The sequence below is a fragment of the Dreissena polymorpha genome, chromosome 14, assembly GCF_020536995.1.
Source record: "Dreissena polymorpha isolate Duluth1 chromosome 14, UMN_Dpol_1.0, whole genome shotgun sequence".
NCBI classification, from domain to species: Eukaryota; Metazoa; Mollusca; class Bivalvia; order Myida; family Dreissenidae; genus Dreissena; species Dreissena polymorpha.
The window spans coordinates 2522465-2666643 of record NC_068368.1 but is presented as its reverse complement, the minus strand read 5'-3'; the positions used below and the strand labels follow the sequence as shown (position 1 = coordinate 2666643).

At 36.8% G+C, this 144179-nt stretch overlaps 4 protein-coding genes across 23 annotated transcripts in view; 1 reads left to right on the top strand and 3 right to left on the bottom strand.

Annotated features, from left to right (window-relative positions):
• Positions 1 to 10980, bottom strand: part of LOC127858478 (endoglucanase A-like) — a 25390-nt gene extending 14410 nt beyond the window's left edge. The window contains exon 1 of the mRNA XM_052395666.1: positions 10824 to 10980. The gene's annotated coding sequence lies outside the window, so the exon portion shown is untranslated. The remainder of the gene's footprint in view (positions 1 to 10823) is intronic.
• Positions 10981 to 25874: 14894 nt separating this feature from the next.
• LOC127858177 (tRNA (cytosine(72)-C(5))-methyltransferase NSUN6-like) lies at positions 25875 to 46698 on the bottom strand. 5 transcript variants are annotated; one of them, XM_052395146.1, is made up of 10 exons: positions 46505 to 46698; positions 40405 to 40557; positions 39847 to 39951; positions 38960 to 39053; positions 37554 to 37713; positions 35420 to 35621; positions 34837 to 34966; positions 33397 to 33554; positions 29240 to 29365; positions 25875 to 28005 (listed from the first exon to the last, which is right to left on the bottom strand). In XM_052395146.1, exons 1-10 carry the CDS (start codon positions 46592 to 46594, stop codon positions 27838 to 27840), a joined length of 1386 nt encoding a protein of 461 aa, XP_052251106.1. In that variant the 5' UTR covers positions 46595 to 46698; the 3' UTR covers positions 25875 to 27837. The 5 variants fall into 5 exon arrangements, with proteins under 5 accessions (XP_052251106.1, XP_052251107.1, XP_052251109.1 ...); XM_052395147.1 differs by lacking the exons at positions 39847 to 39951; positions 40405 to 40557; positions 46505 to 46698 and adding an exon at positions 39723 to 39734; XM_052395149.1 differs by lacking the exons at positions 39847 to 39951; positions 40405 to 40557; positions 46505 to 46698 and adding an exon at positions 39693 to 39703.
• Positions 46699 to 46922: 224 nt separating this feature from the next.
• LOC127857749 (cell division cycle protein 27 homolog) lies at positions 46923 to 79620 on the top strand. Of its 16 annotated transcripts, none has more exons than XR_008038614.1 (21): positions 46923 to 47039; positions 48799 to 48874; positions 51083 to 51230; positions 51995 to 52218; positions 53772 to 54064; positions 54849 to 55060; positions 56316 to 56427; positions 57529 to 57623; positions 57970 to 58042; positions 59726 to 59927; positions 62559 to 62731; positions 65324 to 65476; positions 66199 to 66279; positions 67532 to 67659; positions 68379 to 68496; positions 71716 to 71844; positions 72552 to 72626; positions 74395 to 74551; positions 75244 to 78007; positions 78268 to 78319; positions 78372 to 79620. XR_008038614.1 is itself a non-coding variant. In XM_052394406.1 (19 exons), the coding sequence occupies exons 1-19, from the start codon at positions 47016 to 47018 to the stop codon at positions 75333 to 75335; spliced, it is 2565 nt and encodes an 854-aa protein (XP_052250366.1). In that variant the 5' UTR covers positions 46923 to 47015; the 3' UTR covers positions 75336 to 79620. The 16 variants fall into 16 exon arrangements, 1 of the variants encoding a protein (XP_052250366.1); XR_008038613.1 differs by having other exon boundaries at positions 75244 to 78059; XR_008038612.1 differs by having other exon boundaries at positions 75244 to 78145; positions 78302 to 78371; positions 78424 to 79620.
• Positions 79621 to 90472: 10852 nt separating this feature from the next.
• On the bottom strand, positions 90473 to 131036 carry LOC127858112 (uncharacterized). The gene is made up of 5 exons (XM_052395009.1): positions 130475 to 131036; positions 102329 to 102393; positions 101897 to 101994; positions 94416 to 94643; positions 90473 to 94184 (listed from the first exon to the last, which is right to left on the bottom strand). Exons 1-5 carry the CDS (start codon positions 130520 to 130522, stop codon positions 94078 to 94080), a joined length of 546 nt encoding a protein of 181 aa, XP_052250969.1. The 5' UTR covers positions 130523 to 131036; the 3' UTR covers positions 90473 to 94077.
• Between the last annotated feature and the right edge of the window lie 13143 nt (positions 131037 to 144179).

Here is a 144179-nt window from a genome sequence, read left to right as displayed (position 1 = left end):
ATTTAGAAAAAAAGGAATAGAAAGGACCAAAGTCTTAACCTTTCGTCTCACGTTTCGGCGATTCATATAACTTTATAAAGGTAATGAAGGAGAAAGGTTTCTTAAAATTTATTATTTGTGGGATTAACAATCACAAGTAGGCGACCCGGTTTCAATCCCCGCACCCGGTACACGTGAGTTTGGTTGGTGGCCACCATACCGGAGAGTTGGGGTTTCCTTCGAATACGTAGGCTTCATCCCACACCATAAGGCCATGTATATCCATGTTTAACCCGTTTATGCCTAGTGAACTCTCCCATCCTTCTAAATTGGATCAATTTATTTCCAAAATTAGGGATGTCAAGTATATTTATTTCTATATTTAGAATATTCCATAAAGAAATTCATTTAAACAAACAGCGCAGACCCTACGCTGTTTGCAATGTCCTTTTTTCAGGACGCTAGGCATGAATGGGTTAATTTGTAGAAGTACAACATATTAGTTTGCATAAATTTCATAAATATATGTATCTCGCTAGGCATAAAAAATCTCCACCTATTGTTAACGGTTTAAAATTACGTTGCCAATCCAAAAAAAACCCATATTATACAATGAAAACACTTAGTTTGCAGTTGTAGTAAAACGAAATGATTGAAAACAAAAAAGTTAAAATTCCATCATTCATATTTTTGTATACATTCCAATTAAGCACATAACAAATACACATATGTGTTGTGCTCTGTTAAAATGGGGTTTAATGCATATGCGTAAAGTGTCGTCCCAGATTAGCCTGAGCAGTCCGCACAGTCTAATCAGGGATGACACTTTGTTCTGTTACGATATTTTTCGTTTCCAGAAAGTCTCTTCTTAGCAAAAATCTAGTTAAGGCGGAAAGTGTTATCCCTGATTAGCCTTTGGTGACTGCACGGGGTAATCTTAGACGAAACTTTACGCACATGCATTAAACTCTTTTTCACAGTGCCCGGCTCAAAAATGTATCTTCATGTTAGCCTATCTATCTGTCAACCATTTACTGTCTAGGTACTAGCATAAGCATGTCCATTATTTTAGCACATTCAGTAAACACATGTTAATTATGGCGATAAAAAATTCACAACAAGTATTTGCAAGTGAAACAATATGCTCACTACTGTCACAACCAATAAGGAAAATTATGCAGATACAAAGTGGTGTTATCTTCGGAACAACCGTTGAACAACTTAATCAAAAAACGTCCAGTGCGTGTATGAAAAACAAGTATACTAAAGGACAGTATTGGACAATTTGCCATTGTCGGCTCGGATAATACTTCAAAGTACCCATGGTACTCTTAATTATACTAAGATGAACCCCGGGTACAGAAAATACACCCGGCCAATATTAGACTGTGCCCGAGTTCTATTCCCGCCCAAAATCCGCTTTCGTAAAACATCACGAAACAAAATTCTCTTTTAACAAAGCTGCCACAACATGCGTTTTAAGGAGGAGTTTTGGTCATATAGGGGCCATTTAACAGCATATTGTCATACACATTAACATAATTAATTTGAGAAAAAAAGAGCCGACAACGACCAATTTAGCGTTAATATTTCCGGGTACGTTTTAGTATATTTACTGAACCCGAAATACATTGCAGTATACTTAAGAGTTCCCGGGTACTTTTAAGTAGTACCCGAGCCGACAATGGCCAATCGAGCCAAATTATACAGTCTGTTCAAAACACTTAAACATTATTAACATAATTTATCGTATTTCAAACATAATTCATGCTGTTTTTATTATCGGTTATAAATATTCGATCATTAAAATCCAATACAATTAATGTACGCAATAAACAATTAGCGATATTAGCCGTATATAAACCTACTTTCCAAAATAACGATAATGTAACGGCCCAGTGACTTCCCACATTCATCAGCCGGGTTTTATTACCGTTATCAGGTTATCAAAAACACATGTGTGATGTGTTAAAGGGGCCTTTCTTACGTTTTGATAAATTAACACCAAATGTTCGTTGCAGTTGTGTTTTTTTGCAATGAAACAGTAATACTGAACAATAATCATGCTATACAATATCCATTATATGCATCATTTGACGATTAAAAAACCTAAAAAGTAAAAAGCGTTGCAAAAGCGGAGATGGCAGAATTTGGAAAGTTCTGTTGTTATCGTTATATATTGTGAAATAACAAGGAATGTTGATATGAAGTGTAAAATTCATGGTAATACATGTTATCACGGATAGCCGAGGTCTTACCGCAAGACTTTTACTCAAAGGGTCAGTGGTTCGAGCCAAGATGTGGAATGCTTTATTTTCCTTTCTTTAATTTAATTTATATTTTATTATATATTTTATTTTATAATTTTTATATTGCAGCTCGGTAGTTCTGGTGTTTTCAGTTATCAATAAAGCATTTAATGACAAACTTCAAAACATTCCCTTTAGCAAATTGGTTGATTTCTGATAAAAATGCATGTATACGAGAATGAAAAGTCATTACATATTGAGGGAAACCTGGGTGTCCGAAGAATTGGAGTCACAAAACAATAATTATTTAGGCTTAACCCTTTCAGTGCGGGAACCGAATTTTAAAGGCCTTTGCAAACAGTTTGGATCCTGATGAGACGCCATAGAACGTGGCGTCTCATCAGGATCCAAACTGTTTGCTATTCTGATAGTATTCTTTGAAAAAAATCGAAGAAAATGCCAATTTTAGAAATTCAGCAGACGACATTTTAGCAGAAGACAAATTACCCAGCATGCAAAGCGCTAAAACAATCTGGAAACAACTCTCTTGCAGATGATAAAAACGCGTTTTAAAACTGCTCATTTGTAGTATTTATTTCAGTAACAACGGTGTATTAAATACAGTCGGGCACAACAATTTTATACCACTATTTCAACCTCGATTATGCTGGGAACATCAGAACAAAGTTGTGTCAGTCATTTTGAACATTATTCAAAGAATAGTACAAAACCTCTGCAAAATAAATCACAACAATATAACAGAACCAACGCAAACTAAACTTGGTCAATACGCCTCGAGTATTGAACCTATTTATCGATCTAAAAGAAATAAATTAATTAATGTTAAATACCTTTATGTTGTGTTTGTAACTCGAGCAAATATGGTTTAACAAAACAAATAATTATATATAATTCAAAAACGAACATCTGTATTTTAATCTATTGATATCAAACACATGTGATAACTAACACATCACTAGCAATGTCATACTCAATCAAATAAAATCCAGCCCAGGTAAAATCTAGACATACACGTGCACAATACTGGAACCGGAAGTATCCATCTCCACTTCCTCGGCGTCTGTCATGTCCATCTGCTCGGCGTCATCGTCAACAGGTTCAGAATCAGAGTCAGAGAGATCCGAGTCGCTGCTGGAGCCGTCATACTCATCGTGGTAACTCCGCCTGTAGATGTTCACATAGCTGTCGCGATCCACGAAATTCTCGTGCCGGGCGGTGACGCCAGCGAGACTGAACACGAGCACGAGATCTTCTAGGTGATTTCCAATGTGTGACGCCAAGCGTCGGGCATACTTCCGGTACATCTTTCGAACACCGACGAGGACGGCTAACTTCCGGCGAAGGCTTGAAATAAAGATTGGATGTCCCTGGTCTTTGGCTTTGCAGTAGCGGCGTAACGCGTCCATAACGCGCGCCTCCAGCAGGTCCAGCTGACGTGAGGCGACTTTCAGCTTGGCGCAACTCGCGTTGATAACGAGAAAGTGAAATATCACAGAGGCCTCCGTTATCTCCATGACTTTTAACAACATGTATTTACAAAAACTTGTTTAGAAAAGTTCGTATCAATTCCAAAATAAAGTTTATGATTTTACAAAAGTCTATCGGTCACGTATCCCGCTTTTAATTGAAATTGCCCGAACGAACATAGGAGTTTTTGAGAAATAATATGTGTATAAGTTGATTTGATTTATAGAGGTTAGGACTTAAATACGCCTGATGACACGTGGTAAAACAAACATCGCGTCATGTAATGCGAGAGAAAGATATTCGAGATATCCATGGAGGAACCATCTTAGCACCCTGGACCCTAATCCGGAAACGCCGTGTTTGCTTAAGAAGACATAACGTGTCAACATTCATTAAAGAAAGGTCTTGCATTAGCGGCCTTTAAACAAGGGGTGAGCGCTTCGAGTGCGCGCAACGTGTCAGAAATGTGGCGAGATTATCAGATAATGTGTCAAAGTCAATACTTGTGGAATTATTTAATTAACGCGTTTGAAAAAAGGGCATGTGTCAAATGTCTTTGAATAGTGGTTAACTTTGAACGACAAAATAATTTGAAAGGTGCAAGAACGCTGTATTTTGAGTTTCGGAAAATTGCCGATAATTATTATTTATTTTTAGTCATATGTTTTATTATTATTATTATTATTATTATTATTATTCTTATTATTATTATTATTATTATTATTATTAAAGTAATTATAAAATTATTATAGTAATAATAATAATATTATTATTGTTTTTGTTGTTGTTGTTTTAAGTATTCTTATTCGTTATATAAGGAACTAATCTATATGGTCAATCGCAGGTGAACTAGCGTGATATATATATATATATATATATATATATATATATATATATATATATATATATATACAATGGGCAGCGGGCTTCCCGTCCCTGTTCCCCTTGTGGCGTTTTTTTATCGCCAATTATGGTATTCAGGAAATAATATGTTCAATTTGTTTCTGCTTTATGGCATTTTATAATAAATCCCCTTTTTCAATCAACACTATTGTGTTTGTTCTTTCCTTCACGACAAACGAGTCCGCCGGTCTATGGCCTTTTCATTACCATCAGACAATGCATACATATATAAACTGTGCATTTTGTTATTAAGATGTAAGTCATAATAAGTTAGAAGTATTTAAAAAGTTAATTCTCGTAACGTTCTCGTCCAACGGTAGATTATTTAGATCTTTTTCGTTGCCATCATCTGTAGCAACGTAGACGTAGCAGTTGTATTCGTAGAAGTAGCAGTTGTATTCGTAGAAGTAGCAGTTGTATTCGTAGAAGTAGCAGTTGTATTCGTAGAAGTAGTAGTTGTATTCGTAGAAGTAGCAGTTGTATTCGTAGAAGTAGCAGTTGTATTCGTAGAAGTAGCAGTTGTATTCGTAGAAGTAGCAGTTGTATTCGTAGAAGTAGCAGTTGTATTCGTAGAAGTAGCAGTTGTATTCGTAGAAGTAGCAGTTGTATTCGTAGAAGTAGCAGTTGTATTCGTAGAAGTAGCAGTTGTATTCGTAGAAGTAGCAGTTGTATTCGTAGAAGTAGCAGTTGTATTCGTAGAAGTAGCAGTTGAATTCGTAGAAGTAGAAGTAGAAGTAATAGATTAGTTCAGAATATCCATTTATTAAACGTTATAAAGTATAAATAATAAATAAGCTGAGCTTGTCAATACACAATTTGGAGGCTGACTGTTACAATACTGTTTAAATTCTCCAAGATCCTTAACCCTTTGCATGCTGGGAAATTTGTCGTCTGCTAAAATGTCGTCTGCTGAATTTCTAAAATTAGCATTTTCTTCGATTTTTTTCAAAGAATATTATCAGAATAGCAAACAGTTTGGATCCTGATGAGACGCCACGTTCTGTGGCGTCTCATCTGGATCCAAACTGTTTGCAAAGGCATTGAAAATTCGGTTCCCGCACTGAAAGGGTTAATGTTTAATACAAAATACTCCAACAAACCTGAATCAAGAGCTTGAATCTTACGCACACGTGTTTCGTATACACGCTGATATGATCAATACCTCGGATGTTATATACATGTCTTATGTACTATTCTACCCTAATTTAATAATCAGATACGGAAATGTTTTATTTAAACACTTCTTTATAAAACCATCTTTAAAATATATATGACGCGTTCTGAGAAAATTGGGCTTCACGCATGTGCGTAAAGTGTCACCCCAGATTAGCCTGTGCAGTTCGCACAGGCTAATCAGGGACGACACTTTCCGCCTTAACATGATTTTCGGTAAGGAGGGACTTCCTTGAAACTAAAAATACCATTAAAGCGGAAAGTGTCGTCCCTGACAGGCTAATCTGGGACGACACTTTACGCACATGCATTAAGCCCAGTTTTCTCAGAACACGACTCATATCATCATCGTTTATTCATCATCGTCACAACTAACCACCCCAAAGCGACTTTTCTACTTGAGTTTTCTTAATATTGTTGTTGTCGATTTAATACATGCGTTTTAATCTAAATCTTATTTGAAAGGGTCTTTGGTTTAAATACTTCATAACTTTTATTGACCTTTTTACGGCGGCGCTCCACGCTAATCGTTATATTTTACTTTATAGAATACATAATGCTGTTGTACTTATGCTTTTTTCCATTTATAATGTAGGATATTGGAAAGTTGCCTTAAAAAAAGATTAGCGTATGGTTACAATAATGTTTCTACTGATGTTTCAGGAGTTAATTATTTCTGGTATCCGGACATATGTTCCTACAGACAATAATTCTTGTGTTAACGTTGACAGTGTCTGTCATTGGTTCTTATTTTGTAGTATTTTGACAACCCTGACATAGCCCGGGATGTAAAAATAACGAAACCATAGGGCGCCTGTGTCAAAATTAGAAAAGGAACAATTGTCCGAAGGAACAAATGTCTGGTTTTCATGTTTTCTCTTAATATTTTTTTCTTCTTCTTAAATTTCATTTAGTTCTTTTGACTCAATGATTAAGCTTATTTAAGATACGGTATGGGGTTTCAACTTTGTCCTGAAATCGAAAATGTCATCTTAAATATTAAAGCAGATTTTATCTGTCCGTCCACAAACTACGACAGCAACATTATATGCTGCATTTAGTCGATTTCCTTTAAATGTTATGAAAAAGATACATATCAAATATTGGGTTAACTTAGACAGAACCCTTACTTGATTCCTAATAAATAAATTGTGCAATTAACCCATTTATACCTAGCGTCCTGAAAAAAGAACATTGCAAACAGCATAGACCAAGATGAGACGCCGCATAATGCGGCGTCTCATCTGGGTCTGCGCTGTTTGCTTAAAGGAATTTCTTTATAAAACATTCGAAATATAGAAATAAATATACTTGACATCCCTAATTTTGGAAATAGATTGATCCAATTTAGAAGGATGGGAGAGTCCACTAGGCATAAATGGGTTAAATGGCACGGAGTCCTCATATAACAATCAATTGGCAAACTAACTTGGGCAAATGTTGTATTAATAATGATTGCCGTGAAGTTCGTTAAATTATTGGTGATGGTTTATTCAATATATACAGTCCATGAGTATACATGATCAAACATAGCAAACATATATACAGGCATGACATGTGATCAGTATTGAATTTCATAAGTTGTTAAATAAAGTATCAATACATGGAAATGTGTAGGACAAATCTTGTTGGGATTACAACATTAAGAATCTATTTTACAATTATTTTGTGTTTGAATTTTCACGTCTATTTTTTTTGAAAAAAAACAAGCGAACTCTTTCAATTGCCATTGACTCAGTCTAGCCCCATTTTTCTGACCCATAATTAACTTTTATAAATCAAGATGATCAAACAACTCTGATTTGGTATGTATTGCAATTGTTGGATAATTTATTAAGTATGAGTTAAGCTTTTGAGGATTGACCGGCAAGTGTTTTAAAGGTATTTGCAAAAGATCCTCCTGTAGTGAATACAATTCCTATGTATGATTTAACCATTTCTAATGCTTGTTCCCCTTTTTTGATAACCATAACCTTTGTTTTATTTGTTTTGACCCATGATTTCCACCTATCACAATATTCCTATAACAAAGACAAATCTGTAACTAGTTCATCCTCAGTTTCTGCCATAATTGCAATGTCATCTGCGTATAACAACAAAAATAAGTTTAGCATACCAATATCTATTCCTTTAAAACTATTTAACATATAATGTTCTTCTAAGTCGTTCAAATAAATAGAAAATAGGAATGATGATAATTATTCTCCTCGTCTTAGTTCTAAAACCATGAACAATCTTCATTACTTATTGTATTACCTAATGTTATTCTTCACATGTGTATACATAGATTTTATGACATCAAGCATTTTTTCTCTAACGCCTAGCTTCAACGGTTTATAGTACCATATGATATCCCTCACCAAATCATGCAAATAATCGAACGCTTTGGTGTAATCAACAAATATGGCATACAAATTTTTTGTTCACTTAATAAATAATTAATGACACCGTGTAATACAAAAATGGTATCAACAGTTCCCATATTTTGTCGGAATCCTGCCTGTGCCCCTATGTAGACATAATAGTGTTAGCCCAATTGTTAAGCCTATTGTTAATGACCTTAGTGAATAATTCCCCAAAAGTACTTAATAATGTTATTCCTCTGTAATTATTCGCATCCTGTTTATCAGGATGTTTACTTCATTTGTAAGCGTATAAAAGATGCGTACATTTACAAAGTTGGTCAAGTGATATGAGCGGTCCTCCTTACCTTAAAAGAGTTTGAGGAGAATGCAGATGTCAGGAGCGTAGCTAGTATTTTTTAAGCTGTAGGCACGGATATGATACATAAAAACGGGGGGGGGGTCCGGAGATCCTCCCCCGGAAAATATTTAAATCCTATAATGCCTGTGGCGAGATTTAAAGCATATCCAGACAAATAATAAGATAAGAAAATATAAGACGTGTGCCTGTTTTTATTTTATCTTACTGTTTTATCTCAATGTCAGAGAACTAAATATTACTGAATTATCTTTTTACCAGAGAACTAAATTTTAAAACAATATGGAACAGAGAAACATTTAAAAGTGTAACATTCCACTTATTCACAAGTCAAAACATAGGAAGTATGTCCAATAATACTGTCTGCATGTCTATAGCTGCACGCTTTTGTTCGGCATCATGGGACCGAACCGACCCGGATTCAGTCAATGGATCGGGATAAGGGGGCAAGTGATTCATTTTAATTTTCCGCGGAAATAAACATCATTCGGAATGATTCTTAAAAATCCAACGATAATCAATTACAATTAACTGTAGTGGTGAAATGGAGACAAGTAGATCTACATGTAGATCTATGTAAACATGTAACAGCATGTCACGTGAAAAGAAGAGAGCTAGAATCTATGCACATAGAAAGAAGTAGAGCTGATTATTGGAAGATATGTCCTTTGAACACGACCAGAATCCATTGTCTGAGGTGTATGTCAATATGAAATGCAGATTTCTAACACATCAACCCCCTCAGGGTCAACATTTTAATGCGTGTTTCGAAGTTGAAGCATTATTATTTTTTTCACGTTTCAAAAAAATGTAGGCCCGGGCCTGCTGTGCCTAATAGCAGCTACGCCTCTGGATGTTGTTGTTTATGAACCTGATCATACATGCCAAGGCCTCGTTGGTCAGCTTAAACTTTTTATTAAAGAAGGCAGATTTAGATATAAGCATATACGCATATCAAAATACAGAATTTCTATTAAGTGTAATATGAATGCTATTTAAAACACTTTTTATTGGTATGACAATATTACTGAGATCTAAAAAAAATCCACGGAACTTAATCCATTTATGCCTAGCGTCCAGAAAAAGGCCTTTGCAAACAGCGTAGACCCAGATGAGACGCCGCATGATGCGGCGGCTCATCAAGTTCTGCGCTGTTTGCTTAAAGGAATTTCTTTAAGAAATATTCTAAATATAAAAATAAATATACTAGACATCCCTAATTTTGGAAATAAATTGATCCAATTTAGAAATTTAGAAGAGTCAAATAGGCATGAATAGGTTAAATGTTATAAAAGGTGGGCATTTTTGTTGACGATTAAACTTTTTTAATTATCAACCCAGAATACAAAGACTATCATCAACCTAAGAACATTTGTCCGCTTAGCATTTGAGTCACGAAATAATAATATGAGTCGCGTTCTGAGAAAACTTGGCATAATGCATGTGCGTAAAGTGTCGTCTCAGATTAGCCTTTGCAGTCTGCACAGGCTAATCAGGGACGACACTTTCCGCCTAAACTTGATTTTCGGTAAGGAGGGACTTCCTTGAAACTAAAAATACCATTAAAGCGGAAAGTGTCGTCTCTAATAAGCCTGTGCGGACTGCACAGGCTAATCTGGGACGAAACTTTACGCACATGTATTATGCCCAGTTTTCTCAGAACGCGACTCATATGTTATATATTGCGTTAATTTTTGTAAGACTTCTTGTTCTTGTAAAAAGTAATTCCATTTGAATTGTCACTTTTGTGCAAATAATATAATTTTCAATAAAACAATGTATATACGCCATACTATGTAATAATTTCAAAACTACTGCGAAATTATATTTCGCTCTAGATAACCTTTAATTTCGCTTTGTATAGAACAAATATCGTGAATAATTCTAAAGGTCGATATTTGCCCCTTCACTCAAATTCTCAAGGTGGACAAATGTCCGTATACCGTTAACAACACCTTTGCAGGAAGCGTGTTATTCATTTGTTCTCAAACTGTGTTCTTTTTAAAAGTAAAAATAGTATTTGTATTTGATAATAAAATATGATTCAATAAAATATGATTAAATGTGATTCAGTTTACATAAAGAATAATAAAACGGACAAATCGCAACAGAGCTTACAAATGTAACAGTCGTTGCACAGATGCAGAAAACGCGCGTCAAAATACGGCTATATTCGGCTATAAACATCTTCCCCAGTTAAGGCATCAGTTTAAACAATATCATAGCGTAATAATCAGTTAAATATACAAAAATAAAAACTATGTATTGAACTATATATACACGATTCTATCAGATATCATGCGAACATACCTTAAAATTTCCCGAAATATAAAAATGAAATGTTATATTTCAGCACACAAATACAAATATAAAATACACGACTAACTCGCTTGGTATCTTTTGAGAAATTAAATCACGTTATTAACTACGCAGATGTTTTGTGTCACGATGTACTGAAACACGTGCGTTCATGAAACTATTTGGTTGATCCCGGATGTAGTTGTAAAACAGTTATATTTTTGAACTTGATAGCTTGATAAAGTCTTATTGACGTCGTTGGTTAAATCGAATTTACATATCGCCTTAAGTCACATTTTTACATGGACTAAGTTGCGATTTTCACCAACAACCGAGATAAATTAGTCAGAAAACCGTATCGATATTAAAGGTTAAAATCGATTCCAGTTTTTAGTTAAATAGTGTATACCGGTTAAATACCGTTTTATGCCGAAGTTAAGGGGATAATAAGACTACCTTAGAGCTCAACGGTATACGACCACAACCACTGAGGCTGTTGGTTTAAATTTGGCTAAGCCAGTTGTAACGCAATATGCAATTCGCACAGTTACAGGTTCGTTTCAAGAACCCCTCCCCTTCTCCTGCACCATTTAAATAACTACACATATGTCGTCTTTTGCACAGGCCTTTAATCCACGCGCAGTTTAAAGGGTGCTTTTCATCGGTAAATATAAGGGGCCTATTCACAGATCTTGGCATGTATTGAAGCTTGTCACTAAATGCTTTATATTGATAAATATAAACATTTGACCTAAAAATCTCCAGTAAAAAAACAAGAATACAATTCAAAAAAGAAAAAAAAGTAACCCTCAACTGGGCTCGAACCTCTGACCCCTGAAGTCATTTGGTAAAAAATCTCCCATTTAGACCACTCCACCATCCGTACTCATGCTGTGAGCGGATGAATTTTTTACTTATATAAGCAATCCTCGTAGTTTCACAATCGTTTTGCGTTGAAACGCTTTATAATTTTCAGGTTTTCAAATCGTCAAAATATGCATATAATGAATATTTTAGAGCATGATAAATGTTCAGTATTACTTTTTCCTCACAAATACCATAACTAAAACGAAAATTTGCGAATCTGAACTTTTTTTAATTTTGTCAATTTACCAAAACGTGAAAAGGCCCCTTTAAAGACGTATATGAAAGCCCCGGGTGGAGTGTGCACTGTCCCATTATACCTATCGTTTTGGCAATGTGTCATCACGCGCATCTTTCACCATACCTTTATGCCACTTTACAGTATGGACAGACTAACACTGGTACAATAATTTGACGTGACGTGATGGAATTGTCACGATTTCTTTGGGTACGGTCGCGTTGAGTCATCCGTGAAATTTACATGATAAAAGTTGGAAATCATTAGACGTGACGTATGCCGAAATGCTGTAAATTTTAATTTAAAAGTCGTAGATTAATTTGCTGTTGATCAAAAGTTGTTAACCCATTTATGCCTAGCGTCTAGAAAAAGGCCTTGGCAAACTGCGTAGACCCATATGAGACGCCACATGATGCGGCGTCTCATCAGGGTCTGCGCTGTTTGCTTACAGGAATTTCTGTAAGAAATATTCTAAATATAGAAATAAATATACTAGACATCCCTAATTTTGGAAATAAATTGATCCAATTTAGAAGGATGGGAGAGTCCACTATGCATACATGGGTTAATCATAATGATATGTTATTTTACCAGCATATTACATTGCTGACTTTATCTCGAAAGAAAAATTAGATCCACACGTGCATTTATTTTCATATCATCAAAGCGTTTCCAAATAATATGAGCCGCGTTATGTGAAAAATTGGGTTTAATGCATGTGCGTAAATTGTCGTAAAGATGACACTTTACGTACATGCATTAAACCCCCTTTTCACATAACGCGGCTCATTACAAGGCCCTTTCGAGATTTAGATGATTTCACAGTTGTGGTTGATGAAGAACATAGAGTTGATAGCGCGAGAAGTAACCACACCCACACAGACCGTCCAGAGCAGAGAGGGCATGGCATGCTCTAAACGTGCAAATACGCAAACAGATCGACTTCATACTGGCACCGCAACGTTGTTAGTCCAGCATCATTACGCAAACACAAGAAACTTTCCTGAAGCAGACAACAGCGGCGACCATGGCTCAGTGCTCACAACCATCAATATGAAGGTAAAGAACAAGCCCATCACCAATACATTTTATTTGACTTGGAGAAACTGAAAGATCAAGAAATAACAGAGGAATTTCAAGCTCATAATCGCAGAGTTAGCAACCCTTAAAATCATAATCAATGAAATCAACACTATCACCTACAACATCAGTGGAACACATCTTAATCTGCCGATTCATCATCGAGAAACACCAGCAATACCAACGTGAGGTCATCCTAAACACCAACGTGAGGTCATCCTTAACACCGACGTAAGGTCACCCATACCACCAATGTGAGGTCATCCTTAACACCAATGTGACGTCTTCCTTAACACCAACGTGAGGTCATCTTCAATTCCAATATGAGGTCTTCTTCAACACCATAGTGAGGTCATCATCAACTTCATCGCCTTAACGAAAGCGTTTGGCAGCGTTTGGCATCATGGCCTGAGGCATATTCTGAGGGGATTAAACATTCATGATTGACGAAGGGTGGGTGGAAGTCATCGAAGAGCTCTACCGAAACGGCAACAGCACAGTACTTTTCAAATTACAGATGGGTGACTTCTTCAGTACATCATTGGGCGTACGCCAGGGATGTCTGCTCACCCCTCACTCCCTGTTCAACACTATGCTCCATAGCAATAGCTCAACTTTAAACGCTAGATTTAGTATGATAACATGGATTTTAAGAGATACAAAATGCTCTGTTTTATTTATTTTGTGGCACAATATATTCAATTTTCATTTCCCACAATGATATATATTCATATGCCACACAAACATTAAGTTGGTAAATGAACAGGTGTTTAATATATTTTGTGCCAACCCATCAATTAATTGGGTGGGAAAATCAGTGTTAGAGGTTGGCCTTGTTCATCACATGAAAATCAAGTAGCAATTGTTATGTCAAAACTACTTGATACAAATAAATTAATGTGTTCTTATTTCCACCTGATAAAAGCACATGGACTCTTTAACCCTTTCAGTGCGGGAACCGAATTTTAAAGGCCTTTGCAAACAGTTTCGATCCAGATGAGAAGCCACAGAACGTGGCGTCTCATCAGGATCCAAACTGTTTGCTATTCTGATAGTATTCTTTGAAAAAAATAGAAGAAAATGCTAATTTTAGAAATTCTGCAGACGACATTTTAGCAGACGACAAATTTCCCAGCATGCAAAGCGTTAAATCAGGTGTTGATCATAAATCAAAATGTATTGCGTTTGATCCGAAGCTGATAAATATGCAACATCCCTGAAAACAACAATACACTTCGGGCATGACAACATTACCTGTAAGTCGTTAAAAAAAATTTCTTTGTTATTTAAATTGTGCAGTCAAAAGACGTAAAAATGTAGTTAACATATTATTTCCATTGTTTTGATAAAGGCATTATGCCGAAACGTCAATTAAAGGAGTATAATCAGAGAAAAAAAGAATGGTTTGGAAACAGCTTTACTGCATGAGCTTTCAAAAGGAAATGTTGATAGAAATGCATGATCAATACTTCTGTCATTTTAAGAAGTGTATTTTCTCGGTAACAGATCATGAGGACGGTCACTACCCAGCCTAATGTCCAACGCAGCTTACTTCTATACAGGAATCTTGCCCCATGACCAGTTCCTTCATAACGGCCTGACTCAGGCCCTGTTTGTGCATGGCCCATTCCTGATCAGGCAATATGCCAAAATTATTGGGCCATGCTCTGTGAAAAAGGGGTTTAATGCATGTGCGTAAAAAGTCGTCCCAGATTAGCCTGTGCAGTCCACACAGGCTAATCTGGGACATCACTTTACGCGCATGCAGTAAACCCCCTTTTCACAGAGAATGACCCAATTGTAAGTGCCTTTGTGAATGACCTAGAAGCATATTCTTGACAATGAGCAATAGACTTGAGTACTTTCCAGATCTGATTGTACAAGTCTTTTCAGACTCAAGATAACTAGTGAAAACACTTTGTTTTTTTGTATCATTTAACAAACAAAATCGCGTATTAAGTATGAAACAAATTCAATCATGATTTTATGAGTGTTGTGTTGCAAAACAGGAGTTTAAACAAATCTGTCCTCTTTTTTTCCCTGACATTAACCCATTTATGCCTAGCGTCCTGAAAAAAGGACATTGTAAACAGCGTAGACCCAGATGAGACGCCGCATGATGCGGCGTCTCATCTGAGTCTGCACTGTTTGCTTAAAGAAATTTCTGTAAGAAATATTCTAAATATAGAAATAAGTATACTAAACATCCCTAATTTTGGAAATAAATTGATCCAATTTAGAAGGATGGGAGAGTCCACTGGGCATTAATGGGTTAATGTTTTATTTCACACAAACATAAAGGATAACATAAACTTGTTGTATGTTTTGAACCTGTATACATGTATGTCCAATTTAATAGTTTCAGCCTCCAGGAACAAAACATGTACATTGTACATACATATACTTAGAATTGAGAAGTAATGCTGAAAAGTTTAGATGACTGCAATATGTATATATTGAATCATGGTGCTGACTACCGGTAAGTTTAATACTCTGACACTAATCCTTTTTACAATACTAACCCAATCAAGACTGAGAGAAGTTCAGTGTGAGAGATACTTTGTGATGTATGAGTGAGTTTAATTACTAACAGTGCATGCTTTTATTGTGAGATGATTTCATAGTCATCTATATAATTTTAAATCATAACTCAACATTTGGTCACTTGTTTGTAAAACCTTGTAAGAGGTAGTAGGCTTTTTCCAATTGCCACTTTCTACAATAAGTCTTGAGGTCACTGGTGAGTGCATTATTCTATGTTTATATAATTGTATTTTCTTGAATCACATTGTATTGCATATTATTTTATATAATTGTATTTTCTTGAATTGTAATTGTATTGTATTGCATATTATTATGTATTACAATAAATTATTTAAATTGTTATTATAATTGTCATTTGTTAATTATAACATGATTTTTATTCATGTTTCAGGCCATCATTTACATCATTTATACTTTATAGTATTAAAAGCTTGGAACGTAAAACCCAGGTTGCGTTATAAACTCAACCCCCGGCTACAATAACAAACATCAATTATTCAAGTTGTTTATCTGGAAAATTCAATGTACATTAAAAACCAGTACTTTACCCCAAAGCAAAAGTATTATTTGACTTTTAGACCACAGCTTAAAAATATTTTGACTGATATCAACAAGTAAACAAATTTTATGATACTGAGTTCATACACATTAATCAATTACCGGTACTGATTTCTTTACAAGGGTGTATTTCCTTAAGACTTACAACCAGTTGATTTTATTGATCAAGCTATGAGCAAATAAGATAAATCATCAGCTGTTTTCACCAAACATTTCTGACAACTATGACTTCTGAGTAAACATATGACCATACAATTTATAACATCATTTAATAATAATAATAATAATTATAATAATAATAATATTAATAATAATGTATAAGACAAAATAACCACACACAATATCATACAGATAATATATTTTGACAAGCCGTTATTTTTTCTTAATTTTAGGTCTATACCTTAGTATTGAGTTTATTCAATTTTTCTTTGATATCACATTAATTGGTGTGGTTTTACAAACATTTATTAATAAATTCTGGACTTGACATGCTTGCATCTTCATGTAAATTCATAACAGCAATTTGTTTTTCAAGTTTGACACAAAGCCATGGTGAGATCAAGATGATTTCGCACCTTTGGTTGATGAAAAAATAGTGTTGATTTATTTATTTAATAAAGGTTGGCTAACGTCAGTCATTCATTCAGTAAACCATTTTTGCCTACAATCTCCTAAGTGCACCAGTTGTCGTCTGGTCTTTGCCTAACCTCATGGAAATTGTTTATTGGCATACTCTCATTCATGTTCCATAATGATGGATTCATCTATGGATTAATCTAACAAAAGTCCATGATGGCTTTTAACCCTTTCCCACTCAGAAGCAAAGTGAAAATGGCTATGTGCATCATGGTGGAAGGGAATGTGGCCCCAATCATTCTCACATGCATCATGGTGGAAGGGAATGTGGCCCCAATCATTCTCACATGCATCATGGTGGAAGGGAATGTGGCCCCAATCATTCTCACATGCATCATGGTGGAAGGGAATGTGGCCCCAATCATTCTCACATGCATCATGGTGGAAGGGAATGTGGCCCCAATCATTCTCACATGCATCATGGTGGAAGGGAATGTGGCCCCAATCATTCTCACATGCATCATGGTGGAAGGGAATGTGGCCCCAATCATTCTCACATGCATCATGGTGGAAGGGAATGTGGCCCTAATCATTCTCACATGCATCATGGTGGAAGGGAATGTGGCCCCAATCATTCTCACATGCATCATGGTGGAAGGGAATGTGGCCCCAATCATTCTCACATGCATCATAGTGGAAGGGAATGTGGCCCAAATCATTCTCACATGCATCATGGTGGAAGGGAATGTGGCCCGAATCATTCTCACATGCATCATGGTGGAAGGAAATGTGGCCCAAATCATTCTCACATCCATCATGGTGGAAGGGAATGTGGCCCCAATCATTGTCACATGCATCATGGTGGAAGAGAATGTAGCCCCAATCATTCTCACATGCATCATGGTGGAAGAGAATGTGGCCCCAATCATTGTCACATGCATCATGGTGGAAGGGAATGTGGCCCCAATCATTGTCACATGCATCATGGTGGAAGGGAATGTGGCCCCAATCATTCTCACATGCATCATGGTGGAAGGGAATGTGGCCCCAATCATTCTCACATGCATCATGGTGGAAGGGAATGTGGCCCAAATCATTCTCACATGCATCATGGTGGAAGGGAATGTGGCCCCAATCATTCTCACATGCATCATGGTGGAAGGGAATGTGGCCCCAATCATTCTCACATGCATCATGGTGGAAGGGAATGTGGCCCCAATCATTCTCACATGCATCATGGTGGAAGGGAATGTGGCCCAAATCATTCTCACATGCATCGTGGTGGAAGGGAATGTGGCCCCAATCATTCTCACATGCATCATGGTGGAAGGGAATGTGGCCCCAATCATTCTCACATGCATCATGGTGGAAGGGAATGTGGCCAAAATCATTCTCACATGCATCATGGTGGAAGGGAATGTGGCCCAGTTCATTCTCACATGCATCATGGTGGAAGGGAATGTGGCCCCAATCATTCTCACATGCATCATGGTGGAAGGGAATGTGGCCCCAATCATTCTCACATGCATCATGGTGGAAGGGAATGTGGCCCCAATCATTCTCACATGCATCATGGTGGAAGGGAATGTGGCCCAAATCATTCTCACATGCATCATGGTGGAAGGGAATGTGACCCCAATCATTCTCACATGCATCATGGTGGTAGGAAATGTGGCCCAAATCATTCTCACATGCATCATGGTGGAAGGGAATGTGGCCCCAATCATTCTCACATGCATCATGGTGGAAGGGAATGTGGCCCAAATCATTCTCACATGCATCATGGTGGAAGGGAATGTGGCCCCAATCATTCTCACATGCATCATGGTGGAAGGGAATGTGGCCCAAATCATTCTCACATGCATCATGGTGGAAGGGAATGTGGCCCCAATCATTCTCACATGCATCATGGTGGAAGGGAATGTGGCCCAAATCATTCTCACATGCATCATGGTGGAAGGGAATGTGGCCCCAATCATTCTCACATGCATCATGGTGGAAGGGAATGTGGCCCAAATCATTCTTACATGCATCATGGTGGAAGGGAATGTGGCCCCAATCATTCTCACATGCATCATGGTGGAAGGGAATGTGGCCCCAATCATTCTCACATGCATCAAGGTGGAAGGGAATGCGGCCCAAATCATTCTCACATGCATCATGGTGGAAGGGAATGTGGCCCAAATCATTCTCACATGCATCATGGTGGAAGGGAATGTGGCCCAAATCATTCTCACATGCATCGTGGTGGAAGGGAATGTGGCCCCAATCATTCTCACATGCATCATGGTGGAAGGGAATGTGGCCCCAATCATTCTCACATGCATCTTGGTGGAAGGAAATGTGGCCCCAATCATTCTCACATGCATCTAGTGGAAGAGAATGTGGCCCCAATCATTCTCACATGCATCATGGTGGAAGGGAATTTCGCCAAAATCATTCTCACATGCATCATGGTGGAAGGGAATGTGGCCCCAATCATTCTCACATGCATCATGGTGGAAGGGAATGTGGCCCCAATCATTCTCAAATGCATCATGGTGGAAGGGAATGTGGCCCCAATCATTCTCACATGCATCATGGTGGAAGGGAATGTGGCCCAAATCATTCTCACATGCATCATGGTGGAAGGGAATGTGGCCCCAATCATTCTCACATGCATCATGGTGGAAGGGAATGTGACCCCAATCATTCTCACATGCATCATGGTGGAAGGGAATGTGGCCCCAATCATTCTCACATGCATCATGGTGGAAGGGAATGTGACCCCAATCATTCTCACATGCATCATGGTGGAAGGGAATGTGGCCCAAATCATTCTCATATGCATCATGGTGGAAGGGAATGCGGCCCCAATCATTCTCACATGCATCATGGTGGAAGGGAATGTGGCCCCAATCATTCTCACATGCATAATGGTGGAAGGGAATGTGGCCCCAATCATTCTCACGGTGGAAGAGAATGTGGCCCCAATCATTCTCACATGCATCATGGTGGAAGGGAATGTGGCCCAAATCATTCTCACATGCATCATGGTGGAAGGGAATGTGACCCCAATCATTCTCACATGCATCATGGTGGAAGGGAATGTGACCCCAATCATTGTCACATGCATCATGGTGGAAGGGAATGTGGCCCAAATCATTCTCACATGCATCATGGTGGAAGGGAATGTGGCCCCAATCATTCTCACATACATCATGGTGGAAGGGAATGTTACCCCAATCATTCTCACATGCATCATGGTGGAAGGGAATGTGGCCCCAATCATTCTCCAATGCATCATGGTGGAAGGGAATGTGACCCCAATCATTCTCACATGCATCATGGTGGAAGGGAATGTGGCCCAAATCATTCTCACATGCATCATGGTGGAAGGGAATGCGGCCCCAATCATTCTCACATGCATCATGGTGGAAGGGAATGTGGCCCCAATCATTCTCACATGCATCATGGTGGAAGGGAATGTGGCCCCAATCATTCTCACATGCATCATGGTAGAAGAGAATGTGGCCCCAATCATTCTCACATGCATCATGGTGGAAGGGAATGTGGCCCAAATCATTCTCACATGCATCATGGTGGAAGGGAATGTGGCCCAAATCATTCTCACATGCATCATGGTGGAAGGGAATGTGACCCCAATCATTGTCACATGCATCACGGTGGAAGGGAATGTGGCCCAAATCATTCTCACATGCATCATGGTGGAAGGGAATGTGGCCCCAATCATTCTCACATGCATCATGGTGGAAGGGAATGTGACCCCAATCATTCTCACATGCATCATGGTGGAAGGGAATGTGGCCCAAATCATTCTCACATGCATCATGGTGGAAGGGAATGTGGCCCCAATCATTCTCACATGCATCATGGTGGAAGGGAATGTGGCCCAAACCATTCTCACATGCATCATGGTGGAAGGGAATGTGGCCCCAATCATTCTCACATGCATCATGGTGGAAGGGAATGTGGCCCCAATCATTCTCACATGCATCATGGTGGAAGGGAATGTGGCCCCAATCATTCTCACATGCATCATGGTGGAAGGGAATGTGGCCCCAATCATTCTCACATGCATCAAGGTGGAAGGGAATGTGGCCCAAATCATTCTCACATGCATCATGGTGGAAGGGAATGTGGCCCAAATCATTCTCACATGCATCATGGTGGAAGGGAATGTGGCCCAAATCATTCTCACATGCATCATGGTGGAAGGAAATGTGGCCCAAATCATTCTCACATGCATCATGGTGGAAGGGAATTTCGCCCAAATCATTCTCACATGCATCATGGTGGAAGGGAATGTGGCCCCAATCATTCTCACATGCATCATGGTGGAAGGGAATGTGGCCCAAATCATTCTCACATGCATCATGGTGGAAGGGAATGCGGCCCCAATCATTCTCACATGCATCATGGTGGAAGGGAATGTGGCCCCAATCATTCTCACATGCATCATAGTGGAAGGGAATGTGGCCCTAATCATTCTCACGGTGGAAGAGAATGTGGCCCCAATCATTCTCACATGCATCATGGTGGAAGGGAATGTGGCCCAAATCATTCTCACATGCATCATGGTGGAAGGGAATGTGACCCCAATCATTCTCACATGCATCATGGTGGAAGGGAATGTGACCCCAATCATTGTCACGTGCATCATGGTGGAAGGGAATGTGGCCCAAATCATTCTCACATGCATCATGGTGGAAGGGAATGTGGCCCCAATCATTCTCACATACATCATGGTGGAAGGGAATGTGACCCCAATCATTCTCACATGCATCATGGTGGAAGGGAATGTGGCCCAAATCATTCTCACATGCATCATGGTGAAAGGGAATGTGGCCCCAATCATTCTCACATGCATCATGTTGGAAGAGAATGTGGCCCAAATCATTCTCACATGCATCATGGTGGAAGGGAATGTGGCCCCAATCATTCTCACATGCATCATGGTGGAAGGGAATGTGGCCCCAATCATTCTCACATGCATCATGGTGGAAGGGAATGTGGCCCCAATCATTCTCACATGCATCATGGTGGAAGGGAATGTGGCCCCAATCATTCTCACATGCATCATGGTGGAAGGGAATGTGGCCCAAATCATTCTCACATGCATCATGGTGGAAAGGAATGTGGCCCAAATCATTCTCACATGCATCATGGTGGAAGGGAATGTGGCCCCAATCATTCTCACATGCATCATGGTGGAAGGGAATGTGGCCCAAATCATTCTCACATGCATCATGGTGGAAGGGAATGTGACCCCAATCATTCTCACATGCATCATGGTGGAAGGAAATGTGGCCCAAATCATTCTCACATGCATCATGGTGGAAGGGAATGTGGCCCCAATCATTCTCACATGCATCATGGTGGGAGGGAATATGGCCCAAATCATTCTCACATGCATCATGGTGGAAGGGAATGTGGCCCCAATCATTCTCACATGCATCATGGTGGAAGGGAATGTGGCCCCAATCATTCTCACATGCATCATGGTGGAAGGGAATGTGGCCCCAATCATTCTCACATGCATCAAGGTGAAAGGGAATGTGGCCCAAATCATTCTCACATGCATCATGGTGGAAGGGAATGTGGCCCAAATCATTCTCACATGCATCATGGTGGAAGGGAATGTGGCCCAAATCATTCTCACATGCATCATGGTGGAAGGGAATGTGGCCCCAATCATTCTCACATGCATCATGGTGGAAGGGAATGTGGCCCCAATCATTCTCACATGCATCATGGTGGAAGGGAATGTGGCCCCAATCATTCTCACATGCATCTAGTGGAAGAGAATGTGGCCCCAATCATTCTAACATGCATCATGGTGGAAGGGAATTTCGCCCAAATCATTCTCACATGCATCATGGTGGAAGGGAATGTGGCCCCAATCATTCTCACATGCATCATGGTGGAAGGGAATGTGGCCCCAATCATTCTCACATGCATCATGGTGGAAGGGAATGTGGCCCCAATCATTCTCACATGCATCATGGTGGAAGGGAATGTGGCCCAAATCATTCTCACATGCATCATGGTGGAAGGGAATGTGGCCCCAATCATTCTCACATGCATCATGGTGGAAGGGAATGTGACCCCAATCATTCTCACATGCATCATGGTGGAAGGGAATGTGGCCCCAATCATTCTCACATGCATCATGGTGGAAGGGAATGTGACCCCAATCATTCTCACATGCATCATGGTGGAAGGGAATGTGGCCCAAATCATTCTCACATGCATCATGGTGGAAGGGAATGCGGCCCCAATCATTCTCACATGCATCATGGTGGAAGGGAATGTGGCCCTAATCATTCTCACATGCATCATGGTGGAAGGGAATGTGGCCCCAATCATTCTCACATGCATCATGGTGGAAGAGAATGTGGCCCCAATCATTCTCACATGCATCATGGTGGAAGGGAATGTGGCCCAAATCATTCTCACATGCATCATGGTGGAAGGGAATGTGACCCCAATCATTCTCACATGCATCATGGTGGAAGGGAATGTGACCCCAATCATTGTCACATGCATCATGGTGGAAGGGAATGTGGCCCAAATCATTCTCACATGCATCATGGTGGAAGGGAATGTGGCCCCAATCATTCTCACATACATCATGGTGGAAGGGAATGTGACCCCAATCATTCTCACATGCATCATGGTGGAAGGGAATGTGGCCCAAATCATTCTCACATGCATCATGGTGGAAGGGAATGTGGCCCCAATCATTCTCACATGCATCATGGTGGAAGGGAATGTGGCCCAAACCATTCTCACATGCATCATGGTGGAAGGGAATGTGGCCCCAATCATTCTCACATGCATCATGGTGGAAGGGAATGTGGCCCAAATCATTCTCACATGCATCATGGTGGAAGGGAATGTGGCCCCAATCATTCTCACATGCATCATGGTGGAAGGGAATGTGGCCCCAATCATTCTCACATGCATCATGGTGGAAGGGAATGTGGCCCAAATCATTCTCACATGCATCATGGTGGAAGGGAATGTGGCCCAAATCATTCTCACATGCATCATGGTGGAAGGGAATGTGGCCCTAATCATTCTCACATGCATCATGGTGGAAGGGAATGTGGCCCCAATCATTCTCACATGCATCATGGTGGAAGGGAATGTGACCCCAATCATTCTCACATGCATCTAGTGGAAGAGAATGTGGCCCCAATCATTCTCACATGCATCATGGTGGAAGGGAATTTCGCCCAAATCATTCTCACATGCATCATGGTGGAAGGGAATGTGGCCCCAATCATTCTCACATGCATCATGGTGGAAGGGAATGTGGCCCCAATCATTCTCACATGCATCATGGTGGAAGGGAATGTGGCCCCAATCATTCTCACATGCATCATGGTGGAAGGGAATGTGGCCCAAATCATTCTCACATGCATCATGGTGGAAGGGAATGTGGCCCCAATCATTATCACATGCATCATGGTGGAAGGGAATGTGACCCCAATCATTCTCACATGCATCATGGTGGAAGGGAATGTGGCCCCAATCATTCTCACATGCATCATGGTGGAAGGGAATGTGACCCCAATCATTCTCACATGCATCATGGTGGAAGGGAATGTGGCCCAAATCATTCTCACATGCATCATGGTGGAAGGGAATGCGGCCCCAATCATTCTCACATGCATCATGGTGGAAGGGAATGTGGCCCCAATCATTCTCACATGCATCATGGTGGAAGGGAATGTGGCCCCAATCATTCTCACATGCATCATGGTGGAAGAGAATGTGGCCCCAATCATTCTCACATGCATCATGGTGGAAGGGAATGTGGCCCAAATCATTCTCACATGCATCATGGTGGAAGGGAATGTGACCCCAATCATTCTCACATGCATCATGGTGGAAGGGAATGTGACCACAATCATTGTCACATGCATCATGGTGGAAGGGAATGTGGACCAAATCATTCTCACATGCATCATGGTGGAAGGGAATGTGGCCCCAATCATTCTCACATACATCATGGTGGAAGGGAATGTGACCCCAATCATTCTCACATGCATCATGGTGGAAGGGAATGTGGCCCAAATCATTCTCACATGCATCATGGTGGAAGGGAATGTGGCCCCAATCATTCTCACATGCATCATGGTGGAAGGGAATGTGGCCCAAACCATTCTCACATGCATCATGGTGGAAGGGAATGTGGCCCCAATCATTCTCACATGCATCATTGTGGAAGGGAATGTGGCCCCAATCATTCTCACATGCATCATGGTGGAAGGGAATGTGGCCCTAATCATTCTCACATGCATCATGGTGGAAGGGAATGTGGCCCCAATCATTCTCACATGCATCATGGTGGAAGGGAATGTGGCCCAAATCATTCTCACATGCATCATGGTGGAAGGGAATGTGGCCCAAATCATTCTCACATGCATCATGGTGGAAGGGAATGTGGCCCCAATCATTCTCACATGCATCATGGTGGAAGGGAATGTGGCCCCAATCATTCTCACATGCATCATGGTGGAAGGGAATGTGGCCCCAATCATTCTCACATGCATCATGGTGGAAGGGAATGTGGCCCCAATCATTCACTCATGCATCATGGTGGAAGGGAATGTGGCCCCAATCATTCCCACATGCATCATGGTGGAAGGGAATGTGGCCCCAATCATTCTCACATGCATCATAGTGGAAGGGAATGTGGCCCCAATCATTCTCACATGCATCATAGTGGAAGGGAATGTGGCCCCAATCATTCTCACATGCATCATGGTGGAAGGGAATGTGGCCTTCATAAATGTAGGTGAGAATCTGTAGTACCCTCCTCTGCGCTAGCCTAACAGTCCAGTACTTGAACTGATTGTGCTCAAATAGCCACGTTCTGGGGAAACTGGGCCTAATGCAGGTGTGTTAACTGTAATCACAGATTAGCCTGTGCAGTCTGGGATGACATTTTCCACAAAGATTGGATTTTTGTTTAGAAGAGACTTCCTTTTAAACTAAAAATCAATAAAAGCAAAAAGTGTCATCCCTGAATAGCCTGTGTGATCTACACAGGCTAATCTTGGATTACACTTTAGGCACATGCATTAAGCCCAGTTTTTACAGAACAAGGATCAAATTAAAATGGCACATGTATATACAGTAACTGATGTTTACAAGATCAGACAGAATCATGAATGGACAAAGGTTGAACCTGCAGGTTTAAAAAAAAGTTTATTTAAGTTTATACACAATTGCGTACATACATAAAAAAACACTCAATACACAAAAATGTTTCCTGTAAGTAAAGTCAAGATGGTTAAACATGAATGATTAAATTATCATTCCCCAAGAATCATTGCTATTATTACTGATAGAAAATACAGGTTCTAAAATACCCCCCAGATGCCAGTGTGTCAGAGGGCATTTTCTTTTCATTTTTAAAAACTGGATTCCCATCTGCATGCTTCCTAGTCAAGATATGTCTTGCACAATATTTCAACATGAACATTCAAAAGGCAATTAGCTATGCACAATCACAGCCAGAGCAATTAGCTGTAAAAATATTGAATGAACAGTTTTAGATCTTGTGCAATGCACTGCCACCTTCTGAGATCTACAAACATATATAAAGGTTCAAATTGACATCTCATTTAGTTTTCAAATATGCTTAGTGCAAGAGTTTAATACACAAATTAACAAAGGACATGATGCTATCGAATGTTTAAGTTGAAAAAGAGGCACAAACTTTGGACTGTTTTTGCTGATAAAAGTCGCGAATGCACAACTAAATATTATGAAAAAAATGTCTGCAAATTTGAATGTTGTACAGATGGAAAAACAAAGAGAGGCCCATTAAGATTGAAGTATATACACTTTTACTTCGCATCAGGGGATATAAAACAAATGTATTTACATACTAATGATATAAGTGTATTAAATAGTCCTTTTTCAACTTAGTACCAACATATCTAATTGGGTGAACAATAAAATAAAAATAGTTCTGTCCAATGTACCAAACTTAATCTTTAGAGAGAAGCAGAATATTTATTTAGAAAAAGTACAGTATACAAAGCGAAGTCCCTGTGCCAAGAAGATATTGTTTTCTAACAAAAATCATAAGTACAATGAATGACCAGCATACAAAATATAAAAATACCGAGTACATTTACATTTAAAGTAATTTATAATACATATTGATCCTGTATCGCATTCCATGCATAAAAATATATATGCATCAAAGAATCAATAAAAATTATTGTTTTTATTTTGAATAAACAGCTTTTGTGCTTGCCACAAGTGATTGAATCAATAGTTGTTTGTGAACATGAATACATTGTGTATATGAGTTTGATAATTTCACTTCAATTAGCTTTCATATTTATTCACAGCTATGTTTTAATATATATATTTTTTTTTTATATTTTAACAGCTAGGTTTCATATTTCAAGATATATTTCATATTTAAACAGCTAGGTTTTATATTTAAACAGCTAGGTTTTATATTTAAACAGCTAGGTTTCATATTTTAACAGCTAGGTTTCATATTTTAACAGCTAGATTTCATATTTAAACAGATATATTACATATTTAAACAGCTAGGTTTCATAGTTTAACAGCTTGATTTTTATATTTACACAGCAAGGTTTCATATTTAAACAGTTTGATATCAACAGGTCCATATCCAAAAAGCTTTAGAGGAAAATTGGACTGAAGTCCATTTAATATGCTTTATTTTCTCAATACAAGGTACTTGAATATTGCACATTAAGTAACCCTTTCTTCTAAATTCATTGAATAATAACACAGAAACACAATCCATAGAAGAAGAAAAAACATGATTTTAAAACATTTTTTCAGAAGGTATGATAAAGCTAAATCCTTTACTGCTCAGAAGCAAAGACAAAATGCAACAAGCACTAAACCAGAACAGCCTGTGAGTAAGTCGCAAGCTGTTCAGGTTTTATGGTTTTCACTGCTCATCATTTTCATATGGTTAAAACATTAATCTAATAAGAAAGGTCTGTAATTTCACTTGATTTTTTTAAGGACTACAATCAAGTCAAAATGCGTATCTGATTTGTAAAGGGTTTAATAACATGACCCGAGGATCACAAAAAACATCTTACAGGCATTCTGTATTGCTACACCACCGTACAGCTTACATCTTGTCTGATTTCAATCTTTAACTTTCACAAACTTGGCTATAAAGAAGCCTATGGTGTCATTGTCAGTGAAGTACTTGGACTTGCTGGTATCACTGCTTGGATCATAGCGCTGTAACATCTCCAGATGGCCTGATATCAAGCCTTTACACGGACGACCAACGTCACCGAGATGTGGAGTCTATGAGATAATAAAAAATGTTCAGATAATTTAAGCAAGATGCTGATGCTTAAGTCAGAAGCCTTGTCTGCAATAATTAATTAGCCAATATAAATAAGTCTTAGTCTTATAAGACTGATAAGTCAGTGTACTGAGTATTTGATGGAAGTATCAATGCTTTTTAGTAAGCTTTAAGCAAGTGGTAATAATGTTAATAAGAAAGTCAATTAGGGTTGACCAAGAATGTTGAACCAATGAATTCGTCCAAAGGAATATAAATGTCAATGTCAAATATAAGGTACGGGTGATGAGGGTGTGTTGATAGTTTTCATAGATAACATCCATGCAAGTATCAAAGATTTGTCGGATGCGGTATTGATGTTTGACCAAACGCATCATTTTGGGTTTACCAACAACTTGAGCCTTCTGAATCAGTCCAAAATATTTTGTCATTATGAGTTTACAAAGAATACGTCAAGGTCAAAAAGTAGGTCAATGTCAAGGACAAAATGAGGTCAGTTCATGTGGGTGTGTTGCGAGCTTCAATAGATATCCAAGAAAGAATCAAATCTTTGTAGCAAAAAGTATTTATTTGAAAAAAAAACGTTTATGTAGGGTTAAGCAATAATTTGAATCTTAATCATTGATCTAGGTCTAAAATTAGGTCAACATTAAGGTCAAACTGAGGTCAGGTGGTTTGTGTGTCTGTTAAGAGTGCTCAAATATAACATCCATGCAAGTTTCGATGCTTTCTAGAAAGTGAGATTGGTGTAATACTAAACAGACAAACGGACAGAATATGGACAGAATATGGACAGAATAACAGACAAAATATGGACAGAATAACGGGCATAAAATAAGTAAATGGTTGATGTTCTTGAAAGTTGATAACACATATATATTTGTTAACAACATTTTATCATAAAATCATTCAAAAGATCTATTACAAGATGTTTCTGACAAACTAAATCAGAAAAAACGCTTGTATTATAGTTTAAGCCCCTTTTTAACCAATTTGAATTTACTGAAAATTTCTAGCTTCATTCGAAAATAACTTAATCAAGTTTCTTTTAGTAACTTTCCAATTATGGTTACGTTTACTACAGCTTTTATGAAGGAAGGGCTATAAGCATGCAATCATAAACCAGAAATAGAAAGCTCTTAATAATTATTTAACATAAAGGGAAATCTTCAGTGATTTAACAGCATAAAAATGTACATTGTATTCTAGCTTAAGATGTAACCAATGCTGTACCTGTGGTGCTAACTTCATACAAGGGTACTTGTCCAGTATCCATGCCACCTGATGTTCGTTCTCCTCCATGGTGATGGTACACGTACTGTACACCAGTGTACCCCCAGGCTTCAATAGCTCTACACCCTGGGTTTAACAAAGAAGAAGTATAGAATAACATACATATAAGCCATGCTTTGTGAAAAGGGGGTTTAATACATGTGCGTAAAGTGTCGTCCCAGATTAGCCTGTGCAGTCTACTTTTCAGTCTGCTCCAAAAGCCTATACTGTAAACCTAATTCTTAAGTGCAAGAACTACAGTTTTTGTACCTGGGTGACATTTTGTCTGCAAGATATGTCCTAAGTAAGAATTTAGTAAACTGTGTAGTTGCAGTTTCAAGATTTAACATTTTTACAACACAGACATCTTATTAATTTTCATAGACAAATTCTACAAAGACAAATGCAACAAGACTATTGCCAAGCAATATATGTCCACTATCAGCTCCACCATGGTCAGAAATTACACCATTGTCAGATATTTTTTTAATTTGTTGCCATAGCAACCAGAATTTTTTACATAGGAACAAAATGAAATGGCGTGCATAATGTCCATATTGCCATCTATCCATGTTTCAAGTTTCATGAAAAAATATGAAGAACTTATAAAGTTATCGCTGGATCCAGATAACCACCATTTTCAGCAGTATTTATCGTCTATTTGTTGCCATAGCAACCAGAATTTTTGACATAGGAACAAAATGAAATGACGTACATAATGTCCATATTGCCATCTATCCATGTTTCAAGTTTCATGAAACAAGAGTTGCTCACCTGAGATAACAAGATATGATTGGGTTAAATATTCTGACCAAGTTTCATGAAGATCGAAAAATAAATGTGGCCTCTAGAGTGTTAACAAGGTTTTACTATAGTCATATAAGGAAAAATGCCCCACCCCCTGGCAGCCATGTTTTTCAACCAACCGGCATCATTTTTTAACAGTAAAAATCTTCTGACCAAGTTTCATGAAGTTAGGACAGTAAATGTGGCCTCTAGAGTGTTAACACAATTTTACTATAGCCATATGAGGAAAAATGCCCTGCCCCTTGGAAGCCATTTTTTTCAAGCAAACATAATTATTTTCAAATTCATCCAAGATATCATTTAGACCAATTTTCTGACCAAATTTCATGAAGATTGGAAATAAATGTGGCCTCTAGAGTGTTATCAAGGTTTTACTATAGCCATATATAGCCATATAAGGAAAAATGCCCGCCCCTGGTGGCCATGTTTTTAAAGCAACCAAAACCATTTTTCAAACTCATCCAAGATATCATTGGGACAAATCTTCTGACAAAGTTTCATGATGATCGGAAAATAAATGTGACCTCTAGAGTGTTAACAAGGTTTTACTATAGCCATATAAGGAAAAATGCCCTGCCCCCGTGGTGGCCATGTTTTTCAACCAACCGTCATCATGTTTGAACTCGTCCAAGATATTATTGGGATGAATCTTCTGACCGAGTTTCATGAAGATCGGACTATGAATGTGGCCTCTAGAGTGTTCACAAGATTTTACTATAGCCATATATAGCCATATAAGGAAAAATGCCCCGCCACTTGGCAGCCATGTTTTTCAAGCAAAGGTTACCATTTTTGAACTCATCCAAGATATCATTGGGACACATCTTCTGAGCAAGTTTTATGAAGATCCGAAAATAAATGTGGCCTCTAGAGTGTTAACAAGGTTTTACTATAGCCATATAATAAAAAATGCCCCACTGCTGAGGGCCATGTTTTTCAACCAACCGGCATCATTTTCGAACTCGTCCAAGGTATTATTGGGATGAATCTTCTGACTAAGTTTCATGAAGATCAGACAATAAATGTGGCCTCTAGAGTGTTAACAAGATTTTACAATAGCCATATATAGCCCCGCCCCTTGGCAGCCATGTTTTTCAAGCAGACGTAACCATTTTCGAACTCATCCAAGATATCATTGAGACCAATCTTCTGACCAAATTTCATGAAGATTGGAAATAAATGTGGCCTCTAAAGAGTTAACAAGGCAAATGTTGACGCCGCACAATGCACAACGCACGACCGACAAAAGGCGATCACAAAAGCTCAGGTGAGCTAAAAATATAAAGAACTTTTAAAGTTATCGCAGGATCCAGAAAAGTGTGAAACCGGTAGGGGACAACAATTGTATTGTCAAATGGTAATTTTGTATAGCCTCAGGCTAGGACTACTGTTTTTTTTTGTCACAATATTGCACTATATATTCAGATAAAAGGAAACGTCTTGAGGGCACAGTAGTTGGGGGACAAGAATTTTTTTATATAAAATTTCAAAGGGCCATAACTCTGTGAAAAATCATCCGACCAGAACCAGCTGATAATATGCACATCTCCTTTTGGTAGTGAAGCTTCCCATAAAGTTTCATTGAATTCCAGTCATTAGTTGCTGAGAAATAGCCCAGACAAAAATTGAACTATATGTACAGTTAATGGAAAATTTCAAAGGGCCATAACTCTGTGAAAAATCATCTGACCAGAACCCGCTGATAATATGCAAATCTCCTCTTGGTAGTGAAGCTTCCCATAAAGTTTCATTGAATTCCGGTCATTAGTTGCTGAGAAATAGCCTGGACAAAAATTGTGCACGGACGGACACACGGACGGACTGACGGACAGACGAAGCGGCGACTATATGCTCCCCCCAAAATTGTTTGGGGGAGTATACAAATAAATTCAAATTTGTGGATTGGAAGTAACACCAGTAATTGAACATGATATGACATCTTAAATGTAACTTTTCACAAATTATGTGCACTGTAAAATCTACCGCCATTTTAATATTGTATGCATCGTTTACAGCAAAATAATGTTGTTTAATACATTTAATTATGTAAAGAGTAACCATATTTTTTTAACAAAAAAAGACCCTTACAAATAAGACCATTTTGTCAATTACCGGTACTTCCCCTACATGCTGCATGAGTTTATCATTTTTTACACTGATGACAATTGCTCTAAAAAGAACCTTCTTGTTTCCGTCTTTTGCTAAATGACAGTATTTTGATTTTGGACTTCACTGAGTAAAGCAATCATTCTGACAATACAATTCTTTATAGGGTATAGTTTGGCCCCAAACTGACCTTAGCAGTAATTGGCTGTGAGATCAGGATACTGTCTACAGGTAATCAAAATAATTTCTAAAATAAGCACTGATTTTCCTTTAAAATGCCCCAATATTACCAGTGTATTAAAAAAAGTCAGAGATTTTATTTTTGCTAATAAAGTCCATAGTAACAATTATAATGTAAGAGCAATTCTTAGTTGAAATTGAGGTTATTTGTTGGATTCTGTGGATTATCGATTTTAATTCACGAGTGATCATAGAAAATTATATTTTCACGAGTGGCGCTGCCACGAGTGAAAATATATATTTTCTATGATCACGAGTGAATTAAAATCGATATTCCACCGAATCCAACAAATTTTCTTTTTATTTTATGCTTTTTTCCACAGTTAAGATACATTGTTTAAGAGTTTAACTAAAGAATTTCGCTGAAATAATGACGTCATTTCGTAAAAAAATGACGTCATTTCACAGTAAACAGTGAAAATTATCGATAATTTTCACTGATAATTTTCACTGTTTGAAACAATGAAATAATCAGTTTTAATTCACTGATATTTCTCTATAAACCACCGGAAAGCATTAAATAAAAGGGTCATAACGTTTGTTTTTTTTAACGAAGGATGATAAAATCTGCACATGCACATTTGCACATCATAAGTTACAATGCCGGCAAAGTTAGACAGTTGTTTGTAGAAAAGTATAGAAGAACAAATGCGGACAAGTTTGTATATATAGACAGACAATGGACAGCCAGCCAAGGGGATTCCAGTATAACCCTTTCACTTCTTACGAGGGGTATAATAATTAAAAAAATTCCTCATTCAATACAAATATTTTTTAAACATTTTACACAATATGATAGATAACCACCAAAAACCTATGGATTTTTTCTGTACCACATTTTTAAAAACATTTTACAGAATATGGTAGATGACATGAGGTGTACCTTAAGCTATAGAACTTTCTTGTGTTTTGTAAGAGATAAAGAAATAGTCTGGAAAAAGTCGACATGTCAACGTCCCACTCACAGTTTCAATGAATTTTCTCTGATATGATGCGTATGACTGCAGAGACTTGAGGGTCATTCTGTTGCGTAACATCGGCCTCTGTCCTAGGGCACTGCATGGCACGTCCAGGAGGACTCGGTCAAACGACCCTGGGGGGTAGGGCGGGGGTCCATTGATTTCTGCATGGTTGTATAATAGACGATCAAACATTAACTGATTTTGATAGCAATTGCATCACTGTTAATAAGCATTTACGGACAGGCGAGTATTAATAAAATGATGATGCTGTACAAGATAAAATCAATGCTGTTTATTTCCACTATACATAAAAAAGATTGTAAAATGTTTGTGATAAAATTGGGCATGCTTTATTACAATATGAAACAAAATGAGCTTTGTTAATGATGTTAAAACAGGCCTGAGATTGTTAAAAAATTGTCCTGATTTCTCGAATGTTCTGTAGCCTGTTTTAACAGAATGTACTGAAGCTTACTTTATTTATTGCAATACAGAGAAAACTACTTTCAATTGTAAAAATATAACAAGCTTTAAGCCTTTCCCACTCAGAAGCAAAGTGAAAATGGCTATGTGAAATCAGCATAAAACCAGAACAGCCTGTGAGTGACTTGAAGTCTGTTCAGTTTTACGCTGTTTGCTGCTCATCAGTTTCTTAGGGTTGGAAATGAAGCCTTTAAAACTTGAACAAAATCAAATTGGAAAATGACTGACCCAGATTCTTTTTTTTCAAAATCAGAAATAGGCAAACTTATGTGTTGACTAAATAGTCAATTTTTAAAATATTACCAAACTTCATGCTCACCAAAATCAACGGTTTCACAGTAAATCTAATCTTAAAACAGAGCTGGAGTGAAAGATGAGGCCAATATCTAGGTAAAAGGTTCAATCTAAATAAACATTCTTAACCCTCTACCACTTAGATACGTATTTGTATGCATTTGTAGTCCCTTAGAAAGTTAAATTTAATTAAACCACTTTCTCAGTAGATTTAAGTTTTAAAGGCTACATTTCAAACCCTTAGATACTGATGTGCAGCAAACAGCATAAAACCTGAACAAACTTCGAGTTACTCGCAGGCTGTTCTGGTTTTATGCTGTTTGCACATGTCCATTTTCACTTTGCTTCTGAGTGGGTAAAGGTTAATTTAAAATACGAACATGTGAGTTTTCAATTACATTTTTCACAAATTACCAACATAGAATCTAAGAATAACATCGAGCCATTAGAGTGTTTGTAGGGATTAAGCCTGTTTTTAGGAATGTCGAGTTTTTTACAAAACATTTTTTACCTTTATACAGATATCCTGATTTCCCTTACAAAACATCATTGACCATTACACTGATATCATGATTTTCTTTCAAAACAAGAATGACCGTTAAACAGATTTTCATTTTCTCACAAAACATAATTGACCAGTATACACTACAGATTTCCTGCAAACACCTGTGTCTGGTTGTGAACATTTGGTGGAGTCGTGTGCGTAGCAGTCCACACAGCTGATCTGCCAGCGGGACAGGTTACACTGCATCTTCTCTATCTTCATGGCAGTCTTGTCAAGGGCAACAACTCTGCCCTGAACCAAACAAAAAAAAGGGAGGTAATGTACCAGTAAAGACAATTCATGCCCTGAACCAAATCATAACAAGATGGTTAATGTATTAGTAATTACCATTTTTTGCCCTGAACAAACACATTCAGGCAGGTTGTATATATTTCATGACAATTATGTTAACTGCTCTGAAACAAAGCAAGACGAAGGGGGTAATTTACCAGTAATGACAATTAATACTGGAAATAAAACTAATGTTATGAAAGTTTCTTGCAGGCTCACAAAAACAACAACATTCTACTTTGTTAAAAAGCTAAATGTAAATACAAAGCACGGACACTGTAACACAATATATAGAAACCAATATGAGAAATATATCAAAATTGTTAATAATTATTTTGATATATTACTTACATCTATTTATACTTGGTTCCAGTAATATCTGTTATTATTTCAGACATAATATAATATGTATACCTCATTATTCATGAGTGTTGCTATATGGTTGGTCTTTCCACCCGGAGATGCACACATGTCTATGACAAGTTCCCCTGGGTGGGGATCCAATACCAGGCTACACACAATCGACGGCAAGTTCTGAGCAAACAGCAGGCCTGGCAGAATATCATCAAGGGACGGTGCCTCAAAAAGAGGTCTCGTCATTTTAATGCCAACGCCTCTGAAAAATGCATTGAACCCTTTACCACTTAAATATGTACATTTGTTTACGCAATCCTAAAAAAGTTATATTTAATAAAAGACCTTTCTAACTAGATTCAAGTTTTAAAGGCTTCATTTCCAACCCTAAGATACTGATGAGCAGCAAACAGCATAAAACCTGAACAGACTGCGAGAACTACTCGCAGACTGTTCTTGTTTTTTTATGCTGTTTGAACATAGCCATTTTCACTTTGCTTCTGAGAGGAAAAGAGTTATAAACTGAAAATACATGTAATACATCATGTAAGGGATTTATCTAAAGCAGAATGGCACAGGCACCACCTTCCAATTGTATGCCCTGCCCCTTTTTGGCCCTATTTCATTTGTACATGTTCTTGTAAATAAAGAAATACATGAACTGCTTTAATTGCCTTTTGATAATTTGTGTCTTGTTCTGAGAAAACTGGGCATAATGCATGTGCGTAAAGTGTCGTCCCAGATTAGCCTGTGCAGTCCGCACAGGCTAATCAGGGATGACACTTTCCGCTTTTATGGTATTTTAAGTTTCAAGGAAGTTTATTTTTATGAAGCAACATAGCTCATAAAATGAAAGCTGAATGCATGCTTGAATATAAGTGAAAACACCACAATTAACCCTTTCCCACTAAGAATCTAAGGATTGAAACTGAAACCTTTAAAACTTGGATCTAGTAAGAAAGGCCTTTAATAAAAGTACGTATCTAAGTGATAAAGGGTTAAGTCACTTCTGGCTACATAAGTAATCAAGGCAGCAATTGTGTTTTTTTATGACTTTCATAATATGTCAATAATTATCTAATAGTCGAAACAAAAGACATCTATGCGTCCTTTAGCTTCTTTTTTCCCCAACTCTGCTTTGGAAGGACAGATGACGAACACGTTCCAATATGATGTGGCGGTGTCCAAGTGGTCCGAAGCGACTGGATGTTTAACCCTCCCTTTCCCACTTAGAAGCTAAGTGAAAATGGCTATGTGCAAACAGCATAAAACCAGGAAAGCCTCAAGTAACACGCAGTCTGTTCAGGTTTTATGCGGTGTGCTGCTCATCTGTATCTTTGGGTTGGAAATGAAGCCTTTAAAACTTGATTCTAGTAAAGAAGATTTTAAATTAACTCAGATTTTCTAAGGGACTACAAATGCGTCAAAATGCATATCTAAGTGATAAAAGAATCAACTTGTTGACATTTTAACTGTATCATTAGTTATGCTAACGTTATTAGGTCTTATTGCATAGATGTATGAAAAGAATTTACTAAAAGACAATTACAAAATATGATCCACATATTTATTGTTTTGTTTACATCTTGTTTTTCACACAAGTCAACCATTTAGTGTACAAACTGTATACCCCAATTTTCACAAATCATCATTTCCAAACCCAAAATTTTCTAATAATTTTCTTACAACATGGAAGGGAATACAAATCCCTTACCATTTTGGAATAGTGTCACCTCTTTAACTCCTGGGGGAAACTTTTGGAAAAAAAGTATTTCATGCATACAGAAATTCAGTCTTTGAAAATTTAAACTTTGGGAATAATATTTTTACTTATATTTTTAATTTTAAATTGGTCTACCGAAAGAGTTGATAAAAACTGATGTCACACAAATACTGGTGGGCCATGCTTTGTGAAAAAGGGGTTTAATGCATGTGCGTAAAGTATCGTCCCAGTTTAGCCTGTGCAGTCTGCACAGGCTAATCAGGGATGACACTTTCCGCTTTTATGATATTTTTTGTTTTAAGAAAGTCTGTTCTTAGCAAAAATCAAGTTTAAGCCGAAAGTGTCGTCCCTGATTAGCCTGTGCAGACTGCACAGGCTAATCAGGGACGACACTTTACACACATGAATTAAACCCCCTTTTTACAGAGCATGGCTGAGATAATAATGATTTTTCAGTAATTTCTCCCCCACCTGAGTTTAACCTGGGCTGAGCAGAAGATCTGGTCTCGACTGAGCTGCATGACCCCACAGCCCACGTAGACCTTCCTCTCCCTGTACTCCTCCTTCAGTCCCTTCCGACACTGGCCCTCCAGGTCTGCGTATACAGCCACCGTCTCACCGGCAGCAAGGTCTGGAAGGGAGCAGTTGTAAAGGAATTAAAGGGATCATTTGAGCTATGTTCTGAGATAACTGTGCGGTGAGCAGGAGTTGTAAAGGAATTAAAGGGATCATTTGAGCCATGTTCTGAGATAACTGTGCGGTGGGCAGGAGTTGTAAAGGAATTAAAGGGATCATTTGAGCCATGTTCTGAGATAACTGTGCGGTGGGCAGGAGTTGTAAAGGAATTAAAGGGATCATTTGAGCCATGTTCTGAGATAAATGTGCGGTGGGCAGGAGTTGTAAAGGAATTAAAGGGATCATTTGAGCCATGTTCTGAGATAAATGTGCGGTGGGCAGGAGTTGTAAAGGAATTAAAGGGATCATTTGAGCTATGTTCTGAGATAACTGTGCTGTGGGCAGGAGTTGTAAAGGAATTAAAGGGATCATTTGAGCTATGTTCTGAGAAAACTGTGCGGTGGGCAGGAGTTGTAAAGGAATTAAAGGGATCATTTGAGCCATGTTCTGAGATAACTGTGCGGTGGGCAGGAGTTGTAAAGGAATTAAAGGGATCATTTGAGCCATTTTCTGAGATAACTGTGCGGTGGGCAGGAGTTGTAAAGGAATTAAAGGGATCATTTGAGCCATATTCTGAGATAACTGTGCGGTGGGCAGGAGTTGTAAAGGAAGTAAAGGGATCATTTGAGCCATGTTCTGTGATAACTGTGCGGTGGGCAGGAGTTGTAAAGGAATTAAAGGGATCATTTGAGCCATGTTCTGAGATAACTGTGCGGTGGGCAGGAGTTGTAAAGGAATTAAAGGGATCATTTGAGTCATGTTCTGAGAAAACTGGGCTTAATGCATTTGCGTAAAATCTTGTACCCCTTTGCAGTCTGCACAGGCTTGTTAGGGATGAAACTTTTCACTTTTCGTGTATTTTTTGTTTAAAAGAAGTCTCTTTTAAACAAAAATCCAGTTTGCCAAACAAAATTCCCCTTCAAACAGCTGTTTTAAAACAAGAACTATTAGTATGTTCAGTCTGCTATAATGATTCGGAAGCATAAACTCAAATCAAAGCAATTACAAGTACAACAAAGTAGAGAACCTGTTTTCTAAACAGAAAAGAATTTATTCACAGTTTCTGTTATACTCTAATCTGAATCATATGCATTTACAAAACAAAGTTTGTTAATAGGAAACATTTGGAGTACATAATACAGAACCATAATTTTAGCTTGAAGAAATCACCAGTATCAAGTTAATTACAATACTACACTTACAGCTTGGGGCGCCCATTATGCCAAGTACAAACACGTCAGCCCCTCTCAGCACAGCCATTCCACAGGACTGGTCCACAATCACTTCCTTAGTCACCTACAATAAAACAAACCTTCAAGCAGGCTTACATTTTATAATTCCCTTATTAATTTATTAAACTTTTTTTTTTAAATGGGCCATGCTCTGTGAAAAGGAGGTTAAATGCATGTGTGTCTTCTGGGTTATTCAAACAGAATGAAAAAAATGAATGAGTAACCCACAAAATATTGAAATAAACCAGGCCCCGTGTTCACAAAACGATTTTGCAATCGAAAATCGATTTTAATTGACATCTATTTTTATTTTTGCCAATCAACTACAATGGAAAATCCATTTTCAATGACAAGCAAAATCGATTTTTAAATGCAAAAATGGCCTGGCTTAATGCGTGATTTTTCTCCTCATATTAACCTTAAAAGTTTGTACAGGCTAATCAGGGACAAATTTCAAAATTAGTGTAATGTTTTGTTACAAGTAAATCTCTTCTAAATGAAAATCTAGTTTAAGTGGAAAGTATTGTCCCTGATTAGCCTGTGCGCACTGCACAAGCTAATGTGGGAGGAAATTTCACGCAAATGCATTAAGCTCAGTTTTTCCACAAAGCGGCTTCAATCATTGGCTTGTACAAGGCATTACCTCTGGAGGTTTGAGGTTAACAGGCATTACCTCTGGAGGTTTGGGGTTACAAGGCATAACCTCTGGAGGTTTGGGGTAACAAGGAATTACCTCTGGAGGTTTGGGGTTACAAGGCATAACCTTTGAAGGTTGGGGTTACAAAGCATTACCTCTGGAGCCGAGGTTTGGTGTTACAAGGCATTATCTCTGGAGGTTTGGGGTTACAAGACATTACCTCTGGAGGTTTGGGGTTGGGACCTCTGCTTGGCACAACCAGCACATCTTTCAGCGCAGGGTGCACAACTATGGGGGGCGGATTGCTCCCTCTGTCAGTGTATTGCTGTCAATGAAAAGGTCACACATTCATTTAAAGGTTACATGAAATTACCATGCAAAAGTTAACAATTCTATATGTTATGTAATGTGATTGACTGAAATATTTATGCTTCAAATTAATCAAAAGCACATGGTGATTTGGGTAAAATTTTCCAAAGAGCTTATTAAGAATGCTTTAAAATTTAATTAAAAATATAAACTGAAATCATTTATCTTCCGAAAAGATTCAAAAGATTCATTTGTTCCTTCCATAAATCAGAAGTTAAAAAAGTTATACAGAGAAAATGAATTTAAAATCAACGAGAAATTATTCTTTTAAAACAACAACAAGTTTGGGTTAGACAGGTAAAACAAACAATGTAATAGAGTAAGACGAAGAAAAAACTTTATTTAAACTTCACAAAGATTATATATTAAGATTACAAAAAATATAATAACACCCCTTCATTGGAGTCACCTTTTCCAGTTCTGTTTTGAGCTGTTTTGCGATGGCATGTCTGTCTGCTGCGCGTGTGTTTACCCTGAGTGTGGTGACGGCTGGTGGGGTGCCAAGGCATTTAAGAAGCTTGTAAAACTTCTCATCACCCTCTCCTTCCTCATCTTCTACTTCCTGACCATGAACAAGAGCATGCAATAGTAATACATATTTCAAACTTATTCTGAATCTGTTTCTTTTGCAAACTTGACCAACATATGAGCAATTTTTCATTATTATGTGTTTTTTCTTATAATAATATACAGCAGCAGTCAAATGGGATTTTTTAAACTACTGTAAGTTCTTGGGTACCACTTCTTTTGTGAGGCTTCCTCCTTACTCAATTTTTTTACACTTAGTTTAACTTCTTGTTATGTTTGTTTGTCAATACACAGCTGCTATAGCCATACAGAACTTTTTATGCAACAAGTAGAGATCTAATTCAGCACATCTAGTTGGACACTTCTTCAAATACAATATTAGGGCTATGATGTAATTATTGATTCTAAAACAAGAGCGTTTAAATAAACTTATATTGGTGTGAATTTATTAAGGCTAAAGTTTAAATGTGGTTAACTTATAGTTGCAATAATCCAATAAGCCAACTCCCAGCTACTGACCCTCTGGGTTGCTTGAAGTTGCAACTCGTTCAGGCTCTTTAAATGTTAACTGGCTGACTTTATTCGATGCAGCACTTTATTAAATAATATGAGCCACGTACATAAATAAACACAAACATATCATAAATATGTCTCTTTTGTTCAAATTAAAACAACTTACGTGATATGGTGTGAGTGCAGAATAATTATTTAAATCCAAGTTGCAAACACGTCAACTATTATAGAAAACGCAGGGATATTCTTAATTTGATAATAATTATGCTAATATCTATATCTAATATCTATAAACAAACTTATCAAGTTATGTATAGGTTGAAATATGTTGGTTTATTTTAGTCAAAGAAAAACTGCAACAATTCATGTAAACTCTTAAATAGGTAAAATGAACCAAATATACTATTTTCTGGCTTAAATAAACACTAACAGATCATTAATATATCCCTATTGCACAAATTAAAACAACTTACTTGATAAGGTTTGCGGGCAGAATAATGATATTAATATTATTTTCAAACACATCATCTGTTCACAAAAATGTGTAAGTTTTTGCAATGGAAAACGGAAAATATTCTGAATTTGAAAATACGCTAATTCATTCAAAGACACCTAGGCAAGAAAGATCTTGTGTCAAATCAATCAATCGTGCTACATCGACCATCTCCAGAACCTTCATAAAATTAAAACTAAGGCTTTCAGTTTAATTTCGTTTATTTTTATCAACTTTTTTATCAGGAAAATAAGATGTGTTTGTGAAACACAATGTCCCCCTATATGACGGTTGACCTTGATGGATGACCTTGACTGTGACCCTTCACCACTCAAAATGTGCAGCTCCATGAGATACACATGCATGTCAAATATAAAATTGCTAGCTTCAATATTGCAGAAGTGACATTACATGAGCAATTTTGACCCATATATTTGACCTAGAAGGATGACCTTGACCCTTCACCACTCAAAATGTGCAGCTCCATGAGATACACATGCATGCCAAATATCAAGTTGCTATCTTCAATATGGCAAAAGTATTCATAAAATAAGCGATTTGGGCCACATATATTTGACCTCTGACCTTGAAGGATGACCTTGACCTTTCACCACTCAAAATGTGCAGCTCCATAAGTTACACATGCATGCCAAATATCAAGTTGCTATCTTCAATATTGCAAAAGTATTCATAAAATAAGCGATTTGGGCCACATATATTTGACCTCTGACCTTGAAGGATGACCTTGACCTTTCACCACTCAAAATGTGCAGCTCCATGAGATACACATGCATGCCAAATATCAAGTAGCTATCTTCAATATTGCAAAAGTATTCATAAAATGAGCGATTTTGGCAACATATATTTGACCTCTGACCTTGAAGGATGACCTTGACCTTGACCTTTCACCACTCAAAATGTGCTGCTCCATGAGATACACATGCATGCCAAATATCAAGTTGCTATATTCAATATAGCAAAAGTTATTGCAAAATGTTAAAGTTGGCGCAAACCAACCAACCAACCAACAGACCAACAGACAGGGCAAAAACAATATGTCCCCCACTATTATAGTGGGAGACATAAAAATTTAGCTGTTTGTATGTACTCATAAAAGCTCTAAGTATTCAATAATAACCAGATCACCAATAATTCCACTATGACAAAGACCTATAGATAACACAGATTGGAAACTCTCCTCTTCGCGATAGCGATATGCGATAATATCTAACGGCGGACGCGGGTCACGTGACATTGATTTTGGAGATGCCGGTGTACCTGTAGTGGTCAAAAACAAATTGTTACTATATGCCGATGATTCTGCTATTTTGGTTTCTGGGAAAAATAGGTCAACTATTGAAAAAGAATTGGCAGAAGATCTTGAAACTGTTAGCCATTGGTTAGTTGATAATAAATTGTCTCTGCATCTTGGTAAAACTGAATCTATCATATTTGGGTCTAAGCAGAAACTTTAGCAAAATAAGGATCTTCATACATGTATTACATGTAATGGCCAGGTTATTAATTCAACTTCATCAGTAAAATATTTAGGTGCCACCCTTGATCAACATTTAACCGGTGAATCCATGGTTACTTCAAACATCAAAAAGGCAAATGCCAGGTTAAAATTTATGTATCAGGAAACAAGCATTTCTTACAGTCCACACTAAAAGACTTTTGGTTTCTTCACTTATCCAGTGCCACTTTGACTATGCGTGTTCCTTCTGGTTTCATGGATTAAATAAATATTGGAAGGATAAGCTCCAGATCACCCAAAACAAATTGGTCAGATTTGTTTTCAATCTAGAACCCAGGTCTCATATCAGCAACCAACATTTTGTTTCTTTAAACTGGTTTCCGGTTTCCAAAAGAGTGGAACAAATTACACTATGTCATGTATTCAAAATTAAGCATGGTCTTCCTCCAAGCTACATGAGTCAAAACTTTGTAACTCAGGATTCTGTTCATTCTTATAGAACTAGGTCTAGTGAACATGGGTCATTTGTGCCTCCAAAAGTTAAAAGTTTTTGGATTAAGTCGTTTGCTTACCTAGGATGTAAGTTATGGAACATGTTACCTCCACATATAAGGAGTATTCCCACTTTCGATACTTATAAAGGAGCGGTTAAGAACCGCTTTTTAGAATGATGATTATTGTCCTATTTATTAATGTTTTGTTTTCAACTCCTAACTAGTCCCAAAGGTAATGTGATATTATTTTATTTGTAACGTTGTGCTTTTAGTCTGAGATAGCTACATAGATCAGTTACTATAAGGTATTTCTTTTTTATCTTGTTACATTGTCATAATCAATTGAGCAACAGCATAGTTGAGTCATTTTTATAAATACCTTTGTTCTTTTATATTGTAATGATTCTTTTTATTTTGTTTTCATGGTCCATGCCTCTCTATGTCAGACCACCATCAGTAGAAAGGACCACAATGGAAACAAGAGATTATCATCTCTTTTTTGTGTCATCCTTGATATTGATGCTTACTGACATGGTTTATCACACAGCATTTCATTAATAACATATTTTAAATGTTGTTAAAGTTTAATGTATGTATGTGTTGTTGTATTATGTTATGTTGCTCATTATCGAAATAAATCTCTCTCTCTCACCTGTTGATTCTTCCCTGTTCCAGCTAATGTCGGCCATTTTGTTATAAAGCAATCAATTATTCTTCGGAATTAGTCGTTAATATTTGTTGTCGTAGGGTATTCTGAGCATGATCTGGTAGTTTATATTATATTGATATTGTTATTAATAATCTTAATGTGTTAATTAGTGTTTTTAGCGCTCGGTTGTCAGTTTGCAGAGCAATGAATGTCTGTAAGCAACGTTACGAACTTCGCGTAGTGAGCAAAGTCGGGCGCCGAAAAAAGACATATTGAATATTTTTTGTGTGAATAAAAATAAGTATTTATTTTCTGTGTTGATAATTCTTTAAGAGAACACTGGATTCGTTCATTTTCGATAATTTTTTTAAATTGAAAGGCCCAAAGCATTTTTTTTTTAAACATCTTCATTAAGCATCACATATTGATAACGTAAGCTTTTTATGCTAGGTGAGATGTTAATCTATGTATGATTTATAAAAAGTAGACGAAAATGAGGTATTTTAAAGGACTTTGCCTTTGTACAATTTGTACTATTTTATACTGTTATTCCATTCAATCAATTTTCACACCTGTCGCCAAAGTGGTTTGTTTCTTTTTTACAAACTTTTCTATTTCTAATCCCATATCGTTGAAGTAAGATTTTTATGCTAGGCTAGATGTTAATCTAAGTATAGATTTAAACAAACCAGAAGAAAATAATCAATTTAAAGTATTTGGCCTTTTACAATGTTGGTACAATTTTAAGCTCTTTTCTTCTGTTGTACAAGATTGCTGTCAAACGTGTTTTTGTTCTTTTTGATAAACTTTTTCATTTTTCATCCCAAATAGATTAAGTCAGATTGTTATGCTTGGTGATATGTTAATCTAGGTATGAATAAACTAAACTGGAGGAAAATGTTCATTTTAAAGGATTTTGGCCTTGTACAAAGATGGTACAATTTTAAGCTCTTTTACCCTCTTATGCACACATGTCGTCAAAGGTGCTTTGGTTCATTGTGAAAAACTTCATCATTATTCACCTCAAATCGAAGAAATAAGATTTTTATTCTGGGTAATATGTTTATCTTGGTATGAATAAAAAACAAGATGAAAGAACGATGTATGGGTTTTAATTCTCATTTAATATATTTTATTAGTATTACCAGTTTTCCTGTCAATGTTACACATGCGAGTTAATATACAAACATATTTTAACAGATAGCTGTGAGATTACTATTAAAAAACAAACAAAAGCTGTGAGATGACTATAATTCGCCGGCCGCGGACACTGATCACACAATTAAAATCAATCAACAACGCAAACTGATAATTGAAGTTAGGATCCCTTCTTTTAATTAATTCTCAAGAATAAAGAAAAAACACACAAAGCATCTTCTTCAGTTCGCTAATTGATCCGACGATGAACACGCGCGTGAAATGTTGTGTTTTTTTTCTTTTCGCGAAACCCTAGCCCACGATACTGAAAGCTTAATTTAATTACCAAAAGAAAAAAACTGGATTACAAACAAAACTTTAATAACCTATAACTCATGAATAAGATCTAAATAAAAAGAGAATTAAACAATTGAAAAAATCTACACAATCAATATTGAAATAAGTCTAACTGAAACCGTTTTTGGATCAACGATCATAGCATTTTTTATACTGTAATGTTGTTTTAATCAGAGACCTAGAATTATGTGTCCACATATATCTATCCGTTTTGAAATAATAATATTTTATGAGGTTTTAACTGTTTGAAATATCAAATTATACAAGAATATTTTATCAGCAAAAGCCTTTCAAATAAACTATTCAACAGCATTCTCGCCACGATTTGGAAGTTCTTAGCGCTATTTCTTCAACGATCGCGGCATTATAAATTCTTATTGTAGGTAAATAAAATCGAGATTTTATATAAAAAAACAACATAATTACTCATGTTTCTATGAAACTTTATTTTATAAAAATCGGATCATTATTGACCAAGTTACAGCCGCCTTTCATAGCGCCGTAACATTTTCGCATAACTTTGCTCAATAATCGTAGCCGTTGCTACTGACGCGTCGCTATCTTATCCCAATCGTGATACACCCGCTATCTCCGGACTACTCCGATTGATTCATGGAATAAATCGTCTGCTGATCCTCAGTGTACTTATCGGTTTCTCGACCACGTGACCCCGCCGAGAGATAGCCCGATAAGGCGCGAAGTTTCCAATCTGTGTTATCTATAGGTCTTTGACTTACTCCTATAAATATGAGGTCGATTGTAAGCGGGGTAGCTTACGTCTAATTATTTGGACTAGTCTTTGACTATGATCAAACCACACTCAGTAAATAATTTATACATGCAGAACTTGTATATATTCACCTGATCACCCCTCCATGAAGCCTTTAGAAAGTCCGATACCTCCTTTTCTAAAAGTAATGGAGGCAACCAGTTGTCCAAATTGCCTGACATAAGATATTTTCATTAATAACAATTCTTAGAAACATGAACAATTACATTTGTTGACATTACAGAAATCTTACTTTAGGAGAGCATTCAAAAGGGTAAAACTCGTTACAAAATAGTACACCCAAGTTGAAACGGTTGTCCGTACTTCTATGGGAAAGTTTTCAGACTTATTAAAAAGGACTGATAAATTTGAATTAGAGACCTTAAGACGCTTTGTGTGCCAATATAAGTATACATGTAGCGCTATAAATCCCTGAAAGACAAAACAAGCGCATAACACTTGAGAATAATAAATATATAGTGTGTGGTGTAACCCTTAGTTTTAGGGCGAAGTGTGGGTAGGGTACCATATTTTCCATAGTGAGGTAAAATGGCGAAAAAAGTCGATAAACATTAATTATAATTTCGCTACTTTTCTTCAAAAATGCTACTCCAAGAACCTGTTCAGGTATTTTTATTTAGAAACACGTGGATTGCATTTTTATCTGCGCTCCTTTTGTGTAAAGGAAAACTCCTTATAATTCATATGGTTGTAAGATATTGTCGCATTTTGTTATCTGTTTGTTCTTGTTCCAAGTATGTTGGCATTGTTGATATTTCATTCTTACTGAGTTTTAATACGTAATAGGAGCTACCTCATTCAAGGACAAGGGCTTATTTGATAACCATGTACTTTAATACAAATTTGGACATTATTGTGAACAAAGCATTGATATGGTAAAAGGTGCTACACTACGTGACCCGCGATTTTTGCCTAATGCGCCTGAGTCACAGTGGAAAGTTTGATTGGAAAATCACCAAGATTTCACGTGATTTGTCACTCTGCTGTCGCACGAGAGCAAGATAATTTTCGCGGTGATTCCCTGCAATTATGTGTTGATTCGCCAATTCATGCATATAAACCAAAATGTACCAATAACAGTATATATACCGCTTTTCTGATGTTCACAAATATCCGATAATCCAACATAATTACAACCTCACTTAGGAAAAAAAAATCTTAAACATTTATGACGATAAATATGTTTAAGAATTTCATAAACACAACCATATGCATGCCTACTACATTTTTCAGAAGTGTTAAGAGGTCAGTGCATTATGGGACACAGCTTTCATTGGACTAGCTAATTTAAATTTAGATAAAATGCAATACGATCATGTACAAAAAATGTTTTATTGGGTCATGCGCATGTAAAAAATGTGCTTCCCGGGGACTTTCTGATAAATGGTAAAAATAAAAGTGAATATTTGTTAACAGTTACACTGCGTTAGCATGTAAAAAAATCGTCTGGAATATTTCATTTATTTTTCTTACATGTACTGCTCTGATAGGGAATACATGTAATAAACACTGACTCGCAAGTTTTTCACACCTTTATTGACATTACACTACAGACCAACACCAATTAGCTGTCGAAGGTCGTTTAACCTCTAAGTGATTAAAATCGGTTAAACTTACAGACAAAGCAATGAAGCTGTGATCATCGCCATCTTTGTACCGGATTGCAGAATTTCAAATCTCAGATTTTCAGTTTGTGAAGTCATTTCTTGCCGATTGCCAATGGGCAGAATATTAATTATTTGGGTTATTTATAATGTATCTTAGTTTGGGGAATGCATATTTCTGATTCCCATGTTGTCGAATTCTTCTATTTGGCTACTTTTTTATTTGAATGAAAACAAAGTATGTATAATGTTAGTGCATATGTTACATGTAAGTGTAACAGTCTACGCAAATCACGAAAAAAGGTGAATCACTGCCGTTTGCGCTTATTGCCTTACAGCGAGATACATTGCGCAACGGTCACCGTGGAATGGTCAAGACATCACCTTAATTTTCTTGTCGCTTGGAATCAAAGCGATTTGTCACATTGCATCAATCGGGGTGAAGCGAGAATCACAGTAAAAAGCACGGGTCGCGTAGTGTACCTCATTTACCGTTATTTGTATTATATAAATGTATAAATTTCCCAATGTTATGGTCCATCGCTATTTCCCAATAAAAATGGCACAGGCTGTAAAATATAAAGCGAAAAAAATCACTGCATGGGTAAACTCTGCATGATAGGCAAAATTTTTCCAACAGATCAAATACCAATGAAAAATATGAACATAACTATTCTGTTTAGGTCTTTATACTAAAATAAAAATAATATTAGGGTTGAATGTATAAAAAATGAAATGGATTTTACTTTGTTTTGTTTCAGGCAGCCATATGGGATGCATTGCAACATTATGGATACAAGGATGCTTTGTTTTTGGCAGAGCGACTGTGTGCCGAAGGTATTTTCAATGTTATTTTTTTTCCTTCATTTAAATGGTGTAAAAATGTCAATAAACAAATGTAATCAGTTAAATTTTATCAAATGTTGTTTAGCTCACCTGTCGGGTTTAAAATTTGCTGTGTAACTTCATCTAGTAGTCTAGTAGTCTTTGACTTAGATTGTTCAAACATTTCCCTTCCCAGGGGTAACAAATAGCCACGCTTAAAAGGTCATACAGGGTTTTTTTTGGCCCGATTTTATAGCCGAAATTCGGCTATGTTCCCAATCCCAAAAAGTATACTTTTTTCCCAAAATGTGGCAAAAAAATTCACAATTTCCAAAAAAGAAATTATTATTTTTTTTTATAGAAAGAAGTCTTATTTGTATTTTATCTCAATTTTAATTCAATTACATCTAACAAAGTATTATATGATTGTTTTCGTTTAATTTGAATGATTATAAAGAGTTATATCAAATTTAGTATTTCCCTAATCAGTGGACTTCTCGTGTGGAAAAAAAGGCTAATGAATATATTTTCCCAATTTCATGAAAATGCCGATAAAATTCCCAATTCCAAAGCCATGGGCTATCTTCCCAAAAAGTGGAAAAAAAACCTGTCAGTTCAATAAATATAAATTTTTAATGATCTTCTAAAAAATGACAGGGCCAAAAGGTTAAATAATTGCATGTATGACCATTTGTGAGTCTCAACCAAGCTTGTTTAAATCTTTTGCTTTTGTCACAGTTGGTCCTACCCTAACATTAACTTGTTTCTCTTTTATGTTTAAAGTGAGCACTTCAAAATTCTTCTTTAAAACCCAAGGCCGATTGCTTGGCATATAGATACATTGTTGTGTTGATGTATCAATGCATAGTGGTCATTTAGCAAGTTTGTTTAAATCATTGTGTGAGGTCACCGAACAAATTTCATGAATCATACACAATTTAGCAGAATTATACCCCCTTTTTTACTAAGAAATTTGGTTAAGGTAAACATGACATGTCTGCATATCACTGTTTCTGCTAGAATTATTTAATTGGAAATTTTACGTGTGTAAGGGGTCATTTCAAGTTCACCAAACATGCATTATAAATCTTATCTGCAACCAAGCAGATTATACCCTTTTTTGTACTTTTTTTAGTAGGCATTTGGTGAAGGTAAACGCGACTATATATCTGGCGTGAAATTACACGTTATAATGCCCCCTTTTTGTCCCAAAACCATAACTGGTCACCAACAGGGTCTAGTAAGCTTGTCACCAAAAGGGTCTGGTAAGCTGGTCACCAACAGGGTCTAGTAAGCTGGTCACCAACAGGGTCTAGTAAGCTGGTCACCAACAGGGTCTAGTAAGCTGGTCACCAACAGGGTCTAGTAAGCTGGTCACCAACAGGGTCTAGTAAGCTGGTTACCAACAGGGTCTAGTAAGCTGGTTACCAACAGGGTCTAGTAAGCTGGTCACCAACAGGGTCTAGTAAGCTGGTCACCAACAGGGTCTAGTAAGCTGGTTACAAATACTGGCCCTGATTTACATGTATATTAAAGTGCCATTCAACTATAATTAAGTATTATGCATTCAGCAGGAGGGCTAGTATTCTGGAAATAATTTGTGTTACTGTTTAAGTTTTTCTGGTTTTCTGTGAGCAGGGTTTTTTTTGGCCCGATTTTATAGCCGAAATTCGGCTATGTTCCCAATCCCAAAAAGTATACTTTTTTCCCAAAATGTGGCAACAAATTCCCAATTGCCAAAAAAAAAAAAAAAAAAAAATTTTTTTTTTTTTTTTAGAAAGAAGTCTTATGTGTATTTTATCTCAATTTTAATTCAATTACATCTAACAAAGTATTATATGATTTTTTCTTTTAATTTGAATGATTATATAGAGTTAAATTAAATTTAGTATTTCCCTAATCAGTGGACTTTTCGTGTGGAAAAAAAGGCTAATGAATTTATTTTCCCAATTTCATGAAAATGCCGATAAAATTCCCGATTCCAAAGCCATGGGCTATCTTCCCAAAAAGTGGAAAAAAAAAACCTGGTGAGGGTTTATGGATTTTAGGAGAGAGGTCTTGTCATGAGTCAGAGTCAATCTAAAGTGTATAATTATACTTTGCTTATTTTTTTAGAAAAAAACGCTACAATTTCTTCATAAACTGTGTCGAAACACAACATTATTTAAATCTCTTCTACCTTATAATTACGCACACATGCCATGTATTTCTGTTGACCAGTGTTATCTGAGGAGACCCTGTATCTCCTGGCTACCTGCTACTACCGGGCTGGCAAGACCAGACAGACCTACGCCCTCCTCAAGAAGAGGGGACAGAACTCTCCCGATAACAAGTTCTTGTTCGCGAGATGCTGTGTGGACATAGGAGAGTAAGTCTTACACAGTTACTGCGGATTATTTGAGTCTTGTTCTGAGAAAACTGGGCTTAATGCATGTGCGTAAAGTGTCATCCCAGATTGGCACAGGCTAATCAGGGACGACACTTTCCGCCTAAACTTGGTTTTCGATAAGGAGGGACTTTTTGGAAACTAAAAATACCATAAAAGCTGAAAGTGTCGTCCCTGATTGGTCCGCACAGGCTAATCGGGGAGGACACTTTACACACATGCATTAAGCCCAGTTTTCTGAGAACGCGGCTCATTTGTTTTTGTTGTGATGCATGTCACTTATGATGTAACACATACATTATTATTCTGATAATTATATTGAAATGCAACTAACTTTGTAGGGCTTTGACATTTTGAAAGGCTTTATGCAAGATCAGTAAATTTTAATTTCAATTTTGAAAGGCTTAAGGCAAAACACTTTAAATCCATGATAATAAGCAAAAAACTTGTCTGAGATTAAAGTCTATGCAGTGAACAGTTATTTAACATGTAATATGTGTACAAATAAGTTATTGGTCTGAGATAGAAGCTTTTCCCACTTGGGCACATTTTCTGGGTCTTAAAAAATTTGCTTAAATACAAACAATATTTGTAGAAAGAAAAGTAATTGTAAACCATAAAATAAAATGTAAATCCCTTTGAGAAGCGTATTTTAATGGTCCTGAAATAATGTCCCCAATTTGTTTTCAATTTTACATCATACAGTTAGTTTCTATGCTAATAATTGTGTTGTTGTTAATTTTTAGATACTCTGAAGCAGAACTAGTGTTAGCTGGGAATATATTAACAAGGCAGTTAACAATGGACGAAATAGAGAAACAATACGGAACTTTAGCTAGTCATATATTCAATATTCTAGGTGCTATTTATACTCGGACTGAGAGATCACAGAAAGCTATAGAATGTTATAAACGAAGTCTTAAGTTGAACCCTCTCTTGTGGTCGTCTTTTGATGGGTTGTGCCAATTAGGTGAGTCTTTTAGCCTACATGTGTACAAATATAATGCAAAAAGAATGTTTGTAATTGAGTACATGTACCTTGGAAAATTTGCTTTTTCGAAATCTTGTAAACTGTGTGCTAATTGCTATATAATGTTGATTGAGTAAGTCAAACAGTCTTTTCTTTTCATTAATACCTTGTTTTGGCATAGCTGCATCTGTTCTTTAAGAATTAATACACCTTTAACATTTATAGTTGAATAGTCTATGTCAAGTCTCATTAGTTCTTTGAAAAAAATGTGAAAATAATAATTCTTTTGATTGTATTCACTTACCAAGTATCTTCTCAACAATTCATGATTAATCCTCAACAAAATCAGATGTTTTGATTAATTGCACCTATAACTTGAACAGTAAAGTATATTTATATATCCCCACCATCTACAGGGGGGGGGGGGCATATAGAAATGAGCCTGTCTGTCGTTTCCTTTTACATCAATAACTCATCCTATGAAAGCTTTGATTCTTGCCTGCATGATGTCGTTTAACACTATCAACACACCCACATCAAAATGATGTCATTTAAATTAATTCAGAATGTCCAAACTCATGCTTAATGCAAAACATACAGCTGCTTGTGTTCAGCCCTCCAATATTAACTCTTTCCCATTTAGTAGCAACGAGAAAATGGCTATGAGCAAACTAGAACAGCCTTTGAGTAAATCCAAGTCTGTTCAGGTTTTATCAGTGTTTTCTAGAAAAATTTGAGTAGCCAGTTATATGGCCGACAACCATGCAGTAAAACGAAAGCATTTGTGACATTTACTTGATATATTTGGAAAAAGTAGCCTTAATCAAGAGTAAATGTAACCGGTGAAATCGCCGGCTGCCGGTATTTAAAGAGAACACTGGTTTTATGCTGTTTGCTGCTCATCAGTATCTAAGTGTTTGAAATGAAACCTTTACAATTTGAATCTAGTAAGAAAGGTCTGAAATAAAATTTAAGGGTTAACTTTTTAAGGGACTACAAAATTAATGCTTCAAAATACGTATCTAAATGTAAGTGGAAAAGGGTTAAACTGGAAATCTGAGCAAGCCCCAATTAAGGCTTACTTGTAAAGAAAGGTAAGTGGGACCTTGCTTAATATGTGAGTTATTTGTAAATTTTTTGTAAGAAGGTTGTAATGTCTTTTCTCTTTAAATGTTTAATTCCCTTTCCATACAAAGGTTGTTTGACAACTGAGTCGTGTTCTGAGAAAATTGGGCATAATGCATGTGCGTAAAGTGTAGTCCCAGATTAGCCTGTGCAGTCCACACAGGCTAACCAGGGACGACACTTTCCGCCTAAATTGGATTTTTGCCAAGAAGAAACTTCATTTCAACGAAAAATGTCATAAAGCAGCTTATCTGGGATGACACTACGCATATGCATGATGCCCAGTTTTCTCAGAACACGACTCAAATAGTTCTGAACGCTTAGATCTTTTAAAAAAGTGCATGGGGTGGGGAGGGTAGTTCAGTTTTCATTCCCCCATGTGGTTCCAAAATCACACCCATGACTTTGAAGTTAAACCACTGTTACAGGTGAGAAGGTGGACCCAAGTGTAGTGTTCCCAGTGCCCACAGTGGCCTGCACCAGTGTGATCATCCACAATACGAAGAAGGCCCACACGGTGCACAACACCCCACCAATCATCATAGCCGAGGTCCTAAGTCCCATCACAGAGGCCCAGGCTCGTCACATAGTGACCCTGACCATGGAAGAGCCTTCCCCGCAGGCCCTGCCACACGCAGAGACCCTGGGCACCCCTCAGTCACACCCTGTTATACCCCCACAGAGTCTACAGTGTACACCTCAAAATGAAACTACTGTTAAGGTACGCCTCAGAATAAAACTTTTGTCAAATTATTATTTCAATATATTTGCAGAGCACAGCCCAAGTCCCAAAAGGGACAACACTTTTCGCTTGTATGGTATTTTTCTTTTCAAGTCTCTTGACGAATATTCAGTTTAGGTGGAATGTGTCGTCCCTGATAACTCTGTGTAAACTGTAGAGGCCTATCTGGGAGGACATTTTACCCATATACATTTAGCCCAGTTTTCTTGAAATGTGACTCAACAGTTACTGGTTGTTTCGTGATGACATTTCCTTTTAATAATGAAGTCCATGCAAACAATTTGTCAAAGAAATCCTGTTGATCGGTAAATTTTAGGGTAAATGGTTAACTATTTAGTTATGGGTGGATTTTGCTAAAATTGCTTCCCTAAAGGTTAAGTCAACAAGTTAAAATATTTTTTTCTCTTCGAACTAGAATTACTGCACTTCCTTTCCTCGCATTCAGATTTCCTAAAATTAAATCCTTTTTAAGATAAGTAGGGGGGGGGGGGGGTTGCTTTCAAGCTTGACCCTTTATTTTTGGTTTGAATGTTACCATAAATATCATGCACTATTCTAGGGTGGCTCTAAATATATTATTTAGTTGCCAAAATGAATATTTTTTTGTAAGAGGTGCCTCAGAACTTGGAAGTAACAAAATTGCTTGGTTTTTTAATATTTCCAGAAAATTCAGTAGTCAAATAAAGAATTTAGTAGCCATTGGTAAATTTTAATGCAGATTATACTTAAATTGTTCAGTACCAACGCTTGCTTCTGATTAAAGTTCCTTAGCACGCCTGAGCCAGGCCTATTGGAGACATGTCAGCACACGCCAGAGAACTGTGGGGGTAACATGTTTGAGCAGGTGATGGGAAGTATAACCCAGGCGCCCAAGTCCCATAGGAAGTCTGAACAGAAACTGGGTTTCTTTGGCAAGCATTCTCTGTCCATGAACCTGAAAGAGAAGTTCCTTGAGGATTCCTCCCATTCACCCAGGTAAGAACTTTTGATTTAAAGCTATCAACATTGCATGGATTGTTTCTTATGATATCAAGTTGTGCTAGTGCAATTTTGATTATCAAAGGTGAAAAAGCAAAAAAGTTATGCTCCTTTTAATCATAGCATTTCTGTCACATTATTGTTTCTGTGCGCTTTTCCCAAAAACTACAATGTTCATTGTTGCAAGAATTGTGACTTTGTACAAATAATGCCCCTGGGGTTGGTCGGTCCGTCCACCAGATGGTTTCCAGATAATAACTCAAGAACGCTTAGGCCTAGGATCATGAAACTTCATAGGTACATTGATCATGACTGGCAGATGACCCCTATTGATTTTCAGGTCACTAGGTCAAAGGTCAAGGTCTCAGTGACTCGAAATAGTAAAATTGTTTCGGATGATAACACAAGAATGCTTAGGCCTAGGATCATTAAACTTCATAGGTACATTGATCATTACTGGCAGATGACCCCTATTGATTTTGGGTCACTAAGTCAAAGGTCAAGGTCACAGTGATTCGAAATAGTAAAATGGTTTCCGGATGTTTACTCAAGAATGCTTACACCTAGGATCATGAAACTTGATAGCTACATATATCATGACTGGCAGATGACCCCTATTGATTTTCAGGTCACTAGGTCAAAGGTCAAGGTCACAGTGACTCGAAACAGTAAAATGGTTTCCCGATGATAACTCGAAAATGCTTACGCTAGGATCATGAAACTTGATAGGTACATTGATAATGATTGGCAGTTGACCCCTATTGATTTTCAGGTCACTAGGTCAAAAGTCAAGGTCGCAGTGACTCGAAACAGTAAAATGGTTTCCTGATGATAACTCAAGAATAATTGGGCCTAGGATCATGAAACTTCATAGGTACATTGATCATGACTGGCAGATGACCCCTATTGATTTTCAGGTCACTTGGTCAAAGGTCAAGGTCACAGTGACAAAAAACGTATTCACACAATGGCTGCCACTACAACTGACAGCCCATATGGGGGGCATGCATGTTTTACAAACAGCCCTTGTTAAAGTTTGTCACATTTTAATATATGCTGTATCGGGAGATATTTGCCGTAGCTCTAGTTTGGTTAGTGTGTTGTCATGGCATATTGTGGCTGCTCTGTAATGTAAAATTAGAAGCAAAACTAAGAAGTTAAATTTTGAAATGAGCAAAAATACACTTAAAAAAATTTGTAAGACAGAATTACAAAGGTACATTTTTAGGAATGTGAAGTTTTCTAATTTCAGTTTTGGTATCCTGTCACTGGGTAGCCCGACCTGTGATCAGATGAAGACAAAGCTTTCTTTCATTACGCCGTCTCCTGCGGAAGCCATGAATGAGTCCAAGGCTCCAAGGAAGGTATGTCTTTGTATTGTGCTGTTTGGTGACTCAGCTTGATAAATTACAGTTGTGAAAAATCTTGGACTATTTTGTAAATATCTTTGAAGAGTCAGTGAATTTGCTTTATCAAAACTCATTTAAAAGGATAAGTATTATTAAAATATATTTTTATATAAGCTTATAAAAAATTATAGTTGTTGACTACAAGAAATTTAAATTGTTATATTTGTTCAGAAAGAAGTTACCTTTATTATACCCCATGATTTTTAATGATATTTTTTGGTGAGCTGACACAATTGATATTAAGCCTGGTGTCTCCAATTGATCAGTCTGTGTAGTGGTTTGCGATAACATTTTGTTTCGGCCAATCATTTAATGGTAGAGTGCACTGTTTCAATGTTCTCAGCTGATAAGGTTACCACATTGTGTCTACAACAGAGATTTGCCTGTACACAGTAGTACATGTGCGGTACAGTACCCTGGTTTGGGATGTAGGGGGCCAGATCAAAAGAATTGATAAGGCTTTAAAATGTTATAATAAATTATATAATTTAATAAGACTTTAAATTTGTACTGGTTTATGATAAAATCAACTTGCACAACATTTAAACCCTTTCCCACTCAGAAGCAAAGTGAAAATGGCAAACAGCATAAAACCAGAACGGCCTGCAAGTAACTTGCAGTCTGTTCAGGTTTTATGCTGTTTGCTGCTCATCAGTATCTAAGGATTTGAAATGAAGCCTTTAAAACTTGAATCTAGTAAGAAAGGTCTTAACCCTTTACCACCTAGACAAGTATTTTTTAATGCATTTGTAGACCTTAAACATTCAATTTAATTAAAGACCTTTCTTACTAGATTCATGTTTGAAAGGCTTCATTTCCATCCCTTAGATACTGATGAGCAGCAAACAGCATAAAACCTTAACAGACTGCGAGGTACTTGCAGGCTCTTCTGGTTTTATGCTGTTTGCACATAGCAATTTTTACTTTGCTTCTAAGTGGGAAAGGGTTTAATTACATTTAACTTTCTAAGGGACCACACATGTGTCAAAATACTTACCTAACTGGTAAGGGTTAACACAGCTCTGAAATAATTATGTTTATTTCTTATGTCTTCAGCCTGTAACACGAAGAATGAACCAAAATCAGACCCTTATGCCAAAGCCTCCTACTTTTAATTCGGGTAGTAATACACAGGAGAATCATCCTCAAAAGTAAGTGCTTTCTTTCTTGTTCTTTTTTTTTATGGTTTTGAAGGTTTTAATAAGCTTAAAGTGTGAAATACATGTATATTGATACAATATTATTATTCTCAATACATGTAACATTTATTTGTGTACATGTGAGGAAGGCTAAACGATACCACATCAGTCTGTATTTTGCCTTTTTCATATTCTCCTTTATTGATTGAAAAAACGTGTATTTAGTGAAAAATGATTTATTTATCATGTTAAACAGATATGTGGCATATTCATAGGGGTCAGTGTGAGGTAAAAGAATATGTACCTGTTTTGTTTTAAACGCCTGTTTTTGTTCCAAACGCCTGTTTTGTATTTCCAGTGCTCAGAACAACCCTCCAAATGTGCGTAGAAGCTCACGTCTATTCAGTCACTCCAACTCAAGTTCTGTCAAGGTATGTAATGTTCTCTGCAAATATATTTTGAAATTAATTAAGCTTTGCTTTGGGAAAAAGGGGCTTAATGCCTTTCAATCAAAACGTTGAAACTTGTTCTCGGTCCAATGCATTTGAGCCTTCCTCTGGCAAAACCTAAGTGTCATCCCAGACATGCTTTGCAGTCCGCAAGACTAATCATTGATGATTATTTCCGTCTTAACTTGATTTTGGCTAACAAGATACTTAAAACACAAAATACAATCAATGAAGAAAGCTTCATCCCTGTGCAGACTACGCATTTAAGTCCGGGATGGCACATTACGCACATGCATCAAGTCCACTTTTTCCAGAGCAAGGGTAAATTGTATTTGGCTGATAGAAAGGCTCCCGATGTTTGGAATACCCTCACATTTTATTTATCAAGTTCTGTGGAGTGACCCATACTGAAAAGGATTTTCATAGAGATCTTCGTTAGTTAATTACAATGGCATTAGTATTTAATGTTTTTAAAGTGCAAAGGTGTTTAATAAATATGGTAAGGTAGATTAATGGTGAAGTAAAAATGTATAAATTTGAATGTGATTATTCTTAGACTCGCGTAACTGCTTGTGTATTTCACAATCTAGAAATAGAATGCTATCTGCTTGAACAAGATCTGAACAAATTCACCTGGTGCGCTAAAACAGTTTTACCTGATAATAAGTGATATGCCCCATCTTTTCCTGCTTGATATAAGGCCTTCTTTGACATGTCAAATAAATTCCACACAGTGTTGGTTCATCTGATATCCTGAAGCCTGTTGCATGTAACTTTTTTAAAAGGTTTAGACTGTCAGCTAATTGTCCCAGGTGTCTCAATAGTCATGAACCCTTTATCACTTAGATGCATATTTTCATGCATTTGAAGTCCCTTAGAAAGTTATATTTAATTTAAGACCTTTCTTACTAGATTGAAGTTTTTAAGGCTTCATCTCCATTCCTAAGATACTGATGAGCAGCAAACAGCATAAACTGGAACAGACTGCGAGTTAGATGTAGGCTGTTCTGGTTTTATGCTGTTTGCACATAGCCATTTCCACTTACCTCCTGAGTGGGAAAGGGTTAAAGGCAAGGATCACAATGGCTTAGTCTTGCCTCATAGTGTAGACATTATGTTTTATGGTGCTTTTATGACAGAATGTTAATCTTGACAACATCAAGGCAGAGTTATAATCTTGATCATCTGTGTCTAAAAACAAGGTTACCATGACAAATCTTGTTTTTTTTTGTGAACTCTCAAGAGGCCTCATTCATGTTTAACCTATATGAAACTAGGTCAGAATTTTTATCTTGACACTGGCAAGTCCTAGTTCAAGTCTGGGTCATGTGGGTCAAACAATCGAACACCAAGTCTAGTTTTCCTTTTACAACATGAAATCACATGAGCACCTCAGAGCCATGATGGGCATGTTCAAATCTTGGTCATGTGAGGTCAAAAACTAGGTCACCAAGTCTTAGTTGTCTGGGATAATTGGTGTACCCTTGAAATGAGATGAGCGCTTTAGGGTAATTTTTGCCATCATGTTAATTCAATAGACTTAATGGGTTGGGAATTAAATTAGCCCCTATCTCTCAATAAAAAGTGTAAATCAGTCATACAAAATCATGAAGAAAACTTGTGAACACTACAAACAGTGTTTTATATGTGAATCAATTTTTCTAGGAGAACAACAAGCAGCAAGGAAAGACTCGCTTCTCCAGTCCCAAGGCAGCGGGACGAAAGACCAAGTCACGCCTGAGCAAATCCAAGTCAGATCTGAGTGACTTGCACAAAGGGGAGCTAATACTGGACAGCAAGCCCATCACCATATTGGAGCCGCAGCAACCTCAGATACAGCTGGCACAGATGCAACAGCAGTCTCTTGGTAAAACTCACAGCTCATGGTCTTCTTTTGATGCCCCCAGTAGGGTGGCATATAGCAGTTGAAATGTCCGTCAGTCCGTCTGTCTGTCAGTCTGTGCGTCCGTCAGAAAACTTTTAACATTGGCCATAACCTTTGCAATATTGAAGATAGCAACTTTATATTTGGCATAGACTTGTATCTCATGGAGCTGCACATATTGAGTGGTGAAAGGTAAAGGTCATCTTTCAAGGCAAAAAAAAAAAATTAAAGCGGGGCAGTAGGGGGCATTGTGTTTCTGACAAACACATCTCTTGTTCATATATGACCCTCATTCTGTGAAAATGGGGCTTAATGCATGTGTGTAAAGTATTGTCCAAGATTAGCTTGTGCAGATACTGTTCATTTTTGGGGATTTATATACACATATAAAGGCCAGTTTTTCCTAACATGGCTCATATGGTCGGAAGCATGTGCTTAAAAATGCCTTAAAAATGGTCCGTGCTCTGTAAAAAGGGGGTTTATTGGATGTGCGTACAGTGTCCTCCCAGATAAGCATGTGCAGTTTGCACAGGATAATCAGGGACAAACCTTTTTGCTTTTATGATGTTTCCCGTTTAAAGAGAGTCTCTTCTTAGCAAAAATCCAGTTTAAGCGAAAAGTGTCGTCCCTGATTAGCCTGTGCAGACTGCACATGCTAATCTGGGAGGACACTTTACGCACATGCATTAAACCCCCTTTTTACAGAGCACAGTCCATATATATGTACTACTTGTCTCATATTAAGCCCTGAAAAATGCACTCTCTCAGTCGAAGGAGTGTTGAATAAATCAAGTTGGCATTGTTGACACGTCATGGGGTCAATGAATATTTGCACCCTGTTACATGTATAAGGAATTTGTAATCAATTAAAAGCTGAAATTTTAATCGATCAAATTTGGTGCAAGGCTACATTGCTGGTCAAATGTCAAGGTCACATGTCTTGTATCATGAGACAGAGTTATCTTTTGCACAATATGAGTCACGCTGTGTGAAAGTGGGGTTTAAAGCATGTGCATAAAGTGTCGTCCCAGATTAGCCTGTGCTAATCAAGGGCGACATTTTCCGCTTTTATGATATTTTCTGTTAAAGAAAGTCTCTTCTTAGCAAAAATCCAATTTAGGTGTAAAGTGTAGTCCCTGATTAGCCTGTGCAGACTGCACAGGCTAATCTGGGACGACACTTTACGCACATGCGTTATGCCCAGTTTTCTCAGAACGCGACTCATATTTACACAACTTTTAGTCCTATGATCATATCTATTTCTATGCTCGTTACTTGAGTGAACATACATATGCCTACTCATTTTGAGGTCAACAGGTTAAATATCAAATTGATTCCACTGAATATCTAGAGAATTCCTAAGATCATTTAATTTCTATTCAAGTTATCTTCGCGAATAATGACCCCTTATAATTTTCAAACCAAGAAACCAGAGGTTAAGGTCACAAGGCAACTTTGCTGCAAGTAGGGGTCAGACATGTTTTACAAACCTTTCCTGTTTCAGGTAGAACTCTCAACAGTTTCCAACCCATAAAAATCAATGCCCACTCTTTAATGAACTAATATTTACTATAATTGTCACATTGAATCAGGAGTTTAGGTATGATATTGAACACATTTTATTAACTCGGCTGTTTTCGGAGAAAACCCGAGGTATTGTATTAGTCTCCTCATTGTCCGCCGTCCGGGTGTTGTGCTTAAACCTTGACATTGGCTCTAAAATTAAAGTGCTTCCACCTACAACTTTGAAACTTCATATGTACATGCACCTTGATGAGTTCTACACGCCACACCCATTTTTGGGTCACTAGGTCAAAGGTCAAGGTCACTGTGACCTCTAATATAAAACTTTAACTTTGCCTCTAACATCATAGTGCTTCCACCTACAACTTTCAAACTTCATATGTACATGCATCTTGATGACTTCTACACGCCACACCCATTTTTGGGTCACTAGGTCAAAGGTCAAGGTCACTGTGACGTCTAATATAAAACTTAAACTTTGCCTCTAACATCACAGTGCTTCCACCTACAACTTTGAAACTTCATATATACATGCATCTTGATGACTTCTACACGCCACACCCATTTTTGGGTCACTAGGTCAAAGGTCAAGGTCACTGTGACGTCTAATATAAAACTTAAACTTTGCCTCTAACATCACAGTGCTTCCACCTACAACTTTGAAACTTCATATATACATGCATCTTGATGACTTTTACACGCCACACCTATTTTTGGGTCACTAGGTCAAAGGTCAAGGTCACTGTGACCTCTAATATAAAACTTAAACTTTGCCTCTAACATCACAGTGCTTCCACCTACAACTTTGAAACTTCATATGTAGATGCACCTTCATGAGTTCTACACGCCACACCCATTTTGGGTCACTAGGTCAAAGGTCACTGAGACCTCTTAAAAAAAAAAGACCAGCTTTTGCAGCCAAGTGTGGCACCCTGTTATGCGTTGCTCTTGTTGGTTACAAATCTGTCACCAAAAAATTAATATTAGCTATTTGTTGTCTTTACCATTTAATAAAAAAAACAAAAAAAAACTTTTTTATGTTTTTACTTATATTTGCTATTATTGTCACAACCTGTCTCACTGCTCCAGCTGGCATCCTGAGCCTGTTACAGTCCCTAGGCCAGGCCTACCTGTCCCTGTCTCAGTACGAGTGTCGTCGAGCCATCGACCAGTTCCATGAGCTGCCCCCACATCAGCTGAACACAGGCTGGGTCCTGTCACAGATTGGACGGGCCCTGTTTGAGCTGCAGGAGTACCATGAGGTGTGTGAGGGGCCTTTTGGTTTAACCTTAGAAACGAATTTTGATGCATTTGTGGTCCCTTAAAAAGTTAAATTTAATTAAAGACCTCTTTTTACAAGATTCACGTTAAAAGGCATCATTTCCAGCCGTCAGATACTGATAAGCAGTAAACAGCATAAAACCTGAACAGACTGAGAGTTACTTGCAGACTTTTCAGGCTTTATGCCATTTTCACTTTGCTTCTGAGTGGAAAGGGTTAAGTGGTATAAGGGCTTACTAAGCAATTGGACAATGGTTGCAATCTGGCCAGTTTGGCTGAAGAAATTTCCACTAGGCTACACTTTTGGATATGTGCAAACAGCATAAAACCAGAACAGCCTGCAAGTAACTCACAGTCTGTTCAGGTTTTATGCTATTTGCTGCTCATCAGTATCTAAGGGTTGGAAATAGCTCCTTTAAAAGTTTAATTTTGGAAGAAAGGTCTTTATTAAATTTAACTTTTATAAGGGGTAAAGGGTTAATGGAAATGTGTAATACATACAGCATTCAACAATTTATGCCATATTTCTTTTCTTTAAGTCCCTTAACAATTACCGTAATAACTCTTATGTTTTCGGACACTTTAAAATAATTAAATTTTTTCGTGTCCGAAAACTTAGATACGAAAAATACTCACAAAATACAGGTGTCCGAAAACTTAGAGTCGAAAATTGAAGTGTCCGAAAATAGCGTCAATTGTATCAACCACTACTGATAATAGCACGCACTTGTAAAATACCATGCCGTATAGTATAAATTACAGTTATATATGTGTGCACTGCATTTCAAATAATTTTAAACGCTTAATTTATTTGACAGAAAGTTACTACAAGGTTGTGCTTTGACCAACAAGTTCAAAGATGAGCATTTGATGTACTGATACTCGCTAGTACGAACCTGTAATTAACGCAATAAATAAGCAAACTATGAATTCTTTGTTTTTTCATTTCCGATATTTCTTGTCTAACACCTTCCATTGTTCGTAAAACTTGCAATAGGGTGCACCAAACTTTGAAACGTTTAGTATTTGTCACAGTTATTTTACTGAGAATGGGTAGTACCATTGCGGTAGATAATTGAGCTGCTAATCGGCCCTACCCCTGGTGATTGTCATAACGCTTATGCTATCGGGCGAAACCATTGTTTAATACCGGTTTACAAGGTTATTTACCCTTTAACGCAAATGTAATGGTCCGTTGCCCTCAGGCATGCACCTGCAATGTTTTATGATGTTAATCCGGTTGTAAAACCCCGTGATCGAAGTGTCATTAGATAACGAAAACAGGACCGACATTTGGTAAAATAGCGCTGTAAATACTGTCCGAAAACTTAGAGACATTAATTATGGACGAAAACTCGTGTGTCCGAAAATTAAGAGTCACGAAAAATAAACATTTTTGCTAAAAACAGGGGTGTCCGAAAACTTTGAGTGTCCGAAAACATAGAGTAATTACGGTAAGTCAGAATGATTGATATTTCACAACAACTGCAGTTAAAGTCCTGTTTGAAATACTGGCACATAACATGAAATTCTTGATTGTATTATCTGGTTATGCCTTGAAAAACAAATTTATTAATAAAACAAATGCATGCATAATTACTTTTGCAATATAATTTGCAAAGAGGTTGCAAAAAGCATTTTAAAAAACTGGCAATATGGGATTATCAGCATACCTGTGGAAGGGTCTATAACCTCTTGTAACCACTTGAGCCAAGCTTTGGGCAGAAGGGACTTAACTCTTCCAGTGCTGGAACCGAATTTTGAAGACCTTTGCAAACAGTTTGGATCCAGATGAGACGCCACAGAACGTGGCGTCTCATCAGGATCCAAACTGTTTGCTATTCTTATAGTATTCTTTGAAAAAAATTGAAGAAAATGCTAATTTTAGAAATTCAGCAGACGACATTTTAGCAGACGACAAATTTCCCAGCATGCAAAGGGACTTAATGCATGTGTGTAAAATGGCAGCCCTGATCAGCCTAAAGGGACTTAATGCATGTGTGTAAAATGTCAACCCTGATCAGCCTAAAGGGACTTAATGCATGTGTGTAAAATGTCAGCCCTAATCAGCCTAAAGGGACTTAATGCATGTGTGTAAAATGTCAACCCTGATCAGCCTAAAGGGACTTAATGCATGTGTGTAAAATGTCAACCCGGATCAGCCTTTGTAGTCTGTACAGGCTTATCAGTGTCAACGTTTTCTTTTGCTAAGAACAGACTTCATTTTAACCCTTTGCATGCTGGGAAATTTGTTGTCTGCAAAAATGTCGTCTGCTTAATTTCTAAAATTAGCATTTTCTTCGATTTTTTTCAAAGAATACTATCAGAATAGCAAACAGTTTGGATCCTGATGAGACGCCACGTTCTGTGGCATCTCATCTGGAACCAAACTGTTTGCAAAGGCCTTCAAAATTGGGTTCCCGCACTGAAAGAGTTAATTGTAAAATATAATTAAAGTAGAAAGTGTAATCCCTGATAAGCCTGTGCAGTCTGCACAGTCTAATATGGTACAACACTAACACACATGCATTAAGCACAGTTTTCCCCAAATAAGGCTCATTTCTCATCCACAGGCTGAGAAGGTGTTCAGGGAGATCTTGCGCAATGAGCCGTACCAGATCGAGGGTATGGAATTCTACAGCACAACACTGTGGCACCTGCAGAAGGAGGTTGAGTTGTCTTCACTGGCGCAGGAGCTCACGGGAATCGATAAAAACTCTCCAGAGGTACGGACAGTTGCTGTGGTGGGAAATGTATTGGTTGACCTTTGAAGTGTGTGACCTTTACTTTCAACATGGTTGGCTGGTTCATTTATTGTCATAAATATAACAATTATGATTCATTTATAGATAAATGTACAAGAAATTAAAGACATCTGAAAACAAATCCAGCAATATGCAAATAAACTTTATATAACACATTCTACAGAAAGTATGTTTACCTGGATAGATTTAGCCATAAGTTTTCAAGAAAATTATTTATTCTGAGTCTTTAGTCTTAAAATGGGTTTCAGATTGTTTGTTCATCATGCGCCCTTGCTATGATGTTTAAAGAGATGATGCCTATATGAAATTCAGCCTCCTTCAGACCATTTAGTCATTGCTTAAAATAGCACCATGTGCTAAACATAACACAAGCCTCCTATAAACATAACACAAGCCTCCTATAAACATAACACAAGCTGCCTATAAACATAACACAAGCCTCCTATAAACATAACACAAGCCTCCTATAAACATAACACAAGCCGCCTATAAACATAACACAAGCCTCCTATAAACATAACACAAGCCTCCTATAAACATAACACAAGCCTCCTAAAAACATAACACAAGCCTCCTATAAACATAACACAAGCCTCCTATAAACATAACACAAGCCTCCTAAATAGCTGTCCGTTCAATAAGTAGATATTAAATGTTGAAACTTTGCTTGGTGAATTTTTCAGGCATGTTGCGCAACAGGAAACTGTTTCAGCCTTCAGAGGGATCATGAGACAGCCATCAAATTCTTTAACAGGGCTATGCAGGTAAAATGATAACAATAAGCTTTTGTTTTCTCTGAATAAGAGAATGTGAATGGACTAAATGGCAAAAATCATCATACGAGTCTCTTCTGGGACAACTGGGCTTATGCATGTGCATAAAGTGTTGTCCCAGATTGGCCCGTGCAGTCGGCAAAGGCTCATCAGGGACAACACTTTCCACGTTTATGGCATTATATATTTCAAGGAGATCTGTTCTTAGAAGAAATCAATTATAAGTGGAAAGAGGTTTCTCTGATTAGCCTGTACAGACTGCACAGGCTAATGAGGGACGACACTTTATGCACATGCATTAAGCCCAGTTTTCACTGCTCCTATAGTTGTGATGTTTAACTCAGAAGTGTCTGGCGCATTGTAATAACACTATGCATCATAAGTTGGCGTCAATTAAGCAATAAATCATAAAGTATACTGAAGCAACTTTGTTTTTAGCTCACCTAAGTACTGAGTTCTCAATGTGAGCTATTGTGTCCAGGGTTGTTCGTTATGTGTCATAAACTCTCAGCTTGTAACCACTCAATAGGTCAAACTTTTGCTCAATCTTTTAAAACAAGGCCGAGATATTTACCTGGAGTCTATTGAGGCCAATTTCAAATCTGGGAAATGTGTTTAAAATAACTAGGTTACCAGATCAAGTAACTAGGTTACCAGATCAAGTAACTAGGTTACCAGATCAAGTAACAAGGTTACTAGATCAAGTAACTAGGTTACCAGATCAAGTAACTAGGTTACCAGATCAAGTAACTAGGTTACCAGATCATGTCTTAGGAAAAGATTGTATTCCCTCTTGAAGCCACTTTTATGACTAAATTGTGATGAAACTTGATCAGACTGTTTATCATGACAGTATTTAACCCTTTCAGTGCTGGAACCAAATTTTGAAGGCCTTTGCAAACAGTTTGAATCCAGATGAGACGCCACAGAATGTGGCGTCTCATCAGGATCCAAACTGTTTGCTATTCTGCTGGTGTTCTTTGAAAAAAATCGAAGAAAATGCTAATTTTAGAATTTCAGCAGAAGACATTTTAGCAGACGACAAATTTTCCAGTTTGAATCTAGGTCATTTGAATCCAAAAACTTAATCACAAGGTCAAATATGCCCCTCTTGGCCTATAACTTGATCACAAGGTCAAATATGCCCCTCTTGGCCTATAACTTGATCACAAGGTCAAATATGCCCCTCTTGGCCTATAACTTGATCACAAGGTCAAATATGCCCCTCTTGGCCTATTTTCAGATCAATCCCTGGTTTGCGTACTCGTACACATTGCTGGGACATGAGTTTGTGTACACAGAGGAGCTTGAGAACGCAATGGCATGCTTCCGCAGTGCGATACGAGTCAGTCCCAGACACTACAATGCTTGGTAAGTCAATAAGAGTCGGTCCCAGTAACTACAATTATGTAAAGTCGCACTCCAACAGTGGGCTTTTGCGCCCTGTGGTAAACAAAACAGTTCTACAGAAAATGGTGCATGCCATTTAGTGAAGATTACCAATAACATTACTGATGTAAAGCAGAAACTTCTTCTCACAACATTTAACATTGACAGTCTTAAAGTCCTCAATTTAGTTTTAAATGCAATAAATGTTGGTCAAGCTTTAAGAATCTTAAATTTTGATATAAATTTCCACATCTTGGTCTGATCTGTACTTTCTGATGGGCAGGGTTTTATTATGCCCCCAGTAGAGTGGCATATAGCATTTGAACTGTCTGTCTGTTCGTCCGAAAACTTTAAAATTGGCCATAACTTTTGCAATATTGAAGATAGCAACTTGATATTTGGCATGCATGTGTATCTCATGCAGCTACACATTTTGAGTGGTGAACGGTCAAGGTCATCCTTCAAGGTCAATGGTCAAAAATCAAATCAAAGTGAAGCAACAAGCTTTAAAGGGAGATTATTTATATTTATCACTTAGCAAGTACAGATCATTTTCACAAGGGAAGTAATTTTTTTTAAGGGATATACATGTAATAACAAACAAAAAAATCAAAAAAAAATCAAAGCATCTCTTTTTTTCCCTTTTTTCCGTTTCTGTACTTGCATCTTGCCATTCACTTTGTTCCATTATTGTGTTTCAGGTACGGTGTAGGTCTAATCTATTTCAAGCAGGAGAAGTTCCGACTGGCTGAGATCCATTACAGGAAGGCTCTGTCTATCAACCCACAGAGCTCTGCCTTGCTCTGCAACATCGGAGTGGTGAGTTGCCTTATTATGTGTTACAGGCAACCCTTTTTAAAAATAAAAGAAAAAGATTTCAAGCCAAAAAAACTATCTACTACTTATAACTGTCGGATAAAAAAATAGTTGCCATTTTACTATGGTGGAATCAAGTACTCAAACAGGGTCACAGAGCAGTATTATAGCTGCTACCTTATTGTAATTTTTTCTGCCCCTTTAATTTGACTGGCGCTTGTCAAACTAATATTCAGGACATTTTTGTGTGGTTTCAAAAATTGTTTGGACTGTTTTATAATTTGTATCAAACGTTCATGTCTGAAGAAAATTTAAGTATTTTTAAGTTTAAATCAAAGAAGAATTTAGGTAGCAACATAGCTTTGGCTGTAAATAAAGTAAATGTTTCTCTTCTCAACTGATATTAAAAATGTGGGCCATATTTCTAACTTTAAATATATTTTAGATTTGAGGGTGGCTTGTTAATATACCAGTGAAGCATCTACTTATGCATGGACATGAAAACACTACTTTTGCATTTTGCTTTTCTTTTTTTTTACCCATACTGGCGCGGCACAATGTTTTAAAGTTATTTTACAAAATTTAGTTTAATAAAAGGCTTCAATGTGCATTTGCTGGCATATTTTTACTTATTGGCTAGGAAAAATAATGAGCATTATTTAAGGTATAAATTGTGCAGGGGTGTCAATTTTCCGATTATTATGGAAATCTGGTTTTTTGCCGACCAGGGCTGATTTTGAAATCAATTAAAATCCAATGAGATTTTTTTTTCGAGGAGGGGGGGGGGGGGGGTATATACATGCAATACATTTTAATATTTCTAAGGTAGTACATTTGTACAGGTCTGAAACTAATGTCCTGTGGGAGGGAACAAAGTAACGCGCTTTTTTAATGCCGTTGATTTATTTATAGCATCAGACTTACACTAACATGCTTAATTTGCCTTTTCCTGATTAAATTGTAAATATGAAAAGTGTTTGTTGACAAGAAATTTGTTTGCAATAAACACAATGATATGAATTTATGACCATGCTATACCTCAAAATTGCCCCCATGCGCAGGTTGATACATTCCCCCTGTGTCATGTATTAACATTAAGGGTCATACAGATACAAAGAAGGCTTATATTTAAGAATAAGGAGGATCAAACTAAAAGATTATCAGTGTTTTTAATAAAACAATCTGTATTTATAAAGACCAAGAATATAATAATCCTTGTGTGTCAAATGCTTATTATACCCCCACAAACGAAGTTTAGGGGGGTATATAGGAGTGAACTTGTCGGTCTGTCGTCTGTCGGTCCGTATTAAGTGTCCGCTCTCTAATTCAAGTAGTTTTCATCCGATCTTCACCAAGCTTGGTCAGAAGTTGTCTCTACATGATGTCTAGGCCAAGTTCGAAACATGGGCCTTGCCGGTTCAAAAACTAGGTCACGGGGTCACTTAGTGCGTTTTAAACATTCAGCATGTTGTCCGCTCTCTAATTCAAGTAGTTTTCATCCGATCTTTACCAAACTTGGTCAGAAGTTGTATCTAGATGATCTTAAGGCCAAGTTCAAACATGGGCCTTGCCAGGTCAAAAACTAGGTCACGGGGTCACTTAGTGCGTTTTAAACATTCAGCATGTTGTCCGCTCTCTAATTCAAGTAGTTTTCATCCGATCTTCACCAAACTTGGTCAAAAGTTGTATCTAGATGATCTTAAGGCCAAGTTCGAACATGGGCTTTACCGGGTCGAAAACTAGGTCACGGGGTCACTTAGTGCATTTTTTAACTTTCAGCATGGTGTCCTCTCTCTTATTCAGGTCAGAAGTTTTATCTAGATGATCTGAAGGCCAAGTTCGAACATGGGCCATGCCAGATCTAAAACTAGGGCACAGGGTCACTTATTACGTTTTACACATTGAGCATGGTGTCAGCTCTCTATTTCAAGTAAATTTAATCCGATCTTCACCACACTTGGTCAGAAGTTGTAATTAGATGATGTGTAAGGCCAAGTACGAACAAGGGCCATGCGGGTCAAAAACTAGGTCACAGGGTCACTTAGTGTGTTTTAAACCTCACCATATTGTCCGCTCTCTAATTCAAGTAGTTTTTATCCAATCTTCACCAAAATTGGTCAGAAGTTGTATCTTGATAATGTCTAGGGCAAGTTTGAATATGGGTCATGCCGGGTCAAAAACAAGGTCACAGGGTCACTTAGTGCGTTTTAATTATTCAGCATGTTGTCCGCTCTCTTATTCAAGTAGTTTTTATCCAATCTTCACCAAACTTGGTCAGAAGTTGTTTCTAGATGATGTCTAGGTCAAGTTTGAATATGGGTCATGCCGATCAAAAAGTACGTCACGGGGTATCTTAGTGCGTTTTAAACCTCACCATGTTGTCCGCTCACTAATTCAAGTAGTTTTCATCCAATCCTCACCTAACTTGGTCACAAGTTTTATCTAAATGATCTCTAGGACAAGATTAAACATGGGCCATTTCGGGCCTAAAACTAGGTCACAGGGTCACTTAGTGTGTTTTTTAACATTCAGCATGGTGTCCACTCTCTTTTTCAAGTAGTTTACATCTGATCTTCACCAAACTTGGTCAGAAGTTTTATGGAGATGATCTTAACGCCAAGTTAGAACATGGGCCTCTCTGGGTCAAAAACTAGGTCAAGGGGTCACTTAGTGCGTTTTAAAAATTGAGCATGGTGTCCGCTGTTTTTTGTGTAGACAACATGCAAAATATTATATGTCAATGCGGCATGTGGGTGTATTCGTCACGTTTGTGACAAAGCTCTAGTTTTGAAAAGGGTGGTGGATTTAGGTCATTATTTTGTTGGATTAGACGCTGCACCCAATATGGATGAAAAACTGCAAGTATAACTGCTGATGTAGAACTTCTTTTCATTTGTGCTAATTGAATTGTTATGTTAAATAGAAATGTTCAGCTTTTACAACAGTATTCCACACAACCCTTCATTATAGAAGTTGTATAACCTTTTTGCCATCAGAAGCAAAGTGAAAATGGCTTTTGCAACCAGCATAAAACCAGGACAGCCTGCAAGTAATTTATTTTTGCTGTTTGCTACTCGTCATTATCTTAGGGTTGGAAATGAAGCCTTTCAAACTTTAATATATTCAGAAAGGACTTGAATTCAATATGATTTTCTAAAGGTGTTATAAGTGGTAAAGGGTTAATGTGCACAATAACAGGTAATGTATCTGCTTGTATTTTAGGTATTGTATGCCCAGCAGAAGTCTGAACAGGCCCTGGCTACACTGGACAGGGCCATAGCACTTGACCCCAAGAACCCTCTCTGCAAGTTCCACAAGGCAACCATTCTCTTTGGCAAACAGAAACATAAAGTAAGTATGCATGGATGGGAGTGTAACACCTTCCATAGTGGGCTCTGGGTCAGTTTTGTGTTCATTGATTCTAGAAACTGTTAGTTACCGTAACTTCGTTGATTTGAGAATCTGTGAGTTACGGTTACTTCATTGATTTGAGAATCTGTAAGTTACGTTTACTTCATTGATTTGAGAATATGTAAGTTACGGTTACTTCATTGATTTGAGAATCTGTAAGTTACGGTTACTTCATTGATTTGAGAATCTGTAAGTTACGGTTACTTCATTGATTTGAGAAACTGTTAGTTACCATAACCTAATTATTATGCCCCCCTTCGAAGAAGAGGGGGTAAATTGTTTTGCACATGTCGGTCGGTCCATCCGTCTGTCCGTCGGTCCGTCCACCAGATGGTTTCTGGATGATAACTCAAGAATGCTTAGGCCTAGGATCATGAAACTTCATAGGTACATTGATCATGACTTGCAGATGACCCCTATTGATTTTCATTTTAAAACAAAATTGAAATTGTTAAGCATTAAGAAGGGTGTTGTTGTTTTGATCACTGTTGAATTAAAACAGAGTTTTACTAATAATTTTAAACTCAGTTTTTAATTGGACATTAATACTTGCATATGGAAAAATATAGATGTGCTACTGATCTATGATGAAACCCATACATTTTACAAAACAATTTTAGCAACATCCATTTACATTTCTATTGCAGGAGGCATTAGAAGAACTCGAGGAATTGAAGAGAATTGTACCAAAAGAATCTCTAATTTACTTCCTTTTAGGAAAGGTAAGTGTCTATGGGAGAAACTTATATATACAGCCTTTGTTAACGGCTATTGTGGTATTTTCATATCTTTTCCTTAAAATGTACAAGAATATTTGCAGAGCTGAATAGTGTCTTCTATTACAATTGTTTGGTGAAGTATTTGTGAGTGCTTACTAGTATGTCACAGTTGTAAACAAAATCAATAAGATAATTATCTTAAAAAACAAATGACTCCACGCTCTGTGAAAAAGGGGTTGAATGCTTGTGCGTAAAGTGTTATCCCAGATTAGCCTGTGCAGTGTGCACAGGCTAATCAGGGATGACAATTTCCGCGTTTATGGTATTTTTCGTTAAAAGATAGTCTCTTCTTAGCAAAAATCCAGTTAAGGCGGAAAGTGTCATCCCAGATTAGCCTCCGCAATCTGGGATGACACTTAACGAACAGGTATTAAATCCACTTTTCACACAGAACGGCCAAAATAAAATATTATGCTAGTGCAGTGGTTTAACAAGGTGTTTCATTTAAGTTTGATGTTTGAAGTCCTTTCTTATCGGAGCCTAAACTGCAATTCTACTTGACTATTGTAATCACCAACATGACAGATATACATATATACATAACAAGTTGAATATTTGATTAAGTATTTACCTTTTAGTCATATTATTATTTGAGTTTTTCTGGGAAAACTTTGGTAAATACATGTGCTGCGAATTGTTGTCACAGATTAGCCTGTGCAGTCTGCACAGGCTAATGAAGTACACCATTTTCCACATAAACTAGATTTTTGCTAAGAAGAAACTATTTAAACAAAGAATACCATTAAAGTGGAAAGTTTCATCCGTGATTAGCCTGTGCAGACTGCGCAGGCATTGAGCATTCCCAGAACATGGCTCATTTAGGTCCAAAATCCTGTTTTTCACATCGCCTTTGTAACAGCCTTTGTTTACCAACACTTACAATTCTACACGCTGTTTTCCATGTCCTAGGTATACAATTGTCCTTTGTTTACTCAGATGGGAAATCATGTGATAGTCAAGATTGGTTTTGCTGGTGCTTTGTACCCTTTATTACCTTGTATTAATTTTTAAAGTCCGCTCACTTTCTAGCCATATCAGCAAGAAGGTTACCAGCATTTATTTTGTATTAATATTCACTCTATATCTCGACTTTACTCACAAAATTTCTTAGCAGGATGACCTAATTACAGCTCCACTAACAAAATTTGCAGCAAGTAAAGTCGAGATATTAAGAGTATTTTAATACAAAATAATTATCACTTTCTTACTGATATGACTTGAAAGTAAGGTTCATTTAAAAGTTGAACAAAAGTAATATAGGCTATAAAAATACCTGTGTTGCATGAACGTCTCCATCTTGACTTTCATGTGAACACCCCCACTGTTACTACTACTTACAGCTCTACACACTGTTTTCAATGTCCCAGGTATAGTAGGCAGGTATACAGCTGTTCACATTATTATCCCCCTCCATCAGCGGAGGGATATTGTTTTGGCGTTGTCTGTCTGTCAGTCTTTCCGTCCGTCCGCAGCCATATCTTGGAAGTGCTTTGACGGATTTCATTGAAACTTGGTATGAGTATATAATTATATGGATACTAGGATGATGCAAGCCAAATGGCATTGTACACCATCTGTTAATAACGGAGTTATGGCCCTTTGTATCTTGAAAAAAATGCTTTTTTGAGTGTCAAATATAACACTTTTGTGTCAAGAAGCATATTGGTGGGGGATATCAATTCAACGAATTTGCTTGTTTTCCATGTCCCAGGTGTACAAGAAGATGGGCAGTACAGACTTGGCTCTCATGAACTTCTCCTGGGCTATGGACCTGGACCCTAAGGGGCTCAACAACCAGATCAAAGAGGCCATTGAGAAACGTATCAACGCTGACGACGATGACTCCCTCGCCAGACTCAGTGAATCAGGTGGGAAATGGGATACAACTGCTTTCAGGCATTTAGATTGGTAGTGCGTCCAAGCGAGTCTGATTTCTTGTTTTATGATATTGTAGAACAAGGGCTGTTTGTAAAATATTCATGCCCTCAATATGGGCTGTCAGTTGTAGTGGCAGACATTGTGTGAATACGTTTTTTGTCACTGTGACCTTGTCCTTTGACCTAGTGACCTGAAAATCAATAGGGTTCATCTGCCAGTCATGATCAACAGTGATCCTAGGCCTTAGCGTTCTTGAGTTATCATCCAGAAACCATCTGGTGGATGGACCGACCGACCGACATGTGCATAACAATATATGCCCTCTCCTTCGAAGGGGGGCATACTAAAAAAGCGTTACAAGCCTGCCTTTATGAAAATAAAAAAATTGTTATAGCTGATAATATAGTTAACATCTTTTTTAGGTAATGCTACTTGCAATAGTTGTTTTCTGTTAGAATACTGAGTAAGTATTTAGCTTTAGAATACTTAGTAAATAATCTCAACCTTTCTCGAACTACTATTGATTCAAGTTGGACCATTGTCATTACTGGCATAAATTTTGATAAACCAGCATTTCTTGAAAAATTTTAGAAGGCCAACTGACAGCCATAATGTGAATTACCATAAAAACATAAAACATGTCTGCAAACTTTTAAACAAAAATTATATTCTTATACTTCAGACATGCCAGGAATTGATGCGTCTGGAAGCAACTCGTCTCTGATGGATCCCGACGACATGCTGCAAGCTGTGGAGAGTGACGAGTCATTGTGACACACAGCAGAGTACCTCTACGCCTCGGTGTGATCACCCTAGCAACCTGAACACCCTAGCATGCAAAGTCACCACAGGGTGAACGCCATAGCAACAGCTTTGTGTAATGTCCATAGCAACTGGCTGTCATAGTCATTTGAACTGCTAAGCTACTAGTGATCATCTTTTCCATAGCGATAAGGTGTATGTATAGTGAACTCTCTGCAAATTCGGATCATCTTTATAAGTCATTAGCAATAAAGTGTATGTATTTTGAACTTGTTTGAAACTGGGGGTCATCTTTGTTTTTCAGTCCTTAGCAATTAGGCTTTTTATATTGAACTCTGTTGTCAATTGGCGAGCATCATAAGTGTTTAGGTTCTTGTATATTACAACAGTGGAATACCTTGATTGGACTTGAGGGTGGGGGTCATTTTTGTTTGACCTTCTTAGAAAATTAGAGTCTTCTTGGTGTGAGCTTTGAAACTATGGTCCATATTTGTTTTAAGGCCCATAGAAACTTGAGGTCATGGTAATTTGATGTCGTAAGCAACTGGGGATCAACTTTGTATGAACTCTGTAGCAACCATTAGCAGTCTCCATGTGAAGGTTATACCTCCTTTGATTATCATGCTGTTAACATCGTCTACCTCTTAATAGTTTCATGGTAAGTGCCATCTTCATCTAAAATAGCCAAAGGGTTCACAATTTGGTTTACACATGAGCCGTGCTGTGTGAAAAGGGGGTTTAATGCATGTCCGTAAAGTACTGTCCCAGATTAACCTGTGTAGTCCGCATAGCAAATCTTCATAGCAAAAATCAAGTTAAGGTGGAAAGTGATTATGCTTATCTAACACAACACTTAACGCATGTGCATTAAACCCCTTTTTCACATACCAGGACCCATTTTTTAGACATGGACAAAAACACTGTATGTAAAGGGCTCGTTGTGTTGGCATTTTCATTACAATATATGCAGAAAATGGTATTTTTATGCCCCAGGTAGGGTGGCATATAGCATTTGAACTGTCTGTCTGTGAGTCCGCCCGAAAACTTAAACAGTAGCCATAACTTTTGCAATATTGAAGATAGCAACTTGATGTTTGGCATGCATGTGTATCTCATGGAGCTGCACATTTTGAGTGGTGAAAGGTCAAGGTCATCCTTCAAGGTCAAAAATCAAAAGTTACAATCCAAGGGAAGTAATTAGCTTTAAAAGGGACATTATTTCTAAACCTGCCAAATAATATATTGAAATTGTATTTCAAAGCGGCGCTATAGGGGGCATTGTGTTTCTGACAAACACATCTCTTGTTGATTTGTATGCTATTAATTATGAAAACATGTATGTTGTGTATGTGTGAGGCACATACTGTGATAGCTGCTTGTCTGGGATCAGTTATCTGAACAATCTATGTGCTATAGGAATTGTATGCCTGTATTTATTCTTGTGAAAAGGATGTTTGAGAATCACAGTGTCCCTCTTACAAATATCTTCATTAGGAAGATTTTTGTTATCCTTTTGAAAGGTATTTTTGTGGAATGTCGGGCCTCAAGTGAAATCTTTCATGTGTTCTTGCCCGCAATGAAAACTCTGATCTTCTGTATTCTTTTGTCTCAGCAAACTGATTAATGGCTGAGTGCTCGAGCCCTCTGTTACGGTGGAAACAGTGGTATCAGCTTGAAATGTTCTGTTAAACAAATATTTTTTTATTTTATGCGTCTGTCTATATACTGACTCGTCATTTGTACTTTGTAACAGAAAAGACTTTCATATCCTCAGATGATTAGACCATCATTTCTCATTTTGATTTAAGTTTTCTTGTCCTTTCAGTTCCTTTATAGCACAATTTGTAGTCATTTAATTTCGTAGTTCATGTTTATAGGCTTTTTCACCTAATTTTAGCATGTTATATACATTTCATATGTTCTGTGTATCCAAAACAATGTTGTGATGTTTTAAATTCAATATTTATTTAAGATCTGTTTGTATTATTAGTTTCTAGTGTTATCAGTCAGTACTTGTTATTTAATACCTTACGAACTTCAAACTGTTCACTTGGAACTGGTATTATTTTTTGAAGTATGTTTGTAAATGGTAAAAGAGCTCAAATAATTGTGATCATAAATTAACATTCTGGTTAGTTTTTTTCTCTCCAATGTTATAATGTGACTTGTTTTTTGTTTTTTCAACTGATGCCAAGTCATATATCAATATGCCATTCAGTAAGTTGGATTGTTCTTGTGTCCATCTATACATGGTTAACTCTAAATGACAGGTTTCTTTTAACATCTTGTGTCCATCTACCAGGTTAAACCTAAATGACAGGTTTTGTATAGCATCTTGTGTCCATCTGTACCAGGTTAACCCTAAATGACAGGTTTTGTATAGCATCTTGTTTCCATCTGTACCAGGTTAACTCTAAATGACAGGTATTGTATAAAATCTTGTGTCCATCTGTACAACGTTTATTTAAAATGACAGGTTTCTTTTAACATCTTGTGTCCATCTGTATAAGGTGAATTCTAAATGACAGGTTTCTTTTAACAGCTTGTGTTAATCTAAACCAGGTTAACCCTAAATGACAGGTTTCTTATAACATCTTGTGTCCATCTGTACCAGGTTAACCCTAAATGACAGGTTTTGTATAAAATCTTGTGTCCATCTGTACAAGGTTAATTCTAAATGACAGGTTTCTTTTAACATCTTGTGTCCATTTGTACCAGGTTAACCCTAAATGACAGGTTTCTTTTAACAGCTTGTGTCCATCTGAACCAGGTTAACCCTAAATGACAGGTTTCTTTTAACATCTTGTGTCCATCTGTACCAGGTTAACCCTAAATGACCGGTTTCTTTTAACATCTTGTGTCCATCTGTACTAGGTTAACCCTAAATGACAGGTTTCTTTGAACATCTTGTGTCCATCTTAACAAGGTTTATTTTAAATGACAGGTTTCTTTTAACATCTTGTGTCCATCTGTACCAGGTTAACCCTAAATGACAGGTTTCTTATAACATCTTGTGTCCATCTGTACCAGGTTAACCCTAAATGACAGGTTTTGTATAACATATTGTGTCCATCTGTACAAGGTTAACCCTAAATGACAGGTTTTGTATAACATCTTGTGTCCATCTGTTCTAGGTTAACCCTAAATGACAGGTTTTGTATAAAATCTTGTGTCCATCTGTACAACGTTAATTCTAAATGACAGGGTTTTTTAACATCTTGTGTCCATCTGTTCAAGGTTAATTCTTAATGACAGGTTTCTTATAACATATTGTGTCCATCTGTACCAGGTTAACCCTAAATGACAGGTTTCTTATAACATCTTGTGTCCATCTGTTCTAGGTTAATCATAAATGACAGGTTTCGTATATCTTGTGTCCATCTGTACTAGGTTAACCCTAAATGACAGGTTTCGTATAACATCTTGTGTCCATCTGTACCAGGTTAACCCTAAATGACAGGTTTCATATAACATCTTGTGTCCATCTGTACTAGGTTAACCTAAATGACAGGTTTTGTATAACATCAGTAATGCTTCCTGCAAACCTTTGATACTGGTATGGATGCTATTTTTCTTAACCCCCACCCACATCATTTGATCTCATTTTGACCTTTACATTGGACTTAGACTTATTCACAAATTCTTGGTTTACCCATTCTGATAAGTTTTGTTTAACATCAATACGATTTGCTACAAAACTTTGATACATGCCTGGATGTTATCTATGAACACTCAACATGTCCACATTTTGATGCTGATGATATAGTTAACCTACTTTTTGTTTTGGGCTAATTCGGAATGTCCAAATTCTTTATTAACCCATCATGCATGTTTGATTAAAATCAATACTTGTTATTTGAAATTTAATTGGACCCTCAGCACACTCATATCACATTACCTCATTTTGACCTTGGCCTTGACATAATTTTGAACTAAGTCTTATTCAAATGGGCAATTGGATCGATATCGACATGGTTTCCACAGAAGGTATCAGTATTTTTTTCCCACTGGATCTTGTAGTGTTTCACGATGATAGAAGCTAGTGACAAGCAAATTCGTCGAATTGACATCCCCTGCCAATATGCTTCTGGAAACAAATGTGTTATATTTGACACTCAAAAAAGCATTTTTTCTAGATACAAAGGGCCATAACTCTGTTATTAACAGATGGTGTACAATGCCATTTGGTGGGCATCATCCTCTTCTCCATATATATACTCATACCAAGTTTCAATAAAATCAACCAAAGCACTTCCAAGATATGGCTGCTGACGGATGGAAGGACGGACAGACAACACCAAAACAATATCCCTCCGCCTATGGCGGGAGATAATAAACTGTAGTATGGTAACCTTTGAATAGTAATCACACTTAATCCAAATGTATGTGATACTGTATGATAATTGCTATTGCATTCAAACTTGGTACACTTACTAACTATCATGCGGGGACTGGGCAGGCAAAGTAAGATAACTCTGGCGTGCAATTTGACAGAATTATGTGCCCATTTTATACTTAGAAAATTGAAAATTTGGTTATGTTTTGTGTTGAGGTCAACTTTATTCCTAAAGTATCAAAGCTATTGCTTTCATACTTGCAATACTTACTAACTATCTTAAGGGGACTGTGCAGGCAAAGTTATGTGACTCTGAGTGGCATTTTGACAGAATTATGGGCCCTTTATACTGAACATTTGATAAAGTTTTGTGTTTTGGTCCACTTTACTCCTAAAGTATCATAGATATTGCTTTCATACTTGGAACACTCGCAAACTATCATAAGGGGACAGTACAGGACAAGTATCAAGGCTATTTCTTTCAAACTTTAAATAGTTTCATGCTATCATGAGGGCACTGTACCTGGCAAGTTGAATTTTACCTTGACCTTTGAATGACCTTGACTCTCAAGGTCAAATTATTAAATTTTGATAAAATTGCCACAACTTCTTTATTTATGATAAGATTTGATTGATACTTTGACATAACAACTCTTACCTGACATACCCACCCCAGAATTCCCCCCCCCAAATTTATTTTTTTTCCATTTTTTTTAAAGATCATCTAATAAATGACTACACCTTCACACTATACCCCGCCCCCCCCCCCCCCCCCAATTTTTTTTTGAAACATGGTTAAAAAGCAAAAATATTTATTTTTTTTAATACTGTCCAACCATCCCACCCAAGAATACCCCCCCCCCCCCCCCCAAAAAAAAAAATAAATAAAAAAAATGCATTTTTTTCATATTTTGGAAGATTATGTAATAAATGACCACATCCCCACACTATACACCTCTCTAATGTAATAAATGACCACACAGCCGCACTATACACCTCTCTAATGTAATAAATGACCACACAGCCACACTATACACCTCTAATGTAATAAATGACCACACCCCCACACTATACACCCCTGTCCACCCCACCCCTCCCTCCTTTGTGATTGAAGTATTGAGATAGGTCCCTTCACCTTTAAAAGAAAAATAGATGAGCGGTCTGCACCCGCAAGGTGGTGCACTCATCTATGATAAAATATGTTGAAATAAGATACAGTAAAACGTGTGTTTAAGAAATACTGTTCTTTTTCATGTTTTGTTTGACCCTGAACGTTTATTTCAAATATAAATAAATATCTTTAAATTGTATAATTTGTTATCGGTTGATGGAAATTGAGTTTGAAGATGAACGTTGTGTTTTGTTTTTTTCTACGATGGTCTTACTGAATTATATATTTATTATGTGTGAGTGAGTGCATTTGCTATAGAGGCCTGCTCGTGAACGTGGGGGATATGCGAAACAAACATTATTGTACCGGTTAATTTGAATTTCATGTTTGTCAATTTAGTAACTTGTCTAAATAAGACATGTATGATAAGTATTGATTATTGTACAAACGGTGGTTTTGTATTTATTATATCACAGTATATACTTTTGTATGTTTTATGTAAATTGAACGTGAATTAAAAATTGAACATTTACTAGTAAATCGTTGTTCTTTCATTAGTTCTAATGGGTAATTGTTAATTCAATCGTCGAGTGGTTCACATGTAGAATAATGTTGTGTTTCCGACTTTGCGTGCAACGGTGGTATAGCCCATTCTATGGCAAGCGGTTCAACGCATAATGAAGGTTAAACTAGTTTATACATTTACAATAATTCACCTTAATAATATGAAATGAAGCAAAGCCTCAATAGTCCAGGCCACTGAAAGAAATTACCTCAAACAAATTGCAAGAGAAATGAAACAACGTTAATCGCATAGATATATGCAAACTGTACCTTGTTTTAAAATTCGCCATCATCAGAACTTTTCCAAATTATTAGCAGTAAAAAATTGTTAACACTCTAGAGGCCACATTTATTGTCCGATCTTCATGAAACTTGGTCATAAGAATGGTCCCAATGATATCTTGGATGAGATTGGAAATGGTTTCTGTTGGTTGAAAAACATGGCCGCAAAGGGGGAGAGGCATTTTTCAATATAAAAACCTTGTTAACACTCTAGATGCCAAATTTTATATCGAATCTTCCAGAAATTTGGTCAGAAGATTGGTATCAATGATTTCTTGGATGAGTTCGAAAATGGTTACGTTTGCTTGAAAAACATGGATGCCAAGGCCGGTCGGGGCATTTTTTCTTATATGGCTATAGTAAAACATTGTTAGCACTCTAGAGGCCACATTTATCGTCCAATCTAGATGAAATTTGGTGAGAAGATTCATCCCAAAAATATGTTGTTTTAAAGATTTGTGTTTTGAAACGGAATTATTGATTTTTCAATAGGAAATAATTGCAAGGTGAGTCTGAAAATAGTTCATATTTGTTTAAAAACAAGGCTCTTATGGAGGGGGGTATTAGTGAAACATTGTGAATATTTTTAGTCACATTTTTAGTTCAATCTGAATGACGCTTGCTGAGTACAAAATAATGTTGTTATCATATCTTGATTAGTTTACTCAATAAGTTTTAATTATATCTTTTCAAACATGGTGACAATCTTTATGAGCATAATATTTTTTGCTCATGGTGAAGTTTTGTGATCACCTTTTGTCAATTGTCTGTTTTCCGTTGTGCGTCATAAATATTTGCCTTGTTAGCACTGTAGAGGCCACATTTATCGTCGAATCTTCAGAAAATGTGTCCCAATGATATCTTAGACGAGTTTAAAATATTTTTTTTTTAATACCGTCCAACTATCCCACCCAAGAATTCACCCCCCCCCCCCCCCTCAAAATTTTTTTATTATTTTTTGCATTTTTGGAAGATAATGTAATAAATAACACAGCCACACTATACACCCCTCTCCACCCCCCTCCCTCCTTTGTGATTGAAGTATTGAGATAGGTCCCTTGACCTTTTAAAGAAAAATAAATGAGCGGTCTGCACCCGCAAGGCGGGTCTCTTGTTGTTGTTTTTTTAATGAAGAAACTGCTAATATTAGAAATTCAGCAGACAACATTTTAGCAGACGACAAATTTCCCAGCATGCAAAGGGTTAATTTAGCTGGACATTGATCTTTTCAAATTATATCGAGTGTTTGCTAGGTACAGAATTTAATCGCATACCGGTACCTAACCACTCATCTCTGATAAAATATGTTGAAATAAGATACAGTAAAACGTGTGTTGAAGAAATACTGTTCTTTTTCATGTTTTGTTTTACCCCGAACGTTTATTTCAACTATAAATAAATATCTCTAAACATTTTAATTTGTTATCGGTTGATGGAAATTGAGTTTGAAGATGAACTTCGTGTTTTGTTTTTTTTCTACGATGGTCTTACTGAATTATATATTTATTATGTGTGAGTGAGTGCATTTGCTATAGAGGCCTGCGCGTGAACGTGGGGGATATGCGAAACAAACATTATTGTACCGGTTAATTTGAATTTCATGTTTGTCAATTTAGTAACTTGTCTAAATAAGACATGTATGATAAGTATTGATTATTGTACAAACGGTGGTTTTGTATTTATTATATCACAGTATATACTTTTGTATGTTTTATGTAAATTAAACGTGAATTAAAAATTGAACATTTACTAGTAAATCGTTGTTCTTTCATTAGTTCTAATGGGTAATTGTTGATTCAATCATCGAGTGGTTCACATGTAGTATAATGTTGTGTTTCCGACTTTGCGTGCAACGGTGGTATAGCCCATTCTATCGCAAGCGGTTCGACGCATAATGAAGGTTAAACTAGTTTATACATTTACAATAATTCACCTTAATAATATGAAATAAAGCAAAGCCTTCATATTCCAGGCCACTGAAAGAAATTACCTAAAACAAATTGCAAGAGACATGAAACAGCGTTCATCGCATAGATATATGCAAATTGTACCTTGTATTAAAATTCGCCATCATCAGAACTTTTCCAAATTATTAGCAGTAAAACATTGTTAACACTCTAGAGGCCACATTTATTGTCCGATCTTCATGAAACTTGGTCATAAGATTTGTCCCAATGATATCTTGGATGAATTTGGGAATGGTTTCTGTTGGTTGAAAAACATGGCCGCAAAGGGGGCGAGGCATTTTTCCTTATACAAACCTTGTTAACACTCTAGATGCCAAATTTTATATCGAATCTTCCAGAAATTTGGTCAGAAGATTGGTATCAATGATTTCTTGGATGAGTTCGAAAATGGTTACGTTTGCTTGAAAAACATTGATTCCAAGGCCGGGCGGGGCATTTTGTCTTATATGGCTATATATGGCTATAGTAAAACATTGTTAGAGCTCTAGAGGCCACATTTATCGTCCAATCTAGATGAAACTTGGTGAGAAGATTCATCCCTAAAATATGTTGTTTGAAAGATTTGTGTATTAAAACGGAATTATTGATTTTTAAATAGGAAATATAATTGCAAGGTGAGTCTGAAAATAGTTCATATTTGTTTAAAAACAAGGCTCTTAGTGGTGTGGGGGGGGGTATTTTTTATGTCTACAGTTGTTCATAGTGAAACATTGTGAATATTTTGAGTCACATTTTTATTTCAATCTGAATGACACTTGCTGAGTACAAATGTTGTTATCATATCTTGATTAGTTTACTAAATTAGTTTTAATTATATCTTTTTCAAACATGGTGACAATCTTTATGAGCATAATATTTGTTTGCTCATGGTTTACTTTTGTGATCACCTTTTGTCAATTGTCTGCCTTCCGTTGTGCCTCATAAATATTTGCCTTGTTAGCACTGTAGAGGCCACATTTATCGTCGAATATTCACGAAACTTTGTCAGAAAATGTGTCCCAATGATATCTTGGACGAGTTCAAAAATGGGTCAGGTCTGTTGAAAGACATGGCCGCCAGGGGGCCATTTGCTGTTCATTCTTCATGAAACTTGGTTAGAGCACTTGTTCTGTTGATATCTTGGGCTGCAAAGAACAGGGAACTTCTTTGTATCTCAGGTGAGCGACTTTAAGCCTTTCTGGCCCTCTTGTCATAATGTATACAGTAAAATTGCTAGCCGTTAATACAACGGGAATTGAAGGGAAGTAACTCAAACCATATTGCCATCCATTTTAACCCCTAGAGAGTTACTTTTCTTTAATTTCATTCAAATATTTTAGCAAGCAAGTTTACTGCTTTGTTATAGTCCCAGTATTTACAATTTATTGTAAAAATGTATTTTAAGATTTAAAACACATTTTTACACTGATAAAACATCAGTAAATTGATACTGCCTCACCTATGTACTTTTAAAAAGTATTAAAACTAAACCATGAATATTCTTATGCAATAATAGAAGACTATACTACATGTATATATATATATATATATATATATATATAAAATAGATTTTTAAAAGTTAATAACCTGCACTATACTGTACACGTCTTATTCACAGAATAAAATTTGCTTAAGAAATCTTGAGAATGCTGCTACTCTACATACTATACAAACTTTAGAAATTCTAAAATATTAATTAATACGAAACGGCATGCATGCGGACTCTCTATTGGTGGTCACAACTTTTAAAAGTGAAATAGTAGTGAGAATAACATACATTTTTCAACTGAACATTCAGCATAAGACCTTAAAAATATAAGAAACAAGATATGTGTTTGTCAGAAACACTATGTCCCCTTTTGCGCCGCTTTGAAGCTACATATTTGACCTTTGACTTTGAAGGATGACCTTGAATTTGACCTTTCACCACTCAAAATGTGCAGCTCCATGAGATACACATGCATGCAAAATATCAAGTTGCTATCTTCAATATTGTAAAAGCTATTGCAAATGTTAAAGTTTGGGCAAACAAACAAACACACAAACCAACAGACAGGGCAAAACAATATGCCCCCCTCTAACCTCACATTTAGAGGTTAAAGGGATTGTAAAATAGCATAATTTTGGGTGCAAATCAAGTTCTTTGATTCTTTTTTTAAGCTAACAACCTGGTCAAAATGGGGTTCCTAACCAAGAGAAAGAAAAAGTTGCTCAATACAGCTTTTTAGCCCTGAGGGCTAAGTCTGACTAAGAGTATAAAATATCATTATGGAAGAAGATCAAACTCAAACACAGCCGATGTATGGTTAGAAAGGTTATCCTTTGAAGAAAGGGTAGCTTACAATGACCATTTTCTCACTTTTCGGGACGTAGACGACTCTAAAACCCCAGCTAAGCCTTTGCGTCCACGAGTGAAAATGACTTGCTACGTAAATATATTACGGGTTTCCGCTCCATCAATAGTGCTAAACATAGCACCTTTCTCGAAAGGCATGCTCAAGGGTAATTCCAAGTCTAATATCGGGAATCGATTCGCTCTCTCGGTCAAGGCTAGGCTGAGCTTAAAGCTGCCCGCAATAAATACCAGGGTGACATCAAAGTTCTAAAAAGGTCATGGTAAATGTAATCTCAACCATAATTCTATGCTGCAATGGTTACTGTGGTACTAGTTGTGCAAAGTACAGTTATGTCTGTGCTGGTACCAATAGGCAAGCTAAGAACTTCATGTTAAACAATGTTAATGTTAGAATGGTTGACAGTGACCAACAAGTCCTTAAGAAATGTATTAAAATGGTTTTGTGTCCAGCTGCTCTTGACGCTACAAAACTGTTAACCACAACTCATAAATGTGAAGCAGCAAACAAGTCATCCCAAGCCGTAAATCCCAAGTCTGTGACGCTCTCCCGCAACTGTGTAGGTCACATTCACGAACAGGTTCCCCAATTAAACAATGGCTATGCTGACTCTGTCATTGCAAAAACCATGGAACGTCATGCAAACCTCACACAGGGGTCAGAGATTATACAGCATTTAGCGTACGAGGACGGCAATTAAATTAACTGAAAGAGGTTATCCGCTACCATCAAAGCACGAGCTTTACGTGCCAGGACGTGGAACTATCGTTACAAGTTACACGAAGAATTGCATTATAGTAAGGGCATAAGTGACCCAAACCCTGATTTTGAAGGTCTCCCACACCTTAAACATCATAACTATGCTTAGTTGATTGTGTGATTATGTGATTCTGTGTTCAAATGTTCAGGATTTGCACACAAGCTATTGCTGCACAAGTGGCTCACAGAGTCTCTGGCATTCAGGTTTGACTTCATGTAGCACATTAACGCTAAACGGTAAACCAAGTATGCTTTTGATTTATCATCAGAAGGTACTTTAGCCCTGATTCGGCCATAAAGGGGTGGGGAACTGTTTGTAATGCAACCATTCCATATAAGATATTTAAAATAAAGGCATTTAATGCACTTATCTGTGATTTTTTTTCCAAGAAGTGCCGAAAATCCACTTTATCAGCCATTTTTTCTACTTGCAGACGATAATTTTTTTTAACCCAAAGTTAGTTTAGGTCACAATATACCAAAAGATTTCCTTTACAAATTCAATGTAAAAGCAATAACTTTTACAAAAAATAAAGTCAAGCTATACCATAATTGATCTTGTTTTCCTTTTATTATAACTTTGAATTCTAGTACTAGTACATGCATAAGATTTTTTATATCCTTGTGTAATATCATGTCAATTTTTTCCCCAATCTACACTAGAAGAGTAGATTAGACAATTATCATTGACCTACGCAACTTAAATCATGCTGTCACTTAATGTTGTTTGTTGTTTCTTGTTTTGCCGGTTAACAAATTGTGGCGTTTTGGTCAGGAATGGGATTTTACGTTGGACCTGGTTAGCCAAGAGTTAATTTCAGAGCTTTGTGTTTATTAGCTAATAAACAAATGGGAGTGAGAAGAGAGGTACATGTACAATCAATTATGCGGCATATTTCATAAGGGGCCTAAATATCGGATTTTGAAACCTCAATATTTTACTCTTGCAGCATTATCCACTTGCAAAATAACTTTTTATGCTCCCGAAATTGTTCGGGGTGCATATAGTTGCCAGTTTGTCCTTCGTTACTTCCTTCCGTCACACTTTTGTTACAGTTTCTCATAGCGCCTTCAATATTTTACCGATCTATTACATATTTGGCATGTAGGTACCTTGCATGGACCTCTACCTTTTGATGTGGTTTTAGATCACTGGGGTCAGGGTCAAGGTCATTAAGGCTAATAATAGATTTTATCAAGGTTAAACAAGGGGAACATCCATCGTTTTCAACGATACTTGATTGTGACAAGCTATTTCATTGGCTGATTTAAATGTTAAACGTTCATTAATTTAATACAAAGAATTGAAACATCGGTTTGAACTATCTGATTTCCTTAATATTATCCAAAACTTTAATGTAAGAAAATACATATCAAAATTAAGACTTTTGTCCCACATGTTAAAAATTGAATCTGGGTGACATATAAATATTCTTACAAATGAATGCAATATGTAATATATGTAACTCAAGTGATATTGAAGATGAATGCCATTTTGTAATTGTATTTCCTCTTTATACAGATATAAGAAAAATGTATATTGACAAATTCTATTATAACCGACGTAGTATGCATAAATTTATTCTTTTGTTAACAAATACTAAAACCAATGTCCTAAATAAACTCGCGATATATTGTAAAAATGCTATGAATTGAGGACTGATAAATTGAATGAAAACGTTGAGTAATATGATGGCCTAAGTGCATTTTAACACCTTTTTATGTACTACTTTGGTCACTTACGCATTACTATGCATGTGCTTATTGTCCCCTACCGGTTTCACCGGAGGGGACATATGGTTTGCGCTCTGTGCGTCTGTGTGTCTGTCTGTCACGTTTCTGGATCCTGCGATAACTTTAAAAGTTCTTCATATTTTTTCATGAAACTTGAAACATGGATAGATGGCAATATGGACATTATGCACGTTATTTCATTTTGTTCGTACGTCAAAAATTCTGGTTGCTATGGCAACAAATAAAAAATAATACTGACAATGGTGGAACTAGTAGGGGACATATATTGCTGGGCAATAGTCTTGTTTCTTATATATTGTCAGTTTTGTATATGTAACGATGAGTTGGAAATGTTCAAGTTATATGAATACACTTTCTATTCTGTCCTGCTGTTGTTTGCCATTCTTCCAATCGGTATTGGAAATGTGTTGATTTGTTTGCAAATTATTTTGTTCTGAAGAAAATAAAGGTTGTCAAAAGGATCAATGACTCACAAAAGCGACATTTTTTTTCTCGAAATTCAGCAGACGATATCATAGCCGATGACAAATTTCCCAGCATGCAAAGGGTTTAGAGATTTGTCTCCCTGTAATGCACATCTTGTTGCTCAAAATCAGTCCACAGAATTGTTCTCCATTCTGACTTCTCAGTCACAGGCCTATCTATAGAGACATACCAGTATATGTACTGGTTATAACAAGTCATCTCATTTGGAGATGCTTTCAAGATGATAATTTAACCCATTTATGCCCAGTGGACTCTCCCATCCTTCTAAATTGGATCAATTTATTTCCAAAATTAGGGGTGTCTGGTATATTTATTTCTATTTTTAGAATATTTCTTACAGAATTTCGTTTAAGCAAACAGTGAAGACCCTGATGAGACGCCGAAAAATGTGGCGTCTCATCTGGGTCTACGCTGTTTGCAATGTCCTTTTTTCAGGACGCTAGGCATGAATGGGTTAAAGTCACATAAATACTCAAATCCAATGAATAGTTTTGTAGAATAGTTCGTAAAACAAAGTTAACCCATGATAAATCAGTGTTTCTTATAGCAATAGCCGAAATTTCAAATGCTAGATGGAGTGTGATAAAATAGATTTAACGAAATACAAAATGCTCATATATATTTTTTGCGACAATATATTCCATGTTTATTTACCCCCGGATATCCAAACGCGAGACTGGCTTTGGGCATCGTCGGAAGAATGACGTATTTACAAGAATACTTTCTTTCTTTATTTATTTAATATGTTTACTTTATTTTTGGAAATATTGTACGAAATATTTTGTGACTTTGAGTATTTAAGGTTTTTTAAGTGGAATGAAGAACTAATAGATATAGTAGTGAATTGTATTGTGTTCATTTTCTTCGTTATTTTGCACATAAGGTCTCTTCATTAAATGTGTCTTGTTCTGTGAAAATTGGGCATAATGCATGTGCGTAAAGTGTCGTCCTGGATTGTCCTGTCCAGTCCGCACAGGCTAATCAGGGACGACACTTTCCGCTTAAATGGTATTTTTCGTTTAAAGGAAGTCCCTTTTTACCGAAAATCTATTTTAAGCGGAAAATGTCGTCCCTATTTAGCCTGTGGGACGACACTTTACGCACATGCATTATGCCCAGTTTTCTCAGAACGCGACTCAAATGTGTTCAATATAGACTATTTCACTAACATGATATACTTACTTGAACTTCATTGTTGGACCTTAATTCAAACAGTTATGGTATTTTCAAACCATTTGCATTCAATTAATATGATTCTGAAAATGTCTTACGGGCATTTATAATATTAGCGACCCTTTGAATGATTAAATTTAATGCTGAAATGTGTACTTTAAGGCACTGCATTTTTAGCTCGGCTGTTTTCGGACATTGTCATAGCATAACATTTACGTGAGTAAATCAGGAAAATATTGGTTTATTTCTCTCGAAACGCTTGCGTGGCTGTTGTTCGAATGTTCATTACTTACGTTAGTACAAAGACCTTTCAGTACTGTATGCATCTTTGATTTACACTAACTAACTAACTAACCTTTATCACAATATCTCACGAAACAAGACTCTCTTCAACAATTTATGTCTACAAATACTATCACAGATATGCTGAACAACAATTTAACATGTAGCATAGTTATGTCAAACACAACATTAACGGTATATTTCGTGCAGGAAATGAAACAATTACTTTCTGAAAAATGCCAGTGAAGTTTAACAAATACATTATGTAAAAATACGTATACTTTCGTTATTCTGCTAGATATCAAATTCGGTTTGTTACTTAACATGATTTTAATTGGATTCACGTCGCATACATGTACATCGCATTGATTACATATTGAACATGGAATCCGTTCAAGACGAATTATACTGATACCAACACATAGAGATTATGTGCCGCGTCCTGAGAAAACTGGGCATAATCCATGTGCGTAAAGTGTCCGCACAGGCTAATCAGGGAAGACACTTTCCGCCTAAATTGGATTTTTGATAAAAAGTGACTTCATTTAAACGAAAAATGTCATAAAAGCGGAAAGTGTCGTCCCTGATTAGCCTGTGCGAGCTGCATATGCTAATCTGGGACGACACCTTACGAACATGCATTTTGCCCAGTTTTCTCAGAACACGACTCATATAATTGATTCGGATCAAATACGAGGCTTCTAAAAACAAGACTTGGGCATTTTGTTTCCTGTCAGAACGATGCAGTTATTTGAGCCTCGTTCAGGGAAAAAATTGCTTAATGCAGTCCACACAGTCTGATCAGAGACGATATCTTCCGCTTTTTGGATTTTTCCGTTTAATTTGGTCTCTTCTTAACGCAAATCTAGTATAGGTAAAAAGTGTCGTCACAGATTAGCTTGTGTGAGGACATGCATTAATCCTCGTTTTTCCAGAACGATAATCAGTTATAGTACTGTCTGTATAAACGTGCCGACACAGTTAAAAGCCATGATATATGAGATCTTTGTGATATAGATCTACTTAGAATAAATGAGAAAAACACAACAAATATATGACCTATATATGGAAATAAAGAGTGGAATAATTATGGTTCAAAACCATTCCGTCTAAAATAATTCGTCATTCACCTTTGCAAAACGATAACTAACACATTCTTTGTATCAAACAACAATAAGAATAATAACAACAAAAGCATCAAAAGAAAACAAGCTAAAGTGCTGGAAGTAACTCAATAACAAATACACAGAATGCTAAAAAATAACACAGACATTGAAAACACTTGTCTATGAAACTTACTACATACAAATGCGTAATCTAATGATTGACATGTCAACAAACTAAAATTAAATATTACCGAAATGAAATGCAAACGAAAGATTATTTCCGAAGAAAACATGCCAACAAGGAAACTTGCTGCGTTTAATTAGTTTAATATAGAACTATTTAATTGATTCTGACCAATACCATACACAATATATCTTTGAAGTTTCTATTTAGAAAATTGACTTCTGGACTTCACTCCACATAAACTAGACTGGACTTCACTCCACATAAACTAGAAACGAAACCAGATTGTAAGTGTTCTTGACCAATAATATAAATAAGTAGCGTATGCACTGTATGATTATGTTTGTATATTTAAGTTAACTCCATAAGTCAACTATATCAGCCGCGTTCTGAGAAAACTGGGCTTAATGCATGTGCGTAAAGTGTCGTCCCAGATTTGCCGGTGCAGTCCGCACAGGCTAATCATGGACGACATTTTCAGCTTTTATAGTATTTTTAGTTTCAAGGTAGTGCCTTCTTACCGAAAATCAAGTTTTGGCGGAAAGTGTCGACCCTGAGGAGCCTGTGTGGACTGCACAGGCTAATCTGGGACAATTCACATGCATTAAGCACAGTTTTCTCAGAACGCAGCTCATATGACTAGAACACGAAAACGTTTGATAATGAATCTAAAAAAGAAATCATGAAATGTTTATTAAGGTAAGTTCATCTATTCATTTCAGTTTTGAACACGCATAACGACTAAAAACTGTATATGCAACCAAATAATTGTGAATAGAGCAACGCGCCTATAAGATGCGAAATGGAAATAGCATGTTGTTCTCGGTAGCATACTTTGTATAAAATAATAATAATAATAATAGTAAAAAAAAAATAAACATAGTAATAACAGAGATATATATGTTACTAGGAGGCCTCGATATGCGTACCTTTTGTGCAAGGAAATGCATAATTTTGGTAAAAATATTCATACGGATATGTTTTACTAACTCATTTAACAATGTGCAGTATAGGGCAGAACTTAAACCTTTTGTGTTTTTTTTCTGTCCCACGACCCTTGCTAGTGAAGGTTCGATCGGTATGTTTATGCTATGAAGAACTTTCAATACGTTAATATTTTTGTTTTTAGATTTCTGTATACATACTAACGTCTTTGTTTCTGTTCAATTTTCGAATGATTGAACAGCGGTTTCACACGAGAATGAATACACTTTTTTTAACAGCTTTCCCTACCCCATCCACAAAAAGTAACTATTTTGTCCCTGGTACTAGTATTAATCATTTTTGGTTGTAGCGATTTCGCTAAGTTGGTACTTAAACTATTTTTTCTTTTAGAGTCAATATATAAGCCTAAAAGGGGCCGTTTCACGTTTGGGTAAATTGACAAAATAAAAAATAATTGTTTCAGATTCGCAAATTTTCGTTTTAGTTATTATATTTGTGAGGAAACAGTAAAACTGAACATTTACCATGCTCTAAAATATCCATTATATGCATCTTTTGACGATTAAAAAAAACTGAAAATTATAAAGCGTTGCAACGCGAAACGATTGAATAAGTTTGAGAGTTCTGTTGTTGTTCTTATATTTGTGAAACTAAGAGGATTGTTCATATAAAGTAAAAAATACATCCTTCGTCGTATGAGAACGGATGGCCGAGTGGGCTTAGCGATAGACTTTTACTCCAGGGGTCAGTGGTTCGAGCCCAGTTGAGGGTTATTTTTTTATTATTTTTTATTTTATTCTTGTTTATTGTTTACTTGAACTTGTTGGACCCAATCTTTACATTTATCAATATAAAAAATTTAATTACAAACTTCAATACATACCAAAATCCGCGAAAAAGGCCCTTTTAACGTGAATATTTGTCGGAAGCATGCTCTCTTCTACCCGTTAATGCCTCCTGTTTAACCCATTTATGCCGAGTGGACTCTCCATCCTTCCAAATTGGATAAATTTATTTCCAACATAAGGGATGTCTAGTATATTCATTTCTATATTTAGAATATTTCTTACAGAAATTCCTTTAAGCAAACAGCGTAGACCCTGATGAGACGCCGCATCTACGCTGTTTGCCAAGGCCTTTTTTTTCTAGACGCTAGGCATAAATGGGTTAAGATGATATATTCTCAATACATGTGCGGGTCACATAATGTAATCATCATACCTCGGCCGGTCATATGGCGATTACAAATATCAGATGACACAATTTTTCCACAATGAACGTTCGCATGAATTGTCAACCAACTTGTTGAAGCGGGACTTCCATACGTGACGTCACTACAGTGATGACGAATGTGGTACAGTCCTCTAGGACGCCACCACGAAGGCACGGGAAAAACTAATCATGTTCATCACAGATTATCACAGATATGTACATGAAAATCACAGGCCATACACACTATGTTTATCGTTTATCATGACGGGTGACCTTGACCTCTTGTCTGCATACTGACGTCATACGAAGGCGGAAGTGGTGGGGAAGTGCTTCCGGGGAGAATCGAATGCATTCGCATGCTAGTTGCTTCAAACGATGGAAACAATGAAATATGTAATTGTTTTGTTAAGTATTAGATAAATTGGAAATAACATCACGTCAGCATCATAAACATCATCATTACCAATAGCACCTAAATTTGTATGTCACACTGCCATCAGCAAAATCATTACAATTACTCGTATATTTTATTTACAAAACCGTAGTATTCGGAACAATTATAACGATAGAAAAAAAGCACGGTGCTGAAGTTCTTACGTGGTGGTCGATACGCGAACTCGTCCGTATGGTAAGGTATAACACCGGGCATGCTGACAGGTGCATTATAATCATGGGCGGAAGTAGAGTTCAGTGAATTGTGGGTATCGACACTGTACCGGGTCGTCTGCTGAATAGATTCCTCGTAAGATGGCGGTTTGTGACTGGGTTCAGTGTAGGCAGGCGGGCCTGTTGGTACGATGTGGACAGGGACGGTTCGAGTGCTTCCTGGAAGGGAATAAAACAACGTGCTTGTTGGAGTAAGATATTTTGATTGTTTTATGTTTGATAACACGATATATTTTATCATTCAATAAGAAACTGTCATTCGTTCCTTGTGAACGTCCAATATTCTAACATAAATACAATATATTCCGTATTGGATGGTAAGAGTTTAAACGATCATTTACGACTCAACTCCGAACGTATTCATCTCTCCGTACACGTGGTTAAATGATATGTGCCACATTAAAATATGCGTTAATAATTTCTTAATCAGTATTTCTAATTGAAATGTTAAATTATTGTTTAAAACAAACTGATATTCTGATGTTTTAAGACAATCGGTTATTAAAATTCCCTAAACACTATTGCTATAATTTCGGACAAAGCAGAAGGGCAAGTCTACGCGTAGAAATTCGCCCGGAGGTCAAATGTCAGCCATGTTAAAATTTGATTGCTTTGCGTGTGTTTGGGAGGGCCAATGTTCGATATTAATAAGCCAGATCTTTTGTACGATCATCGGATACCAATGTATCCAAAGGATTTATACAAATATGCCTCACAAAGCATAAGTCTTTAGGACACATAGATAAAGCAACTTTTTGCCATCCAAATTTAGTTTTATAACCGTAATTCGTATGTTTAGAAAAAAAAGAAATGTGGTTAATTATCAATACTCGCTGGTTACTGCGAGAAACTTCCGGTTAGGATATAAGCATTAGTGTTATGTTATGCAGTTGTGTAAAAAATATTCCTGTGTGTAAGTGTTTAATCTCACGTATATTTCTGTATTTCTCTGTATACACAAACCAGACATGTACCCATAGGGAAAAGATACCTCAAAACTCCACTATTCTTAGAAAAGACGTTTTGTGATCAAATTTGACCTTTGACTTTTTACAGCCAGTTTAAAGGCAGTTTCTGCCGTTAATTAAAAAAAAATATCATTTTCAATAAATGTTAATTTGATGCATATGCATGTGTTATTTTATTCATTAAACATTGTCATAAATAGGGCATTTTACTTTACAAATCATGGTTGTTGATGAAATTATTTGTAAATCTGATATTTGCATAATAATAATAAGTCATTTTTGACCGGAAAAGGAAGTGGAAATATGGAATGGATTGTGTGATTTTACACAGACGTAAAAGTCTTAACGCTTCGTCATTTAAAGCTAGCGTTGAAACTGTTTAATCAACATGGGGTTAACGGCTGATTAAATAACGCCGCGTTAGGGTTTTTAAGGGATGTAAAAGCTTAAAAGTAATGTTATATTAACGCTGCTTTTAGGAACATGGCACTGCTGTTTTAAAACCAATACTGTCACGGCTTAATATCGCTTGTCGTTATCCTAGAAGAGACAGATATTATATCCACCAACTTAATCTGTTTGTCCAGCCTTAGTAATTCTATCCAGTGGTAAAACATAAATGAAGGTGCAATGACATGTTAATAGATATGTAAAGATTGCATGCAATCTGACGCCTTGAAAACATGATCGAACATCGATTAATCCATAAATGGACCAAGGATAAAGCTTGATTGATTAACGACTGAATTTAACATCTTATCTTTAATATCAACTCAAATACATACTGTAAAATCATTAGGAACGTGCTCTGTGAAAAAAGAAGTTTAATGCATGTGCGTAAAGTGTCGACCCTGATTAGCCTGTGAAGTCCACACAGGCTTATCAGGGACGACACTTTCCGCTTTTATGCTTTTTTTCGTTTCAGGAAAGTCTCTTCATAGCAAAAATCTAGTTGAGGTGGAATGTGTCTTCCATGATAAGCCTGTGCGGACTGCATAGGCTAGTCTGGGACGACACTTTACACACATGCATTGATCGGTCAACCCGCGAAATCAATGAAAATAAGTGTCCAACGAATACTAATGATTTTACAGTTCGTGCGTAGAGGTGTCATTCACTTAGATGTAATTTAATCACAGTGTCCATATTAGGCTTATTAGCAAAGCTCCGAAGTTTGACCGTGCAACTAAATACAAATAATATCTCTGAAGAAAGATGTATATACAGCATTTTTTAGATTTCGGGTGTTAACACAAACATTGTTCCGATGTCAATAATGGACGTCCGATGGTTAACAGTTTCAAACAAAAAAACAGAGACGTGCATATTTATAGGTACTTCACGTTGATTAACATACGTGCGCTCTTAATGTTAACCCAAACAAGTACTTCTCGTTGATTAGCATACATGCGCTCTAAATGTTATCCCTAACAAGTACTTCTCGTTGATTAACATACATGTGCTCTAAATGATTACCCAAACAAGTACTTCTCGTTGATTAACATACGCTCTAAATGTTAACCCAAACACGTACTTTACGTTGATTAACATATATGCGCTATAAATGTTAACCCAAACACGTACTTTACCTTCATTAAAATATATGCGCTCTAAATGTTAACCCAAACAAGTACTTTACCTTCATTAACATACATGCGCTCTAAATGTTAACCAAACAAGTACTTCTTATTTATTAACATACATGCGCTCTAAATGTTAACCCAAACAAGTACTTCACCTTCATTAAGATACATGTGCACTAAAAGTTATCCCAAACAAGTACTTCATCTTCATAAAGATACATGCCTTTAAATGTTATCCCAAAGAAGTACTTCACCTTCATTAAGATACATGCGCTCTTAATGTTAAACAAAACAAGTACTTCACCTTCATTAAGATACATGCGCTCTAAATGTTAACCCAAACAAGTACTTCACCTTCATTAACATACATGCCTTTAAATGTTATCCCAAACAAGTACTTCACCTTCATTAAGATACATGCCTCTAAATGTTATCCCAAACAAGTACTTCACCTTCATTAACATACACGCGCTCTAAATGTTAACCAAAACAAGTACTTTACCTTCATTCAGATACATGCGCTCTAAATGTTAACTCAAACAAGTACTTCACCTTCATTAACATACATGCCTTTAAATGTTATCCCAAACAAGTACTTCACCTTCATTAAGATACATGCGCTCTAAATGTTAACCAAAACAAGTACTTCATCTTCATTAAGATACATGCCTTTAAATGTTATCCCAAACAAGTACTTCACCTTCATTAAGATACATGCGCTCTAAATGTTAACCAAAACAAGTACTTCACCTTCATTAAGATACATGCCTCTAAATGTTATCCCAAACAAGTACTTCACCTTCATTAACATACACGCGCTCTAAATGTTAACCAAAACAAGTACTTTACCTTCATTCAGATACATGCGCTCTAAATGTTAACCCAAACAAGTACTTCACCTTCATTAACATACATGCGCTCTAAATGTTATCCCAAATAAGTACTTCACCTTCATTCAGATACATGCGCTCTAAATGTTAACCCAAACAAGTACTTCACCTTCATTAACATACATGCGCTCTAAATGTTATCCCAAACAAGTACTTCACCTTCATTAAGACACATGCGCTCTAAATGTTAACCAAAACAAGTTCTTTACCTTCATTAAGATACATGCGCTCTAAATGTTATCCCAAACAAGTTCTTCACCTTCATTAAGCCTCTAAATGTTAAACAAAACAAGTACTTCACCTTCATTAAGATACATGCCTCTAAATGTTAACCCAAACAAGCACTTCACCTTCATTAACATACATACGCTCTAAATGTTATCCCAAACAAGTTCTTCACCTTCATTAAGCCTCTATATGTTAAACAAAACAAGTACTTCACCTTCATTAACATACATGCGCTCTAAATGTTATCCCAAACAAGTACTTCACCTTCATTAAGATACATGCCTCTAAATGTTAACCAAAACAAGTTCTTTACCTTTATTAAGCCTCTAAATGTTATCCCAAACAAGTACTTTGCCTTCATTAAGATACATGCCTCTAAATGTTAACCCAAACAAGTACTTCACCTTCATTAAGATACATACGCTCTAAATGTTATCCCAAACAAGTTCTTCACCTTCATTAAGCCTCTAAATGTTATCCCAAACAAGTACTTCACCTTCATTAAGATACATGCCTATAAATGTTAACCCAAACAAGCACTTCACCTTCATTAACATACATGCGCTCTAAATGTTATCCCAAACAAGTACTTCACCTTCATTAAGATACATGCGCTCTAAATGTTAACCAAAACAAGTACTTTATCTTCATTAAGATACATGTCTCTACATGTTATCCCAAACAAGTACTTCACCTTCATTAAGATACATGCCTCTAAATGTTAACCCAAACAAGTACTTCACCTTCATTAACATACATGCGCTCTAAATGTTAACCAAAACAAGTACTTCACCTTCATTAAGATACATGCCTCTAAATGTTATCCCAAACAAGTACTTTACCTTCATTAAGATACATGCGCTCTTAATGTTATCCCAAACAATTACTTCACCTTCATTAAGATACATGCCTCTAAATGTTAACCCAAACAAGTACTTCACCTTCATTAACATACATGCGCTCTAAATGTTATCCCAAACAAGTACTTTACCTTCATTAAGATACATGCGCTCTAAATGTTATCCCAAACAATTACTTCACCTTCATTAAGATACATGCGCTCTAAATGTTATCCCAAACAAGTACTTTACCTTCATTAAGATACATGCGCTCTAAATGTTATCCCAAACAATTACTTCACTTTCATTAAGATACATGCCTCTAAATGTTAACCCAAACAAGTACTTCATCTTCATTAACATACATGCCTCTAAATGTTAACCCAAACAAGTACTTTACCTTCATTAAGATACATGCGCTCTAAATGTTATCCCAAACAATTACTTCACCTTCATTAAGATACATGCGCTCTAAATGTTATCCCAAACAAGTACTTCATCTTCATTAAGATACATGCGCTCTAAATGTTATCCCAAACAATTACTTCACCTTCATTAAGATACATGCGCTCTAAATGTTAACCCAATAAGTACTTTACCTTCATTAAGATACATGCGCTCTAAATGTTATCCCAAACAAGTACTTTACCTTCATTAAGATACATGCCTCTAAATGTTAACCCAAACAAGTACTTCACCTTCATTAACATACATGCCTCTAAATGTTATCCCAAACAAGTACTTCACCTTCATTAAGATACATGCGCTCTAAATGTTATCCCAAACAAGTACTTTACCTTCATTAAGATACATGCGCTCTAAATGTTATCCCAAACAAGTACTTTACCTTCATTAAGATACATGCGCTCTAAATGTTATCCCAATAAGTACTTCACCTTCATTAAGATACATGCCTTTAAATGTTATCCCAAACAAGTACTTTACCTTCATTAACATACATGCCTCTAAATGTTATCCCAAACAAGTACTTCACCTTCATTAAGATACATGCGCTCTAAATGTTAAACAAAACAAGTACTTCACCTTCATTAAGATACATGCCTCTAAATGTTAACCCAAACAAGTACTTCACCTTCATTAACATACATGCGCTCTAAATGTTATCCCAAACAAGTACTTTACCTTCATTAAGATACATGCGCTCTAAATGTTATCCCAAACAATTACTTCACCTTCATTAAGATACATGCGCTCTAAATGTTATCCCAAACAAGTACTTTACCTTCATTAAGATACATGCGCTCTAAATGTTATCCCAAACAATTACTTCACCTTCATTAAGATACATGCGCTCTAAATGTTATCCCAAACAAGTACTTTACCTTCATTAAGATACATGCGCTCTAAATGTTATCCCAAACAATTACTTCACCTTCATTAAGATACATGCGCTCTAAATGTTATCCCAAACAAGTACTTCACCTTCATTAACATACATGCGCTCTAAATGTTATCCCAAACAAGTACTTCACTTTCATTAAGATACATGCCTCTAAATGTTAACCCAAACAAGTACTTCATCTTCATTAAGATACATGCGCTCTAAATGTTATCCCAAACAATTACTTCACCTTCATTAAGATACATGCGCTCTAAATGTTAACCCAATAAGTACTTTACCTACATTAAGATACATGCGCTCTAAATGTTATCCCAAACAAGTACTTCACCTTCATTAAGATACATGCGCTCTAAATGTTAACCCAAACAAGTACTTCACCTTCATTAACATACATGCGCTCTAAATGTTATCCCCAAACAAGTACTTTATCTTCATTAACATACATGCGCTCTAAATGTTATCCCAAACAAGTACTTCACCTTCATTAAGATACATGCCTCTAAATGTTAACCCAAACAAGTACTTCACCTTCATTAACATACATGCGCTCTAAATGTTAACCCAAACAAGTACGTCACCCTAGTGATCGATGTTATGGTCTGAGTTAAAGTTGTAAAAAAATATGAATCAACCACATATTTGCCTAAAAAGGAAACTTACATTATTTTTTTTTTATTGCAGCCAGGTACAAAAATATGGAACACTTGACTTGAGTGAGCAGAACCCGATAAAAGTGTCATTAAGCGCTGGGCAGAAAATGGTTCGCCAGAAATAGAAAGTTGCTTAAACTGCCCAATGAGCCACGTGGAAGCAATACTGTGTGCCTTTACAATAAGCGTGATATACTGTATTCATGATACGATGAATGACCACTGATCAATGTTTGAACTTCGCGTCGGTTACAAAAGTACACACGAAGCTCTTCAACAATTCAATTTTGTTTCCCTGTCTGTATTCGAAGGTTGATGACATAACTCCCTAAGACCAGGTACCAAGTATTCAACGCTTATATGTGAATGTATGTCACATAAATTAGTCTTTTACGAACAAATGTACACATAGCGTGGGTCATTTATAAATCGGATTTTCAACAAATGAACCGCTTTTAAAGTGTACCAATATATGGAGTCATGAATCAAAGCTTATGTGGCGTCTCATCTGGGTCTACGCTGTTTGCCAAAGCCTTTTTTCTAGACGCTATGCATAAATGGGTTAAAGCCAAGAACAAGGACAACAAACTATGACCGAGGGATAAAGAACAGACTTAGACACAAGAATACAGAATAAACGTTGACCGAACAATCGAAAAAAGACTTAGACTAAGGAATAAGAATATACTTATAACCAATAAAACTGATTTCAATATACATTAGTATACATGTTGTTAATAAACTATTGTTGAAAATGATTAAAAATAACGATGAAATACATTGTAAATTCCACATATTTAACATATGTGATTTAAAAAAACAACATTTATCATATACAATGAATTCGTTGATACACTTGGTAAAAATAGCCGTGGTTGTGCACGGACTTACGTCGTCTACGTCTCACTCTGTTCCGCTCCTTGGCCCTGTGCTTGATGTACAGCACCAGTAACACGATGATCACCACCAGGAACAGGCCCAGCACAAACCTGGAAACAGATCAAAGATCAATCAATCAATTCGGTCGGTCGGTAAGTCAGAAATTCGGTTTGTTTGTTTGTCGGTCGGTCAATCGGTCATTCACTAAGTCGGGTGGTTGGTTTGTCAGTCGGTCAGCCGGACGGTTGATTGTTTGGTTGGTAGTTCGATCTGTAAATCAGCCAGTCAGTCATTTCACTGGTTGGGTTGTCAGTCAATTGGTCAGTCAGTCAGCTTGTAAATTGGTCGGCCTGTCAGTTGTATTCAATGTATTTAAGTTTGATTTTGACATGATTTTGCAAGAAAACGTATCTTATAAAGAGAATGATATGTTCAAGCACGTACCAGATGTACCAGAGCGTGTACCAGCATTTCGAGTCCCCTGCATTGTCCTCACATGCTTTACACACCTGAAACACACGAGAATAAGCTTTGAAGGCGCAAATTGAGCCTTGTTCTGAGAAAACTGGGCTTAAAGTGTCGTCCCAGATTGCGGAATGCACAGGCTAATCAGGGACGACACGTTCCGCTTTTATGACATTTTTCATTTAAATAAAGTTTCTTTTAAGCAAAAATTCTCAGAACAAGGCACATATAATTGAGAAGTTGTTCCAGGTATCAGTTGTATCAGCCCACTTCTATAGGCCGTTTATTTGATAGCTAATTCTGTTATACAATCCGTGTTACAAAAAATAATCGCTTGTATAATCCTGACGCACGACAGAGTAGGGCATAAATGTCATATCCAATTTAACAGACAATTACACTAATTTCACCGTTCGCATTAAGGACCATGCAGTATTGATTTCGAAATAGCTAGAACTATTTTTGTAAACGAATATAAATTGAAAAGTTTAATAGCTGACGCATGACAGAATAGGGCATAAATGTCATATCCAATTTAACAGACAATTACACCAATTTTCGGTCGCATTTAGGACCATGCAGTATTGATTTCGAAATAGCTATAAACACTTTCCACTTTTATGGTATTTTTCGTTTAAATGAAGTCCCTTCTTACCGAAAATCTTGTTTAGGCGGAAAGTGTCGTCCCTGATTAGCCTGTGCGGACTGCACAGGCTAATCTGGGACGACACTTTACACACATTCATCATGCCCAGTTTTCTCAGAACGCGACTCATATTATGCAATGATGCAATACATTTTAATAAATGTTACCGAAAGCTTAAATACCCACTTTTGTCTACAGTTTAATTATAACTGTCAGGCGACTCCATACATTTATATCGTACGGTTTTACGCCGACATTACATTTATATCGTACGGTTTTACGCCGACATTACATTTATATCGTACGGTTTTACGCCGACATTACATTTATATCGTACGGTTTGACGCCGACATTACATTTATATCGTACGGTTTTACGCCGACATTACATTTATATCGTACGTTTTTACGCCGACATTACATTTATATCGTGCGGTTTTACGCCGACATTACATTTATATCGTACGGTTTTACGCCGACATTACATCTATATCGTACGGTTTTACGCCGACATTACATTTATATCGGATACCTAAGTTCAACGGACTCATAAATATCTTATCGCCGGTATCGGAAATCCATTCTTTAACACTGCGGGGAATCACGTGATCACAAAAGTACATCGTACGCACAAAATGGCAAGATGGGCATGAAGGATTTCTTTGTCTATTAATTATTGTAGTAAAATTAAAAGAATACTAGCGTCATAAATAAAGTTATTGGCTGATCGCAGTGTTATTACAATTTTTATTATGATAAACATCGCATTAAAAGTAAAATTAGAAGCAGTTCAGATTATGTACTCAAAACCGTTCAGACGATGTACTCAAATAAAAAAGGTTCAGACGATGTACGCTTTTCCAAATTCCTCGCCACAGACCTCAAAAAGCTTAAACAACATGCAAAAACTTGTACGAAATATTCTAAGCATGTTAGATCTATCAAGCAAAAAATGTTGTATTTATTTAGTTGTTTGTCGTCTTGAATAGCAAACACGTCAAAATAAAGTATGTTCAGACGATGTACAATTTTCATTGTTTATTGTTTATTGAGAAAACTACAGAAATCAAAGAAAAACGACAATTACCAGAGTACATAAGGCGACTAAGCGGGTACTCTGCGCATAGTTATAATTTATTTTGATATTATAAAATATGAGAATACCTTGATTTTCGTCATTAAGCGAGGGCTTTTTCCGCCATTTTGTGCGTACGATGTACTTTTGTGATCACGTGATTCCCCGCAGTGTTTAATCGAATCAAATTTAGAACAATCAGTATCGAACTACTGTCCGTGTTTAATATCTCATGTCAATGTAAATTCCGCCTCCCGGTCGCGTGACACAGACCTTATCCAATAACAGACGGTCGTGTCCGTGACCTTGTTAAGGCTGGCATGAAGCGATTCCCTGTACGTCAATCATCGGCGTACTTTTGAAATGAACGGTAAAAAATACAGTTGCACTATAATATGATAGTTAATATCTCGTTGCATTTAACTGTTTGTCAATCGCTCTACATATGAGTTATATGTACAGTATTTTAAATTCAATTCCCGAACTGAACCAATTCTTGCGTTTTTTTCTTTGCATGGTGATTGTTGGAGTCTCGTTCGGTGAAAACAGGACTTAATGCATAACATGTGCGTTAAGTGCTTTCCCATATTAGCCTGCACAGACTTCACGACGCTTAACGCAAATGCAATAAGCCCAGTTTTTTTCTAAAACGCAGTCTATAAGAACGCTTGTCGGACCGTATTTGGTACAAAAACGAATATGGTACATTTGTACCATATTCGGCCGAATATGGTACAAATGTACCATACTCGGACCGAAGATGGTACAATTTTCGACCGAATATGGTACAAACATTGTACCATATTCGGTTGGAATAAGTTTTTCTATGCTCGCCAAAACGTATTTGGTACATACCAAAAAAACTCATAAAAATGAAAATGGCCTACGTATATGGTACATAAATTATGTATTTCTTAATAAATGAAATAGTCTGCCGATGTGTAAACTTTTTTTCAAACTCAAATACATTGTATTAACCTAATATTGGAAGTGACAAAAGTATCATCATCATCATCATCATCATCATCATCATCATCATCATCATCGTCGTCGTCGTCGTCGTCGTCGTCGTCGTAACTAGCAGTAACAGAAACAGCTAACCTAACCACACTTTACATGGATTTTGCTGGTTGTGTAACTGTTTCGCCGGCTAGCTCAGTCGGTTGCGCGTCAGATTGGCACGCAGGCGGCCTGGGTTCGATTCCCGGGCTGGCCAGATACTTTCGTGGAGATCATTAATAGCAATTTTCAAATTTTTAAAACTTTTTTTTTCGAAAGTGTATTTTCACCAAAATCCGATTTAAGAGATTTTGAGCTCTTTTAAATGAATATATCTCTCCAAAAATAAGGATGTTTGACTGGCTGCTTTAGACAGGTGTGACTGTATTCCTAAACATTACTTTGTAAAGTTGATTTGTCGTTCCGACGTCATATTGCTGAGAAGCCGACAAAGCTTTGAAGTTTCCGATTTTTTCTTTGATAACGTGCCGCTTTAAAAAGGCGGGAATTTTGCACACGAGTCTTACTCAGAAGTCAGTAACCATATTTGACTTGGCGGTCGGCAAGAAAAGTTGTGATTTTCGACTAGAAAGAATTGAAATCCAAACTTTCTTCAAACTTCAAAAGAATTCTTGACAGTAAGTACTGTACATAATTTTAATTTTCAGTTGTCTTAATATGCATTGATGTTTTAACATGCATTGATTTTTATGTTTTATGCCCCCCCCCTCAGAGTGCATTTGCGGTTGTCCGTCCGTCTATCCAATTGTCCGTGGCATTCCTTCCGGGTGCGTAACTCCTAAACTGCTAAAATATTTAAGCTACAGTCATTTTTTCGAAAGTGTATTTTCCACCAAAATCAGATCGAGCTCCTGTAATCTGTAGATTTGAACATTTTAAATTTTATGGAGTTTATAGGTCTTTGACCTTCGAACCCTGCCTAGTCGTGACTTCTGGTGAGCGACCTAGGCCCCCAGGGCCCCTTCTTTATATCCCTTCCATCCACGTAGCATTGGTTTCTACAGACCGTTTGTCCGTTGACCGCCATAAGTTTGCCCGCTATTTTTCCCCTGAATTTGAATTCGGTTGGATTTCAATGAAACTTTACATGAAGTACTTGCTACTTTCATTGCGCATATTGCCCGGAAGTTCGGATTGTAAATTTTAGCGGAGCTATCAGACGAGTGATTTTAGCTCAGCTCATGTCGTGAGACATTCGTTTTCGACACGCGGTGTTCAATACAAGCTCTATTAACTAATGAAGTATAAATGTATAATAACTTATTATATTATTTCAGATGAAGGAAGCAATTAGGAGAAAAAGGAAGCAATTAGGGTGCTTGCCCAGGTCGAAGTACGACATTATTGTCAGATGTTTAAACGGATCGTTCGATGTCCCTGTGAAGAAACGGACACCTGAAGAGAATAATTGTTTGGCCATGATTAGAAAACGTAAGGACTTCGAGCTTGGTGACCGGGGTTCTTTATTGTGTGGCGGAAAGCAAGTCCTTGTGAAAGAAGATCTTCCTAGATTTGTTGAGAAGATGTTCATGGAAAACAAAGGATGTGGAGCAAGGGTTATTTACAACAAACTGAAAGTAAATTACACGGGGTTCTCGGAACAAGCTATCCTTGAAATACTGTACAATAGCAAGTATTACCATGAGAAGTATCCGAGATTTACAAACAAGCCAAAGCCAAAGACAATTACAGAAGAGGAACCAGGCAAAAGATGGCAGATTGACATAATTAACATGAAAAATCAAAGTGTTAGCTACAAGGGGTCCACATACAGTTATATTCTACAAGTCGTGGACGTTTATTCTAGGTACGTTATGCCAAAACCCCTGAAAACGAAGAGTTCGCGTGAAGTTGCAAAGGCATTAGAGGACGTGTTGATGGTTAACCTTGCCCCTGACATCATCCAATGTGACAACGGACTGGAATTTAAAGGCCCTAGTATGAAACTTTTGTTGAACAAGTACAACATCAAAATGATCAATAGTAGGCCGTATCATCCTCAATCACAGGGCAAGTGTGAAAGGTCAAACAGTGTTATAAAGGCCAAGATTCTATTTGCAACAAAAAGTAAACGTGGATTTAACTGGGTCGAAGGGCTTCAAGATTTAGCCTATGCCATAAACACAAGTTTCAAACGAGTTCTTGGGGGTCTCACGCCCTTTGAAGCCTACTACGGAAGAAGTCATGTTTTTACCAAAGAACGTCATAGTTCTCGTGAAATAAAGAAAACCATACGGCGAGCAAATAAAAAGGCTTACAGGTCGCTGTTGAAAAACGCAACTTCCCCAAGCAAGTACAAAGTAGGAGAGACAGTATTAATTCGCTATCCCTTTCGAAAATCCAGGGTGCCAACCAAAAGATATGTTATCGAAGGCAAGGTAGAAAAAGTAAAACGAAATGGTGTTTATATCGTGTCATTTCAAGTACCGAACAAACCCGAACTTGGATTCGTAAGCAAATCGGTTGGGGTCGAAAACATGACTAGCCTAACTGTTGCGTTAGAGAAACAACGAAAAATTAAAAAACATTCATTAAAACAGAACCGCTCAGAGAAACAAAATCACAGAACTAAGTACTATCATGTTTTAACACACCATGAAAATCTGCAGTTGTTGGATGGGGTGAATATTGCCATGGACCCAAATCCGGATGGAAATTGTCAATTTGCTGCTATATCGCATCAACTTGGTAAAATAGGTATATACAAAGACGTAGATGCTTTACGTAAGGAAGCAGTCCATCACATTGTAGAAAACAGATATTTCTATGAAACTTTTGTCTATGATGAAACATTTGATGAATACGTTAAGAATATGTCTAAGAATGGGACATACGGCGACAACCTCACGCTCATTGCACTTATGAGAGAATATAATTTGCAGTGCCTGGTAGTTTCTACCCGAGGACTAGAACACTCATCAATTGTGTCAGCAGATGGAAAGTTCGATGGTGATGTTGGAACAATTGCATTGGGGTATTTCCCAGAAGGATTTGGCATGCATTACGTTAGTATCCGTATCAATCAACGCGTGTACAAGGACATAATATCACGCTTAGAACAGTCGTATGACAACGGTGACTCTGGCGACAGCGCTGCGTCTGGCGACAACGCTGCGTCAGGCGACAACGCTGCGTCTGGCGACAACGGTGACTCTGGCGACAACGGTGACTCCGGCGACACCGCTGCGTCTGGCGACAACACTGCATCTGGCGACAACGCTGCGTCTGGCGACAACGGTGACTCTTGCGACAACGGTGACTCCGGCGACAACGGTGACTCCAGCGACAACGGTGACTCCGGCGACAACGGTGACTCCGGCGACAACGCTGCGTCTGGCGACAACGGTGACTCCGGCGACAACGCTGCGTCTGGCGACAACACTGCATCTGGCGACAACGCTGCGTCTGGCGACAACGGTGACTCTTGCGACAACGGTGACTCCGGCGACAACGGTGACTCCAGCGACAACGGTGACTCCGGCGACAACGGTGACTCCGGCGACAACGCTGCGTCTGGCGACAACGGTGACTCCGGCGACAACGGTGACTCTGGCGACAACGGTGACGTCTCTGTGTGTTCAGCCCTGAAAGAGCTTCAAGATATGATAAACAATAGGAGGGCACAGAAGCGAACGACTTTTCCATTTCTGATGTTACCACTTCACATTCAAGTTGAAATTTTTAAGTTCTGCATACAATCAAACCCGTCAATCCAGTTTGTGTTGGCGAAGGTCGGCAAACCCTTTAGAGATTTAATAAGGTCAATGAGTTTGCAAACACCTAGAATTTACATTCGGCCGGATATTGGACTAGATACTAGTAACAGAAATCCTGTTAGCGTTCGTTTCCTATTAACAAGAGCGGGCAGAAACAGCGGTCTTATTTCGGCAATAAAAGAAATCATCAAGGGGCCAAAATGGGCAAACGCATGGCTGCGTTTGCGTGTTAGTGGAATCGGTTGGTATGATATCATAGATGTCATGTACAGACATTACAGGTGAAATATACATGTATATCGGTGTTTGGAAACCTGTTATGTTATTTTTGTGATTGATGATTATGTTCTTCTACCGGAAATTTGTTGTCATTTGCTCATTTACTGGTAACTTTTTACGAAGCACATTTGGGATATTTTGGCTGCTACTAAAATGAATGTATATATGTATATTATGTCTTGTCAAAATGCTACAGTTGGATTAAAATTTAAATGCTGTTCTATGTTCTTCAATATTACTTTGAAAAATCCTGTCAGTATACCAATAAATGAAAAAAGTACAAGTTTGTTGAATCTCTTGAATGAAACAAATTATAAAATACAAAATGTAAAATGATTATGTGATGATGATGATGACAAAACATTTGTGATGATGATGATGGTAAAAACATTGTGATGATGATGGTGGTGGTGATGATGATGACAGTGGTTATGATGATTGGGGTTTGATGATTGTGGTGATGATGATGATGATGATGATAATGATGATGATGATGATGATAACAAACGTTTTGGGATGATGATGACAGCGATGTTTATCGGACGATGATGATGGTTATAATGATGATGATAAGTTTTTAGATGATGATGACGGCGATGTTTATCGGCCGACGATGATGATAATGATGATGATGATAACAAAATATTTGTGATGATGATGATGGCGATGTTTATTTGCCGATGATGATGATGATATTCTCATCGTCGTCATCATCATCACAACATCCTCATTATCGACCGAAAACATCGCTGTCATTATCATCACAAAAAAAACTTTTGTGATCACCATTACGATCATGATAATGGATATGATGATGTTGGTTTTGATGGTGATGATGATGGTGGTGTTGGTAAAGATAACAACGATGATGATCATTGGGGTGTTGATAATTGATGTGATGATGATGATGATGATGATGATGATGATGATGATGATGATGATGAGATAACGATGATGATGATGATGATGATGATGATGAGATAACGATGATGATGATGATGATGATTACGATGATGAGTGTGTATCATATTCGGAACGAATGTGGTACATTTTTCATCCGAATATGGTACAAGTTTGTACCATATTCGGTCAGGCATTTTACCCCAAAACTGCAGATACGTATATGGTACAATTAGACAGTTGTACCATATTCGGCCGAATATGGTACAAACTTGTACATATTCGTTTTTGTACCAAATACGGTCCGACAAACGCTACTGTTAGGAGCGAACTAGTGACCTATACAAAGCTGACACCATATCGCTTCTACCACTCTAGCTGTGGTATTTATTGCTCTTGGAACAACGTTTTGCCTTCTTTAAGTATCCAAATTACAACAGGTATCAGATGGGAAGTTTTTTCTATATTTTGTCCAACACTGTACAGACATATGTAACAAGAGAGTTTAGTTAATTGACTATCTGAAATAATTAACCAATTTATGTCTAGTGGACTCTCCCATCCTTCTAAATTGGATCAATATATTTCCAAAATTAGGGATGTCTAGTATATTTATTTCTATATTAAGAATATTTCTTACAAAGATTCCTTTCAGCAAACAGCGCCGACCCGTATGAGACGCCGCATTATGCGGCGTCTCATCTGGGTCTACGCTGTTTGCAATGTCCTTTTTTTCAGAACGCTAGGCATGAATGGGTTAATTTGAGTCGTTGTTACATATAACCATGAACATTATATTGTCTGTTTTCTAATAAATAAAATCATTGGCTATTAAATTAGTCAATAAGGGCAGTTCAACAGAGATACATATGGGTCGCGCTCTGTGAAAAGGGGATAAATGCATGTGCGTAGAGTTTCGTCCCTGATTAGCCTGTCTCAATATATATATTACACCTCAGAGGTATTGGTCCTTCTATATCTATATGGCCGGTTTCAGTCTGTAAAATGCGATAGAGGAACCTAATAGTATATGGACCGGTCACTATTTTTGTATATGGACCGTTCGGGGTTACACACAACTAAATTTGCACTGTTTTTCTGTAAAATGACGTCATTTTTTTTTAACGAAAAGACGTCATTATTCCTGAGAAATTCTTCATTGTATCTCTTTTAAACAATAAACAATCGTACAACACTGTACAACGGTAAAGGGGAAACTCTTCGGTGTAATATAAGAAATAGTAAACTCCACTTCGGTCCCAATGGCATTATAGTGACCAGACAGGCAGTCACAAACTGTATATGGACAGTATACGGCTTCGGTCCATATACGGTTTGTGGCTGACTGGCTGGTCACTATAATGCCATAGGGACCTCAGTGGAGTTTACTATTTCTTATATATATATATATATATATATATATATACGAGCTCCCTAGGCATTTGGTAACAGAGCAGGAGATATACTGATGAAAAATGTTTTATTTTTATTCTATGCTTATACAGTCTTATAATGTTCAAGTGCGAAAACAGGTTAAACTGAAGTTTTAGCGGAAATGCCCGCTTATAGTTTGATTTAATGCGTTAAGATACATATCCATCAAAACGCCAATTTTGCAATTCATGTTATAATTATATCTTCTACATATATTTTTCGTAATTTTTTAAAATGAACATATATGCTGCTAGTGTGAAAGTTTTAAAGCCGACACTGGAAAAATGTAAGTTCATAAAGTTCTAGGAGAACTAACTCGACCAATGCGATTAGTCTGTTTATTTTGGCATGAAAACGGTTGAATAAGTATTCAGTCAATACAGTGAAACGGTCTGTTATTTTAGAACCTCGGTGATAAGTTTCTTGCAGCAAGTTCAAAATGTTATGTTTATCTTGGCAAAACCGAAATATGAAATGACGAATTCCTTACAGCGGTGATGTGGCCATGGTGATATTTAATTCATTCAGACCATCGAACTCTCGTAGGAGCCACTTAAACGCTTGTATTTTAATAGTAATGTCCATATTGATACAATTAATGTAGGAACCATTACAACGCATTTTTTATTAATAGTAATATGTCTATATTTTGAGACCATGTTACCACAAAAGCAAACAATGTAAAAGGTTTAATAGTTGTATTGTACAATTGGACCGCGTTATATTCTTTTGTGTTTGACCTACTGACCAGCTCACCTACATTCAGCTTTTCAAGAAAAATGTTTGCGTTTTAAAAATTTAATGCTAATAAAATATGTGAGAAGTTTTCACCCTGGCTAATTATCTATTGTTGTAAATGCATGCATGTTAACCCATTTATGCCCAGTGGACTCTCCCATCCTTCTAAATTGGATCAATTTATTTCCAAAATTAGGGGTGTCAAGTATATTTATTTCTATATTTAGAATATTCCATAAAGAAATTCATTTAAGCAAACAGCGCAGACCCAGATGAGACGCCGCATTATGCGGCGTCTCATCTGGGTCTACGCTGTTTGCAATGTCCTTTTTTCAGGACGCTAGGCATGAATGGGTTAAATTTACAAGTGATGCAAGACAAGCAAACCGGAATAAATAAAAACGAATAAACATACGTGGAGACTAGTTAATAAAACAATCGGTTTCGTCGGCATTTTCCAATGCGGTGACTTGTTATCACTTTGCTTTGGTATATGTCCTGAATTAAACAGATTACATAAACAATCAGTGCATTTTGTTTGGGAGGAACCATACGTGAAATATAGTCCATTCACATTTTCAATTGTTAAGGTAAAACACATCGGTGTGTGTGTGTGTGGGGGGGGGGGGGTGATTAACTACAACTACACAATAAAAACAGCGGTATTCAATACTCAATGATAAATTACAATCCGACCGAACGATTCTTGTGAACACAACTATTTGGGATCGGAACATGGCATTACTTACAAATTGTTAATATTGCAGTGTAAAATATTGGCATTCACAAAAACAACATTGTGATAAAGTAGTTCTCTTATCCACATAGGATTAAATTGCTAAACGTAAGCTATTGAACACGTTATCACGAATGTCATTTGAGCTTGTTTTTCAAACATACAAATACGTTACCGTTCAACCTTTGGCATCAATCTAAGTTTACTAATCTAGTTATTTGAACATTATTGAGTACCCTCGTGTTAAGTAGATCATAATGTTCATGTTTTAAGAAAATGCGATAAGTTAATATTTACTTTTGTCGATGCTATATTAGAACTTAAATGGATACTATTGAGATTCTTGCTGTGGTATATTTAGTACTAGGCGTTTGACCCTACCACGTCCACTGCAATAATGAAAACTATCCTTTATTTAAGTTCCATGTTTACTTAGTTAATAAAAAATGCCTTGTGTTACAAAAATCCGACTGCAATTGCGTTTCAATTAACCCATTTATGCCTAGCGTCTAGAAAAAAAGGCCTTGGCCAACAGCGCTGTTTTCTTAAATGAATTTCTGTAAGAAATACTCTAAATATAGAAATAAACATACTAGATATCCCTAATTGTGGAAATAAATTGATCCAATTTAGAAGGATGGGAGAGTCCGCTAGGCATACATTGGTTAATACAAGAAGACACACGTATTGGGTTCAAAGTACCTTCAGTGGCAAGAAAGTGATTTTTTCAACTGACTTCTACGCACATGGCAATGCAATACAAATTAGTTTTCAATTTCTCCCGTATTTGCATTTAGTGTATTCACGCTAATTATAATATACACTATTATTACAAACTGGGACTGGTAATGAAATAAGGCCACTGTTATTTATTTTTTGTTCATATTAAAATAACGGACGCAAGAAACACGCGCTAGATTTTCTAAAAAATAAAAGTATTGAATAATTTTGCAACTGATTTCTAAACCATTTATTCAGTAAATGTTTAGTTTACATCGCCAGCCGCATTCATTTTTTACGGCATTGTTTGCTATATAAGAGAACGGCAAGCAGGTTTAATTTCACTGCATATTTTATAGGCCTATGTTTCAGCTATTTTTCCTTTTAAACTTGTCAACTTTTATTCCCGTTTCAGCGTTAACATTATTTACAAAACAAATTATGCGTTTGATTAAATAAAATCACAACTATTGGAGATATATTTTAAAAATTAAAATAAAACACTGATACTCGTTTTGAGGAAGCACTGTGCAGTGAATGTTAAAGGCATAAATGCACCTCCATGCAATCAGATATAGGGCAAAGAAACTCAAGATTTTAAATATACTAGTATCTAGATTATAACACATGTAGGTATCTTATGAAGTAAAAGCTGGACGGGATATCTTTTAAGTATGAAATCTGCATACCTCTTTTTAACGTGTGTTTGTTTCCATGACAATATTCGCTTAATATTATTTTGAAATTTATCCAGTCACTGTACCTAGTTTACAGACGTCCACACTTCTTTTGAACAGGCCTGGCGAAAATTTTGGTTTAAAATAATACAAGTGTTTGTCATGACAAAATAACGAAACAGAGAAAATATTATACATTTCACCTACTACTTCTTCAGTCCATAATTAGATACGATGGAAAACCGAAGTTATTTTCATTATTGTATTGTCTTATTTAAACTTTATGCCTGTGGTTTACATTATCTTGCTTAAACCATTCATGACTAGCGTCTAGAAAAAAGGTGCGGCGTCTCATCTGGGTCTGCGCTGTCTGCTTGAAGGAATTTCTGTAAGAAATATTCTAAATATAGAAATAAGTATACTAGACATCCCTAATTTTGGAAATAAATTGATCCAATTTAGAAGGATGGGAGAGTCCACTAGGCGCTAATGGGTTAAACGTAAAAGCAAGTCCGACTCGACCACGTATTTTATAAGTTCCAGCTATTATACTTTTCAATTAACCCTTTGCATACTGGGAAATTTGTCGTCTGCTAAAATGTCGTTTGCTGAATTTCTAAAATTAGCATTTTCTTCATTTTTTTTTCAAAGAATACTATCAGAATAACAAACAGTTTGGATCCAGATGAGACGCCACGTTTTGTGGCGTCTCATCTGGATCCAAACTGTTTGCAAAGGCCTTTAAAATTCGGTTCCCGCACTGAAAGGGTTAAAATGAGTTCATTCACAATTGTTCTAACTATTTCGAAATCAATATTGCAAGATCGTTAATGCGACGGATGAAACATGTTGTCGTAGGTGTCTGTTAAATTTAATTTGACATCTATGCTGGAAGGGGTATTTTTTAGAAAGTGAATATACCCATTTGTGTCTACTGTTTCATGATAAGTATGGCGACGACCATGCATTTATATCGTATACCCAAGTGTTACGTCCCCGCATCACATTTATATCGTATACCCTAGTTAAATCGGCTTACCATGATTATATCTAATCGGCGGCATTGGTAATCGATTCTTCAATTAAATCAAATTCAGAAAATTCAGTGGTGAACTATTGTCCGTTTATAATTTATCATGTCAATGTCAATTCCGCCTGTCGGTCACGTGACAGAGTTCTGATACGATACCAGACGGACAATACTTTGACATTGTACAAGGTTCGCTGGCATCGATTTTGTGAAGGTCAATCATTAGTGTACAGTTGATGGGACGGAAAATTACAACAGTTGCAGTAATTATAATATATCTCGTTGCACTGAACTGTTTCATAAATGCTCAAAGGTAATATATTTATTTATTTTTTTCATTTTCGGGACTTAGCCAGTTCTTTCGTTGTTTCTTTTGATGGTGATTATTGGATACTGGTTACGGGAAAACAGGACTTAATGCCCGTGCGTTAACCCTTTCAGTGCGGGAACCGAATTTTGAAGTCCTTTGCAAACTGTTTGCTATTCTGATAATATTCTTTGAAAAAAAAATCGAAGAAAATGCTAATTTTAGAAATTCAGCAGACGACATTTTAGCAGACGACAAATTTCCCAGCATTCAAAGGGTAAATGTCTTCCCAGATTATTATATGCAGTATACACAGGTTTTACATGGACGACAGTTTTCATTTTTATGAATTTGTCGTTTAAATGAAGTCACCTCAAAACAAAAATCGACGCAAATGCCTTTTGCTCAGTTTTTCAAGAAGCGGCTTTGTTAAACTCCCCTGTAAAGAGCGAACTCGCAATCTCCGCAAGAATGACACCATATATCTTCTACCGCTACCGTTGTGGAACTTATTACTCTTGTAACAACTTTTTGCCATCTTTAGTGCTCGGCTCAAAACATAAACGCTACTTGACATTTGGAAAAAAATTACCGGTACTCGTAAAAAACTGCTATAGCGGCGTTAATGTTTTATGCTCTTTATCATGTGTATTAATTTGTGCTGGCATGTAATCGTATAGATAACCATTCATACCCTACATACTGCTGGTTTTAAAGTGTCATCTTAGATTTTCATGTGCAGACTGCACAGGCTTATCTTGGCCGACACTTTACGCACATGCATTAAGCCCCGTTTTCCCATAGCGCGGGGCATATGTAAGGTGAACGAATTGATGTTTCATGTTATAGTGTTTTCACACCCCGTGCCTCTTCCGGAATTTATATAACCAGGCAATCAAATGCGCAATGCAATTAATAAGCGTTTTAGAAATTTGAGACTGTAAGTTGAACAACAAAAGTATTGACTGCAAATTGATCGATGAAGATGTTATACCGAATACATAAAACAACAATAACTGCACAATGACGTTTACAATGTTTAAGCCGTGAGCAGAATAATTGTTAACCGGATATAATGCATTGACCCTTGCAAGAGAGTATTGTAAACTTTGTGGCGGAAATTGTAATTTGAGCTTCATTGAACAAGTGATGCGTTCTGTCTCACCTTAGCGCTTTATAGTACATATCTTACAATATTGATTGTCGGGAATTCAAAAATGTATTATTTCCGCTAATACCCCCAATACACTGACTCCGTTCGAAACACGTTCTGAAAAATGTGATTAAACGGGCTCGAACTGTGTGAGAACGGAGTGATCGTATACGTGTTACGAACTGTCTTCGAACGTTGTGGACGGCCCGGAACGGGGTTGAACGGTTGTGGTGTTTCAGAACTTTGAGCCTACTCAAAATTTTCTTCCGATCATCCCGTTCTACAATTAAACGTAGTAACAACGTACTGGAAACGGAACAGACGTACTAAGAACGGATAGGTCGTACTTAGGTCGAGTTAGGAAAGTGCCAAAACGTAGTGCGATCGGACCAAAATTACCTGTACGATACCACAACGATCGAGTCCTTTTCTAGTCCGTCTAATCCGTTCTCAGACAGACCGACCCCGTCCGCACAACGTCGAAAGTACGATCTTGTGTCGTGTAAATAAATAGAAAGTTTAAAATAAGTTCTTACAACGATTGCAACACGTTCTTTAAGTTCTCAGTAAGTTTTTAGTACGTTGTACTCGTTTTAAGGAGTTCAATGCAGTTGTAACAACGTTCAAACCGCAAATACAATACGTTCAGACAATGTGCATATAAATAGAGGGCGTTGTCTCAAAATTCATCATTTGTGATATAAAGTTGAAACATGGAAATCTTGGATTGTTAATTTTTTTAATGTTGGTTTCGTGCCATATTATGTTAGAAGCAGAGCAGCAATATAATGTTTTGTTGGGCCAAGAAAGAACAAATGTACGTCTCGTCGGCTCAAAGCGTGAAACATAAATGAGAACTGGCAGGAACGTAGTCGGTTTTATAATCGCCGTTCAGAACCAGGGCCATGATGACACTGGGTACCTGAGTACGTAATCACAAAGTCCCTTAGGTGTAACTCTAGGACACTCATTCTATTCATCACCCTCTTTCAATCTCTTGCTATGTCCAGTTTATTTCTTATCACATTAAGCTCTTAAAGTAACATACCAGTAACAGAAATACTCAAAATCAACGAATATTTCTAAAAAATGTTCATAAAATAAAGTTAACCCATAAAAAATAAGTGTTTTCTTTTAGCAATAGCCAAAATTTCAACGCTATAATGTATGGTAACATCGATTAGCAGAGATACAAAATATTCAGTTTTAATTACCGCAACGATATCTTTTCATACGACCCACGATCACTTACTTTGTACATGAACATGTGTTGAATATATTGTCCCGCAAAACCCCCAGAATAAGAGCATTTTGTATCTTGTTAAAATCTATGTTATCAGACCATATCTAGCATTGAAATTTTTTTGCTATTGCTGTAAGAAATTGCTATATTTTGATCTTTATGTGTTGACTTAACTGTACCAAATATTCGTTGATTTTTAGGGTTTATGGGCTTTTAAATATGGACATTTACGCCTAATATCAAAACGTGCTGTTTTTTTAATGTATAAACTCTTTTTTGATTAATAAGCCAATATACACCAACATCTGACTTAACGTCTTGAAGTCGAATGTTAGTTGTGCGTGGAATTTCATTTGCAAGATACGAGTATATGAACCCGCGGGAATAGACCATTATTAAAGAAAAGTATCACCAAATAGGAAATCAATACTAAAGTTATAATGTATCTGATATGTTATTATATATACATATACACCACATACCATAGTTAACAGAGCATTAGACTGGTGAATAATGTATTATATTGTTCTATACGTATACAGTCTTTTAACGAACGTGTTAGAAATCAAAGCGCTGAAGGCACTTAATTTATTCGCGGTTGAATAATCTTAGACGCAACTCAGTTTTAAAAAATTATGTTATAGCTTTTTATATCGCAAGTTTGAAATGACCACAACCAATTCAAATTTATAAAGAGTGTGTCTTAAAGCACAGGTCGAGATGTGTTTTTTTTTCCAAATCATTGATACAGCTAATCAGTGCGCACAGGCTAATCTTATTTGACATGCATTAAGCCCCGTTTTCCCTGAAAGCAGTCAATATGTACAGATTTCAGTGATAAACACTAGACTGGCCAACGTTGTCTTACAAGCTGTTAAATACTTTTGAATACATACACACTATGTAGTGTACCAGTGGAAACTATAAACAGGCAGATGCGGTGGTTGGAGCAGACGCTTCTAAGCATTCGTCGTCTGCTTAATTTTACTGCAGTTATCCATACAGGCAGTCACGGGTTACGGTTCCTAGCGTAGTTAAGCCCATACTGATTTGCTAACGCTCACAAATAAAAATGATAGCTGGAGTGGTTTAAAAACAAGAATAAAATTTAAGAAAAAAAGTATCTCTCAACTGGGCTCGAACCACTGACCCCTGGAGTAAAAGTCTATTGCTTAGACCACTTGGCCATCATTCAGTATTACTGTTTTTACACAAATATCATAACTACAACGAACATTTGCGAATCTGAAACATTTTGTTTCAATTTGTCAATTTACCAAAACGTGAAAAGGCCCCTTTAAGATTAACAAGGCCATCCAAATGTCCATACATGTATACAAGTTAGTGTTATTCGTACAATACCTGCAGACATTCATATTAAATATTCAAATTGTACATTTCTGCTTCTGGATTGGACGTTAAAATGCCGACAAGGGACAAATACTACTTTATATAGTTATATTATAGGAGAACTATCGATGCTTTTAGTTGGTTTATTTAATCATGAACGCTGTTGAATACATATATTCAGAAAACAAAGTTGAACAGGCGCTTTTTGAAAATCAAAAAAGATAAGTTTTCAAGAACCACCGTAATGCTAATGCTGTATTTAAAAAAGGCGAATATGTCTATATATGGGTCAATAAATGTTTCCACAAACGTCAATAAGGTTAAAAAGTCTAATAGTTGTATTGTACGATTGATTTCGATTGTTTTAACAATCAACCTATTAACCTGCTTACCCGCATTTAACTTCGCTTGAACAATGTAATACTTGTGAAACACTTAAGACTTATTGTTAGATGAACATTCATATATGTTGATGAAACAATGGAAGGTAAGCAATGCAGGTAGTGCTAAATTACAATCAATACAAATGTGACGCGCTCTGTGAAAAGGGGGTTTAATGCATGTGCGTTAAGTGTCATCCAAGACTAGCCTGTTCAGTCCGCATTGGCTAATCAGGGACGACACTTTCCGCCTAAACTTGATTTTTTGCTTAGAAAAGACTTTCTTGAAACAAAAAATGTCACAACAGCGGAAAGTGTCGTCCCTTTGATGTACTGTTAAATCAATTTATTCGTCTGCATACAATTTAGTGGTTTATAAAACGACTTTTACATGGACACGTACATTCGGAGATATATGATTTTAGAAAACATGCGGAATTTGCGTCGGTCATTTTCGGATAGGTTTATGAGCCTTGCTCTGTGAAATGGGGGTTTATTGCATGTGCGTAAAGTGCGTAAAGTGTCGTCCCAAATTAGCCTGTGCAATCCGCACAGGCTAATCAGGGACGAAACTTTCCGCTTTTTATGATATTTTTTATTTAAAGAAAGTCTCTTCTTAGCAAAAATCAAGTTAATGCGGAGGGCGTCGTCCCTGATTAGCCCTTGTGGACTGAGCAGCCTTATCTGGGGCGACACTTTACGCACGTGCATTAAACCCCCTATTCACAGAGCGCGGCCCATATGTAAATTCGTGGATTGGATAACACACGAAATAAAAATAATATCGTCCAACAAATAATAATAACTCCCCAGTATTTTGTTTGAAATGACCCCCAAATTCATTAATTTCATGCAGATTTCTACGCACATAAGAGACGATTACCCACTAAGTTTATTCAGATGTTCGGTAAGGATAGTATGGTTTAAAATAGAAGCATGTTTCATTGATCAGATTTAACATATCTGATGGGTTAATTAGTTAACACATAATACATAGAATGAAAGTCAATAATCACTGATAAATGGTAATCTGACCAAAATTTCCTTGTGAACACAACTATTCGAGATTGGAGCATCGCGTTACTTACTTACCAACGCAAATATTACAGTTTAAAATATTGACACATACAAAACAACAAAAAAAAACATTGAAATAAAGTACTTCTTATATCAACAGAGGCTTTATAATCCAAAACGACAGCTATTGAACACGCAATCATGACTGTCATCTGGGTTCATTTGCAAAGATACAAATGCGTGACCGTTCAACCTTGGGTATAAATTTCAGTGTAAAACATTTGCTATTGGGAAATAATCGAGTGCCGTCGCGTTAAAGTGTATTTTAAGATTCACGACTTAATATTCATTTTGGTCAATCTTGATGAAGGGGTTTCAGTGTATACTATTGAGATTTTGTGCTGTGGTAATTTTATACTATGCATTTCATCTCCCGCCCTCCCAGTTGCAACTAAATAGCTGGATATTGAAGATCTAATTCAAAACTCGTGGCAACTTCCGTGAACATGGTATGTTTACTACGTATTAGTGCTGGGACACAATCCAGGTACACACATAGTGCTGGGACACAATGCAGGTACACACATAGTGCTGGGACACAATGCAGGTACACACATGATGAGGCCTCAGACGTTGAAGATCCGTATAATTTTCGAAATACACACATCCCACCATCAAGGCTCACTGTATTCATGCAAACTATTTGTAGTTTAGTTACTAGTTGCAATAATCCAACTCCAAGCCATTGACCCTCCTGGTCTGGGCGTATGTACTCATAAAAGCGCAGAGCATTCAAGAAGAACTAGTTTAGTAACATGTTTATTGAGTTATCAAAACTTATTTCCTTTGAGAACACAGATCCTATATCCGTTTTTAATGATACACGTTGACCCAATTATTGAATACAAATGTAAAAACGAACAGTACTTAATGGCAAGCAATGTATATATAAATACCAACACCATAGCCCATAGCTAACAACGCATGAGATAAACCTGTAAATAATTCATTATTTTAATAGTCAATCAATGTTTAAGATATAATATATATAAACTACCAATATATAGTGCATTGTACAGGCTGATCTTGGACGACACTTTACACACATGCATTAAAACCCCTTTTCACAGAGCGCGGCCCATATCCTTTAAAGTGACCAAACAGTCTTACAAGTTATTGTTATTATTGTATCATCTGCAGTTATTCTCATTAATTATTCAAAATGTATTCATATATGCTGCTGGTATGGACTTTGTAAAGCCCACACTGGGCAAACAATATTTAATTTAGTTCTAGGCGAATAAACTTGACCTCTGCTTTTAGTCTGATTATTTTGGCATGAACAGTATTCAGTAAACACGGTGGAACGGGCGCTTTTTAAGAACCCCGGAGATAAGTTTCTGGCAACAAGTTAAACGTGTTGTGTTAATCTTGGCATACTATTTAATTGCAAACTTCCTACAGCTGTTATGTGACCATGGTGATATTAAACATCATCATTTAAACCATCGAACTAAACTATGAACCACTTAAACGTTCATATTGTTCTTTAACGAATATGCCTATGTTGGTACAATTAATGTTGGCACAAAAATCAATAAGGTAAAAGATTAATAGCTTTAATGTACAAGTGATCAAGGTCGCTTGAACAAGAAACCTATTCAAATGTTAACAAGCATTCATCTTTGCAAGAACAATTTGTTCCTTCAAAAACTATTGAATCAGAGATGCTATGGAAAGTTTACACCCTGGTATTTAATTACCTGATACATTCACGCATGGCAACATGCTAACCACTATTTAAAGATAAGCAGAAAACGGTTATAAATTACAATGAATAAAAAAAAGAGGACACTTGGAAGCGTAACAAACCGTTGAAATATCACTTTCCATGCGGTGAAATGCGATCACTTTTCATGTTTGTATGTTATGAATTCAACCGATTACCTTAACATACAGTGATTTGTTTGAAAGAATCTATGTATTCAATATGCGCCATGCAAATTCCTACTCATTGATAACCAACTAAATTTGTTCAGTTGTTGTTCGGTCAAGATTGTAAGATTTAAGAGAGGGGCATATTAAATTGGTCAGATAACCCACATATGCGGAGTAATTGATTAAATAAGTGTTACCGGATGGTTATTTTGTGGGTTCTATCGTGAAAGAAAAAAGCAATTTCGCTCAAATATATATTTAGTAATATTATTATAAATCATTGATTAATCAAAGATGTAAACTCTTTGGAAGTAACGCATCGAATCAATTAACAATAATATAAATAATAGACAAATACAAGTAATGCATGACCCGACGGTGATCATTAAAATACAAGCAATACAAAATATATTTATAACAACGAAACATCGAATCAAAATAATAAACACAGTAACCTGAAATATATATTTATTAATGATATTGTAATCATTAATATATCAAAGATGTAGAATCTTTGTAAGTAAAGCATCGAATGACTATAGCAATCATTCGATGCAGGAGATCGGCATTGAACCTATTAGTGCAAGGCAAGGGAGGGAGTGATCTAAATTAAATAATAAACTGCAACTGCATGGATAAGATGAACTGATCTTATTTTTACCTAGAGAAAAACGACCTTAACGACTAAATCGAATAAAGAACAGAATGAATTTATTCTAGTTTTGATAAATACGGCATAGAATGGTTTTAGACATGTTATTTAGAAGAGAGATTATGGTAATGGTTTAGCGCGAAAATTGCACGGGTTTTGTGTTTAAGAGTTTTTCGTGTTGTGGTATGTATGATTTGCAAAACTATTGAGTCGCCATTCGAGGGTGTATTTGACGGGCAAAATTAATGGAAAAGGAAAACGAAGGGGTGATAACCCCGCCCGCCCGCCCGCCCTTAATGGACATATGTATGTCTAAATAATTGGTTACATTATTTTTACATTTATTTTGCAATAATAAAGTCGATATTAAGTTTATTTTCAGTTCGGTTTTTAGTCCATGGGAAAAGAAAAATGGCAGTAGGGATGCGTATCCTGCTCGCGGTTTTACCTGAATCGTTTATCACTACCGATTATTGTATGGGGTGTATGTGAAGTCATGTACACTTCTCTTGATTGGTGGTGATGGATGAATCTTGCAGATAATAGCAGCATCTTTAAGAAAATTAATGTTTCACATCTGTAAATTTATAATATTTAAGCAACTTAACGTGATTGATGGACATTGGGGGCGTCCTGTGTGCACTTTGGGTATCGGCGACGATCAGTTTATTCAAACAATAACTCATGATTTTAGGTATATTCTTGCCGTCGAATTGTTATGAATAAATTTGCACTTGTTTACATGCCACACATGTGCATGTCAAGTATTCATAATTACATGCCCTACATCATTTAAATAGTATCGTTTCAGTTCTTTAGACATCTGAACAAAGATGTTACACCGTTTACAGTCGTTTCAAGACTCATCATTTGAGCGGTGCCATTGAGGTCGATTTCCATTTCACATGGAACACATACGGGCGTCAGAAGAATTGTTTTTTTGCATTTATATGTCGAAAGTCCTGTCAAATACAAGCACTCACTCCTATCTGTCGTTTGGTTATTATTTCTATGATAATGATGTTGAAAGGATGATGAGGATATGGTTGATAATGATGATGAGTATTTAATAGTATTTTGAGAATAGAGAATAATAAATTTACTCAAAACTATGAGTAACTGCATTTATATTCCCGTAGAAATCTCTCTCTCTGTCTCTCTCTCTGTCTCTCTCTGTCTCTCTCTCTGTCTCTCTCTCTCTCTGTCTCTCTGTCTCCTTCGGTCTCTCTCTCTCTGTCTGTCTGTCTGTCTGTCTGTCTGTCTGTCTGTCTGTCTGTCTGTCTGTCTGTCTGTCTGTCTGTCTGTCTGTCTGTCTGTCTGTCTGTCTGTCTGTCTGTCTGTCTGTCTGTCTGTCTGTCTGTCTGTCTGTCTGTCTGTCTGTCTGTCTGTCTGTCTGTCTGTCTGTCTGTCTGTCTGTCTGTCTGTCTGTCTGTCTGTCTGTCTGTCTGTCTGTCTGTCTGTCTGTCTGTCTGTCTGTCTGTCTGTCTGTCTGTCTGTCTGTCTGTCTGTCTGTCTGTCTGTCTGTCTGTCTGTCTGTCTGTCTGTCTGTCTGTCTGTCTGTCTGTCTGTCTGTCTGTCTGTCTGTCTGTCTGTCTGTCTGTCTGTCTGTCTGTCTGTCTGTCTGTCTGTCTGTCTGTCTGTCTGTCTGTCTGTCTGTCTGTCTGTCTGTCTGTCTGTCTGTCTGTCTGTCTGTCTGTCTGTCTGTCCTGTCTGTCTGTCTGTCTGTCTGTCTGTCTGTCTGTCTGTCTGTCTGTCTGTCTGTCTGTCTATCTATCTCTCTCTCTCTCTCTCTCTCTCTCTCTCTATATATATATATATATATATATATATATATATATATATATATATATATATATATATATATATATATATATATATATATATATATATATATTTATATATATATATATATATATATATATATATTCTTTATTCCTCCGATATCGAACATGGATAGTCAACAATCAATTATAAAGAGTCCGATGTTCCTTGTGAAAAATACTATTTGAGATCGGAGCAGGGCGTTACTAACATATTGTAAATATTACATTTTACAACATGGGCATACACAAATAAACATTGTGTTTAAGTACTTCTTTTATAGGCTTTACAATTCTAAAAAAACGACAGCTATGAGCATGTTATCCCGAATGTCAGATGTGATTGTTTGTAAATATACAAATACGTGACCGTTCAACCATAGATATCAAGCTATGTTTGCAAATCTTGATATTTTAACATAATCGAGTGCCCTTGTTTTAAAGTATGTTTAAACATTCGTGTCTTCAAAACGCGATATGTAAATATGTAGTTTGGTAAATGCTTATATTAGAACTTAGATAGATAATATTGAGATTTTGCTGGTGCATATTGCTGAGATCATATAAACTATCTTGCAGTTAAACCCATTTATGCCTATCGTCTAGAAAAAAGGCCTTGGCAAACAGCGTACACCCAGATGAGACGCCGCATGATGCGGCGTCTCATCAGGGTCTGTGCTGTTTGCTTAAAGGAATTTCTGTAAGAAATATTCTAAATATAGAAATAAATATACTAGACATCCCTAATTTTGGAAATAAATTGATCCAGTTTAGAAGGATGGGAGAGTCCACTAGGCACTAATGGGTTAATGATGTTTAATTAGTAAACACAAATGATTCCCTTAGAGTTACAAAGGATCGAATTTAGTTTTATTTTGCAATCAATACATGAAGAAATAACTTAAGAAAACAAAGGTGGACACAAGGAGTACAAATTGACAAATGAGTTTACTACATTTTACTGACAGTTAGAGTTACCTTCCGTTGCAATAGAGTAAGTAAGTCGATTGACGTCTACGCAAATGGCAATCCGATGAAAATTATTTCACAATATCTATTACAATTGCACCCAGTGTCTACTATAGAATAATATACAAAATTACATCAAACTTAGACTGGCAATAAATGTTACCAGTGGTTATTTTGGGAAACGTAAACATTTGAACCAAATAGCTCCATTAATAAACAAGAATAAAATTAAAGAATAAAGTAATCCACAATTGGGCTCGAACCATTGACCCATGCAGTACAAGTATTGGTATATCCACTCGGCCATCCGTGCTCATACAGTGAGTGGTGTTTTTGTTTTCGATAACAACAGAACTCTTCAAATTATTGAACCACAACCGCATTTATTTTCACGGTATTGCATGTTTTATAAGATAATGACAAGCGTGTTCATTTGCACTGCATATTTTATAGGCCTATGTTTCAGCCTATGTCTGGTCATTTGCACTGCAACTTTACAACCAAAGAGCGTTTGCGTCGCATGGATAAATAAGAAATTTTCATTAATGTTTTCCATTTAACGTGTAAAGACGTCATTTGATTTAAATTGAATTCACTGGATCAGCGTTATGTTAAAGTCAAAGAGTACGGGGAAGTCGGAGGACTTTCTTGAGAGACACTCAGAGTGTCATAGTAATAGCAGTGAGTGCAAGACGTATAAAAAGCCCAGCCAGTCAAGGATAAAAACAAGAACAAACTTATCAGGAGAGACCTGAACGAACTGGACGAAGAAACTAAGGTGGAGTGGCTCGGCGAACGCATACGACTCACACTGAAAAATATCTATTATCGCACAGGGATAAAGGAAAGACAAATGCATTCTTGGCCGAGAAGCCTTCGTTCTTGACAACGACTACCGATTCGGTATCGGTTGATCCACACAAGATATTAGTGGTGGGCAAAATTAATGATTGGCCACTTCACCGCGTCCTCACTACGCTCTATGCGTGTCATCTAAGACACCAGTGCAAACTAAGCATGTGCTCGGCATTGCTTCTGCGTCTTTGTCGTCTGCAGTGCGATCGTACTGCATCCGAACCATGACGCCGTAAGAACGAAGAATCTCAGCGATAACTTTGAACATATCCGAAAGACACCACTCTGATAATGATGCCTCTTAATGAGGGAATGTGTGTATATACGAATATAACACTTATGGTTAATACGATGATAATGATGATGAAAAAGGTAAATGTAGTGGTGTAAATGATAATGGTGATGATGGTCGTGTTGACAGAAAGAAGAAATTCCGAATATAGCTAAAATACATATACAATACATACGTACATCTACAAATTCCTGCTGACAGTAATTTGATATTAAATATATTGTTATCCCCAGTTTAACCATCTCGTAGTGATCAACATTTGATGGTATCTAAATACGGACACATGTACCGAACTTTGGTCCTGGTTTATCTCGCAAATACCGCGCTGTCGTCTACGGGGCACAGGCAGCTTGTGAAGTTTTTGGAATGCACGGATTCTCTTCACCTTAACCATAGGCACAAAGTGGAAAATCTCGTCAGTTACCATGTAACTAAATCACGTCATTTCTATTAATTTTAAAATATTTTGTTTTTGTTTAAACACAACTAACGAGACAAGCCACGACAAAACAACGCGAAGGTGGTATCAAAGGTTTGAAACAGAATGATAAAGACTTTCAATATCCAACAGTTGGAAATGTTTCAAAACTTGTCAAGTACTATTCTTGCTTAAAGTAATAATTCCAAATGTACAATAGGACTTAAAAATCCCCATTCACGTAAACTTATAGTTATACTAACATGAAAAGTGATCAAAGTGTATAGGTTGCGGTATAATATATACAACTTCCAAAAACTCTCGTTAAAACTTACAAAATCAACGTAAAAACAGGTTTAGAAGTTCATATTGCCAGTTTAAACATTAATAAAAGCCCTTAAATTTAGCAGATATTATCACTATAGATTGCCGATATGTTACATGCTCAAACCTCTGTCTTGTTTTTATGACATTTCTTTTGCTATTATTTATATTTGAGCCTCGTTCTGTGAAAATGGGTTTACTGCATGTGCGTAAACTGTCGTCCCAGATTAGCCAGTGCAGTTTGCACAGGCACATTTTCAGCCTAAACTGGATTTTCATCAAGAAGGGGTCTTTCTTTAAACAAAAAGTGCAATAAAAGCGGAAAGTGTCGTCCCTGGTTAGCTTGTACAAACTGGACATGCTAATCTGGGACGACGCACATGCATCTAACCCTCTTTTTACAGAGCGTGGCCCATTTTCTGAACAAAATCGATATAATGTTTTATTTTTGCTTGTTGATCGACGCTATTGCGACATATTTACAATATAGTTCGTGCAAAGTACGAAATTGAGTCTTATACATTAAAATGATGGCTCTTTGATAAATATAAAAACTTTATTTAGTGATGACAATTCAACGTAGAGATAATATTTAAGTGATTCTAAAGACGTCCGATTTTGACCCGTTTAGTACGTCACATAATCGTTTAGCATCATTTTGTCTTCCATGACATAAAATCCATATTTGAATATATTCTTGATGAGTTACACTATTTTTCTTACTTTCATTCCTAATAGCTTTGTTTTTTGTTATAGAGTTTACCCATTCTGCACTGCCGAGAGTTATTTTTTTACCTCAGTAAATCAGTAAGTATAATCACAATAAAAAGCGAAATATAAATGTATAAGCGGTTTAGAAATTAGAGATTTCGATTTGAACAATCAAAGTATTCGTATTTAAATGGTCGGTGCAACCTGTTAACCCATTCATGCCTAGCGTTCTGAAAAAAGGACATTGCAAACAGCGTAGACCCAGATGAGACGCCGCATAATGCGGCGTCTCATCTGGGTCTGCGCTGTTTGCTTAAAGAAATTTCTGTAAGAAATATTCTAAATATAGAAATAAATATACCAGACACCCCTACTTTTGGAAATAAATTGATCCAATTTAGATGAATGGGAGAGTCCACTGGGCATAAATGGGTTAAATACGCAACACAACAATTTTATCAGCACATCGACAAAAGGTACGCATACACAAGTGTATACTGTTGAGAGTAAAATCATAATTACGCTGTCTGTCATCATTGCACACTTATCGGATTACAATAATCCTTGCAAGATTGTTTTTTAATCTTCATGGTCGATATTGTTATGTGCTTTATTGAACGAGCGATGCGTTGGGCTCCACTGTAGCGCTTTAAAGTACGTACATACTTGATCATTTTCTAAAGGTAAAGGTCGTGGTAACGGAATCTTTTTTGTAGGGGCGGGGGGAGGACAGAGAAGATAACTTTCAATATATAATTAAGGGATGTTTCGTTTTAATGCACTTTAAGTTATTTTCTTCCGAATTGATAATGTTCATTGATGATACTCGAATATGACCAGACTACGTATATGCACAGGCCGCGAATTGCGTAAGACCCATTTTCGCATGACGTGGCTCATTAAAGATTTAAATCGTTGTAAACCGTCCAATAAATTATGTGAAATTTCAAATTCAAACGTAGACATCAATGTGCTTAAATCCCTTTGAAAAGTATATGTCTGCTTTTACATTAAACATTATTATTTCTTGATAAATAGTTTTGATTTAAGTATTATTTCTAAGGCACTAAAGCTTACATCGGAAAGGAATTCTGTGATTTTAGCTGAAATAGCGGTATGATTTCAAGACTATATTATTGACAAGTAGATATCTGTCTTTTGCTGATTACAAACATTTGAAAAGTTATATATTAAAATCTAAACCATGATGTGTAATTTGTGATTTTTACTACAATATTTACGGCTATGGTCCATATATAGTCTGACCCGATCTATTTCTTTCTTACATTTTCTAAATAAACTATAAATAGTTAAAAGTATAAAAGTAAATTATAAAGAATTAAAGCGAGATTATACGAGTTTGTCAAATATTTATGAATTAATATCAAATGTGTAAGAAGCTTATTATATATATATATATATTTCAATATAAATTAAAATAAAAGTTAAGAAGAACATGTGTCGCAAAATGCGAAATAAGCCAGATATTCAATCCTGAAATTGAAAACGGCTGTACAGCATACATGTACTATGTGAACCTTAACTTAGTTTAACGGTTTATTTGAATTCCTGCAACGATATCTATTCATACGACACACAAACACTAACTCCGATTATAACTACTAACTGAAGTGAAGTCTGCAATTTTACAGACAATATTTAATATATAACAAAAAATGGGTTGTTTGCATATACGTAACTTTCCTCTAAGTTACCCGGTACTTACAGATATCAGTCCGGCTGACAGCGCCACATATGCGAGTTTCGATTCCATGGTCTAGTCGCACCTCACGCGCACGTAACATTTCACCGGCATAGATGTCTGTCATTTACTCATTGGCGGTATTTTAAACTATTGCATTTATGAATAGTTGTATATTATAATTATGTGGAGGGTTTATACACAACACAAAATAAACACGTACTTGATGTTAAGAACTAACACCGTGTTTGGTTTCAGTATGATAGAACACATCACTCATATGCATTAATAAGTTATTTCACAGCCAATTTTTAGGATTTCACATACCACGGAAACACAGTGACAGTACATTCACATCTGTTTCGATGTCTGTGGAGTAAATCCTTGTCACAATCAATGTCACCGATTATCACATATAATTCACATTTATTTAACAATAATAAAATAAAATGCTCATACACGTTGTATGTATTTCACTGGAAACCTCTAAAACGGAACCCGGACGTCACGGGCTGTCACTATTTCTCATTCAGACTGATTAAGAGGCTTTATAAAACCCTGATAGAAAATCTCAATGTCAGGTAGAGAAAATCGATCGATTTCCGATCGTTTATCCAGCGCGGTATATTGAGTCGTTTCGGTTGGTAACACATCGATAACGTGCATCGGTTTAAAGGGGGTATTGTGCGGAGTATCACTTACATGTTATGGCTTTCAGGATTTAAACGCCATTTATTGCATTTGTTGTTTTTTCCTAAACTTAGCTTCTTTCTGAGATAAATCAGATTCATAATAGAATAATCGATGTGAAGTCTTTCAATAAAAACAATAAGTACCTTACGTCGCCCGTGAACGACCTCGTCGAAGACGATTTTCTCAACCAGCTGCAGTGTATGCGGATGCCCTCGAACCGCCTTATTCTCCCGATAAATTCGTATTTGGAAGAACCGCCCGTGTCTCATCCCAGCGATTTTCCATCGAAAGAAAGGCGGCAACCGTCCATACGAAGGCCCGCCAAAGAACTAGCGGTTATATTATCCGAAAAAGAAAAAACGAAAGTCGTCGTTATATTGTCGTTACAACGCACGAAGGCTTATATAAAGGGTAGGTACAGACCCGATTGGCCAGCATTTTTTTACCCATATGGACGACGCGACCCTGAAATACGTCAAGAACCGCTACCTTGCACTGAACGCCCCGTCTAAGCCTCCGTCGAACGAAGAACCGCCATCGCACGTACGGAACTATCATGACCGACAAAGGCGCCCCATGTACTGTTAGAAAAAAGGGACGATGCAGACGAGGGCTCAAATTTTCGTGAAACTGCCTGTGACTTCAAGAACATTTTTACTCTTCGTGTGCTCTTACCTTATAAGTATTACCTTATAGGCGCATCGCAATTATTTTTTTATACATTGCAGCGAATTTTTGATTGGTCATTTTTTTAATTTTTTAATATTTATTTCCCGTCGGTTGATTCATTGTTATTTATAATTTAAATTACTTCCTTTTTATTGTCAGTAATTCATACTAGTTATTTCTATTTTTAGAGTAAGTGTATCCGTTTCAAAGTAAATGTTTATGAAATATATAGTTACAACATTCATGTTTAAACAACAATTCAACAAAGAACAAGATACATGCTAAAAATATTATGTTCTTCTATATAAAACAATGGCTATCTATCTTTTGATACTTTTGATAAGTCAGGCCTTAAATTCATAAACACTTCCATTTTTAGAGGAATATGCCATCTGCATACACGAGGACGAGGGTTACGGACGGAACCACGACCAAAGAAGATAACCGGCATGCGGACGTAAAGATTCGTTACACGCGGCGTGTAACGTTTGGGAGGGCATTACTGACAGAACTGCGTCCGGATTCAATGATTGATACATTTGATGCGTACGTCGGCGCATTCGGCATAGGGGCTTCTACACGCGGCGTGTAACTTTTTGATGGTTTATGGACGGGGGACCACGACCAATATACGGACGGAACCACGACAAAATGAGATCGACCAATCGGAGAGCTCAAATCGGAAAGCTTTTTTTCATTGGTCAACTCGTTTTATGACGATATTTGTAGTCGTGTTTCTCTCTAATCGTCTGTCAATGATCGAGAGGCCGAGGCGATCGGACGCGTTTTTTTTTTCCAGCTGATTTTTTGGATGAACGCCCACGCCGGGTATGCGGATACTTTGATAACAGATGGCACTTCGATACCAGATAACAACAAAAGCCACGCGCGAGAGTTGAGTTCTTCAGCTTTTTTGCATTTATGTTCTGTCCATTTGGTTTTCAGACACGTAACATTGTTTGGTCGACTAATGGTATAGTACTTCGTATTGCGGAGCAAAAAAGTCGTGAAAAAAAAGTGGAATATAAAAAGAGATAAAATTTCATCGATAATCGTCATGAATTCGATGATCAGTACGTATTTCAACAAAAAAATATTTGGAAATAAATCAAGAACGTGCCAACTAATAAAAATAAAAGATCAATAAGTCCATCAATGTTACAACATGTTAAATTTAAGTTGAATAACGTATTTGAGGAAATTCAAATGTTTTAAGAGTCGGATGCCAAATGTTCATGGACACTTCTTTTACCGATCATCTCAAAGACAATGACACTTCGATTCCAGATAACTCGACACTTTTTACCAGATATAACACACTATTTATATGGCAAGCGAAACGCATATAAATTCCCTAAACCACGGTTTAACAGTTAACTATATAGTTAAGAGACTTTGAACCCGGGTTCAAAGTGCCGTTTGCACATTAATTCCTCAAACCCGGATTCAAGACTTTGAACCGCGGTTTAAAGTGTATCTAAATATAGATACAAATCTGTTTTCTGAGACAACCAATCAGCGGAGCTTAAACCACAATTAGAAGGTAAATGCCGCGACTTCATTGGTCATCTCTTAACTATAGGGTTAAGAGACTTTGAACTGCGGTCCAAAGTCTTAAACTGCGGTTTAGAGGCGCGGAATGCACATTAATTATTTAACAGTTAATTATATAGTAAATACACTTTGAACCCGAGTTCAAAGTGTCGTTTACACATCAATTCCTTAAACCCGAGTTCAAGAGTTTAAACCGGTCCTCTCTTAACTATATGGTTAAAAGACTTTGAACTGCGGTTCAAAGTTTTAAACTGCGGTTCAAAGTTATGGCAAGCGAAATGCACATTAATTCTTTAAACCACGGTTTAACAGTTAACTATATAGTTAAGAGACTTTGAACCCGGGTTCAAAGTGCCGTTTGCATATTAATTCCTTAAACCAGGGTTTATCATTTTGCTTGCCATACAAAGTCTTAAATTGCGGTTCAAAGTCTTAATCTGCGGTTCAAAGTCTTAAACTGGGGTTAAGAAGCGCGGAATGAACATTAATTATTTAACAGTTAACTATAGGGTTCAAAGTGCCGTTTGCAATTTATTCCTTAAACCCGAGTTCAAGAGTTTGATGTGAAAACGGTTTGGATCGGGGCGAATCGAGGCCGATCGGTGTCTAAATCGAGCAATTTGGCAAATAATGGTCTTCGACTTTTTATTCTTCTTGTTTCTTGTTGGACACGATCCCTTTACGCTTGTTTTGAGCATGTTCAAAATAAGCGTGGCGAGAGCGTAGAGCTCTCCGATCATGAAGACTCTACCGCGATCATACTGCGCTTATTAAGACTCTACTTCGTTTCACCTGCGATTTGTCACGATCGACCACATTTTCGGCCACGCTTTGATCGTAGTAGAAGCTGCGTCTATGTGTTAATCTCATTTATCATTTAAAGACAAGTTTATTATTTAGGCAATTATTTTCGGTCGTCACTTGAAATATATTACTTCAGAAATAAGCATTTAAATCTTATTCAAAATTTGCACTACTTATAATATTAATTATATAACTTAATAGTAATAAGATTTTTGAAAACGAACAACGCGATTGGTTATATTGCACATGTCTATGTAATTACGTTATGTATAGATTCCCAATGTGGCGGGCTTGACAATGCAAATTGATTCGTACTTCAAAATGTTTGGTAAGAATAGCCATAATATACATAAATGCATGCCATGTACAAGATAAAACTCGGTTATTAGAGTGCCCAATGTGTTGAAAGTCTCCGAAGTGCCCTATATCGGGAATCAAAGTGTCCGCAACTCCATGAATACGATTACCACCTATTAAAACATGCTCTATCTTCGTTTATATTTCATTGAATACTATCAAAATTTCAGTATTTGAAACACAGTGATTACTCTACATGCTGGAATATCAAACAATTTCTTGCAATATTTCTAGGTAGTTTTATTTTGTTGAAATGTTTACTGTCCATCCAGTTATGCTGTTTTCCGACCGAATTTTCTATTTTTGGGGGAAAAATCTACCATTCTTTCGTGATGTTTTTCTTTGCAATAGAAAAGGATTCACCATTTATAATCTCGACCATGCGCCTTGTCTAAAAAACTAATCTGTATGATATAACTTAAAAAAAACTGATGAACTTACCTCTCGCGCGTGGCTTTTGTTGTTATCTGGTATCAAAGTGCCATCTGTTATCAAAGTATCCGCATACCCACCATGAAGCCGTCGAAACGGTCGCCTACAACGAAAGAGACCGCGGTTTAGAAGGGGGGACGCTGTTAAGACGAATACCTACCAGGATCTGGTTTGTGTCTTAGATGAGTAGTTTGACCCACTACTTTTTTGTAGTATGTTGTTTAATTTGGCCCGCGCTACACGCTAGTGTGTGTGTGGGGGGGGGGGGGCGGAGGGCGTGAAATAGTGTGTTTGTTGCCACATATTGGTGATAGGACTCGAGAGCGTGTTGAAGTTCTTGGTACTGTTTGATGGAACCCGCGTTTACAACCGCCAAACTGCTTTCTTCCGTGCCCGGACAGCTCTTCTCGTATCCCTGCAGCGATTTTAACGGTACAGGATCCGAGATACGAACCTCTTTATCGCAGTAATCGTCCATGTCGGATTGGTAATCGCCTTCGTAATACCGTATTACTTTGACGAATGTGTCCAGCGCCGAGTTCACGTCCTTATTGGACGCGCGTATAACCGCGGCGTGAGACGGGAATGTGCCCATGATGATCTTGTAGAAGACCATATTTATGTTGCTATCGGTGCATTTTTTCCGCGCTATCCGAGGTAGACTTTTTGAGAATCTCGCGACAGTTCAAGTGCAGGATCTTCATCCTAGCGTCCGCGTTTATGTTCTCCAAATCCAGAGCGTGGAAAGCGACAAGCTGATCCTCATGTTTATCTCCTCGGGATTCTCGTTAATCAACCACCGCTCATAGTGTATAAAACCGTCTCGGGTCAGTCCGTCGGCGCAGTCGTTCCTAACCACCGCGCTCATAACGAAGTACCACAGCTTCGGTATCGATTAGCATTGCACGACCAAATCGTTCAGAACACCATAAAGATCTATAGGTCCGATTACAAAGACTGGCTGTTTATCACGCGACCCGTGGGTTCGGCCGGTAGACCTCGTGACTTCTTGTATTTCGGTACAACCAATCGATACCATGGGATCGGTCACGAACCCGACAATGATCGCGAGAAGAGTCGTCTTCTTATTAAACATTTTACATCGCAACCGCCACGTATTTTTATCGTACGCGTAATGTCCTCTAAGTCGTCCGGCGTGCACCGATTTGGAGATGAAAATATTAAAGCATCGCCCGTGTCCATCAGTTTTTTTTCCACGGGTATCAGTAAACAGTTCCACCATGATGCTGTCTTGTCTTCGTCGGTGTTTCTACTCATCACCAAATACTTCGCTGGTACTGGCGGACGCGGACGAAACCGATGTTACCGAGGCGCTTTTAGAATACTCGGCTAAGTACGTAGACTTGGACCGCCTAGAGAACCAAGACGCTCGCGAGTCCCTGTACACACTGGAACGAAGGATTCCGAATATTATGAACGCCAAAGCGGTCACGCCCGAGGAAAAGGAAAACAAGCGTTTCTTCTAATGCGAGGCGTTTACCAACGAGCCGATTTCCTGGCCACGGTCGATATGTTGAATTGTCTGGACGACTCGGCTCGCGTTCAAGCGGACGTTATAGAGCGATCGCGTCAATTCGAGGTGGCAGCTTCTAGGCTTATGACCAAATCTAACCGACTGATGCAGGTAATATACTAGGAACCCTAACCACTTGTAGTGACCGACGTGCCGCGATCAATCAGAAACGAGGAGCGGTAAAAAGAGACGCCTTTAATGGCTTGATCAGACTACTTGTGAGCCGTTAATTGGATAATAAGATCCTGGGGGCGTGAATCGTCCGAATATTCAAGCTGATGCATCCGATGTCAGTCTTTGCGAGGCGCTCGAGACGAAACGACGTGTTTTTCTTAAAGCTCAGCAGCAATAAAGACGATGGATTTCGTTTGGGACTTTATAGTTTCCGAATCGGCGGTGGCACCGACCATGTACAAGTACGCGATCAAACCACCCACCACCTTTACGGATACATCGTACCCGGTTGATGGCCGCGTGTTCGCCGCTGTTTGTATACCCACGCCGCTGCTGTTGCAGCTATTCTTGTTAGAGTGTGACTTCATATGTTTGCAGTTATGATTGATTTAGATGCTACCGCACGGCGAACAAGAATCGTTTTTCTTGGTTCCATTCAGAACGATAATGTACTGGGTTTTATTATTTTACACCGCGAAAGCTTGTTAGTGAACGTGCTTGTCACTTGACTTATTTGGGTTCATGGTTCGTATTTAGGTTTGTTTCTTGGTGAAACGGTATATACAATGAATGCAGTTGATGTTTACTATTTTAATAAACAATACAATGCAATTAAAATATAATACATTTACAATTGTTACATTTTGATTACATACAATGATCTATATTGATCAGTACATAAGGATCGTTTGACTATGTTTCTAAATCAGGCTCACAGTTCGTAAATACTATGACTTTTGGTACAGGATACACTGTTTGTTTACATTCATAGTTCATACTGCAAAAGGCTCCACTTTTGATTGATTCAATTACTACATAGTTTATATGTTCTGTGCATGACCTACACAGATCAAACATCGCTAGTTTTTCTCCGTTGTATAGATATTTAATGTCATTTGACTTTCCATTTTCAACTCTGATTGCTTCTGCTGTAGCCGAGAAATACAATGCAAGAGTTGTCTATCCTGTGTTGCCAATACTAACTATGACGAACATGATTTTTTTTTATCATAACACCGCATTGATATCTGCCTGATATAACGTTGCCTGATATATTTTTTATCATAACACCGCATTGATATCTGCCTGATATAACGTTGCTTGATATATTTTTTTATCATAACACTGCATTGATATCTGCCTGATATAACGTTGCCTGATATATTTTTTTATCATAACACCGCATGGATATCTGCCTGATATAACGTTGCCTGATATATTTTTTTATCATAACACCGCATTGATATCTGCCTGATATAACGTTGCCTGATATATTTTTTATATCATGTCAACAGGAAGTTCTTATATCAGTCAATGTTTTGAGTTACGTGGGATTTGCAATAAAGTGAACAATTTCTATCAACATGAATCAGTTTGAACAAAACAAACAATTTGATACCAAGCACGTGCATATTTTATTCTAGTTTGAAGTCATAAATCACAAAAAACGTTTATTTTTTAAAAATCACCACATCCTGCACTACAGAAATTAAACGACGTCATCAATTGGACAATGCATCTTAAATCTCGATAAAGTCATTGCACTCGCATGTGTTGCACAGAAAGTCAAGACAAATGATCACTGTATGCTATTAAAATCCTCAACTATTTAAACAAACGATTTAACACGCCTTTGTCAATATAGACACCATCATCAAAAAGTCCATTCCTGATCTCTTATTCAAGAAGTTTATAATTAAAGCGGGTGTACTCTTCCCATTCGTAGTGCAAACAACTTATTTTCTCAATACGGTTTTAAAATAAGCGATGATTCGTGTCGTCTTTTCGAACGCCGTTGATGTATGTCGACGTGTAACGTTACTATCCCATCGTTTTGTAATATATCAGGCACGAATAAAATAATTATTATATTATTCTAAGCCTCGCCTGATATATTACAAAACGATGGGACAGTAACCTGCTATGCTCTATATCACATGCCATACCATGTTGGCCATGTAATATTACCATTTCGAATATTTTTATGTTACACAAGTGTTATATAATTTTTAAGCGTTTTGTTGGCTTAGTTTAAGTTCGATTGACCAATCGCATTTTATTGTTTTGATAAAATTATGTTTCTCAGTCAAATGACGTCACGAAATGTAAACAACATTCGCGAATCATCATTATGTTTGCGTAAATATTGATTTAATTCGCTCATTTAAAAGCATGTGATAAAAAAGATCTTACACTCGTTGTCATTTTTACCATATTTTATTAAACTCGTCCAGGAAATTTGTTAGTAAGCTCGCCAAAGGATATCATTTTGTTTCTCTTTAAGTTCCATTACCTTTTGCCATTGACGAAATTCCATGTTGACATGAGACTCATATCTGGCTTTTTTAGCAGATTCTTCTTTGATGTCATGTGCGTATTCATCTATCTTGCGTTTGTTCATCACAACACCGCTGCCATGCTTTTCTAGTAAGTTTGATTTACTCATGCCTGACAGTACATCTTTAACTGCTTGTTCCATGTCACACTTTCTTTCCGTTGATTTGTATTGTTCCATATTCTTCAAAGTCGCAAGTTTTTTAACAGTAATTGCTGTTCTGTTCTGCACTAGGTCTAGCTCGCGTACAGCTTATTCTCAGGACAAAAACCATCAACCATCGCCGGGTTCGACTCATTTTTTAACAAGGAGAGGGTAATGCATGACAAAAAAATACACACATAAATCGAACAAAGTCCCAAGTCGGCGGTCTCGTAAAAAAGGGGCGCCGGAATGCTCGACCTCCATTTATTCCAGTCGACGCTCGTTTCGTAGGGCCGCGAACTCGTGGTAGTCCACTGTAAAGGGTGCGACCGACTAAATTCGTTACTCGATCCTGTCCACCCTCCCTTTTATGTAAGACTCCAAGCCCCTCGGTCTTTTTTCGCGGCCTCGTACACGAAACGCGATCACACAGAGATCGGAAAGGAAATGCCGTTTGCCCCGAAAACGGGCGGTATTTTGAACGGCGCCTCACCCACGCATCCTCAGTCGAATCTCCAAGACATCCACGAGTATTCGCCTTCTTTCTCCCGCCGCTTTTTGCCTATTAAATCCCGTCCCCGCTCAACCGTCCTAGCACGGCTCCATCGGGATGACACTGCTCGTCCGGAAAGAACTCTATCACCATCATGTCGTTCTCGACGTTGAACAGCTCGCGAGGCTGCGAAAAGAACTCGTCGACGACTCGCAGTTGGTTCATCCGCCCCAATCGATCGCCAGACGGCAACTCCCAGAACTGCCCGTCGCCGCGCGTTAAGGGCAAATTGCCCCCGTAGCCGAAAAAAGCCTTCCACATCGGTATCGTTGGTAAATTTATAAACGCAACACCAAAAAGGTGATTCCAGATTTCATCGATCGCGAATGACTAACAGTTTTAACATTTGCGTTATTTTTTCCCAAATGTACGTGGGAAAAATATATAAATACTTTGCAATTGCAAATGCGAAAAAAGTTTTGAATTGTTGATATCAGAATAGGGAATACACCATTAATGCAACTATTTTTAGTAATTATAATTTCAAATATACAAAGTCCCGCGGAGTCGGTTATTTAAGCTATTGTACCAATAACCACAAAAAATCCATTTTGATTGTCCCAATCGATTAGGAACAAGAAATATCTTTGAAAAGATATACGGCGTTGATATTGTAATTTTTGCGACCATTGAAGGGAGATGGAATAAAGCGACCATGTATTTCAATGAAGGTAGTGAGTGATAATAAGATAATATAGAAACGAAGAACAAGAAGAGGTGAAATTGTATGTTTTATTGTCAATAAGTATTGTAATGACTAGGTTTTCATAATTGAACGAGTAATACATTAGTTTCAATAGGAAAAGAAAACATATTCGCCACTGAAATACCATGAACATAATGCTGGAATGAAATAAAAGATAATGTGTTATAATGTGTAAAGATGTTAGAAGAATGTAAACATAAAATATTCATTATTGCAAGCATCATAGTGATATGAATATTTTGCAGAAAGACAGAACATGATATAAAAAATGAACAAAAAAAGTACAAAGAAACATATTTACACTAATAAACGCAACTATGGATTAGAATAAATCAAAGACAGATATATTTCCAACACCTCCATATTTCCTTAGTATCGGGGGCTACCGCCCCCAAGCCCCCGCTTTGTCGATAGTGGTAAACAACTGCGTACCGGTATAGTGCAATCTAGCCTGTTTTTGTGTTGTTTAGTGTGACCGCTACGGCATGTAAACAATAGCTTCTTTTAATTGTAGAGACATGTGATTAATGCCATACTGCTACGTAAACTAAGGAAAAACGTTTCGATGTAATGTTTAGAGGATGTTTTGTATCATGACAGTTTTTAATTTATTGCAATTTGAATGTAAACATAAAAGACTCAATATTGCAAGCATCACAGCGATATGAATATTTTGCAGAAAGACAGAACTTTATATAAAAAATTAACAAAACAAAGTACAAAGGAACATATTTGCACTAATAAACGCAAATCTGAATTAGAATAAATCGAAGACAGATATATTTCCAACACTATAGATTTCCTTAGTATCGGGGGCTACCGCTCCCAAACCCCCGCTTTGTGGATAGTGGTAAACAATTGCGTACCGGTAAGTGCAATCTAGCCTGTTTTTGTAGTGTTTAGTGTGACCGCGACGGCATGTAAACAATAGCTTCTTTTAATTGTAGAGACATGTGATTAATGCTATAATGCTTCGTTAACTAAGGAAAAACGTTTCGATGTAATGTTTAAAGAATGTTTTTTAATCATCACAGTTTTTATTTTATTGTAATTTACATGTTATTAACAATATATTCATATTTTTGTTCAAATGAAATGCATCCAATGTTTACGGTGATTTTTGTATTATTAGCCAATGCACAATTCGGATTTATTCATTTGGGACCTATCATGAATGAAGGTCATCTAAGGTCAAACGTGACGTTCAACAGCTGCGCCGAAAAGTTATTGAAGTGAACGTTTAACGACACAATTAACGAGAACTGGATATACACAGCGAAATACATTGTAATTTGAAGAGACCGGTGTTTATCTATCTCATTTAGATAACGATTATGAACACATACAACGGAGGAACGTAGGTTATAACAATATATGGTTGTTTAAGAAAACGGGCTATTAAAAGGCGACTTTGACGTTACTTCATTTTGAAAGCTAGGGCGATGTATTTCGACAACAACATATCTGTTTCTTTTAACCCATTTATGCACAGCGTCCTGAAAAAAGGACATTGCAAACAGCGTAGACCCAGATGAGACGCCGCATAATGCGGCGTCTCATCTGGGTCTGTGCTGTTTGCTTAAAGGAATGTCTATATGAAATATTCTAAATATAGAAATAAATATGGTAGACATCCCTAATTTTGGAAATAAATTGATCCAATTTAGAAGGATGGGAGAGTTTACTAGGCATGAATGGGTTAATCATAACCTATCATTCAATCATATGTACACCCCCGCCCTTATAAATAACTCGGTTTCATACAATAATACTTTTAGTAAATGAAAGGACTGACACGTTATCATTTAAGCGAGATTGTACGATTTTTTATATGTATTAAATTGCAATATATTGATAAAATATGTTACAATAACACAAAATAGGCAAGAAAAATTATAAATTGAAGACGAATTTCATAAAATGCAGCAAAGACAAATTAGCGCCCGGAGCCGATTGTTACGAAGATATTTCGTAAATATTTTCCTACAATAACCGAAGCATTCGTCTTTTTATTAGGATAAGAGTTAGTGTTCGTGTGTCGTATGAATACATATCGTTGCAGGAATTTAAAATGAACCGTTAAGCTAAATTTAAACTAAATAGATTCACATCGTACATGAATGTTATACATGCTGGCGAATTCGACTGTACAGACATTTTCGATTTCAGAATTAAATATCTGGCTTATTTCACATTTTTCGACACATGTTTTTCTTAAATTTTATTTTAAATTTATATTGAAATATATGTATAATAAGTTTTTTTTTACATATTTAATATAAATTCATAATTATTTAACAAAATCGTATAATCTCACTTTAAACGAACAATCAAATCTTTAATCACGGTAGACAACTTGGAAATATGGCTGTGACTTTTTGTAAGCGTTTATTTCCCTTTCCTTAAAAATGAAATGCTTATATTTTACTTTGTATCTTCATAATTTGAAGGTTTATGTGCAGAAAAAAAGATTATAAAGTACATTTGGTTGTGACAATTTGTAGGCGTTTATCTCCCTTATATGAAAACATAAGACACTACAGCTGATTATCTGCATCTTGATTATCTGGATCTGAAATACTTATTGCAGGGTGCAGGATCAAATGGTACCGCAGCGGTTTGCACACGGTCTGGGCAGAATGAAAAAAAAAAACATCTTTAAGATTTTTATTTTTGCAAATATCTCGAGGTATATAAATACCTTTGCAAAATCTTCAGTGCATAAAGGACAGTTTCTCCTGCAGTTCGTGCCGATATCTTAAGATTTCAGAATTCATTATTAAATAAGTCTGAAATCGGTGACAGCCGATACAGCACAACCGTGTATATGAATTCATTACACAACGAATTTTTAGCCAAGAACACAGGCTTATTAAATCAAGTAATTCCGATGTTTTTTCACATTGCCATAAGCCGCTTAAAAAACTGTCTTTTAAGTTGGAATTCCTCAGACTTTGTTTAAAAACTGGCAAGAAAAAAACAACAACACTTACCGGTGTGTTTACATCCATAAAACATCCATTTGTGAATCCCTTAAAGTCACGTGATCCTGCATCCTGTATTGTTTACATAAAAATGCCTTTTATCGAGCAATATATAATCAGATTTATTGTCTCCATAAATATTTAATACGTCAACAAACGGTATTTAAATGTTTTGCAGATCATCAGTTGAAATAAACATTCTTTAATACGTGGTCAAAGAATTTCCAACTATTCATAGCTGTTTCTTTACCTTCAATAAATGATATGTACACATGTAATGTACTCTGATTTACATTAGATGTCATCTATATGTTTGGCTATTGCCATGTCTACTCTCTTGCACACTTTTGTTCATTTACAAATCAATTTTATGACAATTGAAAGCAAAGTACAATGTGGCCTGCACAGAAGTATCAGTAGAAAAAGGGGTTAAACCAATTTTTCAGTCAAACATGAGTTATCAGACATAAAACGGCATAAATAAAATAATCGCGATTTAAATTAAAATTTACTGTACGCGTACGTCAAATCTGTGTATCATAAGAGAACATGATATTTGGACATCAAATTTATCGATCGTCACTTACGTATACAACATATTTGTGGACGATTTACCTTCAATAACGTTTTTATCCTACGACCTTGAAAGAGAAAAAAAAACGAGGGAAGCACAGACACTGTAGATCCGTAAGGGCGTATTCGTCTATAAGAAATGTAAATATAATGTGGCTACCGGGTGACACTATCCGCTACTTTCCACGAATAACACAAAAACGACGCCATCTTGGAA

What these genes read in the sequence shown, in the direction of transcription:
- LOC127858177 (XM_052395146.1), bottom strand. Translation starts at nt 46,594, where the DNA reads ATGTCAGGCAATTTGGACAACTGGTTGCCTCCATTACTTTTAGAAAAG. An exon ending in CCAACCCCAAACCTCCAGAG is followed by an intron (nt 39,054 to 39,846) that starts GTAATGTCTTGT and finishes GTTTTATTGTAG; the next exon opens with GTGACTAAGGAAGTGATTGT. An exon ending in ATGTTCACAACCAGACACAG is followed by an intron (nt 33,555 to 34,836) that starts GTGTTTGCAGGA and finishes ACAACCATGCAG; the next exon opens with AAATCAATGGACCCCCGCCC.
- LOC127857749 (XM_052394406.1), top strand. Translation starts at nt 47,016, where the DNA reads ATGCTACTCCAAGAACCTGTTCAG. An exon ending in TGATGGGTTGTGCCAATTAG is followed by an intron (nt 52,219 to 53,771) that starts GTGAGTCTTTTA and finishes CCACTGTTACAG; the next exon opens with GTGAGAAGGTGGACCCAAGT. An exon ending in GATGCAACAGCAGTCTCTTG is followed by an intron (nt 59,928 to 62,558) that starts GTAAAACTCACA and finishes TCACTGCTCCAG; the next exon opens with CTGGCATCCTGAGCCTGTTA.
- LOC127858112 (XM_052395009.1), bottom strand. Translation starts at nt 130,522, where the DNA reads ATGGAATCGAAACTCGCATATGTGGCGCTGTCAGCCGGACTGATATCT. An exon ending in TACACGCTCTGGTACATCTG is followed by an intron (nt 101,995 to 102,328) that starts GTACGTGCTTGA and finishes ATCTGTTTCCAG; the next exon opens with GTTTGTGCTGGGCCTGTTCC. An exon ending in GTTCGCGTATCGACCACCAC is followed by an intron (nt 94,185 to 94,415) that starts GTAAGAACTTCA and finishes CATCGTTTGAAG; the next exon opens with CAACTAGCATGCGAATGCAT.